The sequence below is a fragment of the Cygnus olor genome, chromosome 3 (assembly GCF_009769625.2).
Source record: "Cygnus olor isolate bCygOlo1 chromosome 3, bCygOlo1.pri.v2, whole genome shotgun sequence".
Classification (NCBI taxonomy): domain Eukaryota; kingdom Metazoa; phylum Chordata; class Aves; order Anseriformes; family Anatidae; genus Cygnus; species Cygnus olor.
Genome location: NC_049171.1, coordinates 56,944,684 through 57,086,256, shown reverse-complemented (window position 1 = coordinate 57,086,256; position 141,573 = coordinate 56,944,684). Strand labels below are relative to the sequence as shown.

At 42.0% G+C, this 141,573-nt stretch overlaps 1 protein-coding gene and 2 long non-coding RNA genes across 3 annotated transcripts; 1 reads left to right on the top strand and 2 right to left on the bottom strand.

Annotated features, from left to right (window-relative positions):
- Window positions 1-19,939: 19,939 nt before the first annotated feature.
- On the bottom strand, window positions 19,940-80,539 carry RSPO3 (R-spondin 3). Its single transcript, XM_040552373.1, is given in 7 exon segments — window positions 19,940-20,454; window positions 40,966-41,163; window positions 43,508-43,654; window positions 45,138-45,243; window positions 45,245-45,330; window positions 79,921-80,072; window positions 80,330-80,539. Coding segments are annotated over 7 exon segments (960 nt in total). The 5' UTR covers window positions 80,407-80,539; the 3' UTR covers window positions 19,940-20,260.
- On the bottom strand, window positions 36,829-39,152 carry LOC121067620. The gene is made up of 2 exons (XR_005818353.1): window positions 37,443-39,152; window positions 36,829-37,150 (listed from the first exon to the last, which is right to left on the bottom strand). It is a non-coding gene; the product is annotated as an uncharacterized LOC121067620 (long non-coding RNA).
- Window positions 49,719-76,862, top strand: LOC121067619. Its single transcript, XR_005818352.1, has 5 exons — window positions 49,719-49,729; window positions 52,184-52,193; window positions 72,120-72,224; window positions 72,886-72,951; window positions 76,058-76,862. It is a non-coding gene; the product is annotated as an uncharacterized LOC121067619 (long non-coding RNA).
- Window positions 80,540-141,573: the final 61,034 nt, after the last annotated feature.

Here is a 141,573-nt window from a genome sequence, read left to right as displayed (position 1 = left end):
CAAAGGCCTGAACTGGTGTCTGAAAATCCAACTACTGTACCTTGTATAATTTCTGTGTTTTGCTTACGTAATGTAGATATGTAGCAATGCCTGGCAAATACACTGCTATTTCGCACGTTTGGAAGGATTGCGCTGTTTAGTGATGGGATCATTCCCATTTTGCTTCAAAAAAGAAAGTTGCATGATGCTGAGGGGGAGAAATGGGAGAAGAGAAGCTGAGCGTGAGTTTCATTTCTCAGTTCTCCTGACTTGTGACTCTCGGTGGATCTGTACCCTTTCTGTCTGCAGACTCCCAGGGAGAGATCCGGAATGTTTTGCTTTCATGTAATAGCAATAACAAATTCTACACAGCATACAAAACAAATTTATTTTATTGTCCCATTTGGCAGGCAAGGTAAAATTTTCTTCCACCAATAAGTAAACGTTGACTTTTTCCATTACCCTGTCTGTCAGAATCCAATCACAGTGTATGTTGCTGTTGAATTGAAATCGTCCATATGGTGTTGCGGACAAGCAGAAAAAACAAACAAAAAACACAGCAAAACAGCTACTGCCGTATAATACAGTGTATTTAAATCCTTTAGTTTTCCATGCAGAGAGTTGCCAGGATTAAAATGCGCTTTTCCCAGTAGTGAATCTTGTGTACTAGTCTCAAGACCACTAAAATCTCTTTCTCTTTGACTTCCTTCCCATCAACAGAGAATATTCATCTAGTATTTAAAAAACATGATCTTCAAAATCATGAAATTTAAAAAAATAGCAATGTTAGACTTTGGGTTTCTTTTAAATTTGGCCTCTGAGTTTTACACCTGTTTTACGTGTATTTCTGTAGCTATAAAAGACTGTGTTTTTACTTTAGTTGAAGCTGAGATTCTCATATAGTCAGACATCTTCAGAAGTTACATCTTCTTGAAAACTAGCTGGCGTCACAAGAGTCTTGATAGAAAAAAACTATTAGAGATAACACTATCATGACTACATTTTATTTTAATGGAAGGAAAGGCAAATATCAAAAAATATGTTGTTGTCATCTTTCATTCAAAGAATAATGAATTAGAAATTGCAGTTTCCTTTTGTATCACTAGATGGTACATGGTAACTGTAGGGAAGCTGAGCTCTTCAAAACAATGTTGATTGAATATAGGTACTGCTGCTTTCTCTCCTGATCCAGCTAATGCACTGAGCAGACTCCTGGCTTGCAGAAAAAATACGTGCAAAACTATTCCTGACAAATAAAACTAGTAGTTACACTGAAACTCTGGTCCTAGTGCAGTCAGTGGCAAAAAGTCTCTGAGTGGTTCTGTGCAGATGTTTTCTGGGAAACTGCGTGGTACATAGGTCTTTATCTTAGGGTTATATTTGAAAAGAGGAACTCTGTATTGAAATGCTTGAAAACATCCATGCTTTCTTGGAAAGTTAGCAAAGTCTTCAAACTGCATGTATCGGCCCCTCTGAGCTACCTGCTGGTGAGCTCTCAATAGCTGTTGAATTCCTTGAAAAGACAGAATAAATGGAAATATAGGCTTGTAATTTTAGTTATGCCTGTATGAATTATCATATGATTGCTACGCAAACATATAGTTTCACACTAAACAGCTAGTTTCACACTAAAAGATACATTATTCTTTTTACAGGCAATATTTTTGAATGCTACAATAACGCAATCAAAACAGCATCTCCTATAAAAGTTTTAAAATAAAAAATAAAAATAATAAAATAGGTAGAATGTGAAAATAGATGAAGTAAGAAAATAATAGAACAAACAAACAAAGAACAGCCAAAGCAAACTCCACAATTTTTTTCCAGAAGAGGTTGAATGCGAATTTTAGCATCTTGAGAAAAATTCAGCTTCTGAACCCTTTGAAAGGCTGACATGATTCAAGAAAGCTTCCCTGCCTGAGCTCATGTTAGGAGCTGATAACACTGCAACCTTAAGATATAAAAGTGCTCCAGCAAATAAAATGGCAGCTAACAAACACCCCAGCACTTTGATTTATTTGTAATATAGATTTCCTATTATTTTATAAAAGAGCCAAGAGCATTTTATGCTGTTCTGTTTTGGAGAACAGTTCAATAGCTTAAATGGAACCATTTCTTATTGCAATAATGATATTTCAGCCTGAAAGGTTTTGATTAAAAATTAAAATGTCTCTGGATGAATCTGTCCTCTAGGCTTTGCATGTGTGAAAAGGGCCCCATGGGCAAGATCTATGGACACTATACTGCAGTTAAATCTTGCTTCTCTTGTTCCACATAGGAGTTAACATTTTCTTAGAGCTTTTTAGGAAAAAAAAGATAGAAAAGCCTAGTTTTCAGAGGCTACTTTGTTGTGTGGTCATTTTTTGTTTTGTTTTGCTTTTATTTTTGTTCTTGTCGCTGTTTGTTTGTTTTTCTGTGTATGTGTGCGGTTTTTTGTTTGTTTGTTTTGTTGTTTTGTTTTGTTTTGTTTGCATTCTCTTCCTTTCTCCCATGCTTAGGCTCTGTGACTTATTGGGTGAGACCCTTTCATTATGAAGGGCAGTATCATCTGAACCTCTCATATCAGTTTCTCACAATGTCACCAGTTTCCACAGCAGCATTAAGCATTTTGGGGAAGGACTCTCTGTGCCGAGGCTAAAAACACTCAGCTGTGGGAGGAAAGAGAAGCAGAAAACAGGTCTGGGGAGGAGAGGGAGTGCAGAGTGGGGCCATGCTGTGTTGTGGTTAATCCCCCAGCACTGTACCAAGAAGGTAAAAAAGGAGAGTCCCCAGACACTCAGCGTCATCTTCCATTACAAACTGCAGTGGAGCAGGCGTCCCCTAAAAGCAGTTTTCAGTTTCCAGCCTCAGGGAACAGAACAATTTTTAACTTAAAGCCAGCAACAAAATATGTGTTCTAAAGACAAACATAGAGCTACGGTACAGAAAAGTGAGAGAAAGAAGTTATGCCATACAAAAGAAGTGTTCTTCTTGGCTACAACAGCTAGCTATGTAGTGTGACAGCATCTCTTTTTTTCTTGAGGAAAGAATAACAACACAGTGCAAAGAATATAACTGGGGTAAATGTTCTTCTTTGAAGTCTAGTCTCTCTTTGTACACTCAGATCTCAGTGAGATGGATACGATGGCCGATATTACAGAAAATGCTGGATTAGGTCAGACTTGTAATGCATTTCAGATATGCAACTGATATAGTACTGCTATGCAGAAATGCTTCTTAATGCTATTTGAATCTTTAAATGTCAATAATGTAGACTAAATAAATGTCTGTAAGAAGGAGTGTCTTCTTCTGTGGCTTCACCAGTCTTTTCTCCATAAAGAAGGGAAAGAAGACAGAGTAGTTATGACAAAATCTGGGTAGGAAATGAATCTCAATTAGTAGTATAACTGCTACAAGTAGTAGTTATAATTGCAATTTTAGTGACTATCACCTCTGTGAGCTACACAAGGTGGGACTGTTAACACAAGGATGATGTTGAAGACAGAAGCTATGCAGTATCACCTGCTTTCACATTTATTTTATAAAGTGTTCTCAGAAAGTAGGATAGCACAGAAAAGTGCATTTCTTGGTGGTGTGAACTCTGAACTGAGAGGAATTCATCGAGGACTTGAGGCATGCATTGATCAACAGTGATGCACTGCCTATTATAATTTAGTATTTAATTAACAAATCAGTGAAGGGAAATAGCATCCATAAGCACTGATAATGGGATGTTCAGGATAGCTTGCACAATAACCATTTGAATATTAAGAAAGAATAAAGTTAAAGGCTCATCACACAGCTCCAACCCAGTACTTCCACACAACCTTATATTTATGTTTGCAAATAGATCCAGCAGGATAGACTGCCCAAGAGAACAGCCACGTGTTTCGCTGCCTGCTGCCGTGCAATCTCCTTACCCTGTTCCGAGCCACATGTGAAAGTTTTGTGCCTTCCCCTTCCTATAGGAGGGAACAAGAAAGGGTTTGAAAACAAGAGAGTGCTTTAAACCCTGCGTAGATCTTCCCTATGGGGAGGAGAAGGACAAGTCTACATCCTGGCTGAATTCTCCAACAAACTGGTTTTAAACCAGCATGAGCAGGCTCCCCTGCTAGCACTGTTTATCAGGAAGGGGTACTCCAGTAGAAGATAAATGACTTGCAATCTCAAGTGAAGGGAGGCATTTTCTGCAGCCCAGAGTGCAATACCCTTTCATGCTTTATGCTCAGTGCCTTAAAGTCAGCCACTTCCAGCTCATCACGTTAGTTCTTGTAGTGCTAACTGTTCTGGTGGAGTATGAGTCAGCTCTGTGGATTTCATAGGGTGACAAAAATCAGCTGCAGCATCACCACGTTCCCTCGCTGAACCCAAAGGAGGAGGGTAGAAAGAAGAAAGTACAATGCAGGGAAGACAAGTTCTCAGAAGTATTACAGTGCCTTTGGGACTATAGCTTTCCAATATCTGCTCTGGCATCAGCTTTACCAAATCAGTAGCCAATTTAACTTTCTGTGAGGTGGCTTAAAATACCTACCTGTCTCACAGGGGCCTTGTGAAGGTTTATTAGTTAAAAACCTTTGCAGATGGAAAGTGCAAAATGGGTGCATTCTGCTGATGCCATAGTCCTCTCCAGGCTTCGAAGCATCATCGGGAGACCCTCTGAGGAAAGCAGTTGTTTCTCAACCATGGATACTTGCCATTTATAGTTCACTGTGTTTGCTTGAGTTTGTAACTGCTTGGATTTTGTTTGCTGCATTTTTTCAGTTCAGTTTGGTTGCTAGAATCTCAAGATGAAATACATTTGTTCAGTTTGTGGTGATGCTCCTCTGGGGATTGCTACACCTGAGACTTAGCCTTTGTGTACATCAGTTCATAATTATTGGTCTCATGAGAAGTAAAGTGAGATAAAGTGTTCTGTGGCAGGACTTCTTGAATTAGATCTCTTGGTGCATCTGGAATATTAGCTTGGAAATTGTTTGTGGTTTTAGGTCCGTTTTAATAATTCTGAAAAGCTTCTGATGTATTAATGCATCATTAATATGCAAGAATGTGTATTCTTTCAGATGGCTCAGGTAAACAGAGTAGGCATTTTGTTATTACATTCAAAGTTCTCACATGAGCCGCATGTCAAAAAGCCCTAATTACGTGGAGTATTGAAAGATGGGGGGAAGAGCAATGACATAAGGTGTTCTTGTTTCTTGACTTACAGCAGTGCTGTGAGGGGGTCGCATCACAAACAGATGAGGAGCCTCAGTTCACCACTCCTCCTGATTTTGAATAGGATGTTACTCCGGGCTCAGTTCTGGCCCTTGCTCTTCTGCATAACACTTTCCCCCCAGAATTAGTTTCACCGATTTCAACTAATTCGTTCGGATGTGGGATAATCACTTCTGCCGCTGCTGTCATCCCTCTCCAAGGAAGTTGTGATAGAGTTCTTCAAATTTGGGTACAGGCTTCAGATTTTCCATTATCTTTGAAACAAGCTCTGAAAAATCTCATTCTGCGTGTCTCGGTTTTGTGTCACCATTTGGCACTGCTGACTTAGCTGTGTATTGGATAATGCCACAGGGACACATTCACGCCTAGCATAGCTGAGTGCAATTCCGGGGAGTTTAGCAGACTTTCAGCTGCTTACATCAGCAATGAATAATGTGTAGCCTTTAAACCACAGAGCACGTGAACAGCAAGACAACTCAGTTGCATCCATTCCCAGTATGAATTCCTAGATTTATACCAGGGCTAAATTTATGATATCTATTTACCTGAGTGCTCAACGCTGTCCTCATAATTCATGTTGAGCAGCGTGCTGCAACTATGTTGTTCCTCTGAGTGTGAATTAAATTCATTGCTGTTATAAGAACACATAACTCCCTGAGCTCCAGTGAAGCGACATTGGGTTACACAAACTGAGTCCTATGATTTCATCCAAGGCTTAGTTAGAGGTAAAACAATTGGATACTGAAACAAAGTTGAATATGTCTGTAATGTCATAAAGAGTGAGCAGTAAGGCTAGAAGAGGTGATCGGATATGGATGAGTGAGTTAATTTACTTCTGATTTATAGTACAGACTCTGAAATTCTAGAGATTTCAAAGATTAAGTAGTACATTTTTAAGGAGGCATAGTGCTTTGGTTTGATAAAATACGATTTTCACTTTTACATGCATTTCCAAAGCATGAAAACTATCCGTATGAGTTTAAGAAATGTATGCAGTTGTATACATCCTCATGTATAGAGCCATGGATGCTTCATGGTCTGTGGTTTGTGCAAAAATTTCTGAGATGCTCTGGCCCAGCAAAGGAGACATTCTGTGAAGGTTCAGATAAATTAGCACTGGTGGGTTTGGTTCAGCTTGACTTGATGTTCAGTAATTGCATTGACAGGGCAATTCTTTGCATTGTCAAGCTTATTATCGCTCATTACTCCCATATCAGTTGCTAGCTTGCTGTAAAATGACAGCAGGAGGTACAAATGGCAAAGCTCTGCAGAGGAATACTTTGGACACAGGGTATCTGTACTGATGTGGTAGACAAGCTGGGATTACTGAGTGAGCGTGGAAGCTGGATATTTCTGCTGAAAAGTTTGGCAGAGGTTTGGTTACTTATTTTATAGTTTTACCTGATATCATCAGGCTTCATCCTTCAGCACAGTGTCAAAGGTCTTCAGGGCAGCTGTGAGCAAAAGAGAGGCTGTTGCTACCAGAGCCGATAGCTGCCGTGCTCTTCAAGGCTGCAAAGGTGTTTTTGCCTTGATGGCAGATGCTGAAGAATCGCATCACAGGAAATTACCCTTGTGATCTCTTTGGTGTGTAATGAGATACACATAGAAATTCCCGCAGTGTGATAGCAGCAGGGGACTGTACAACATATACAAGGAGCACCAAAGTTGTCATCTTTCCACTGTCCGTCTGTGGGTAGAGTGGTGGAATAACACCATAATAGAATAATTGCCGTAATATTATTTGACACTGTCAGTCTTGCTGATAATTGAATGTGTTTAAATTAGGAAATGCCATTTCTTGAGATGCAATGAAAGACAGCATTGTTAACTGCCAGTAGCCATAGCTTAACAGGTAATTGCAGCTATGTATGAGCCATGCTTGTTTGATTAAATTGGTTTACCCAATAATTGAAGGCTTATTGTGATATAATTGTAATTGTAATATACTGTGTTATTTCTGAACAATAGAAGAATAAAGGCTAAAGGGTATCCAGTGGAACAAACCATCTCCTGCATGCAAATAAATTATCCCGTCACTGTTATAAACAAGAAGCATTGTGTTCTGCCAGACTCGCAACAAAGAAATCATTATCTGTCTGGCCTTTGCATTGAAGAACAATAATCTGTATTTCCAAAATTAAAACCATAATTAAGCTATTATTATGAGTCCACGAAACAAGAATGAGGAAAATGATAGAGTTAGTCCCCTCTGAGTCTCACATCCCCAATTAGCAACCCCTGAATCTGTGGTTCACATTTTTCCCACATAAGGATAGCTTTGCCTGGCTCTCTGTTGGTTATGGAGACATCACACCGTGGGGCAGCCAAATCACGGCAATGCTTCTCTCATTACCCACCTGCCAATGAGACAAGAGTCTCATGGGGATGTCCTTCAGATACTTTGGGACGGACATAGGCCCTGTTTGGCGCTGGAACCCAGAAAACTGCACAGCAGCTCTCTGACTGACAACTGTTCACAGATTTTTTGAGCCAGTGGAAATCGGTTGAAATCACTCCTAATGCCCTTCTTCAGGGTTGCATTTGACTCTCCGTTGGGTACGGCTGGAAGTCCTAGTCCTAGTCAATGTGTCCATATAGAATCATGGCAAATAAGAGTGAAAAAAGACAAAGGTGATCTTTCAAAGTTTCTACCGTGAAGCAGGCCGTCTGAATTACAATTGAGAATATATAGATGTGTATATATGTGTTTGTCCATAGTATTATTATTGTCAGAACAGGCCAAGATCTTCACAGGTCTTATGTTTCATATGCCATTAATTTGTCATTGGATTTAGAAAGAAGACATCGTTCAGCTCATCTGGACACAGTGGCGAATAGTGAAAGTGAGAAAGAAGTCCCCCATTCGGTCTTTGGTATCTCCTAAGCTTCCGCAGAAAATGAGCAAGTTACAATGCTGTAGCTAAGGAATTTGCTACATTGCCTAAGATGGCTGACGGTGCAAAAAGAACTTCAGATTTGGAAAGTCGAGTCTGCAGTGAGTCAGAAAATATAGAGAACAGTCTTCATTTAACATGACTCACTCACATCCTGTCTCCAGATTTAAGGCTGAAACTGACTGAGCAAAGAGTGCAGAATACAGTGGAAGAGTAAGGTCATGACAAAAAGCAAGAGGTCTATTTTTTTTCCTTCCTGTAATAGAAACTCCCAGGGAAAAACATGATCCAGGGCAAGTAGTAATGAAGTTGCAGGTAAACTGTGTTTTTTAGGCTCTGTTTTTGCCTCCTGTGCCTGCCCGCTGACTTCCTCAGCACTGCTACCTTGTTTGTGCCTGGATGTCAGCAGCTCTGCAGCTCCATCAGCTCCTGCCCTGCACCCACCGTGTTTTGCTGCTGAGCACTCATGGCACTGCTCCAGTGCTGAGGCCACCTGTGTGTCCAAGGGATCTCAAAATAGATCTTTCTAAAGTAGATCTTCCTTTGCTTCCTGGCCATGTGATGCTAAGTGCGTCAGTGTGCGTGGTCCAAATGGGGACAGCTGCAGGGCAGGAGCGCTGCTGTGCTCACATCTCGGCTCTGAACCAGGCCACTCAGCCGTGACCCCAGCTGGCCTGCCAGCCCAGCGAAATGTCACCTCCGAGGGTTGTGCTGTTTGGAGTAGAGGTCTCTCTCTGTCCCTTGTAATGCGTTTCTTTAACCTCCCGACCACAACACATCCATGAAATGACACCTGCTGGGGTGGACGTAGGCATTGATGCACCCAGCTTGGCATTTAGTCCCAGGTTTTGCCTTTTAATTCTGACTACATTAGGCAGTTCTTTGCTCTGCTTTCTGAGGATCCCTATAGGGACCAGGAGACACGGGTCGGGGGAAGCTTATCTCGGTATTGACAAGTGCCATTTGTGACAGGGGAGGAAAGGGTTGGGTTTACAACCTAACCCCAAGGCTTCTGAGAAATACAAGGCACTCATTCATTTTTATTATTTTTAGGTATTATGTATACGTATACCTTAAGATGTTAGCATCATTAAAATGATTCATTAAAATCTCATCTCACTACCCAGAGGGGGACTGTTGGTGTTGCTCTGCATTGCCATACCCCATACGTCCCTCTCCTGAGCGATACCAAAGGGCTGGACTCAGGAGTGGGTTTCCACATGAGTCAGTGGGGTGGCAGAGATGTGTGCGTGCTCCCTCTGCTGTCTCTTCGTGCTTGCTGGAGCAAGCTGCAGCACTCATCCTCCTCTGCAGAAATCTACTCTGGAAAAGCTTTGCCAGAGCTGGACAGGGCTGCCGTGTGTTCATGGCACGAGCTGGGCACAGTTCGGCTGATGTGGTCATTAAAAGGGTCCTACAAAGCCCACGGTCCTGTCGCTGGCTGTGGGGGTGAGCATCCGGGTAACCTTAGAGAAGGCTCTGCTCCTCCAGGCAGTGTCTTTCAGGTGCAATGTAAAGCAGTAGTCTTGGCTGCTAACACATATCACTGGTCCTCTAGGGTTATTTATATATATATATATTTGTGTTAAAATAGTACTATCCTACTGAGGATTTAAGAAACTGCAATTTGGTTGTCTGCACCCTTCCTCTTCTCCTCCAAAATCATGAAGACAAATCACAAATTTTAAGTTCAGAAAGCAAAATAAGTCACTGCATGAGCAACCAAAATAAGGAAGCCTATTTGCCTGTGAATTCACATCTTCTGACCGCAGTCCTTCCCTTTTTCCCCAGTAGCCCTACTTTTGCCACTGCTCAAGAGCTCTGTACGTGCCGACTGGCAGGCCAGGATCTGTCTGTCAAATGCATACCTTGTACAGAACATATATATATATTATTTATTTTTTTTTTCAGATCTGGATGAAACTGTCCAGTAAGCTGACAAGTTGCTGGGACCGCTAGCTGACAGGTGCCTAGCATGACAGCATAAGTTTTGTTCCTGTAAGAAAGGAGATTATAGAGTTTATGTTTTGTATTTGTCTTCTGAATTTGGAGGTTTCAGTGTTCATTTGAGTCACTGAGAAACGTGGAGAGTAAATTTTGTTTGGAAAGCAATAGGAAAAGCTGTGTGGCTTTATTTTCCTCAGTATATGGATGTGGAAACTGGGAGTACAGGCACTGCATATCCTGATAAAAGGTAAAATTATAAACTGGCCACAGATGGGATGGAAGCGGTATTTTAGTTTTACCTAGCTAGCTTTCTCAAAGTGTTTGGCATGTGTTGCATTTTCCTTTGCTCCCTGCCCTCAGTGGGTGTTATTGTTTATTATATCCAGAAAAGAGAGAAATGAGATTTAGACTTTTAAAGAACTCCTTTAGTTCAGTTTCCTGCAGCTGTCCTCTGAATGATTCCCATTCATGGCCATACCCATTTCATCCTTGGCAGTGTTGATATATATATTTTATCTGCTTCATAAATAGATTTAGATTAGAGAGACTCATAGCAAAAGATGGGAAAAGGAGACATTAAGAGATAGTATAGTCCATCCCTCCGTTCTAATGCAGCACCACCATACACCTCTGTTGTTTAATAGCTATTTTTCTAACTTGTGTTTGCTGAGGTTTATTGACAGAGGCTCCACAGTTTCCTTATAGCATTATTTCCACTGGCTTGCCCCTTTTGCCATTCAATACTGTTTTTAATGCCTCATCCTGATATCCCTTTCTGTAGTTCAAAAGCATAACATCTCTTTAGCTTGTGCGTGCTGAATGAACAATGGTACATACCTGAAGTATGTCCATGTGTCCCCTCCATCTTCTCTTCTCTTGCCTAGCAGTCCAGACCCCCGAGTCTCTCTCCTCACAGAACATTTTGCTGGAGCTCTGACCATTCTCAGTGCTCTTGCCTGAACTATTTCCAGTTAAACCATCTCTTTCTTGAACTGTGATACCTTAAGAGGACACTGTACTTCAGCTGGGACATTTAACAGTTCTGAGAACAGAAGAATTGCTTTGTTTGTGTGTTACGGGCTACATCCTTGCTTGTGTGTGCCAGTATGATGTTGCTTGCTTTCTGATAGCATGACACTGTTTCTTCCATTCAGCTGAGAGTTACCACTGCTGCCTAAATGGCCTTTCCTCATTCCTCTGTGTATTTGTATATTCCTGCCTATATGTGGTGCTCTGTATTTTCCTTCTTGAATTTCATCTTGCTGCTTCACAAATACCCATGGGTACATTCAGCTGTTGGCTGAGGACTTCCCAGAGACTCGTTCTGGTACTTAACTGAGCAGAGACACTGCCTGTGTTTCAGACCAGCCAGACACCAAGGAAGTGGTAAAGCAGCCCAGGCACGTCTCATAGCCTGGCAGCAGAGCTCATGCAAGGCTGACAGCTTTATATGGAATTGTGCTGACAGCTTTATATGGAATTATTACTCATTATTGCTTACATAAAGTGGCATGCAAAGAAACCTTAACTGCAGATCTGTGTCTCTATATTTAAAAAAAAAAAAAAAAAAAGAAAGTAAAAAGTTGTTTAAGAAAGTATGCAATGGTGTCAATGTATCCTCTAAATAAGCCTCTGTCTAGGTGCTTTGTGTTGCTCATTGCCTTATAGCTTGCAAAGAACATCCACTTTTCAAACTGATATTGAAATTCCTCGTGGTACTATCAGCCATTTTTCAAGCCATGGCAGTTACTGCTTTCCCACAAGGGAAGATAGCTGAAGGATGATGAGGATGCTTCTGCAGCTCTAACTCTTAGTAATAAATAATACAGTGCTATTAGTGCGATTTTTATGAAGTAACGTTTCAGTAAAAGCTGGTTACAATACACACTAAGTAGGATTTATAGGCCTGAAATTATAAGTATCCAGCATTCCTGACCAATGACTTGTTTATTCTTGTAGTCAGAAGACAAAGCTTTCTATATTGAAAAATAGTTGATACCTATTTAATTCCAGCTTAGGTACAATGTGGACATTGTGCTTTTTAACCACCCACTGACAGTAACTAAAGTGCAGTGGACCTGCATTTTGTAATGTATGAAACTGCTCCTAGGATTCTGCAGGACCCATGAGAAAATTGCAAGGAATTCTTACTTATCCCTGGGCGAGTGTTCCTCGCCTGAATAAAATAAGTCTTTCTAAGAGCTTCATTCTTAAGATCTTATATTAAGGTGGCCCCCTAATGGTGTACCAGAATCTCATCTTAAGGTGCCCAGCTGACTTTCAAATACCTACTTTTAATTACCATCTTTTCTTTTCCCAGGGATTATTTTTGAAAATGTAGGTCTCAGGGTGCATGTGCTTAAGAAATTATCTTATGTTGACATTGCTCCCTTGTACAACAAAGCAAAATGAACCAAAACAAGAAAATGACCTGTCAGGCAAAATTTCCACTAACTTGAGAAGTCTTGCTTCTCTTTTCTCCTTCCCTTGTGCAGCGAGCACAATATGTCTAGACTTCACTAATGCATTAGGCACAGCAAATGTAAGGGTGTAGGAAACAGGATGTGAAAAGAAACCACAGATTGGAGATGCTAATTACATCATTTGATGCACTACTGGAGTGCCAGCTAATAATGCCAGCTAATAAAAGAACTCTTGTAGAGCAGGGTACGTGCTTGTTCTTATCATCTGGAGAGCTATCACCAAAAGATACTGCTATAAGATTTGTCCAGATAGAGAATAATAGACAGAGACAGACAATAATGCAAACCACTTTATTAACATGCAAATGCTCCCTTTCAGGATTTCAAGGTGTTTAAAACTGGTGGCTCATGTAATGTGTTCCTGTTTTTAGATAAGTGTGATCCAAAACCCCGTCTTCGCCCAGTCCTTCCACCCCTGACCCCAGTGCACAACACACACACCTGGGGCTTCCAAGTCATGCTGTCAGCAGAGTGGAGTTAGCGATCCTGCATACGGCCCATCTGCTGAACAGAAGGTGTCTGGGGCAGGGGCTGGTGGGTAGGAATGGGTTTTAGAAAAAGCTAACTTGAATCTGGAAAAACTAGGTGCTCATCACACTCCGGGAAAGTCAAAGTTGCTCTTCAACAGAAGGGAGAGACGGGAAGAGCAGTAATATCTCAGGTACTGTTAATGAACAGCATAGTAATAAAACATAAACATCTGACAGAGGCATCATCACCAAAAGTGACAGAACTGTGCCCTTATGCCACTGTACAAGAGATCTCTTGGTTTAGTAACAGTGACAGCTCCTTCCCAGCTATTGAGTCTCTTGCTTGCAAAAGCAAATACTGTCCTACTAGCTAGCAGAGAATTAACAGTAGGGAGAAAAGGCGGTGAAAGGGTGAGCTTTTTTTTTTTATTATTATTAATATTTTGGGCATTGCTTTTCCAATAACTAGCAGTGGTACACTGACATCTGCAAGTGTTATGTAATTTACCCATTGTTAGTCCCCTCCTGCTGTATGAGACTATCAGTTTTGTTTCAAAGAGCAGAATTATTAGAGTAGCTGTATGACAGATTTGCTGTCATTTACGCATAGGAGGTTATTTTTATGAGCAAAGTCTCACAGTGGGAAAAAAGAAAAAAAGAAAAAAAAAAGACTATAATTTTGAATTACACTTTTTCTGTAAGACGTTTTTCAAAGTTTGTACCTTTGACAGCAGAATAAGACAATGTGTCAGTTCTGATAAGAAAAGAACATACCCTTGCACTGGTTGTGTTGACTTGCGTATGAAATTTTATCCATCTTTTCCTTGTACATGGACTGAGATATACAGTGCGTTGATAACACAGTAAGGATCAAACCATCAGTGAAACCAGCTATTTTGTGCTCTAGCATAAGATAGAAAGAGGAGCTACCTTCCTGTTTTTCAGTCACACATGCACACAAAGAAACAAACACAAAAAAGCAGTTCCTTCATCTCATTCTCTGGGAGAAAACCTGTTTCACACATTGGTTGCTCTACTGGTTCCTCCTGGGAAATGACTGTACAAACATTGGTAGAACTTCATTAACCTGCTCGGCCCTGGGTATGCTGGAGTAGGCTATGAATCAGTAGAGATCGTTTCATGCACAGATTAAATAATCATGAGAGTATGTTTTACAGTCTCTTCCTTTAGCCAGTCAACCCTCTGTTCCTGTATCTGCCTTAACTTGCCTTTTCTCCATTTTCCTTCTATAGGCACATCAAGAATAAAATAAACAGAAACCTGTTTCATTCTGGGATCATTTATCCTCGTGCCTTATTCCCATTATACAAGAAAAAAAAATGGTTGCTGTTAGTTTAATTTTGTTCACATCACCCTTTTAAAGGTGCCAGACCATCTCACAGCTTTTCTCCCTCTTGCTCCTGTTATACTGCATCCTGTTTTTTTGGTGCTTGCATTTTCTTCTTCCTCCACAGTATTTATTACTGAAAAAAGTGTGTGGAAATTTAATCCAAGAGAGCTCCTTTCCCCAGGCTGGGACTCCTTGATTACAAGGAAGCCTCGTGTTGGAACAGTTTGGTTTTGCTTTACTTCCTAGCCTTCATAAGATGAAACAACTGAATTAAGATAAGCACGGGAGAGATGCAAACAGAAGGAAAAAGAAAGAGGAGTCTCAGAAGTCAAATGCAAGGAGAGTTTTGTCATTCGGGTGGCAGATGTGCCTGTAAGAATACCCAAGAAAGAAGACGGATTAGAAGGAGGGGATCAGCGTTAGTGCAGAAGAAAGGGAATAAGAAAAGGACACTTAGAATTGAATTGGAGAGGACAGAAGGAAGAAACAAGAATAGAGGTGAATGTGAGACCAATCTGTGTGACCGCAATGACCACAGCTCCAAAAATTTCAGACAGAGGCAGGGAATCCAGAAGGTATTGCAGCTGAAGAAAAGCTAGTCAGAAAGGAAAATGGTTAAAGACCCACAAACGAATCCACTCACTGGAGTGGCCTTGAGCTAAGAGTAATGTAGATGCGCACACAGAGTAACTGCAGACTTGCGTGTGTATCGAGAAAGCAAGGTGGAAATATCCTACCTCCTATTAACCTTCCCATGAACAGCCCAGATTGGACAAGGTAAGGGTGAGATGGAAACGGAGCCACAAGGCACTGAAGTACATTTCAGATGACTGGTAGGAAATACTTAGTGCATTCTAAAGAGGAGCACCAGATGGCCAGTTTCAAAGTTCCTTAAAGGTCTGTTTTCTTGCTGACATGTGCATGATCATTCTCAGACAGCTTTATATCTAAAAAGATGGTTAACAAATGTTACCCAGGCAAGATGATCTTCCAACCAGCCTTCTGCAGGAGTGCAGAGAGTTTATTTTTAAGAAATTGAATGACCGTCTTTGAGTGTGAGGGATTGATGTGGACATTATTAGTATATTAAAATACTTTAGAGAATATTATCAACAAAAGTTTCATCCAACCATGAAAAAAGATAAATTTCAGTGCCAAACAAATCAATGCATGCACTAGTTTCTCAAAGGCAGATACAATTAGCATTCTGGAGGTGAAAGAGCAGACCTAAATCCACTAGAAATATCACAGCTAAGTTAGGAGAGAAAGATGTAAGACACAGACGTGCTATCATAATGGTGAACAAACATGCTGACTTATCATCTGTTGAAATGATATCAGTTTATCACAAAATGCTAGGAAAGGGCTAATCCCCCTTTAACAAGAGGCCGTATGGAAGAATTATTTGAGGGTGTATAACTGCAGAGCACTCTTGCTGCCTAAGAGTGCAAGATCCTTAATGTGTAAACTTTGTGCTAAGTAACGGCAGTGAGATAGCAGATGTGAGCCTGGAAATGTGATGGTACCACCCAAGCCCTCCCTGTTGGATTTAAGCTACCCTGAAACTGCAGCTCTAACTGCTGCTTGCAGAACGTCACTGCAAGTAAGGAGTGACTCCCGTAATCATCTCTTATGTCATGCTATGCAGATTTATTGTTTGAATTATTGTAACTTCATGTGAACCGTACAGATGAAACCCAGTGCTGTCTCTGAAAATAACAATGCATAGCAATTAAGTACAAGACTCATTGTACATTCATGCTGCATCATAAAGTCAAGCCTTCAATAAGCTGCAGAGCCTAAAACCACAGAAACAAAAAAGAGATGAGGGCTAGTGACTCATGAGGGCTATAGAGGAATACTTCTGAATTAATAACAATATTCATGTGCTGCTTTCCCATCAGCATAACTACCACAAATATCCAGAGGCAGTTGGTAGAGAGCATGACACAAGACCTTCATTGTGAGGGCTGGCTGGTGATGGTCCCACTCCGCTGGTGGGTCCTTCTGCTGCCGCTGCTACCACACGCAGCAAAGCCCGGCTGAGGGGAGAGTCATTTATTCAGTGCGTTGATCAGCCCGGCAATTCTCCTGTGGTGCTGGTGGTGGCTCAGAATAAAGCTGCTGGCACAATTTCAGTGAAGGGTTCAACAGTTCACAGCTTTAACTGTTTATGATGCCTTACCACTGGATTCCCCTATTCAAGTGTTCACTAACATGGAGCCAGGTGAGGGAACCAGGTACTGCTTGGTTAGACAGGTCTGGAACCTGGGCCATAACTGTGGCTTTTTTGAAATTTTCTCCCATTTTGTTAATTATAATTCTCTGAATGGTTTTACTGTCAGAAACAGCACATCATTTGTGTTGTCCTACTGATCATAACTGATACTTAATATTTTATTCCAGAACTGTTCTTTAATAATTAGCACACTGTGAATTTGGCCAACAGTTAACACCTGTTCAACTAGTCCCCGTTTTGAGAAAATCATTCATAATCCTACTCTGTTCGTAACGTGACTCTGGGAATTACTTAAAATTGACTATTAAGGTTTTGAAGTATTTTTGTGACCGGGAAACAATTGTCAGGAAAGAAATTTCACACAAATTTAGTCACAGCTATGTGCAGCACTTAATTAGCATTTCTGCAGTAAGGTCATGTGACTCCCCATTAGCTCTTAATGACTTTGTATGTAAGATCATCGACCCCTGATTTCACATAGTTATTGCTTGGTGGGCTGAGTGCCATTGCAATATATTTGACCTACAAAGACCCGTATTCTTCAGTTTCTTGGTAGTCCCAATGGAGCAGTTCACCTGCAGTCAGTGTAGTTTCCATTCAGTGCCAGGGCTGAAGAAACTTGTAGTTGCCCAGATGAGTTGGATGTACTTTTTAGTGCTTCACCATGGCTACAAGAAATATTATCAAACACTGTTCCTTGTGGGAGTGAACAACATGACGGCAGCTTCCTTGATCATTTCCAGGAAAAGTTGTATCATGGTTTTTCAGGTACTCTTGCTATAAATTATTACTGCCACAAGCCAGATTCCTTTTACATTTGTATCCCTTGCTGAAAGGTTGCAGTATTCCAAGTCCTGCTCTTGGTAAGACAAGCCATCTCACTTGTCACTGCCACTTGCGTAAGAAGGGAGAGGCACACTGGAGTTTCTAATAAAGGTTTATATGGCAGTGCACAACAAAGCTCACATTTGTATCCTCAGTTCTCTTCCTTTGGCCCTCTTTTTTCCTTCAACCTGTTGCTCTTGATACTGCTTTTCCAGTCTTCTGTCTATCTTTGCTAGATACATAGCACTCCTTTGTCTCCTCCAAATGATGCAGCAAAAACAACTGAGATCAAGGACATTCTTGGTTTAGCTCCCTTATTTTGCTTTTTCCTCTTTTTAATTCCCCTCTGAACACTCTTGTTTGTTTTTATAGGTTTTGCTTGTAATTCTATCAAAAGACATTCTTCCATTTGAAAGCCCCTTGGCATTTAACTACTATGTTAATTAAGGCAGGGAGAAGACACCATCCTACTGGTCGTTTTTAAGAGCTGCAGACAAAGCGCCCTTGGGTTCAGTTATTCATGTGGTCAAACTGGTGGTCTAGTTTGAATTATCCATAGGGATGGCTCATTTGGCCCTCAGCCTGTCCCTGGAGGAAGTAAATTGAGCAGTATACTTCTCCTGAGCAGCTGAATATCCCTGTCTGCCCACAGCACCCCAGACAGATGGGTTGCTACAGCTCAAAGCACCGAATGCTGCTTTCTGTTGCGATGCCAGTCCCTCTCCGCACAGAACTGCAGCTGGCACCTCATCTTTTGGTAGCAACACCTGAGCCTGGCAGTGGCAGGATTTCCCCTTCCCTCTCTCTGCCACCCTTCAGCATCACCTGGAGCCTCAGTGTGGAGCACAGGTCGTGCACCCTCCACTTCTCTGACACCAGCTTCTCCTCGGCTGGTGCTGCCAAGGCTGTGAGAAGATGCTGGTGGAGGAAAACTGCTGCTGTCAGGGTCAGTGGTGGGAGGCAGAGGCCAGCACACTGGGAAGAAGAGTGTAGATAATTTACTTGGCAGAGCTGGGAACCTGCAGAGAGGCACCTCCCTTCAAGTTTCCACCACTGGGTACCACGCACAGGCATTCAGCACACCCCACTTTTCCCTCATCCGTTCAGACGTTGCTGTACATGAGGAGTGTTACACACGTATGACACTCATCTCTGTAAGACTCAGCCTTTAGTGTTTAGTTCTTCTCACCAGCAAAAATACGACATATGCACACAATCTGGGACCAGTTACACAAAGTTTTGACTAGTTCTCATGAAAGATGAAGCCAAGCTGTGGGAGCCTTAAACACCCGTGTTATTAGAGTACTACATCTATACACATATCATTAAGAGACAAAGTTCTTACGAAGCAAAATGTAAGAAACTATCTTGCGTTGCTGGTTGGATGATTAGTATCTTCCTCCAGAAGTCACTGAAAAGTCAGTGTTGGGTAGGGTCTTTTTCAATGTCCAAGACAGACTGTCTAGGCAAAATCGTTGTGAGAAAGAGCTAATGAGTAGGGACAGGAACTGGCTAGGAAGGCTTGCCTGCCGCGTTTTCTAGACCACACACCACACGAGGCAGGCTGCTACCCCTACGGAATCTACCCTTGGGAGAAGTGTGGCAACAAAGCAAATGTGATGAGTTGGCTCCTCAGTGTTTTTCTGCAAAAAGTAAATCCATTTCTGAGCAGAGAGGCAGCATATAGTATAGCTTGTGCTTCTCTTGAGGGCCACTCTAGCCACTGAAATAGCTAGAATGATATCCAGAGGTTTTGCTTGTCCTCTGAGCAATGGAAATTTTCACTTCTACTTTGTCAGAGAGAAGAACTAGGACAAGAATTTAAGTAAAATTGGACAGAAGTTTATAAATTCTTTTCATCAATAGACTTATGATTGTGGGTACTCTTTCACTAGATGAACATCGTGGCTGAAGTTGTGACCTTTTCTCTCTATGAAGCTACTAAATTCTCCCCCCCAGTCCCTCCAGCAGAAAAGCAGACAGCATCACTGTGAAAAACAAAGAGGGTTACGTGGTCTATTTCTCTGTTTTTTTTTTTTTTTTATTAACTCAACATTGTCTCCTACAAATACGATTTGTCATTCACCAGATTTGAAATGTAGACTTAAGTTACACATAGGTATAAAAAGCATAAAACAGCACACACTGTACCACTGTTTAGACCAGAAAACATTGTGTTGTCCCATAGATAAGAGCACTATTCAAGCTCAGCACCGTCACTTTCTACCTCAGGGATTCAGTCTTCAAAGCTGCAGATGTTTCTGCTTTTTTTCCCTCAGCTTTTGAAGCCCTGCAGGCTTTCCCCTGGTGTTTCTCACCCATGTCTGGAGTGCGGACCAGGGAACCACAGGCAAATCCACTCTGCTCCACCAGAGGTTATAAAACCTTGGGTTCCTACTGGCTCTTCAGAAATGTTTTCCTCCTTCTCGTAATATTTATGTACAATATATGAAGGGATACGATTGTGTCTTTGATTTAGACATATCTGTTGCCTCATACTTAAACAATAACTTGAAAAATATTTTACAAAGAAAAAGAACATTGTTCATCTGAATGTCATTCATTATTATATTGCTATATTTTATACCCTATTATTAATATATACAAAAATTCTTATTTGCCTTTTACAGATGCATGGAAGCATATAATATAACAGTTTTAAAGTATCCCATTTTTAGATTTTATTTCTTGGCTCATCTCAATCTCTTTAATAAACTATGGTTGCTTGGAGAATATAGGAAGTATTTGGAATGTTGTTTAGAGTTTAATAATAACTGGTAGCATTGTCCATTTGCGGCCTGAATGGTTGGAGCACCTGTCAGGGCGGTCTGGTAGAGATAGCAGCATCATAAGACTTAAACAATCATGGAAGGCTGTTAATGTGCAGTGTCGACGGGTGCCAGGGTCTGTTCTTTATTGGGGGCTTTTCGTTTCTTCGGCTGCGTTTTGTTGTTGTTTTCCCTCTGTTCTTGGTTCTGTCTTCGGGCTACTCGCCCTTTGCTTTCCTGTCTTGTCTCTTTACTTTCGTCTTTGTTGGACTTTTTTCTTTTCTCCTCCCTATTTTTTTTTCCTGAAATAAAAATGATGACATGTTAGAAGATTTGCTCAGGCTGCTGCAATTTCTGACTCCCTTGCCCGTAAAGCCGAGGATTAGCACCTCCCGTTGGAAGCTGGACACCAGTACCAGTGCCTGGAAGTGTCCAACTCTTCACCAAACCATTAAATTCAGCAGCTGGCCTCACACCTCCCATCTGACTCTAACCAAAGAGGTGGAAGTTCCCTGGAGAGTCACAGTGTTTTAGAGCTGGTGTAAATATATTCCCGTCTCCCACAGCCAAGGGCACAGCTCCAGGTACTCCACCAAAACACAGCAGGTTTGAGGACTTCTGTGGCCTAAGCCAGGCTGCACTAACTGACTGGTCTAACTTTATAAACTGTATAAAATGCAATACTACTGTAAATAATCTATCCCTCTGAACTGCAGCACAAATACTTTTTGCTTTGAAATATCAGCAGAGATAACCCAGGCTTTCCTACACCAATGCTGGGGTAGTTACACAAACTTGACAGTAGCTCTTGTGGCTGAGGATGCTGAATACCTGGAACTATTCCCATTCCAAAAACCAAAACTGGGATTTTTTGACACCTCAATGAGCTCTGTGGGAGTAGGTCATAGTAGGGGAGTAGGCTCAGGGCAGTGGCTTGCTCTGAGAACAGATGAGCATCCAAGGTCAGATAGAGTAGGGGTACTCTACCATCCAAGGTCGAGGAGGTCAGATAAAGGGAGAGAGATTCAGAGGAGGAGAGGAAAAGGCAGATGGCAAGGAGTAAGACTGAGATGTGAGGATACACTGTACCCTCTTCTTATTATGTAGCATAGAATGGGATATTTTATAGGTTCTTCATTCCTGACCAACTCTGAGATCGGAGAGCAAGGGAAAGTTTAGATGCAGCTGTTGAGTCAAGCAGGGACAAACATCTGATTTTTTCATCTGTCGCTGTTGAAACACGCAGTAAAGCTTTAAATGTAAAATGGCTCCTCAAACTTTCAGTAACTAGTCAGATATGACCCCGATACACACACACACGCCTGCAGAATCCCTCTCTGGATTTGGCAGTGCCACCTACGATACCCAGGGGTGAGCGGGGCAGACCTGAAGGATGGGCATGCGAGGCTTGGCGAAAGCTAACCACTGCTGGGAGAGCTCCACCCAGCAGTGAGCGCACGTCTTACCCTGCCGTAATGCTGTCTCTGACTAATGGATAAATGACAGTATGGAATTTCATTCCAGTGGTTTGTAAATACAGTTGGTCCAAGATGAAATGTTACTTGAATGGAAACTGTCCAGGCATTCAGTGTTTGACATTGTTCACTTGGTGATTGGCCAAAATCCTTCAGCTGTGACTTCCTAGCCACAATTCCTTAAGCACGTTGGAAAGATGCTTAATGGTTTCGCTTTCTGTCATGGATCAAGATGTATGTATTTTTATATCTGTGTGTGAATATATAAAGAATGCACACGACTATACGTCTGCAAGTGTTGAGGGAGACCTGACATCCAGCTAGAGACCCACCCAGGCATGCTTTTTTCTTTTGCTCAACCTACATAGGATGAGTAAAACTGATTTCTGGTAAGTACTTAGAACTCAGTCCTACTTCTCTTCTGCTCTGAGGATGACTAATGTGGAGTCCTCTGTGCAGTTTTATGTGTGGTTTAATGCCAATATGTCCATATTGATGAAGTTTGTGAAAGGTCTGTCTTCTAGTTCTGTGCTGTTCGGGTAACGTGGTAGAGCGCTGAAGGGCCATCTTTGTCTGGGCTGGTTTTTTTATGTTTTTCCAGCACAATTTCAAAAATTGGAGGTTTTATGTCGGAGTGATGTTACTCCATTTTATGCTGTTCAGCGTGTACCCAAGGGAAGAGTCTCCCAGCAATGCCATCTTTCCGTGATATCTGCTATCATTGGGGTGCAATCAGAGGTAGATTCCTGCATGTACCCCCCTCCCTGCTCATACCTATGCTCTCCTCTTCCCAGAGATTTGTTCCCAAATATTTTTTCTGTGGCACAGAAGCGGTGAAAACTCTTCCTAAACGCGGGCGTTCGGCCGGGTGAGAAGCGCAGGAACAGCACGGGCCGTTCCAGCCGCACACCTGCCCCCGAGCTCCTCTACATTGAGGACGCCAAGGCGAGGATGGCAGGGGCAGAACCGGAGCCCCCCGTCCCTGGAAGGGGCGGTCGGGGGGCGCGGGGAACCGAGCTGCGGCCGCGCGGGGGCGCCCCGGTGCCGCGCCGCGATCGCTCCCGGTCGGTGCGGGGACATAGCCGCGTCCCGGGTGCAGCGGGGTCCCAGGAGAGGTGAGCTGCCTCTCCTGGCGGGTCAACGAGCCCTTCTGAAATAGCAAAATAAAATAAAAAATAAAAGAAAAAAATAGAGGGATAAATCTTTCTAAATAGGAGATTGCCAAATGTTTCCGAGCGAATGTTTTGCTCGTGGGTTCGTGAGATTCACATAGTTGTGTGAAGCAGTTAATTCGTCATTAAACAGCTTTTATTCCAAAACCAAAACTTTGTACGGCCAGCTGTGCTGGAGGAATTAGTCTACAGGCACTGTGCAGTCTTTTCTTGTAGATAGGAGATGCTTTGCTACTTCTAATGCTACAGCTTTGTATATTGAAGTAAATCTACAGACATGCCGTAATGCTGAGAAGTGCAGTAGTTCAAATTAAATGCAGATGGTGAAATTAATTCAGAGAACAATATAATTACATGTCAAAGCAGCTTAAAGGTGCTGAGTTCTTGTTAATCTAATTTATAGCCCACGGTCTCAGAAATCCCCACATCTGCATTTATGTAATCCGTGCTGGAATATATCTTTAAATATGCAAACCAGACCATTTCAGAGATGTGTTTGCATTATTGCATCAGATGTGAGGTTTCCACTAAATCTATAACACATCTTGTGGACTAAAGGGCGCAAAGGTCGGTCACAGTTTGGGAGAACTTGGGACTTCCGTACATCCTAAAGAAAATCATGGCTGAAGTGGAATAACCACTGCAGGTTCCAGATTTTGTCGTCTTTAGGCATTGTCCCTTAGTCTCACCCTGTTATATTTGGCTACAGTTATGACATACATTTGTTCATATATATTATATTTATATCGTATATATCATATTTGTTCACTTCTCCCTTCCGTGGGCACTGAAACCCCAAACCATTGTAAGAAGGCATCAGATCTGATGGTGCAAGCTGCTTTGCTTCGGTGGGGGGATGTCACAGGGTAGGTTTCATGGGGTTAGAGAGGGGTGAGAGTCTGGCATCAGGCATTGGGGATAATTGTATTTCTTTTGGAGAGATCGCTCCCATGAATAAATTTACCCTGGGAGAGCAGAAGGGGCAAGAGGAGTCCCAGAGCTGCATCTGGAGGGATTGCAGGCACCTACGTAATAGGCCCCTATCTGGAAGGGTCCTGGCACTTCCACTGTGCATGTCACCACGGACCACAAAATCCTCCCCACTACACTGCAGTCAGCTGAAGGGCTATAATAAGAGACCACAAGCCACAGCTGTAACGTGCCACAGTGTTCTTTCACACTCCTCACAGCCTCAGCTGACCCCTCAGCGCTTTCCCTGCTGCTGGAGCACAGTCAGCACCCGTGCTGCTGCCCCTCAGTACCCCACAGAGCAAGGGGATAAACTCTGGGGGCCAAGTGCCACCATTTCATGTCCCTGCTCCTTCCCACCTATCTGCACCTTTTTCAGAGACATTTTTCAGTCCAGTTAGGGATGTCACCCCTTCCTCACCGCACTGCATGGACGACAGCGTGATAACCTGGAAGAAGCTATGCCAAGTGAAGATACCAGTAAGAGGAGCATGCCCCAGGCTTTAAAATCACTTACTAAGCTCTGTCTTTAATCCAGTCATGTTGTGTTATGCAAATGGACAGCTCACTCTCATTTCCATGAAAAGTGACACTTTTTTTTTTTTTTTTTCTGGAACACAAGCTGTAGCATGTACTCACACTACTTGCCAAGATAACAAGCCTCCAAAGCTGCAGCTGCCCAGTGGTGCAGAGGACATTGTCCTTTCATTCACAAGCCATTAGTGGCTGATTCATCTGGTAAAGCTTCTGAAGTTTAAACAGCATAGCTTTCTTATCAGAGATCATTTATTTCCTAGTATGGTGGCCCTGTTTCATAATCACTACGTCTACAGGTGACCAAAATGGCAAGGGTTACCGATTTCAGAATCACCTAGGTGCTACATGGCTCAGTGCATTTCCTCTCCTTGCTTTTATTCCTCTTGAAGATGCACCAACTGTTGAAGCAAGGGGTAAAAAATTTAAAGGAGCTAAGGTCCAAAGGCATTTAAGGAGCAATTACTTTACCCAGACATACGTTCTCCTGCTGTTGGGATGCATGAAGACAGCCTACCAAGCCTCCACATACCAGTCTAGATGGGCACAGATCTTAAGGTATGTTTGTATCCACTGTCCTTGGATACCCCAAGATACCTCAAATGATGCAGACATACGGTTGAGCAGCTGCATTAGTGGACTTGGTGACTAATGTACTTGCCTGTCTCCTCTAGAAAATGGAAATAATTTTCTAGATGCAGACTGGAGGGGATGTTAGAGCCTGAGACCCACAGTAGTGTTTCCATGAGATTTAGGGTCCTTGAACTTCATTTGCCTCTGAAAATTTCATTTGCCTCTGGACTATTAAATTGCATTCATTTGAAAAATATTCTTACTAATGTTATGTGCGCTAACCTGTCCTTGCAAGGAAAGGACAATGCCGAGGCAAGCACATGATGGGGAATGAGAACACTGTGTCTAAATACAGGAATAGATCAGGCCTGCATAGCATCCATTTGCATAAAGCAGGCAGAGGGGAAAGGAAGGAGGCCGAGCATGATGGCCGATAATGATGCTGAGGCAGGAGATGTCAGAAGTTGCTGCTGTAACAGATAAAGAGCAAGAGCAAGCTGTATCCCATTTAGGCATATGGGAAGTAGGAAGGGATCATTTCTTCTGTGGGCTGCTTGAGAAATGGCACTGCTACACTCATGAGGTCATAAGCAATGCTTATGGAAAGTCCCTGGTCTGAACTGAACTCTGGAGTAGGAATGGGTTGGAGCTGTCTTTCTTGTGCCACAGAAAAGACATTGCCAGCGCCTGAAAATACAAGAATATCCTCCAGGCAAAGAGAGACAGAGGAGGAGGATTTCTGTGATGAGTTCTGTTTGCTGTTTGTGGAGGCATTTATTGCTGTCTGTTCAGAACAGAGCCTGTGGGCATCCATTTCCTTTGCACTTGCCTGGTGGGACTGAGGAAATTTCTTAGCAGCCTTGTTTTAATCAGCACTAATGTGCTAACAACAGCAATTTTATAATTACATAACAGTTTGCATCTTATAAGATCCCACAGCTTATAAAATCTCAACTGTGTTTCCAAAGACAGGAAACTCATGGCTATTTAGTAGAGCAGAAAACCACTCCGCATTGTTTAGGATGGGAAGTGACATACACCATGCTGGTATTTAGGAAAGTGGTGTTCTCCCTCCAACCTTTATGCTGAGCTTGCACTGAGATTTTTAACAGTGACTTCTGGATGGGATTTGATTTTTACAACTCTTATAAATTCTGCAAAAAGGTAGATGACTGTCCAAAATCACCATATAATTCTCATTTACCACTAATGCAATCAGATGACAACAGAAAGATTGGAAATAGTAGTGATTGGTACCAAAAAATCTTACCCTGTTAAAGTTTCAGGATATTGGCAGAAATCTGTAATAGCTGATTTTCCTTTTAGGCACCAATAATCCAAGTCCTCCCACTAGCCCAGATTGGGGTGATAAATATAGCCCGTTTTAGAGACTTAGTTCAGCTGGTGCAGGCTTTTGAGCAAACCAGAAATAAAAATGTGATGCTGCATTATGTCAGAGACGCATGTTTAGTCTGCCTCTCTAGAAATAATCAAGAAAAGTTATACATGATAAGAGACAGATGCTTGTGCCTCAGCAGACATTTGAACTCTTTCTAGTACAATAGTAAAAAAGAGAGAGAAAACACCCAAAGAAACTTGTTTCTTTAGTACTCAAATTTCTGCTCGGAGTTTTTTGAAGAGAGGGATAAACAAGAGAAGCCTTTTTCCTTGGCTTTACTTATGATGATATTTGCATTAATGTAACCTGACAATTCGTAAGATATTCATACAATCCAAATGTTTGGATGCATCTCTGCGCAGGCAATGCAGAATGGCTTTTTCCCTAAATGAACATGACTTCGTACTGGGCTATGTTGACGATCCCAAAGTGGATTTGCTGATGCTGACTATAACACTGATCAGGTCATCAGTTTCTGCCTCAGTACAGGACCTTCATTTGTGGCTAGCATTGTGTGTGTGCATGCAAACAGAAATGTGTGCGTGCAATATACATATCTGTACAGACATACAGATATAACCCCGCCGCTCTGAAGCTCACGTAAAGTACAAGAATGCAAGGTGGGAAGCCCCAAAAGCAGTGGGTTGGGCCAGAAGACCTCCAGAGGTCCTGTCCAGTCTCGACCACTCTGTGATTCTGTGGCTCTGCTCCCAGTGGGTGACGCTCACCGCCTGGAGCACTGCTGAGATGTCGGAGGGGAAGCCAGGAAGGGGAAAATCCCACCTTGATGGATCACTGGGAGCTCAGAAGTATTTCTAGTCTAGCTACACTCTTAACCATGTCCACTGGCACTTAAACACAGCCATCTGGAGGGCTGCTCCTGCCATCTGTACTGTAGAGTGGTTAGAGAGGTCCCTGGCATGGGCCAGCCTCCAACATCTCCCCGGCACACTTGAGAGCCAGCCCAGGCCAGGGACTGTTCCCATGTGGCACTCTGAATTGAGCCACTCAGTTCTGGAAGCAGAGAAAAAGCTTTCTTCGGCATGCCAAATGGCTCTGAGTGCTGAGTAGCCCACAGCATGGATGTGGCCTGGCAATGCCATCCAGCACCAGCGCCAGGGAAGCTGGGGATCTGGCACTGTTTCCTTTGCCAGGATAGGCACAGCCATGTGTTCCACCTGGAGCCTTACATCTCTTTAAGTTTCCCGATACCCCAGGAAGGTGAAGGAAGACGGGGAGTCAACAGGATGCCACACTGGCCTTACTCTGCACGGTTCACTTGTCCTGTCTCCTCTGCGCTCCGTTTGTTTGCTTTCCCACCTGGGGTGATGCCTGTGCTGACAGGTGGATGGGCGCCCCGGTGCATTTCGCAGGTAATCCTGGCCAGCCTGGCTGATTGATCAGCCAGTCGGCAGAGGCTGATATATACGCGGGAGGCAGCCCCTGATGGATCCACTCAGCAAAATCATCAGCCCAGAGCCAGGGTGTTATTATTTCAATTTGCCAGAGGCCTGATTCTGCCCTCTGTTCTACCTGCTCAAACATGCCGAGGTCACCAAGGTTGTTTTCTGGTGTACATGAAGGGAGAATTTGCTTTCAAGGATATTTTTCACAAGCAAGGTGTTGAAAAATGACTGTTTCTTTCTGTTAAGTGCCTCCAATATCTGTGTACTATTTCAGTTGGCTGAAGCGTTGATCTTCCCCTCTCAAGGAAATGCCAATATTTCCAAATACATTTTCATCCTTAAAATGACAGGTCAGGTTTCTAAATTTCACACAGATCAGTGACAGCAAAGGTCCCCTTTCATCAACAGTCATGAAACATTTCACTTTGGCCACTCTACATTTTCTCACCTACCGAGAAGATACCTGGCAGATCAGCAGGTAGAAAGAGAAGGGGATTGGGAACACCAAGAGTCCTGGGCTGCCTCTGAAAAAGGCTCAGGAAATTTTTTGTGCCAAAGGGATTCAGAGTTTAGCCCTATGAAGCTCGAGGAGCTCAGGTGACCAAGATGTTCTCACAGGGATCTCAGCTTTTCAGGCTCTTGAGTCCTTGTCAGCCTGCCAGGTGGGCTGCCAAGGGCCCTCCCAACAGACAAACTGGCAGAACGCTAGACAGAAACCTAACACAAAGGCAAAGTTGTTTCAAAACCTGCCTGCTTTCCACTGGGACTTCCTTGAAATCAGCATATTTCTGGGAAATGTGATGACTTTGACAATTTGGTATTTTCCATTCCTTTGGAAAATTCAAACCTATAAAATACTAAAAACAAAGATTTCTAAGAAGGGGTCATGGAGGACATGCATAAAAAAATGAATACAAATATTTTAACATTGCCCGTAAGTCTTCAATTTGAAATGAATCACAGATAGAAATTGTCCATGTAAATTTTATCTAGACCTTTTTTTTTTTTTTTTTTTTTTCCCCAAGAATGTGATAAGTTTATTCTTTTTTAATCCCTCTGGGAATGAACTGTGAGTCTAGAGCTGTTTGTAGTGACACAGGCTTTGCACACTGAAGTTAGCAGCCGGCTTTATGAGTAGCTTGAAGTGGAATGTGAAGAATGAGTATTGCATGTGGTGATGCATCACTGGAGTCCACTTTATTTGGTATACTTTATAAACTGACCACCACACCATTTAGATCCGGTATGAATGAGGTTAGATGGCCCACAGGCTAGATGAGATGCAGCTCCCACTGGGATGAGAAAGCAGCCTCTCATGACACGGGGCACCAGGCAGCACTAAAGAAAGCCTGTAACCGCCTAGCCACCCCACCAGGAGATCTGTGCTGTGTCCTCTCTGGCACCGTTCCTACCAGCAGTCTATAATGGCAGCCCAGCAGAACTTGCTGCAGGCATGTGTTTTTCTGCTTGGTGCTCAGGGGGTGCCTGAAGAGAGCTACAGCAGTGCTGGTAAAATGGTAATAAGCCTGGGCGTTACACCCGTAAGCATGCCCGTGGGGTGTGTGCTGCCTATACTATGGGGCCGGTTACAGGAGCCAAACTGTAGGGCTGCAGAAAAGTTCTAGGGAACCAGAAGCAAAAGCAGAGTGAGTGACATTTCCTCTAGTAGGACGCACGGCAAGAAGTCAGGACCTTTTCTAGACTCTGAAAACTGGGACTGTGGGGACCAGCAGTCTCTTTCCAGCCACCTCCTTCCTCCATCTGAAGAAGAACCTGTACACCAATCAACTATATTAAAGAGAATCCCATGCCTCTCTTTAAAATCAACTAACTAATCACTTTCCCGCCTGCTCCAAGAATATTCAAATTAGTCACAAACAAAACTACCCACTGTTTCTACAAACCTGACTGCTGCCAGCTTTTGATAGAAACTCCTTAAGCACTCTTCTATAACACCTGAGACCAACCCCCACTAAAACCAATAATATTTTTCAAGGTTCTGGTATGACATAGTCTGAAACACTTCATAGGCTGTTATACAGAAGTGTAGAAATCTCAGGGACAAAAAAAAAAAATGTAAACACCTGGAGCATACGTACATAGTAAGATGTATCCCTGTAAGATATATGTGTAAGGATACATTACAGTATCCATGTAAGATACTAAAACAAGTATGATGCATTGTGCAATGAATAGACCCCCATCCCAATGTCAACCATAAACTCTAAGAAGTTACTTTAAATTTTTCATGTACTTTTGCAAATGTTACCCAAGATTCTTGTATGTCTCCACTTAGAGGCAGTTAATTTCTGTACTCTGAAAGAGTGAGTTGCTTTCACTTAGGAAACAGAAGTTCCATCAGTCTTAAACCTGAAAATGCCCTATAGAATTCAGAGGGATTCACAGAGACTCTTCCATCTCCATATTGCATCTTCCACCATGTCAGATTTAAACTTAAGAGATTCACTTTCATAGCTTTAGTTTGCTTTAAGAACACTGGGGAAAGAAAAAAAAATCCAACACCTTAAAATAGACTGTAGATGGGAATGTGATCCTTCGTCTTGGTAGTGGACTCTTTTTTTCTTAGTACAGTCTTTATATGAGGGAATCCCCTCATGTTCCACAACTGTAAAATGCAGATAACACTTCCTTGATTTTGGTTAGTGCTTTGGAAGCTACAGATGAAAACCACTACCGGTACAAATCAAAGCCGTTGAAATGGATGGAAAGGCTCCTCCTTACTTCAGTTAATGTTTTAAAGGACTGAACATCATGCTTCAATCACACAGAGAGCTCAGGATCCTCCTTTAGAGTATCATTTCCTTGCTCATGCTTAAAGGTAGCACGGGCTAGAGCTCCTACTGGCATTCTCTCCCACCACCCACATCTTTACAAGAAATAAAGTCAGTTCCTCTGGATTTAAACTGAATCCTTCTGGTTTAGCAATGCACATTTCTACTTAAGCAATAAACATCTGTCGTCTGCCATTCATTAATATTAATTATAAATGGTGACTAGCTCATGGGATCCAAGTCCACCAGCTGAGATTTTTCCAACTGTGACCTTGTTAGGGTTTGTATAAAAAGTGTTCAGAAGGGTCCTTCCAAGCCCGAAGCCAACAATAAGTGCAATTTGCAGAGTACAGAGTTTAGATTATGCACTTAGAACAAGGGAAGTTGGAAAGGGTGATGGGGAGTGGGGGAGGGAGGAAAGGAGAGAGTATAGGGCCTGAAACGGGGCTTCTTTAAATGCTTAAGTGTTTTAGACCTTTCTGTAGGCTAATGACAGGGAGAGGCATTGTCCATAATGAGACTGGGCCATCCATTAAACATTACTGTAAATGAAAGGTTGCATGAATTAAAGGTTGTTCATCTCATGTTTCAGGAATGTAGCTGTGTTTCATGTCTGAAGCCTGTTTTCCTTTTAAACGGAGTTCTTCAGATGACAAATGAGAGAGAGAATTTCAGAAAGCAAATGGGCAGAAGTAAATACATGCTTAAGAACAAAGTAGAGACATAACCGTAGCTGTAAATCTTTATGCGGGGGCTACTGTTTGCCATAGATATTGGGGAGGATTAGGTTAAAATCAAGAAATTTCATTACTAGGTCATTTTGCTTATAAGCCAAAAAACGGTAGAAAAATCCCCACAGTTAATCATTAAATTCTTGCCTGTATATGATTCATTTGTGGACCACTGGTCAATCCTTTTACTATCATTTCTTGTTTCAAGGAACTAAAAATAGAAAATTTTGGAAATGCTTTTTCTGAATTTTGCATTAAAGACATGGCCACAGAACTGTTATGACAAATGATCTTCTTTCTTCTCTTATTTTCTTGCCACTGCAAAATTACTTCAACAAAAATTAGCAAAAAATATTGTTTGCATCAGTTCTTAACATTACCTCTTTCTTTCTTTCTTTCTTTTTCTTTCTTTCTTTCTTTCTTTCTTTCTTTCTTTCTTTCTTTCTTTCTTTCTTTCTTTCTTTCTTTTTCTCTCTCTTTCTTTCTTTCTTTTCTCTCTTTCTCTCTCTCTCTCTCTCTTTCTTTCTTTCTTTCTTTCTCTCTTCCTTTCTCTCTTTCTCTTTCTTTCTTTCTTCTCTTTCTGTCTTTTTCTCAACCCTAAACATGCAACAATATTCTCCTCATGGGCCATATCCTCACCTGCTTTTAAAATATACATAGCTTCATTGACAGAGTGGAGCTAGCTTACATTTCTGGTGAATTAATGTGACATGCCCACTGAAATTTTCTCCAAGAAAATCCAGCCCTATACTCTCTATAACAATGATTCAAAGCAGGTAAATGCAAAGAGGAACATGGCAGATATACCAGCAATGCAGGATGCATACACTGAACAAAATGGAAGGAAAGTTGGTTTCAATTCCCTGCTTCAGGCCCAAAAGAAAATCTGAACTTGGTAAAGGCAGCAGGAGGCTTCATTTTGATGTCAATGAACAGAGGTACTTGAACTTTTGCTCTGTAAATGTGCAATGTGCTGTCTCTCTGTGGAAGCCTTACAGAAGGCAATAGGCGTGAAGAAATTTCATGGACATTTTGTGGTAATTTCAGAAATGTAGGGAAGCCTATCAAAGCATTATCTAGTCCCTTACTGGACTCTGTGGCTGGACTACTATACTCAGACTGTCTCTGATGGATGTTTGTCTAACCTCCTTGAAAATCTTCTATGATGGAGATTCCCACAACCGCTTGCCTGATCTTTATGGTCTCTGATAATAATGCTGGATGTTATCTCATTGGGAACAACCTGAAGCTCCTTTGGAACTTTATAATGAAAAGTTATGGCAGCGAGTGTTTTCTTTTTCAGAGCTATGAGGCTGGCAGAGAGCTGGGAGGTGGCAGCTTAAGCAGACCAAAGGCTACAACAGGTGTCAGAGCTGGCAGGGGGAGTGTGCTGAGAGAGACAAGGAGACTGGAGATGCAGAAACCTGGCTGGGGAAAAGCAAACAGAGCTGCCTGGGTGGGGAAGAACAGACAAATATCCAGAAAGATGAGGAGAAACTGCAGCCAAAAATTGCTTGTTTTCACTTTGTTACAAAGGAATGTTGAAAATCTCTTCTTTACAGCTAGGTCCAAAGTATTCTGAAGTCAATGGGATTTCAGTGGGTCTTGGATCAGGCCCTTTAAAAGAATTAGGCAGCTAATACAATAGTGAATGAGTGCCATTGCTTTCCACAATTTGCAGTGTTATAACAGCATTGCTATACATGGAAGTGTTCCACAGCCCAGGATTTAGCTGATTAAACAGTACTGTGAGTGTCACCATCAGGCTTGAAACACCCACTGCCTGATTTACTCTGTAGCTCGCATACCCCAAATGTTTTGCATTCTTGGACTAAATTTGATAGATGTACTACCAAACTGCTTTATTGCATATGTTCTTCTTTCCAGGTCATACAAGCCAAAATGGTGAGGGGTTTAGACCTCCAGATGGCAAGGGCTGGGTGAGCCTTGCTGTCAGTAGCCGATTCCCTACATCTTTACTTTGTGGTAATATTGCCGTAAGACAAGTAAAAAGCTTGCTGTGGTCTTCTGTGGAGTCAAGAGAAAGAAGTTGTCCAGGTATTTTGCCATGGCACACAGCCTTGAAGAGGACGATTTCCTATTCCAGCTGTGACAAATATGTCCCTCAGGAAGAGCTCCTTAAATTGCTAGAAGTTAGGGCGAGGACTTTGGAAGTATCAGCCTTGAGAAGTGGAGGGAAAGATGGATAAATGAGGATATGCAGGCAGACCAAGGAAGTGATGTGGGGTTAGAGAGAATGGTACTCTGCTCTTTCACAAGTGATCTCTCCCCTGCACCTGAGTGGAGATGGTAGCCAAAGTTTCCTATTTTTGTCTCCCTGAAACACAGTGATATGATGCCACCAAAGGTGAAGGTGCCATGGATTAGCAAAGTATGATAAGCAAGGAAAGAAGGGCAGAGAGCAGGCAGGCCCCTTTGTGTCTGCACTGGTGTGGGACTCTGGCCTGCAGCAGCTCTCTCTCTTCCCCCAGCCAAATCAGCAGAATAGCCTTAACTAGTCTGGATGCAGACCAAAAGATGCTTCTTTACCTTGTGGTCAGGGAATGCACCTGTGCCTGCTTTTTTTTAGCAGCGTAGACATAGCTGCAGATTTCACCTTCTAAAACTGTAGCTACTCTTCTTGATTCCAAACATTTCTATTCAGGACAGAAAGGTGGGGGAAGTTTGGTGCTGAATGGATACCTGATAGGCACTTTCGAAGGGTGGAGGGAGAGGACTTGGTGACCTCCTGTTTTCGCTACAGAGCTCAGACATCTAAAAGATAGCCTGCCAACCACTTCTGGAGCACAAGAGGTCTCCAGAAGGGAAGATCAGAAAGAGAAAAAGAGCTGACTTCTATCCCTTATTTGGTTTGGTGATCTGAGGAGGGAAGCTCTCGTGTCATCCACACTTTAATAGAAGAATGCAGCCAGCTTTTTTTTTTTTTTTTTTTTTTTTTTTTTTCTGATTCACTTTCCTTACAGGAACAGTTGACCACCCACTTCTTTCTCAGATTTGACAGGACTGCCACAGTGCATAGTAATGTATGTGCAGAGGCACACGGCGTGTTTGTATTACCTGCTTGCACAGTGTATATGTGTCTGTCAGAACTGGGAGGTACGATGAGAATTTAATGTTCACACTAACACAAAGTAAATGTACCTGTAGCAAAATGCAGTATTTCTATTGATTAGCTCAGATTTTAAGGTCCCAGTTTGCAGTTAGTTACCTAACATGACTTTCAGAAGTGCTTAACCATGATTAAATTTGGAAAGTGCTATGATTAAAGTTTAGAAATAGCTTTTTCCTATCTTTTCAGCCCTTGAATTCTAGTGCCAGTACATCCTTGATTATTAGCTATTTTGGATTCACAAATCTCTCTGACTCATACCGATCCTCTTTTGCCCTTCTTAACCCTTCTCACCCTGGTCTCTTTTCTAGATGGCACCTATTTGTGCTGGCCAGTGGTGGCAGGCAGCCTTGTGCTGTCCACATCCTGCCTTGCTCTCAACAGCCCTACTCTTGGAGGCTGGAAATGTGTTAAAGTTAAAGAGTCAAAACCCCTACGAGGAAAGGAAATGAGAGGTCCTCTTGGCAGGAATAAACAGAAAATAAACAACCAAACTCTTTGCAAGACAGATTCCTCAATTATAGTAACTCAGGCCTGCAAAGGCCAGAGTTATGACCCATTGGCGTATGCAGAATGTAAACACGAGGATGCAGTAATTAGCTTTGTGTTCATCTTGAAGCTTCAGAAGTCCTGTGACCTGCCATGGAGTAAGGTCATTAACCATAACCACACGAGTGACCTTCACACAGGACACCCCATCTCTCACAGTTAGACTAGAGAACTGTGCACTGCAATGTCTCTGTGGCTCACATGCTCCAGTCCTTTTGCTTCAAATGTCACCGAGCTCTACATAAGGGAGAGGATGTGACTTTCAGGATGAGCTGTGATTGGAATATCTTACTTTACCCATGTAGCTATGCTTAAGACTTAAATATAGTTAAATAAAAATTCCAAGTATCAAAAATGTCCAGAATTGCCTTTTTCTTTTCTTTTTTTGTTTGTTTGTTTTTAATGAGAAAAAAATGATTAAAAATAGTACACTGGGGAACTGTTGGCCTGCCTTGGGCTTCCCTTGCCCTGGGAACAGACTTTCTCTTTACTGTGTGGAATGGTTAGGACCAGACTACTTATAGCTTGCTCTGTAAAAGAGAATTCACCTTTGAATAAGCAGGTGTCCAGCCATTAATAGATGTTTATCAACAAACACAACAAAACACTGCTCTAACCCTGATTTTGCCAGCACTTAATGAAATGAGTATTACAAACAAATATTTTTCAGGTCTACTTTTTGTTTTACTTTGGCTGACCCATGGATCCCCTGACACACGCTTGCCTTGCTTACTGAGTCAGTCTGGGTGAACCCTGGGTTAGATTTTGCAGTGTTACAAAGTCATTACACTGCAAATGGGGAAAATGTGTCATTTAATTCAAAATATGTAGAAGTTAGCAAGTAAAAGGCCACATCACTCACCCTAGACTGTACTTAGCAGTAACTGAGGGGAAAAAAGGGCACTTTCAGGGAGTAAATCATTTTGCCCTTCTCAGAATCCATCTAATGGGACCATGAATCCTCCTCCCCGGGTGCAGTATCACACCTTTAACATGACCCATCAATAACTTGCTTAGACAGAAACATCTAATTTTTAGCATTTTTGTTCCTTTTTCCTTTTTCCCTTTTCCTTTTTCCCTTTTCCTTTTTCCTTTTCCCTTTTTCCTTTCCTTTCCATACTAAAGGGCCAACTTTGTTAGAGCCTTCCGTGCTTCCTTTTTACCTGTATCCATATGGCATCAGAGTGTATACATTAGGGTGGGTAACTCAATGAGTTTAAGTCAAGTGAATGCAATTAGTTTATGGCCTAATATTTTAGGCTTGTTAGTATTAAGTTACACTGTTTTCAACTAAAGTAAAATCTTGATAAATGGCTTGGAATTTTTAGCTGAGTGGTGGTTTTGGAAGCCTAATGGACACCTGATAGGACTCCTTCCTCACACCATAGCCAACTGAAGACATTTTCAGACATAATCTGATTAATATGTTTGAAGCATTATGTGGACACATACCAACAAAGGCTAGAGGAGCTAGTTCAAAGAAACAACAGAGATGACCTGAGTATCAGCCTTCTTAGCTATTAAAATCAAAACTGTATTTTTATATTCACATGTACACAATACATTATAGAAACATTTTTTTTTACACATAGCTTTAATAGTTCCCCCAAACATATATGCTTCCTTCATTAAAACTGCTCAACACAAAATCCTGTTCCATTAGTTCCCTTCTTTCAGCCGGTGTGCATCTAGAAATCAGCTCCTCAACTCAAAGGCTCTGCTTTCTGTCTTATTCTTGCTGCATACCAAAAAAGAAACCACACTGTAACATCTATATTCTCCTTAGAGCACAAACCACTTCTTTTATAACAGCATCCTTCTTTCAGACTGTATGGGTTGACAATTACTATACTCTACAGTGAAAAAGAAATGTACGTTTCTACATTCATCTCAACTTTTTTTTTCTTTTTCCACATCTAATGCTTAATTTTTTTTGCCTTTTCGGAACAGAACCTTTCATTGGTTTGTGTTTGCACAGAATGGAAACAGTTAGCATTCGTTCTCTCCTTTGAACATTTGAATGCCACCAACATACAAATGAGTGAATATATGAACAGGAAACAATTGAAATATATTATTTATTTGTTTACAACAATACAATTGTGTAACCAATGTAGCCTATTAACCTGAATAATACTCAGCTTTCTAAGATACTTTCCCCTTTTGTAACTACCCACTTAGTCTTTTGGTGAGTGTTTTCAGTCTTCCAACTGATCAGAAAATGTTATCTCAAAGCACTTAAAAGTGACTACTCTGTGGGGGGGTTAGCTGGGACTGATATTTGTGGTGAATATTCTCTTCCTTTTGGATGTGGGGTCTTGGCAGAGTTACTTGTGCATGAAAACATGCAATTCCTTCCCCACATACTTCTGGATGCAGTTCTGGCATTTGTCTTTTGACCAGTAACAGTTAATCTCATAGCCATTTGCAGACCAAAAGGGCTGCAAATTGCTTGTGTTTGGCCAAGCACAAGTAATTCAGCCAAGACCCCACATCCAAATGGAAGAGAACATTCTCCACATAACTTTCTGTTCAGTCCCAGCTAACCTCCCATTTTTACCTGACATTTATTAAAGCAAACAAATAATATTGATGGATAATTTGCAACATTTCCCGTGCTCTGCAAACTATGCTTTTCCAATATATCTGAAAATACATTCACCATTTATGGACATGGATACTAGAAAGAGTTGACTATCAAAGTATGTATTCTGCCAGTGCAGAAGTCAAGAAGATGTTAAGTGTAGAAAGGTAAAAGCAGCAGTGCATTGTGCTGAGGGCACAGAAGTATGGAAGTATGCTGGAGAGGAAGGAAGAAGAAACTGGAAATTGAAATCATATACTCTTGTGGACTAAAAAGAACTGTCAATTGTGAGTTTAAACGAGGACAATTATGAAATAAATTGCAGTGAGGTTTCAATTGGACTGAATTATAAAAGGAGCCTATATGTGAAACACATGCAAATTGCTATGTCCAAACACATTGAAACCAACTAATTTAGTGCTAAAATGAAGAACCTTTTAGTCTAGTAAGGCTATTGGTAATCTAATTATTCCCTTTTGTTTGCATTCATTCTGGAAAAAAACCCTAGCATCTTCTCCCAGTAAAACTTAATTTAATAGCCAGTGAGGGGAAAAAACGAGTTGTAACAGATCGCACCAGCTTTAAGGACACACTAGCAGATGGAAACAAAAAAAGTTGTCTTCATTTGTTTTATCTTGCTTTGCATAGTTGTTCCAGAGACATGTTCTTTCTTCTGTGAGATAGCAGCAACTGAACTGACTAACATCCTGTCTCTGATCTCAACTTCTTGAGCAAAGTCATTGAGGCATCTGTGACGGACATACCCCGTCATCATGTGGTCTTTGCCCTTACTCCCTCGGCCACAGACATGTATTCAACGTGGAAACGGCAGAGGCTGACCAAGCTAACTCTGTCTTTGCTGCTGCGGAGGGAAGATCATTAGCAGCACTGTCGGTAATAGCCAGCTCTGCCACCAGACTTCAAGCCAGAGCTGTGGAAGCTAGGCTCCAAAGCAACTCCCAGGCAGCAACGTAGAGTTGTACAAGGCCAAACAGTATTTTCAAAATTGATTAACAGTAAGTATTTACTTTCCCTTCTCTGTCCAAAAGAGTTTTTGTTGTTAACTTGTCCTCCCTTCATTCACTGGACCAGCTAGCCATAAGAACAGAGCCTGGCTTGGCTTCTTGTGCCAGCCAGCACTCTCATGTTCAAAGGGGAACAGAGGTTTCTCTTGGAGTAATATGGGACAGTGACAGTAAGTAAGATAAGTTGCCTGGAGATTAAGTTGGAAAGCTTCATTTCCCTACTCCAGTAGGAACATAAGGAAAACCTTTAGCTTAATTCTCAGTTTCCTGGCTTGTGTCACCATAATCCATCCCTTCAAGCTGTTTTAACCTAATGTTTTAGGTGTGAATTTCCTTGGTTTTATTAAGGATTATCTTTTTTTTTTTTTTTTTTTTTTTTTTAAATAAATTCATCTCCCTCTGAAGGTGTACAAAAGTGAGTAAGACATTTGTGGTTAATGTTACGAAGGATTGTACAGTGGTGGATTTCAGAACACTAAAAAAAAAGACTCTCAGCCATAGACATGCAAATCCTAAGGGCACAGGTAGTGTTGGAATATAGGTTACTACATCTGGCTGCATTTGTTTCTTAGGAATTGTCTACCAAGAGTAGAACAGGCTAGGATGTAGTCTGAGACTTGTTCAAGAGGAAGAAAAACAAAACAGTTTTATGCATATTGCAGGAAAAAAGACAATTCACAATTTTAAAGGAATTCTTGTGGTATGCAGTATTTTTCAAATATGGCTTGGCTAAGGTCCCATAAAACAAGAATTGACAGTAAAATACATGAGGAGTTTCTTTTAAAGTACTTACTACACAAGAACAGCAAATATTTCTCAAAAAGAAATATTTTCTCCAAGCTGAAGATGTTGCCAAATTGCCATGACAAATACATGACATCATTATCACCTCAAAGAAAACCAACAGTTTTCAATTTCAAAATTAAAGTATGGAATTATATTTTCAGCTCTAGCAAAAGTAACCGGTATTAAAAAAATTACACTTTTTGTCCAGTTACAGTGGGCTAACAGGGCTGTGTTTTTCAAGCTGTGCTGCTGTGCAGGAGCAGAAGTGTTAATCTTCATGGACATTTTGAAGATAGAGTCTTAAGAATGAGGGAATCTGTAAATAGTTTGCCTTGGCTGCTCCCTTGAGGCAGCCACACTGCTCTACCTCTCTCCAAGGCACTGCTAGACACAGGGAGGCTGAATCAACCTCAGGAAGGTGAAATCTGCCCCATAGGTTCCCATAATCGGTCAATCTATTCCCATAAATCGGTCAATCTAGACAGTTCTTCAGTGAGGGAGAGGTACCTGAAGTTCTCTGCTTCATAACATCCTCCTTCTAACATTTCTCTCCTCATGAGGTATATCCTGAGGGAACAAGCGAACCTTCAAAAGGATTACCAGCTCCCAAACCCTTTTATATTTCTACAAGTAATCTGCAGCAATCCTAGTGATAATTTAACAATAAACACTAAGTTACTTCTTGGTACCAGCAGCTCATGCTGGCTCACACACATTCAGCTTCTGCACCCCTTCCACTCATCCTCAAAATAGAAGAAAACCTGCTTTTGAGTTTGAAAGGTTTAGGGGAAATAGAAGGGATGGAGAAACGGGAAGGGTGGGGAAAATTGGAGAGACAGTGAAAAGGACATGTTCCCGTGGCAATCCTGTGTCAACCACAGTAACTGCACGGGGGACAGAGCAAGTAACTTCCCTGCTACATTAAGGGGAGAATATCGAATAACAATCTCTATTGGGTAGAATTTGTATAAATTATTGTTTCATACACTTCTTAACCATGTTGGATGGCATCCACAAGGTCCTGTGATGGGGAATAAGGCTGACACGCTGGCTCATGTGGAGGGGCAGTTCTGCTGGCATTCTTGATAACTGGGCAAAACCAAGTGGAGTGTCCCTTGGCTGCCAAGCAATGTTGTGGTCTTTCCCCTACACTGGGACTCTGCAAGCCAGATGTAGATGGCAGGATCAGGCCACGTTGTTCAGCCAAAGCTATTACAAAGAGATCAGGGTGGGAGAGAGGCCACAGCACTGTAATTGCAAGAATTATGGGCATACCTGTAGGGGAGCATGAAATAGGAACCAGTTTAGAGGAATCCTGTGGTTGAAGCATAAAATTTGACTGCCTCATACCCAACAAACAACTCCCACCATGACATGTTTTATGACAGACCTTTTTGCTCTGAGCTCCACATGCAACCCCTCATCTTGGCAGTTCTTTCAGCAGAACTTAGAGAGAATGCGCCTTCCCATCCAGCCCACCCTGTCCTCTCTAGATCACACAAAGCGCATTTTCTCAGCAGCATTAGGACTTTATTTACTGCAGGCAAGGGCACAGCTCTCTCCAGCCCGAAGAACACCACATCAATGGGAGCTTTGGTGAAACCAGCAGTCAAGGCCTGGGAATTCAGATGTGAATTATTAAACAAGCACAATACCAATCTCAAATTATGATGATGATAATGTGGTACCTTTTCCTTCCTTCTGACATCTCTTTCTTTGTACAATACATTTTCTGCTCTCGCTTGTAGCTGGGCAAGGATTGCCCCTTGCTGATGGATGTTGTACGATCTCTCTGACCCTTATTTCATTTCCTCTTTTGAAACCACATGTTTTTCCTTTCTTTGTGCAAGGGCTCCATGGACTCCACTCACTAGCTTCACAGTGCACTGCAACAAACATAGGACAAGCTGAGCCTGGCCAATACCTTTTTGTATACGTAATGCATATGGTACATTCATTTTATTCTGCATCAGCCAAAAGGTAGCACAAATTAATGGAATTAATCAGGATTTGCAGCAGTGAATTGGGTAAATTTGGGCTGCTGAAGGTATATTACATAAAATGTCAAACAATTATGTCAGATGCTCTTTTGTACCCACTGTTTTGTAATTCTGTTCCTGAAATAGGGCAACAACCTAAGAATTCATTTCAGTGAAATCAGCTACTAGGGCCTGTTCCGAGCTTGCTTTGGTTTTGTGGAGATATAGATCCTTATAACCTCAGCAGAATTAAACTTTGGTGTGACAGAAGACTGAAATCATTGTGTCAAACTGCTGCGGTTGTTCTCAGAGGTATTGCATTTGGAAATAAATAGAGTTATAATGAAACAACTGATATCAAAAGGCATTACATTAAGAATCAAGCATCTTTGGTTATCTCCTGCTTGGCATTCAACTTAAATAATGAAAGAGCCAACATCTGTAACAAATACAATGTTTAAGTACGCAAAGCAGAGGGATGTAATCTTTTAAGAAAAGTACAGGTTGCAGTTTCTAAACTACAGTGATCTGAATGTACATCCTCTACTATTGGGAACTCAAAGGTGTGCAGATGGACACTTGCCCTAAAAATATAGACAAAAATGGGAGCAACCCTTGGAGCTTCAAAACGTGCTCTTAATAGCTATGCTACTCTTGTGCCATCTCCTCAGTATCCTTCTCTTAACAAAAAGTAGTAAGCACTTATATTTATATTCCCATGTGTGCTTAAGACTATAAACATCCTCTAAAGAAGGAAGGGATTCTTGCCCTTCTATCAGGAGGATTTTGTAAGTCAACATTTTTCCAGCTCCAGAATTTACTTTCAAATTTTTCAAAACCCAAAACTATAACCGACGTCAGGCAATCTCTGAGCCTTCCTCCAGTGAATCGTTATGTGGGTCATTTTGTTTTTAATATTACACTGGAGCTCTCCTGTTAAAATAATTGGCCTTCACGTGCACAAAAAGGTTCTGTTTTTCCTCTGTAGCTTTAAATGGCTTTTCCGAGTTGAGACTGAGTCATTGTTAAAGCAGCTAAGTCTACAGCACTTGGAAACAGCCACCAAGGAACAAAAATGATTTTCTGAATTGCTTTCAAAGATGAAAGTCTTTGGTAGAAAATAAAACCATAAAAACCATCACTACCACCTGAACTAATAAGCGAAAAACTACTGCACATTATTTTTACTCCTGCATCGCTTGCCCTGCAAAACAGGCCATGCCAGGGAGAGTTATGTGCACGACGCCGTGGGGGAGGAGATTTCCACCACCGCCAGGCTGCGCCTAAGTGCTCCCTGGTTGCTGGTGGCTGAAGAGGTTACCGCTCCCGCCGCAGCTCACAGCCCGCAGCCACCACAATTCACAGCCCGTGCACTAAAATAAGCTGAGCCCTGCCGCAGCCTCAGCGTGCCCGTGGCAGGGGATGTGAACTGCAGCAGCCCACAGGCAAACACATCACTCTTTCTGCTTTCAGCTGCAGGGGTGGCGGAGGGATGGAGCAGACAGCTAGGTGTGGTGACCTCCAAACTCACCCTGGCTGTGAATAATTGGAGCTTGTGAGTCAGAGGCTGAAAAGATACAAAAGCGGTTCTCGTCTCTGCAGCCGTGAGTCACCGCAGCAGTGCCGCCAGCCTCATTCCTTCGCTGACAGTGCCGTGCTATTCGGCATTTTGTTTTAATCCTCGCTGTCCGCAGTCAGGTGATTATACAAAAATACCATTTGGAATTTCATCTTTATGTTAATTTTTTAGCTTCTAGCCTTTGCCTCTGGGAAGGTAAGCTTCAAAATGCTGTTGTACACATGCTTTGAAGGGTCAGGTAGCATAAGGGACCGAAAGCAAAGCAGTTAGTATTTTAATCTTTAAACTAGGTGTGGGGCCTGGCTCGGGATTTTTGAACCTTTGATGTTAGCAATGCTGCATAACGCAGTAACAGCTCATGCCAGGGATCGATGTCCTTCTACCTCAGGGTAGGCCAAGCAGGCGGGATGACATGGGCCATATGTCCTGAGGCAGAACTGCTCTTAGCTTCAGGGCTGTGTCTTAGGGCACAGCCAAGCTTGCCTTTTGTGAAATGTCATGAGTTGGCTGTGCGGGGGAATACACCTTGTGATGCAGAACAAGTCCAGGGCAGATTTAAGTTACCCTTCCCTGGTGCTGTGACTGATCTTGCAGGTCGTGCCCTCCACAGATTCCCTACCCCCCTGAGGAAACCAGAGAGGATCAGGCCGTTACACGACAGGCCGGACTTACCGATACTAGCGCACTCCATCGTGTGGTTGTTGGCTTCCAGCCCATCAGGGCACTTTTCAAGGCACTTTCCACTGTACAAGTAAAACCCACTTTTACACTTCGTGCAGAAGTTTCTGGTGAAGCAGGTTTCACAGTCAGCTTTACATTCTGAAATGCAAACAGGCACAACAACGTTGATGATCTTTGCCATGAAAAACCATGGGCTCTCTCACACACACTAGAATTCAAGGCAAAACCACTTCACATGACTCTAGCATTGCAAAACAGTCTTCAAAGGTAGCAAATTATTTTTAGATCTTCCCTATGCCCTGTACATGCATTGAGGGGAGCAACAAGTGGTCTTAGTATGAGTCGGAGTTTAATAAGGATGGCCTGATGATGAGTGGTCACACACTTCTTGTATTCTTGCAGACCTGTGCAAACTGAAAACAGAGCACTGCTCATCAGAATAACAATAGAGTACTTATGATCTACCTTGACATAGCATAGGTAATAACTAACTCCACCAGCTACATGTACTGGACCCAGTTCCACACTATTTATCTCCATCTATCCAGAAGAAATAAAACATGTTTCATGTCAATGTAATTTTCATATTTTAAGTGATTTTCTCATGTTTGATCAGCAATCCTGTAGTATTTCATGCATCCTCTATATGATTACCCAAAATGGCATTAACAATATATTTTCCATTTCTCAAGTATTTTTAAAAGACATAAGCAAAAACGTGTATGACACAGCTCATGTCTGATATGTAAGGCCACACACTGCTAAAAAGTGAGCAAGTACTTTACAGTGTCAAGTTACTCTGTAAGATTTTACTCTGGGGTCTGTTCATTAAATAACTTTTATTACCAGGTAAAATCTGGGAGAGTGACTTGGCTGTCGCATGTATGTTTTTATATTACCTGTGAGGATAAAAACTGAACTCAACAACAAAAATCACAGGAGGGAGGGAAAGGAGGGGAATGAGAATGCTATTACAATCTTTTCCAGTTCATTTATGGTTCAAAATACACAGTAGGGTCAAAATGTTGTCCAAATGGTAAAGAATACAACTGAGTTCTCTGTCTCCCAGCCCACAGGCAACATGGATTGTTAACCTCCCCCAAATCAGGTTGAGACCTTGCCAGCTGGTACAGACATTTACACTGCTTGTGAGGGAAGCTATAAAGAGACCAGGGCAAAGCGCATCTCCACAGAGTGCCACCTTCTCTCCACGTCTCGGGGGAAGGCCAGTGAGTTAAGCTGCCCCAGCCCCTGAGGCTCAGTGGCCCTCAGCCTCTGCTCGTCAGAGCTACAGCTGCTCAGCCTTGCTGCCCCTGGCTTTGGAGGGCAGTGCCTATCGCCTGCTGGTGCTCCACTTCTGTATCAGGGTGTAGAGAAGGAGGCCACCTCCCATCTCCTAGGCAAGTCACTCAGGCAGAGCTGGAACCCGCGTGCTTTAAGCACATTTGTGATATTTTTCAACCTAACTCCTTGCTCAGGTTAATATTTATTGCACTACTATAACGGAACTGAACAAATAAAGACTCGGCCTGTCCTCCTGCTTCTCTGTTGGCTTGATTCCTAAGGAGCATTCAAAAGAGAACAAACAAATCAATGTGCTTCCCCTTTCCCCAGCACTTACTTGCACACTTATTAATATCAGGATACCGTGTCCCATAGTATCCGCTTGGACACGAGGAAAGACATACTCCAATCTGTTTCATGCCGATCCTCTCCAGAACAAAAAAAGAGTCTGGGCTTACATGACAGGCATCCGTTGTAGTCCGAACATGTAGCACACCCTCCTTGGCAACCCTGGCTCACGTTAGGATGCACTGCAAAGACAAGCATTAAAAAACAGGGTGGGGAGGGAAGAGAGTAAGAAATTAGACAATTTCTTTCCAAAGAACCAGAGCATAATGGTTCCTCTGTACTTGGAAGGGTGGACCATCCTCCTCTCCTCTGACAGCTCTTAAAGATTGCTTCATTTTTTTTCTTGCATCTTTTATGACCCAACATTTTATTTCAGTGATTACTTCACCTGCATAAAAATGAGAAGCTCAGCTGATGTGCTCACATCTTGCAGAAATAATAAAGTGCAAATTAAATTTGAAATAGATTTTGTAGAACAGCAGCATCCTAGAGAACATTTATTTTTCTTATAGTTATTTCCAGTGGCTTTCCTGCTGCTTCTTCAGTTAACCTTGTATACACTTAGATCAGCAGATAAATACACGTTCATATATATTTGCTTTTCAAATCTGGATGATTAAAAAACAACCCAGTATATCATTTCCTTCATTGACTAAATGTCTTTTGATTGAGTTCTGCTGTGCAGAATATGCCCCTGTTAGATCTAATGCTAATTTGCTCTAATAAAAAGACACAGGAGAGCCATCATTCTCACCCTCCTTCTTCCCCTGGAATGTTCTCTCTGGCATGTTTTTAATCTCTAACAATTACAACCTGATGTTCAGACTTAACTGTGGCATTTACCCCACTCCAATCCCAGCATGGAGCATAGGTAGGATTATATTTTCTTTTCAATTGGATTGTTCTAATTCTTCAGACATCGAAAGGAAAACTTAGTACACTGACTGCTTAAGACTATCCAGTTCTTATTTGGAAGTAGCAGAAAAAAGGGAGATATTGCAGGCTGTATTTTCAGTAGCAGACATTAATCAGTGAATTACTTCTCAGTGGTAACAAATAATGTTTTGTATCTCTCAGTACTGTAGAAGTTCTTACCTCCTTATAATTCATTCTTGGCTGCATTCTTAAATAGGAGTTTGATAATTAAGCGTCAAGTAGCTCTAGGCCTGTGTCACCTCTTTTTTGGTCTCTTCTTGTATGAAAAACCCAGACATTTTTCTAAGTGTAAACTAATCTCTTCAGACATCTGATTATATTTTATATGTAAGATAAATCCAGTCCTCATTTATATTTGTAAATCCTATTTGTAAATACTGTCATCTTCCTGTTCTGCCTTGCCCTCAGGCCTGTGAAATTATTATAAATATGCATGTGCCATACTTTTATCACCTGTTTTAGTGTTCTGAACTTATTTTTATCTGCAGACACTGATAAATAGTTCGCATATACAATGAACTTGCTTTTGTCACCTCCCTTCTGTGGATCCCTTGGAAGTGGACCAGAAGCCCATATGAATCCATGGCTTACAGGTTGAAAACTACCACTCTTGCTCCTGGGGAGTTTGCCTAGTGGCAGGGAAGTTAGGGAATACCTCTGTACTTTGTTCATTTACAGTTTTGGCAAAAATACTTGGCCCAGAAATGGGAAAGACACTCCTCTATACTCTGAGATTTCAATGACCCGTATCACAATCTGAGAAATCTCAAAAGGAGTTCAAATTCACTTTTCCTCTTTGATTAACAGAATACAGAATGAAGTTTATTTCTCTCAGTAGGACTGAATAGGTAGGAAAAAAGAAATACTTGGCCCTGCTTAGGACAAACAGTTTCAATGAGAACATAAGAACCTAATTCTCTGTGCCCCTGAGGCTCTCACTTCGTGGAACAACCTCAAGGGAAGTGTATTTACCACCAGGACACAGCACTCCTATGAGAATAAACAGTATTCTGCATAGTGAGAAGCTGCAAGCCCAAATCAGTTATCAGATTTATTTTCACCAAAGTAGTGAATTCACCTCAAAGTACCAAAGTAGTACCACTAAAGTAGTTTTTCACCTCAAAGTAGTGAATGCTTACTAAACACAGAGCAATTTTTTTTTTTTTTCTGAGAAGATTCCAAAAATACAGAGTGTATTGATTCTGAAATTAAGAGCCTGAAAAAATTGCTTTTAAGAGTTAACCATATGAAAATGTCCTTGTTTCTCTCAACCCTGTGTTTTGGTTCTTGCATGAGGCTACTTTCAAAGGCACACATCGTAATGTGATCTAAGAAGCTGACATTATTTAAAAACTATCCATGATTTTCCTTCATTAAGTCTGACAGAGAGAAGAAAAAGCAGCTGAAGTACAAAATATTTGTCATCAAAGCTGCTATATAAAATATGGATGATCACTTTTGACAGGAAACATATGACGTGTGAGCACCTGTGACAGATCATTATGAATAGATTCTCTTGACAGAGAAAACATTACGTGCAACTGCTCAGAGGTCAAGCTTTGTGTGTGAGCCCTTGAGACAGGTAGTGCTTTATTACCAAGAGAAGATAATTCTCTACAGCTAAGATCCATCACATGGCCAATTTCCATCTCCACTTTAACTTCAGCAATATCAAATATAAAATAACATGTTCAGATACCCATTTTCACACTTTCTCCCGCCTTTCATTCATCCCAAATACATCTCAAATAGTGCAGCAAAAAAAAAAAAGAAAGCACGTGGTTCCAAATGGAGAATCATGTTGTTAGCGTTACGGAGGAAGGAACAAGTTAACATACGTAAGTCAAGCTCCATTTAAAGGTTGATTTCATGCCATGTTATAACACAATGTGTGAAATAAAACAAGCTTCTGGTCTTGGAAATGCAGAGCAAAAGTCTCATTGAAAAGTCAGAACTGATATTTTAAATCAAGAAGAGTGTTTTTTTCTTTTTTTTTTATTTATTTTTTAATCTTAAAAGCTATTAAAGGGATTCTTTTCTGATTGTCTGTTGTGCTCAGCATTTCTTTGAGCCTGAAAATCTGTGTAATAAACCTGTGTCTCATTAAGCTTGCTTCGAATGCAAGGTAGGCCCCTATACTGGCTCAGGCAAGGAGCAAAGCAGGGACAGACAAGTGCCCCAGAAATTGGTACTGTCTGAAAGCCCAGCACTGGGCTTTGTCATTGAACCTGGGAAAAAATTATGGGTGGAGGGAAAATATTTGTGTCTAGAAAATGAGGGAGCATGCTGGAAAAGGGGCATCTCCAAGCTCTAGCTGACAACCTTGTACTCCTTACCTCCCAGCCTCCTGCCTCTCCAGTTCAGGGCCAGGCACTTGCCCGAGCCCCACAGCACAGTGAGCAGTGGCTGCCAGGGCCGGTCCCTCCCCTCCTACAGAGGCCAAGTCAGATGGATTCGAGAAGGAAATGGGGCAAACTCAGGCTCCAATACAACTTTCTGCCAGGGGAGGGAACTTACTGCTGCAGGGCAGAGAACTGGCCTTTACTATTTCTCTCTTGGTGCAGCAAGCTGCTGGTGGCTGCAGATCTCAAGCACTTCAGCAGTTGCACACCGTAACCACGAGGAAGTAACCAGAAGTGGTGAAATTTGTCCGTGTTACACCTGGCGCAGGCATTGCTTCAAATTTCTATACTTACTATACAGTAAGTAAATACTATACAGTATTACTATACAGTAGCAACAGGTAAGTAATGTATGTCTGCCTGAAGAAGTGCTTTGAGGTCTACAGGTGTAAAAGTGCAAGGAGAGCACAGACCGCTCCTGTTAGTCACAAATTTTAGATGTGGTAGCCAGGCAGAGAGAGGGACGGTGCCTTGGCAGGGGGACAGCGCTGTGGCCGCATGGGCTAGGCCCTGGCGGTACAACCAAGAGGTCAGGGTTTTAGCACTGCAAAGAGTCCAAAAAATAATCTCACTTGTAACCACTTGGCCTTTGGTGCAATCTATTTCATTATGAAGACACAATAAAATAAAATGTGCTATAAAAATTCCTCCATAACCCTCAGAACTGTTTTTTTGTGAGCTAAAATGGAGGTATGCTGTGAGCGGCCTGCTAGGAGCAGTGCCGGCAGTCAGAGGTGGCCCTACCAGCAATTGAGCAAGCTCTCCTCTTGTTTCCCAAAACTCTTTGAACACAGTGAAATCCTACACTCTCCGGGATGGAAAATACAGCACAGCAGTGGGCAAAGCAAATGGTGGAAGCACAGAGACTCATGGAGATGTCCTTACCCACCTCTTACACAAGCATCAGCCAGGACTGCTTACTTGCATCAGATACAAAAGTATGTGTGTGCAGGCTCGTGACTGGTTTTAGGTCCAGAATCCATCCATCATGTTTTTCTCTTTAGAAAGCCTAACTACTAGAGATCAGAGAAGACACTAAGCTAATCTTGAACTATTTCCATCCCCTGTCTGTCTTTAAGCTCTTTTTGGCTTGAAGGTTGTTTTCTGTTTTTGTTTTTGTTGTTGTTGTCTTTTTGTGTGTGGGTGTGTGTATGTGTGTACACTGTTTGTCCAAATATTAGTTTTCAGCCTCATTAGTGAATGAAATCACTGGGGATTTTCCTTTCTCAGAATATTTTCCAAAGTCCTACTCTGAAAATAATGAGTTGTGATCTCCCTGTTAAAAATAGAAAGTTACGGACAAGGAGCTGAATTTGAGTCTGAACTTTAAATGATGGGATGATAGGTGATTTTGATGGCACACAGCAAACAAATTCAAAAACCTTTGGCAATGAAATTTTGCGCTCAGTTTTACTTCATATATATATTGAAAGTGATGGTAAAAAAAAAAAAAAAAAAGAAAAGAAAAAGGAAAAAAGAAAATACATGAGAAATCCAGGCAGGAGTATATTTTCACAGCCAGGGAAAAAGCTTGGGGTAAAAGAATATTCTTTTCCCATTTGCTGCAGCTGAGGTGCACTGTTTTACCATTAATCTTCAACTAGAAGAAGTTCATTTAGAGGGTCATTCTTGAAATGGATGTGCTAGACAAATGAAATCCATCCGTGCTAGAAAGCCGTTGTTACTCCTGGTTTCTCAGGCTTGTGAGTGCTCACAGGAAATATTTTCACAGCAGAGTTACTCTGGAATTCAGCCTCTCCTGGGTGGACCTCGCTGCAAGACCTGAGCCCTGCTTCAGCTTCACCTACCAAATCACACCGCATGGGTACCAGCCCTGGTGATGGGGGATTTGTGACGGGATATCCCTTGAGTTCTTGTAACACTTTATCACTCCGCAAGTTCTTTGGCATTTGTTTTTCTCTCTCTTGCTTAGTGTGAAGCAGCTGTCTGTGGCAGTGGCCTGAAAACAATACTTTGTGTGAAGCAGAGTTACTCTTAATCATGCGGACTGTCCTTTAGGCAAAAGCAAACAGCATTTGGCAGTGAGCTCTTCTAATGAGAAAGTCATTAAAGAATTCAGTTTGCAAACCACAGCGTATTTCCTCATACTCTTTCTTGGACAGCATTTCTCTGTGTGCAAAATGCATTAGAAATGGAACAGACAATTGTGGGGCAAAACCATTGAACCAATGTGTAGGTAACATACAGTGCAGAGCATGGGAAAAGCCCAGGGGTGGTGGAACAGCACTGGGAGAATAAGTACACATGGGTTTGATTAGCTTGTATTATCACTGCTAAAGAGATTGCCAGCCTGGGCTGAAATGAAACCTGAGCTCAATCTTACAGGCTAAGCTCTGCTTGATAGCTTGGCCTTAAATCACCCACAGGGAGGCGAGGGACTTGATATGTTATGATGGGGCAGCAGCTGGGCTCTGTAGGGGAGGTAGACCCATTGCACAGTAATTGCTACATTTGATTGGCCATAAGTTTTCTGGGATGCAACAGAACCAGTGGTGATGCCTGAGGAATGTGGGGTCTCCATCCAGCTTCCCTGGATTTAGAGTAGTCTGAGGAAACCTTGAAAGGAGAGGCAGCCACAAAAAGAGCGAACAGGAAAACCAGCATAAAAGTCAAGTGTTAAAGTCTTAACATCTTCTCTTCCTCTTTGTGATATGTGCTTCACAAACACTTTAAGATTTCTTTGTAAGAGGATGGCATCTCTTCCAGATATTTGTCTGACTTCAATTTTACTTCAGAGTATTGCTGCCTTCTGTAGTACACAACATGTAAAAAAGACGATCGTCAAGTGTTTTGAAATAAAAAGATCCCATAAGGACTGAAACATCTGCCTGGCCTGACAGACCATTTTCCTCCTCCCTCAGTTCCATCCGAGGAAAAAGAAACCAACCTCTTTTGTTCACCAAGTGTCAACAGTTCTAAAGAGCAACAGAAAGATGAGTACGGGACTGTCCCACAGTCTGAGGGAGTATCTGTGACCGTTTCGTAGTGGTGTCTACCAGCAAGGAGGCCCTCATCACAAATGGCCAAGATCTCACTAGGGGATGCCTCATCCTTATTAAATACATGTCTGGCAAAGTGATCCTGAAAATTAAGTACACTGGCTGCCAGAACACATTTCCCTGGAATTTAGTTAGAAAGAGCATCACCAGGCTGAAAAATCTCACCAGGGGTACAGAGTTTTGTGCAGTCTCCTAGCATCTTCAGTGCAACAGAAATGAGCCACAGCAACCACAAATGGCTCCTTCTCATTCCAGAGAGTTTTGTAAATAAACTGAAAAATTCTTTTCATGGAGAGAGAAGGGAAATTGACTTTTTTTTTTTCCCACGTACTATGGAGCACCACTAAATTCAGGGATACAGGAAGATTAACCACTACAGGGAGCAAAGAGAATTCCTAAGGCAAGTTGCCTTAAGCACCCTTGTGATAATGGAAATGGTTGGATCAGGTCATGCAATACCTTTTCACATCAAGTTCTGAATCCTATAAGCAACTACATATTTTACTGGTAGAGCTAGCTGTAGTTATTTCCAATAGCCAACCTTCAAGATTACGAGTCTTCTATAAGGATAGGAAACTGAATGACATTAGCACATCCTTACTGTCTAGATAAGATTACATGTTACAGAAGGAAATGTATAGGATCTATAAAGAGTAGCAGTAAGAAACAACTAGTAGTTGTTTAACCGTTGTGTCATGACACATGCTAGACTCGGCTATATGCAAAGCAAGCATCTGTGCTGAGGTGAAAGAAAGAGACATGAGTTTTGGGAAGAGATTATACTTTCTGTATGTATATTTGGACAGTATTTTAATAGTCTAAACCTGCAAGATGACATCATGAAGATCTCCAGTTGATTTTACACTGTTTGTATGGGCACAGAACTCCAAAACCAGTGGTTTAAAAATTGTCAAACGTCACCATGACCCCCATGACTCCCAAATTTCTTCGTTACAAGAGGTGCAGACTTTTTTCAGGTAAGAAAATTGTGCCCTTACATTGTACATGCTCACTCTCTCAAATATGCAGGCACATTTTCTGCCTTGTGCTAGCCTTCCATTTATCATTCATATGTTTCTAACAAAGCTGATAAGGTTTCCACCTGATATCACCTAAATTATAAGGTTTCACCTAAGTATCACCTAACAAAGGTGATAAGGTTGTCATGCTGGCAGCAGAGCCTGTCCTCCCAGTTTACCTCTTTTTTTTGCTGCTCCAGCATACTGGAGACTTTTATTGTTGTGTATTACACAGAAGTGCTCATGCACTTCCAAGCTGTATAAGGATCACTCAGCTCATACTGTCAACATTACACAACTACAGTAGCATTTGCAAGTTTCCCATTTCCCACAGGGTCTTTTGAGACCAGAATTTTTCTCTCAAAGTTTTGTTTCAGAAACCACAGAAAGAACAGCAGGATGTAACAGATTTTACTTTCCGTGCTGGGGACTAGGGAGAAGGGTTTAGACAGCAAATGCCTGTAATCCCATGTCAAAGTTATGATTTTTCTACTACCATGTTTACAGCATTAAAAAATTAATAAGCCAGACAGCAAGCCAGCCCACTGCCTTGGCGTTGCTCAGATGTGCCTTTGGTCAATTACTTAATATCCTCTCAATTTTGTATATTTTCCTAAGTGGCATTGATCAGAAGTTTCAGAAGTACTGAATGAACTAATTTTTTCTGTGTGATGATTAAATTCATACCATGCTGAAACTAACTGGAAGCCCCAAATTATGTTGTTTGCAGTGGAACTATTCTGGATCGATGCCCGCAACCATTGAATCAGAACCTGTCTCTTTAAATTCAAGTCTCACATCAAGATTTGGACCCAGAGTATAGATACTAAGAAATATTGCAGTGTTGGAAGGTCTCTAAAAATTGGTTTCTACAATTTGTAACAGTGATAAACACTGATCTCAAATTTTCCTAGGGGAAAAAGGGTAAATTCTCCAGGCCGACCGGCCTATCAGTGACACAAGATACTGTCCAAAATTCAAGTTTAAGTTAAAGGCAAAAATACTAGAAGCAGTATAGTGACTGCTTCTCTGCTGCAGCACTGGGTAATGATGCATATGCTATCAACACCTAGCAAATGAAGACACAACTATTTTCATCTCTCTCGTGCCACTGGGACCTCTGCCAGTTTAAAAAAAAAAGTGCCAAAGGTTTCTGAATGCAAAGCGTGAACGGTAATGATATGAAATCAAATTCAGCTCTGATAGAAAACAGACAAGAGACTTCACCACCAGCCGGCTCAGACTCTCTGGCTGCCATCCTGGCCCACCGAAGTCAACAGCAAAACTCCTCTTAAGAAAGGGGGACGAGGATCTCACTCATTTGTTAATCAACAGCTTTTGGGTAGCCCAGGGTTCGGAGCACCCTTATATGATTTATGTAGGTCAATGTGATTAGATGGCCTGTTTTGAGTGGGATTAAGCTTTAGGTTGGGTGTGATTTAAGTAAGCGTCTGATTCCTGACAAACTGACTCAGTTCAACAGCTCCATGCGTCTGGCCCTCCTTGTGAAGTAAATATGAATGGCACGTAGTTAGGGCTTGTTTCATCACCTTTTGTGCCTTCTGCCCTCCCTTTGAAGTCTGAGCCTCCCCCTCCCAACCGTCTTCGCTGCCTCACACGCTGGCCCACATGAAAGACATTTTGCACTCACACCAAGCATCCTTCACTTCCCTAAGACCGTAATAGATCCAGCGCCGCTGCTCTGATATGCAGCAGGCAGCTTACAGCCAAGCCAGAGCCATGCTGGGCAGTATTTGAGCTGAATTATTGGGACGCGGGTGATGAAATCAAGGCTAACATCCATTCTGGGCACAAGCAGGGACACAACTCATTTGTCACGTGGTGGTGGTGCACCACCACTGCCTGAGGATTTGCACACCCATCTCCTCAGCTGAGTACAAGAGAAAACAAAGCTGCTTTTTTATTATTGCTACTTAAATGTGGCCTCTGTAAATGTACATCCTTCATCCCCAAACCAATTAATGGCGTAACGCTGACACACCAAGCTCCGCAGACAGTTAAATCAATCAAAAGCTACTTGAATGCAGCGATCCCATTGGGTGCTGTGGTGGCAGGAAGAGGCCCAGGTGGAGGCCAAGGTAACGGGAGGCCAAGGTGCCCGGGGGGAGGCCAAGGTGCCCGGCTGCCTCCTTGCTGGCAGGGTGGAGGAGCCGGAAGCTGCCCGGGGTGAGGATGGCCTGGAGGGGAGACCGAGCACTGGGAGTTCGGTTCTGGTGGACAAAGGACACCCATCGTTTGATGGGAACATCGTCTGATGTCTGCCCCTACAGATCAACCGTGGAGCAGAGGATGGGAAGACTGTTTCACAAGGATTTTCAAATGTGGGATTCATGGGAAATTGACATAAGAACCAAAAATTACAAAATATTCCATTTAAAAAAAATCTGTTTCACTTTGTTGGAAATATTTGGTTTCAGTTTAACTTTTTAGAACATTCATATTACATACAATAAATCCAAATGAAGCAGCTGATATGAAAAAACAGTTCAGAATGAAATTTCAAAAAACAGTTCCAGAAGATGTTTTTTTTTTTTTTTTATTATTATACAAAACACTTCTTTTTCATTCTCAGATGGAATTTTGTCAAAGTTGTTTTATGAAATATTTCTATTTTTAGAAAGTGGCATGTTCAGTTGGAATGTTTTTCTGTAAATTATTCTCCAAGTGGATTTAATTTGTAATAATAAAAGTGGTATGGAATGGTAAGATATAACATTTTAATTTGCAAGAAAAAGGAAATCCTAAAGAAAAAAAAATGAGGCCACCTATTGACAAGACTAGGTAAAGAAAAAAATAACCAGAAAGGTATACAATTGTATATAAAACTGACAATTAAATATCTAGAAAATTTTAGGTTAGCGTTACGAGTCTGATTAAATATTTTCAAGTAAGAGGTATAAAATCAAAGTTTTTGAAACTACTTTAATGTTCTTTCTTCAATAGGAACAAATTACCCCAAAACCAACAAAAACCAAACAACAACAAAGCAAAAACAAAATAAAACAAAACACAAAAACCTCGTGTCTTTAAAATCAATTTAACCTAAATTAGAAATAAAATAAATAAATAAATAAATAAATAACTATTTGAAAAGATTAATGGTTAGTCTATGAATTATAGCTTCTAATGGTGGCTGGTTTTTATTTGTCTGATATATTATTTAATATTGTTGTTGGACAGCAAATGTGATGTCCAATGCTTTTGATTGCACAAATGGTCTTAAAAATACACTTTTGCTAGAGTATTTCACCTACAACAATAGTATGTGTCACATAATTGAGACTGAATCACAGCAGCATCCTGAGGGCATGTCACCCTACACTGCACAAGTACAAATTTGTGAAACACCTCTTCCTACCCAACTTGTTTCACAATGAAGTGACCCATTTGCTGAGGTGGCTGCTTTTTCAGGTGTCAGATGCCTTAGCCAGCTTGAAAAATATTCTTGGCACTTTGCAACAGTGCTCTGTTGAAGAACATTTTTCTAATAACTATAGTAATGAGGAAGAGAGGACTGTTCTGTTCTGTTCTGTTTTGTTATTCTGTAAAATAATTAACAGGATGCAGAATAAATTATAGAAATAGAAACCATTGCTGCAAACAGAACTGTCTAATATAAGTTATACCAACAATTAGTTAGGCTTCAGTGAAAACCAAATATCCCCCAGATATTAGAAAAACATGAAATCACAGCAGTTATTTTTAAAGCATCCAATACGATGAATATTTGGCAGCTCAACTGGTGGCTAGTGGCTTGCGGCACCACGTTGGGCTGCCATGAGACAGGCGTCGGATATGAAATGACCGCAACAACACCACTCCAAATGCTGGGCTGCTGCAGCGAAATTGTGATAAAAAATGACACATGCGGATGCCAAAAAGGACAAAGTGAAAGGAAAGGTTGAACTGTGCCCTAGTACGAAAACATCTGCCTTAACATACTCCTTGGCTTCATGGAGTTGCATGAAGCAAGTCAAGCGACTCTGTCTTACAAAGAGGTATCAGCTCCCCACCAGTACACTCCCTTGGGGACAAGAATTTACAACAAGCCAAGCTGCACATTTAGGGGATGCTGTCCTGGTGCAGCGTGATGGAGCAAGTCATCAACCTGTAATCTGTAGAGCACCGGAGGTCTGCATCATTTTAGGTACTGAAAAAAATGAGTGAGATGGTTTTGGTTCCCAATGCTAAAACAAGCGTCCATACATTCCAGTACAGAAAGAAATGAAACAAACATTGTGGAAGAAAATAAAAGGAATGGGTAAACTTTCAACATCTAGCTTTATATTTCCATATATCTGAAGATCCTCTAGCAGCACCACAGATTTTTGTAGTTTTTGGAGAAAGCTAGGGATTCTTGTATTTGAAGGCTGATGAAGTTACCTGCATATTGGCTGTTTCAGAAATATTTTCTGTCTTCTATCATTGTAAAGCTGAAAGTATTAGCATCAACATTTTCAAATCCAGGGCCTTCAGTGAGACAACTAATGCCCCCACTTCATTCCTAAACACATAACCTGATTTTCATCATGCCTGTGGAAGATGCAAATGGTCATTGGTCTGAAAATGCAGCTGTTTATTTAGGATGTTAATCAAAGGATTGTTGCTTCACTTGTAGAGCCAAACTTAAAAGTTTTGGCCTTGTCATATTTGGGCTTCAATTTCTTCAGCTGCAAAGAAGAAATGATACCTATCTCTTAGGAGTGTCGAGGTGTTTAATTCATAGATGTTTACAATATGTTCTCAGCTTTGGCTGAAATTTCTGGCTTCTTACTTTGCACACGCAAGCCTTCATGTGTAACTCTGTTCTTGGCATTACATTCAGCCTTGCTTTATATGGGATTCTCTTATATACATCAGATTGTTACGAAAACATCTACTGAGTCATGGGTGCAAGTGTGGTAACAATTTATTCTAGTCACTTGTATGACGTTTCCAAGCACAGATTTCAAAGGCAGATTGGGACAAGTTGGGAAGTCATTTCTTTTAACTTTCTGATTTCTGCTCTCCGACTGAGGAGATTAGATTATTGGAAAACATGCTATTAGCGCTGGCTTGTGACCAAAGGATCTGCTTTGCATTCTGCAAGGGGTGCTGTACTTGCTGTAAATGAAGGAAAAGAGTTGGTTAAGTTACTCCAGCAAGGAATGTTCCCTTTGGGAATTGTCCACAGCAAACTAGAACTGTGGTTGGTGAGCAAAGAGCAACAAGGAGAAGAAAAATAACAAAAAAGGTCAGAAATTTCAGGGAAATAAAAGGCCCTTTTTCTTCTCTATACCAAGCACCAAGTTAACAAGATTTAATGTTTGTTGATCTGTTTTATGCTGCTTTCTGCGTACCCAGACCCAACTGAATAAAAACCTAAACGATTACCATGTCAGCCCATGCTTAAATTCCTCCCCATTCAAAAACTCACATCAGCATATGGTTACCTTCACACATGTGTTACAGACCCCTTGACTTCAATTAGACCTAAATACCTGATTAAAATTAAGGACACATTCTTGAATAGAGGCTCTTGTGCTTGGAGCAGACACATATCTTCCTGAAGCAGGCAAAAGCCTGACTGTTAACACACTAACCCAAACTTTGAAAAGAATGCATAGCACTTATTATCCTTTAACTAATTCAAAGATTTAACTTTTTTTTTTTAATTTAACTTTTCAATATTTTAGATAATTTCATAATAAAGAACAAAAAGCTTCAAATATTTGCAACATGACTGTTTTCATTTTTCTTCAGAGGAGCAAGAACATTATTCTTTTTTCTCTAACAGACAAAAAATAAAAATAAAAATAAAAATAAAAATAAAAATAAATCTCTTTCCTTATTCTACAGAGAAAAGCATGGCTATGGGAATACAAAATGCTTAATGAAAGGGTTTGGTACTATTTAGTACTACTTGGCTCTTTAAAATTAATGTTCATGCTTTTTAAGTCACATTCATAATATCTGGGAGTAAGATTCCTCTGGTGCTTACAATTAGCAGCCCAGTTTCTTTGTGACTGTGCAGGAGACAAAGCATAGATGATAGTTTTGGTGCTTTTTAACATAAAGATTTTCAACTTTGAGATTATCATTTAATTTTATCAAGTAACTCCTAAACTGTATTCTGGTAGGAAGGAAATCATATTGCTTTGATTTCAGTAAGAATCAAGCTGGTGTCCTGGAGAGTCTCTCTTTGTTAATCTTTAAAGTATCTTCTTCAGCTTGAATCTGTTGTTTACTGTGTAATACTTTCCATACCAGCATCATATGTAACACTTCACATGGGAAAAAAGCCAGTACAACAAAGGTGTTCTCACAGAAAATTAGAAAGAGGTGTTCAAAGGGAAACCAAGTGAAAAGGAGGTCAAATGATTGGGGAAAATGATTACAATGTTTTTCACTGATGTGAAAATGAGAAAAAGTATAATTATCACAAACCATATTGTGATTTCGACCATCCTTAAAAAACCCTGAGAACATGATATGATCAAATCACAGCAGCAGCAGTAACAATAACATTCCAGATATATATGCAATTCTATAGGACCTGTTATCCTGAGGTCCTGAAGGCAATCAGGTAAGATCCAACTCTGTGATGTAAGAGCTTTTACACTTTATTCTTTTAAGGGGTCATATTACTTTTTAGATCACTGAAGTAGCTCTTTAGCAGCAGATGTTTGAAAAAGAAAGGGAATGCATTGCCTGTCTGATAACCACCATAGCCAGTCTGAACTTATAAATTTGGGGACCCTCTAGAGCAGTTGGGCTCTTACCAGAAAACCCAACAAGGTTGCTGTTGGCCTCATTATGCTTTATGTTACAGTGAAGAGATGTGGCTGTCCCAATGCCCATGATGAAGCAATAGTTCAGTACTAGGAATTCAGAAGGGCCAGTGAATCACCCCGCTGCTGTTTTCTTCCTCTGAAGATCTTTAAGCTTTGAAGTATCTTGATGGTACATAATGCCTGAGAGCTGCTGAGGCAGGGCACAGCATTAGGCAAGCTGCACAGGGACATCTGCTTTCAGGCCACATCTTCGTGGTCTTCACTTACATCAGGAACACAATTGCTTGGTCTCTACACAGGAAAAATTCTGTGGTAGACCTAATTCTTTCTTCTGCTATGACATAAGCAAGGAACAGCTCCATGAAAGTTTAACACCAAAAAAACTATACTGGCACAAAACAGGTGTGAGAACATTAAAGCCTCAGTCACGCTTGCATTAGAGATAAAAAGCACAGTAAATTCTGTATCTAGGTCAGAGGAGTGTTTTCTTCAAAACTAGCCTCACCTGAGACTCCAGAACAGCACCTCTTTCTCTAGGTGGAAAAAAACAATCAGTGTGTAATTAGGAGTTCCCCCTAAAATATCTGATGCTAAAAATCTACTTGTTATTGTTAGTAAGATACAGCAGATCAGTGGTTGGAAATGGGAATCAGTGAGTCTCAACCACATTATCCAAAGCCAATTCAGAAAACCTTGCAAATTAATCACTGCAGTAGTCTCAGGGGAGGCAGTATAATCTCAGTCATATGTGTGCTTCAAATAAGAGGTCAGACATCTTTGTAAAAGTATGCTGTACCTCAACCATAAATTATTGTGCCTGAGAAAGGAACCATTGAGTGGGTCCTAGACTTTTGCTAAGCAGGCGGTCATGTTACCCTCTCCCAGCAGGCCCTCTGGCCTTAAAACCCACAAGATCTCTCAGGTAACACAGTCCGCAACGCACTGCAGATGCTGCAAGTGCCAGCATTGCTGCTGTGCTCTCATGTGTGCAGTTCTATCTGCCTGAGGAGCACCTTCAGGCATCCATCCCTCTCTGCTGCGTCCCTGGCTGGGGGGTGCATGCTCTGACAACTCAGCAGTGTGTTAACATTTTTTCTTTAGATAGCACAGATTCAGCAGTGTGTTAACATTTTTTCTTTAGATAGCATCAGCAATATCATCGTTTTCTTACTCACAGTGAGTTGTATAATGCTCATCAATCTGATTTTGATGACATAGAAAAAGAGAATGAAATAATTGTGGATAAAAGCAAATAAAAATGCCATATTTTTAATATGGGGTGATGATCCAATATTTTCTTTGTGATTTGAGAACTACTTGCTTCACAGGAGTTTTCAGAAATAAAATAAACTTCAGTTTCCTTAAAACAAACTCCACATTGTTGCCTTATGAACAAAATTGGATTTTTATGTCTCATAAGGTTTCAATGTAGCATATCTGCTGGATGAGGCATCAGTGTAAGCAAACAGATGGTAGAAGACTTGTTGATTTTACCACAATATATTTGTGCAGGATAGAGAAGCAGAGAATCTCAATAAAGTATCCTTTTGATTTCAATTAATTTTCTCTTACTGGGTCTTAGCCACTTGTCTAATGCAGTTTAACATTCATATGAAATTACTGACAAAACAAAAGAAAATGGACAGTACCTTTTCATTTTTTAAAACCTAAACATTTATCTAAAATTCTTCAACAGTATGGTCTCTTCCTCAGTTTGTTTATTCTTTATATCTGAGAAATTTAAGAAAGCACTGATAAATTAGTATTTTAAAGAGGATGTGAAAACGGAATGTTGTTTCATGTGTAAATGGAATGAAATGATGAAATACTCCCCCTCTTTCAAAAAGCAGAAGGGATAACAAGCCAAGTTATTCACTGCTCCTGTCTTGTCTGAACTACGCCATGCATTCCACTTGGTTTCTTCAAACCAGCATCTCTGAGGCATGTTTAAGGTGCTGTCTTATATAGAACATGTAGACACTGTGACCTTAAACAGTATAGCCCCTCAGCCAGCATGGCTATGAGCAAAAGAAGAAAAATGAACTTCATTATTATAAACTCTCTTTTTACACTTTTCTTTCATCCCCAGCAAGCTGGGGCTCCTGCTCTGGAAGTGTAAGGCTGGACGCCCACCTCTTGCTGACGCTGGAGTGGTCATTCACATCTGGGCTAAGTGTCTGTAAAGTGCTTCTATTCTCAGTCACTGGTTTCACACTGAAATTGCACATGCTTATGCTGTGACCAACCATATTGTAATGGAATAGCAAATTTTGAGAAACTGCTTTCATTGTGATCACAACATCAAAAGATAAGCGAGAACGGCCCACAGCATCACAAACTAAAAGGAGATGATATCCCAACAATTCTGCTGAAATGATGTATAATTAAAAAGTCTGCTGCCCTTGAACATTCAAGCATGGCTCTAAAGTAGAAATTAGGATTTCTGGAGGTTCATTTCCCTGTCAACTGCATTGTAGTAGTTGACTACTGCCTCTGCAAGATTTTTGTCTAATTTTAAAAATCAAAGTGCCTGCACTTACGGACCCATGCTGGGTATCACCTTCCCTTTTTGTAGGCTCTGAAGATTCAGATATCCATGACTAATCCAGCAGTCCAGTATCCTCAAGAATCAAATGGGTCTTGTTGGGTTTAACTCTTCTACAGATGGAGAGAGGAGATCCTCTGGGCTTGGGGACAGCAGGCTTTGTAGTCACTGGAGGCAATAGACATTTCTAGAGCTCAGTTTATCTGAACTACCTTAAACCTCTAGCTAGAGATGAGATTGTCCAGTAACTTCTATTTTATGTCCAATTACTAGCTTGGTTGTTAGTGTTTATGCTTTCAGTTCCTATGGTCAAGGAAGATGATCAATTAGTTATTTATTTGGGTCAAATTTTCACAGTCCTAGCAACATCAACAAAGCCCTACCAAATTATCCAGTGGAAGATTTGTTCCTTGGCTACTGAAGAGGTATGACCACCTGGGCTTCAGCAAGATTTGTAAGTGATCTGTGTGTCTTTAAATGCAATCACTACCATTGTCTAGTGTTAGAAAAGAATTTCTCTACCTCCTTTTTGCTTTTTATATAATCATTACAATGGCTTATTGAAAACCTGTCAAGAGGATAAATAAGAAAAATGGACTGATATTTGTATGGGTTTTGAAAGGTGCACTCTTACTGCTGCTTCTTATTGATATTATTATAAGGAGAATGTTTACAGAACTGCTGGTGCTAGTGGAGATATCTGTGTAACTAAGCTCAACCCCTAAATTAAATTGACTATGCTATTAAAAATTTTGCTGTCTGTAATTGTAAGAAAGATTCTGGTTCATCTTGATTCAACAATATCAGCATTTATCAGAAAAGAAACTATTTCTCCAGACAGAAACTCAAAAATTGCCCTCAATTTCATATCAACAGTTCCTTAGGGGAATTTTCTGCAGAGCAACTCCATTTGCTTTCAGCTATCCAAGCCCACTAGCTTAGAAACATTCCTTACTAATGTTCCTCTTCCTTGAAGACACTATCTAGTCTGCCCTTCTGTAGCTTTTCCAGGGAATGAGCATTGATTCTGTCTGACTTCCCAAAGCTCCCACATATGCACACATGGAGGTACAGAAGAAGATAATTCCCCTTATCTCCTACCTGGCATTCATCATCCTTGCCACTGTCAAGAAACTCATCTCTCTCTCCTCCTGCTGCCTACTGTCTCTAGAGGTGGAAGAGTGTTGGCACCGGGAAGCCTATGAACAAGTTCAGAAAGAGCACAGCCCAGACAAGACTTCATGGCTATCTGTCTCCTGCTTTTGGATGTGAATGATGGCCAATGATGGTGAAAAGCCAGAGCTCCCACCAAGACCCAGTCTGTAGCAGTCATTCTCTGACAGATGGCTACTGACTTCAACCAAATGTCAGAGATGGCCCAGCCTCAGCAGCACCTTGAAAAATGCACTGCACCCACTGGAGTCAGGCACTTCACCACCTATGCTTCAAGTCTACCTCATGCTTGGGAACCAGTTCTAACAACACGTTGCTTCTTTTGTGCTGCATACGAGTTGACTACACAGAGAGGGAGCTGGAGCAGACATCACCCTCCTCCTCCGTCTATACACCAACCCAGCATCTGAACTAGTGAGGAGGGTGTTAATTACTTCTTTTGCTACCTCTCTTTCTATTTAACTTGGTAAGGCTTGCTTCAGGTCATCACAAACATTATTTCTTCTCCTCTCCTTTCTCTGGGAAACATGCACTATCAGTCTTTACCTTAACAAGTTTCATCCTTCTTCCCTGCTGCGACACTGAAGCCTGTGGCTCCGTAAGCCACAGCAAGAAGTGATGAGAAAATCCAATGAACCAGCATGTTTCTGCCCAGCAGCTCTCACCCAGCTCTATATACGATGAATATTTGGCAGCTCAACTGGTGGCTAGTGTCTTGTGGCACCACGTTGGGCTGCCACGAGACAGGCGTCAGATATGAAATGACTGCAACAACACCACTCCAAATGCTGGGCTGCTGCAGCGAAATTGTGATAACTAATGACACATGCAGATGCCACAGAGGACAAAGTGAAAGGAAAGGTTGAACTGTGCCCCATTATGAAAACATTCATCTTAACTGACTCCTTGGCTTTGTGGAGTTGCATGAAGCAAGTCAAGCGACTTGCTTCTACGAAGAGGTATTAGCTCCCCACCAATACACTGCCCTGGGGACAGAATTCATGACAAGCCGAACTGTGTGTTTAGGGGATGCTGTCCTGGGGTAGAGTGATGGACCAAGTCATCAACCTGCAATTTGTAGAACAGCAGAGGTCTGCATCGTTTTAGATACTGGAATATGTATATATATACCTGCTATTCACTGAGTCTACTGGAAAGTAACTTCTGTCAGTGTTACTTCTTAAGTATCTTACTCTCAGGCCAGGAACACCGGAAGTGTTCATTCTTTCCCTGCTATCAGTACCACCCTCCACAGTGAATGCTTCAGATACTGTACAGTCAGGAGAATTTTACAATATGGAAAAAGTTAAAAATTCCACCAGAGCAGTGCTCGTTTTTTCCCCTTTAACATATGACAATACTGCAAAGCCTGTTCTTGATGCACTATGATTGGGGGAGGGCTTGGAGTTTTGCTTTTTCATTGGCTATGGTGTTTTGTTTTGTTCTGTTTTGTTTTGTTTTTAATGTATTTTTCAGGGGCAGGCCACGGAAAGGCAAAAAAGTCCCAACTAGAGCTTTGAGTACTTTTGCAGCCTGATACAGATCAGTTAAAATACATTGGTTAGGATACTTTCTTAGCATACCCTACCCGTTGCTGTCTAGAAGATTTGCAAGCAGAGTGCACACATTACAGAATGCTGTCTCTGTGCTGATTATTTATAATGATAACACACTGACGCTCAAATTACACTGTGTTCTGCCTGCTGCCTTCTATCTTGTCCTTCCCTACAAGCAGCCCAGAGGTAGGACGTTCATATGTGCTTGTAAAGTGCCTATTGCTGCAAACATTAATAAGAGCTATCACTTAGGAGCAGTTACTTACACTTTGTTTAATCTCTAATGGATTCTTCTAAATATTTACAGTAGAACAGTTGTCAGACCAAATGCTGGAAATCACTGGCATCTTCCCAGAAGCCAAAAGGAAGGAGAAAAGAAAAGAAACCCACTCATTGCATTCTTCTGTGGGGTTTTAGCAAGTCAGGGTCTGCATTCTGTAATGTGGTGGCGCTGAGCACAGGTACCTCCAGACATTTGTGCACACACCAGCCTCGAGCACCACAACTGTGCTTCAGCCACATAAATTTGCCTTTACTCTTTCTAATTCTGAGGGAAGTGGCTGTTTGCTCTGCAGACCCTGAAGTAAATAAACTATCTGAAAGGACAGCGTCTGCTACAAGAGATGGAGGATCTCCAAGCTGTTCGGGCTGTTGGGATAGGGCAAGATGCTGTTTGCTCCTGGTTGTGCTGCACACCACAGGTGGGGAGTATCTTGGCTGTTAGATCTGGAGCCTGCATTGCTGTGAGGGAGATGTGCAGAAGGGACACAGGACGGGGCAGCAGAGAAAGCATGTGGCTCCTGGGAGGGACCTCTGTGCCAGGCAAGTGACCGACACATGGGGCCCTGGGCAGGCAGTGAGGAAGGGAGGCAGGAGCAGAGGAAGGATGGCAGCTGCACCACTGCCATAAAGATTGCAGAAGTGCCAGCACGTTGGAGGGAGACCTGAGACAGAAGGTATTTGTGCAGCTCTTCAGCTCCCACTGTGGCACAGCGCGTCACAAAAAGGCTCTAAGGGTTGTTGTCTTGCTTTGGAAAAAAATCCACTGATTTTAAAATGAGAGCTTTGCCTGAGTAAAGCTCAGTATCTGTGATACTTGCCCAGTTATAGAAGTTTTCTGTAGTATTTGCTATTGTAAGGGCATGCCCTAATTTTGAGATTTGTATGTGTGTGTGAATGTGTGTGTGTGAACGCATGTGCGAGAGAGAGAGAAATCTCACTGCCTAAAACGGTTCTGCCAAGATAAACTTTGGAGCATTTTATAAATTAACTCTGCTCTATGTGTTTATTTTTCTTTTGGAGATTCTAAAAGGAGACTGTTCAACTCATCTTATTAGGGGCAGCATACTTTTTTAAAGAGAAAAATAAGTTCCTGCTCTGCACTGGAAAGTATTTGCTATTTTCAGCTAAAAGTATTCTTTCCTTCTGACCTGGCATATTAGATAAGATTTATATTTCTGACCTGACATTAGGTAGTTAAGATTTATTCTTTTATATTAACTTTACTGAGCTTGCAAGCTATTCATTTACAGCACAGGGAATATATTTATGGCAGAAGCAAAGAAAGTTCACTACAAAGTAGTAAAATATGTTATTAGGAGTGTCCTGTAGACTGATGAAAATTGTGAGTACCCTTGCAGCTGGCTCCCTTCTGGCTCTTTTTTCCTTCTTTGTTATTTCAACTTTAAAATTTGAATTTGAAGTCAGTTTCAACAGTGAATAACTTAAAAGAGTCCAGATGATTCTAATATATCCACGTATATGTATATGTGTGTGTGTATGTGTTGTGATTGAGAGGTGCAGGGAAGGGGATAACAAGTGACTTGAATTCTCTCTGTGTTCTGCTGGCAATGACCCAGGCATAAGTAACATTGGACCTTGCTCTCCTGCCAGTATAAATCAGGAGTAACTCCACTGAGGTATGAAGCTGGTGTGTGAGTGAGAGCTGAATCAGATCTATAGCTTTCCTATGTCCAAAGGTGTGGGCCCAGGCAATCTGTTAATGTCCAATTTACTTAAAGAGGAGAACCGCAGACTATGATGGAAACCTGGAAGCACTTCAAGCCTCTATAGACAGAGGCCTCCTATTGAAATCAGTGACAAAACCTCCCATTAACTTCAATAAGAGCAGAATTAGGCCCTAAAAATGGCTGGAAGCCAAAGGACTGGATGGCTCATGAAATAGGTAATAAGAGCTGATGACTTTCACCGATAAATCACCAACGCAAACCTGGCTGTGCTCGGTTTATACTCAAAATTGCTTTCATCTGATGTTTGTTTGAAACTGTCCACATTGTAAAACCTTCAGGAAGAACTGGCAGTCGTGATAGCTGTCTCAGCAAGAGGCCGACGGCTGGACCGGGTGTGGTATCTCTTCCATCCCCACGTCATCAGAGGGAGTCCATCTTATAGAGAAGCGAGAAGCACTGGCCCGCCCATAGAGAGAGCCGTGCTTGGGTTCTGTCATTAACCAGAGGTTTTCGATTTCAGAAACTGTCAGGCTAGCTCTGTAAATCCACTTAGGCTGAAAATATTGGGGGAGGGGGTTACTGTAGCAAGCCAAGAGGAGGAGGAGATGTTTCCATTTGTAGACATTATTCAACTGCTGTCACAAGAGAGAAAGAATAGAGATGTGCAGAGCTTTGAGGAATTCAATGTGTTGAAGAAAGGGCTTGGCATACGGAAAGCTAGGACGATCAGACATTACGAAAGCTAGGAATTGCTTATAGAGTGCAATGTGTTGCAGTTCAGCTGAAGAACTGCACTGCTGATCCCTTCCGTGACACCGCACCACTCTGCAGCTGAGAAGGAGGGTTTTGTAAGAGCCCTACTAAACTGAGACCCGTTGTTCTGCTATCTGAGCATCTAGCAGCACTCCCTGACAAACTTTTGGGGAAATGCAAAACATTATGGGGAGGACTTTTGACTTTCCTCCCCCCTTCCGCCAAATATTTTTGCAATCAGTAAACTTTTTCTGCTGGTCCCTGAAGGATCCTGTCCTACTTCTTGGAGAGCAGTAGACAAACTGGGTGAATATTTTGGTACCTGTGCTTGGCCTAACAGCCCTAGACGTGTTTGATGCCAACTAGCAAATTCATAATAGTTCAAGACTTTCCAAATGGCACCCTTTATGCCCTTGCATTTGATAGCCCTCAGGGCTATGTACTTTATTAGAGCATGCAAGTTTTTCCAGCTCCCTCCTTACTTCTACCAGGCCATGTCAGACAACTGCTCCAAGGATTCATATTTTCTTTCTGTATACACAAAGATTCATAGCTTATTTTTACAATGTGGCTTTGTAAATCAAAGAAGCCATTCACTGCTTATTTCTTCTCACCCAGAAACCCACTGCTATCATCAAGTCATCACACCATGGCTCAAGGGCATCTGCTCTCTTTCCACCACTTCTGATCAAAACGCTGAGCTCAGAACCACAAGTTGCAATAACTTGTGGCTTGGCATCAAAATGGAAAAGTATGCCAAGGGGACAATCTGCTTATAGGTACTAAGTGGGAGGGAGGGTAAGGGAATACTAAGGGAGAATTCCTTTTGGGTGACACTAAGGAAGAACAGGAATTGGTAGTGATGGGAATATTTCAGAAAGTTGTTTTAAAAAATCATGAGAAGGTGCACAATATTTATATCCTGCATAACGTTGTTGCATATTAATTCTGTCTGGTGTGTCTACTTTGGTTCACTGCATTCACCTGCTAGTTCTTGTTTCCAGTAAGCTTGAGTTGGATCCAGGCATATTATGGATAGTGCGGAGGACATGGAGCATGTCTGTATTATATCAGGCAGGCTAACGGAGCTGATCTAGAGTTCCTCTACCCCTTGCCACTTCTGAAAATGCAGCACTTTGGGTCTATCCCTGTGCTTACTCTTTTTAGCTGGCCACTATCCATGCTAGTATGGCTTGGTGTATGTTCTCATTCTGTAAATCCCTTCAGTCACTACATTGAAAAGTAGTGCCAAAGTTCATAGATATAGAAAAAGAGGGAAACGGAAGCTTGGTAACTATAACTGAGGAGATAATACAGTAGGAGAAAGCTCATGAGTGCTGGATGGGGTGAAAAAGCATGGGGAACACAGTGAAAGTATCCCTCCCACACTTTTAAATGGCAAATTACATCTGTTCTTTAACAAAAGAGGGTGAAATAGCCTCACTACCCTTACCAGCACCTCGTGAAGAGAAGTGCAGACCGCATGGCTCTCTTTTGCTTGGTGAGTGAGGACAAAAATCCCCCACCAAGTATCATGGTCTTTTTTAATAGCCTATATAAACATTTAGGCTGTATTCTGAGGATATGCAAATTTCATGTTGGCAGAGATCTGCGAGTTATTTGCTTCCCGACACAAGCTTTAACTAGAAGCAGAATCAATCCGTTAACCTTTGGGAGATGTTTATTCTGCATAAACCAACTCCCAGTAAAAACAATGCTGAGACTCTAATTGAAAACCTTGTGTTAACCTGGCATATGTCTTATGATCATGGTATTTTTGTCATCTAATAAATGATATGAAAATCAATATTCCCTGATGTTTCCTCAGCACATACAGATACAGATACACATGGACACATGGACATACGCTGCAATAATGTTACCAGTAGTGCTGCTGAGTTATCACAGGGGAACATGAAGATCCTTCTCCACCACCACTGAATTGCCCTGCCCAGAATCCATCCAAACAATTGTTTTCTTTCTCCTCGTTGACTCAGATGTCCAACCTGGTGATACATGCCTCATGAAAAGCCAGAAAGTTTTACCTGTCCACGACCAAAAAAGTTTTAAGCATATCAGGCTACACAGAAAGAGAAGGGGATCCCCTACCAAGCTTCCCATCCAATTTTTGTTTTAATTTAGTGTTTGATTTAAACTATGCAGCTAATGATTTTGTTTACTGTGACCAAACAGACCATAAAAACAGTGGGAGAAAAGGTGGAGTTTTCAGACAAACCAAAGTTTTGAAACAAAATTTCTTGTATCTAGGGTTATCTGTCCTTTATGTCTTAAGATGATTTCAAGTGAGAACACTTAAAGAACATGTCAATACCTTTAATTCTTGCTTGAGTCTATGTGAATTTGTATGCACATATATTATGTAAACTGTATATAGATGAAGATATGAAGGGCAGGGAGAAAGGGAGAAAGACACAGTTGACTAAATATATGGGCATGCATAAACATATTTTCAAACAAAATTGTGTATTTGGGTAATATTTTGTGAATGGCTTTAAACACTATCCTGCATTTTTGGTAGGTCTGTGGTTTTCTGACACTTCTGTCAAGTGTTATAAATGTTGGTCAAAAGGATCTTTTTAGGAGATCGTAGGCAAATATTGCATAAAGTGTATTTTTTCCATCTCAAGGATGACAGCTCTAGGCTTGTGTCTTGTGTGATTCTAGGGAATGAAATATGTAAAAGAGAGAACTGGGAGACAGTGAGCACGAGATGGAAGACTTCTGAATAAGCTGTCTAATTTGCAATACTGCAATTTCTGTGGCTGATCTGATCTCTTTTGGACAAGATGTGCCCAAGGTCTCTGCATATCCCAGATGAAAAACACAGGCCCTTTTCAGTGCACACAACAGTAACCACAGACAGTCAGGAAACCAGGATGGAAGACTCAACCAAGAAATTCCATAGACAACTAACTTATTCTTCAAGACAACAAATTTTACAAGGCTTCAGAAAGGATCATGGCCTTACTTTTGTAATGTTCAGTGGTCTTTTAGTGGTAACTGTATTTGAAATCCTTTTTTACTTAATCAGTAAATCTGGGAAATGCAAGAGAAGACAACTCTTTTGATTAATCTATTTTATCTGGACTCAGATGTGATTTACACAGAGGAAAAAATGAACTTCTCCTAGCACTGGTTAGGTGGGAAATTATATGATTTCAGGAAGAGGTGAATGGCAGCTTGTTTTCATCTTGGAAGTGTACAGTCTACAGTTTCCTTTGTGGCAAGCCAGATCTTGGCAAACCCCCCATTCACATTGTTCCACACCTCCATAAAGCTGGGGAAGACCTGTGTTCATCAGAGTATCCAGCCACAGCACACAAACAAATTGCAAAAGAAAGCTTATGTGAAATCTTCTCCATAATTTTCATGTTGATGGAGCCCACTTTGGCCCTTAAGACATCACATAATCATAAAACATGTCACCATTTGTTACATTATTTCCTTAAATATACTTAATTCAGAGTTAGTAATGTAACAGCTTCTTCTTTCTGAGAATTACTCAGATGAAAGGACATGGTGCCCATTTATGGAAGAGAAACAGCTTTCGCAAATCACATAAATTTTGTAGGTTGTTACCAGAAATAGATGATACCAACAGAGAAAGGAAAATATTTTTGTCCACAATATATACAGGGGAATTCCTTTTTACATTTACCTCTTACTTAACATAACTTTAGTCTTTTCTTAGAAAATAGTACATGACCTAAGCAGCCATAAGGATGTCCTCTTGCTGATATTCACTCGTACCTGAAGCCTACCAACAACTTCTTACATGACTGAAGCTGCTCCTCAGTGGATAATTTAAATAGCACATTTAAAATATTTTATCTGTAAAACCAGGATCTTGGACTTAAAAATACTTATCCAGGATGTAGCACCAGTTATATATTCTATGCTCTCATACAGAATTGCACGTTCAGTTTTAATACATCCTCAACTCTGAAACTCATTAAATGCTCAACTCTTCATAAAACAGAAACCTAAAAGACAAATGTGTGACTTCATTTTGGACTGCAAAACATAACCTATTTCTTTGCAAAATAACAAACTATGTAATTTATTTACCTTTCCAGCCAGTAAGATCTTGTCTATTAGATTTTATGACATCTGTGGACACTATGCCCAGTGCCTCATCTTAGCTGATTATTTTCAATGCTGTGTTATATTAAAACTTTCTGGAATCTTCATCCATCTCCATGTGTTTGCTAAATTCATGCACTTAACATCTTCTGACTCTGACTACATGTTAAATAAATATCCTTTGGTCCCACTCAGTTCTATTTTGCAGGGGTAATTCTTCATTCAGCAGTGTAGCATAAAGTAAAATAAAACCAGCAACCCCTTATTCAGTGGCATAGAAAAAACGTAGTGAAATTAATTATGAACATTCTAGGAAAAGGAAACAAGGTTATGAAACACTTGCCGACACTGGTATTTGTAATCATCATGAATAAGCAATCCAATAATGCAGGGCAAGTGTGCGTGGGAGGCATGCTCTGAAGAAACTGGCTGTTTTCCTCTCTCTGACCAGTGGAGCTGTTATGAATAAAAAATGTTGTTGCTAAAGGAACCTGTAATAAATCCTGTTGGGAGTATTACATGTGCTGATAACATATATAAACTTTGTAAACATATTAAAGTGTCAGGTTTTAGTAGCTCTGGTTCATGTGGATGTTTGTAAATGTTAGTCAAGAAATGCAATGGAAACCATGTTGCACCAGCTGTTTGCTCCTATGTTTCTGGCTCACATGAGCGCTTTCTCCTTCTCCTTCCTCCAAGGAATGCTATTCCTCAGTTCATAGGGGAGATGAGGAAAAAATGCTCAAATCCTACATCTGCTGTAACTTCCCACCAGAATGCTATCACCAGGAAAACTGCTCCCTGGTGAGTTATTTTGAGAGAAGTGGGGTGGATGAGCTAGTGACTGATGAAGGATTAATGCTATTCTGAACATCACTGCTTTGTGTAGTGATGCCCTCAGTCGATGCTTTGGTGAAAGTACTGTTAGCAGCCCTGAGAGCGGCATCCAAGTTGCTTTTTAACACATGGAAAGCGTTGGGCGCCTCCAAAATGCACTGACAAAAAAAAAAAAAAAAAAAAAAAAGAGCACACTGAGCAAGGAATTCTCAGCTGGGGTCAGAAACTGATTCAAATCCTAGCTATCCGTGAGGTTTGGTGCCCTGGCCCAGCCCTGCAAGCTACTGTGTTCTTTAACAAAGCAAAGGAGGCCTCAGTCATGTCTTTTGGAACACACTGTGAAGGACCAGCAGCCTTGTTACCCTTAATGTATCCAAAAGCTTAGCAGCAAAAATATTCAGCTAGGAGTTGGAAAACTAGGGTAAAGTAACCCTTCTGTCTCACCTGACTCTAGCCCATGTCATCTAAGGTGCTTTGGTTGTACCCATTAGCACAGGAGAGGAGAGGGCTGGTGAGCCCACTGTCAATAAGCAATCGCCTGCCTGGGGAAACCTGAGCTACCTTTGGAAGAAATTTGGTTTGTTATTTTTGTTAATCGTTATTCTCTGTTTGCTGCCTTTTTACCCAGGGTTTCTGTAAGAGAAAATGTCGGTCACTGCAGAAGAGACCTGAGCTCAGAAGTCTCCTGTGCCAGGTGAGGGCTCAGAGTTGGCAAGCTGACATCTCATGGTAGAAACAACAAAACATCTGAGAAATGCCCATGCTTCAGGGATGAGCTGGCAGTTAAGCAGGGCTTTGAAAGTAAGGGACTCAAGTGTTTAAATCCTGCCCCAGACACACCTTAGGCACCTAAGTCCCGTTCTTGGATCTGAGCCTTGCTGTTTCTCCCCTAGCACTTTACAGGAAGCCGCAGAAATCACACATCATTGCTATTCCAACACGCATCAATGAGCTCTTGTTTTATTTTACAGTGCCCCAAAATCTGCTTTACCCTGCAGGAAACATCAAACATCTGAAATCCCATCTCGAACCTTTTAAGTTTAAACACGAAACATGTCAGGACGTAAAGCTGACACACTATAAGGAGCTTGAAAGGATAATGTTTATAGCAGCACACTACCATAGCTCTGTATAGACCTGCAGTTCAAGGTTTTGCTTTCATTTAAAAGTATCACTATAAGCATCCCTTTATGTTCTTCCTGAAATTACTCTGCTGTGTGGAGCAGAAGCATCGGCACAGTGCAGGGACCTCGGTGCCACCCCAGTGAGAGGCGAGGTTCCCTTCCCGTCTCTCACCCTTCAGCTCCGATCCCCAGATCAACAGCACTGGAGCTGTGTAAGTTTTGCGCCTCTTTTCCTTGAGCGGGTGCTATTTTTAATCACACAAGTACATAATAACATTTTAAAATGTGTGATCTATAGCTTACAAGCGAGAAATCGAAACACACAAAGATGTTTGTTAGTCAGCTATCCTATAAGCAGTGTTGCTCATTGCACTGTTCATGACTAACAAAAAAAATATAAACTGTTAATAAATCCCATTGGATTTTATTATGACAGTGTCCAATAAGTAATTATTATGTCACTACCAGTAATTCAATTATTTATGAGAACGTTGTAGATCTTTTTTTTTATTATTATTATTATTTTATTTATTTATTTATTTATTTTGAAAGAGACAGAACATGTTTTGCATGAACAAATATTCTCTGAATATTTTTATCTGCTGCATTGTTTGTGGTAATAGCAGACAGACAGAATTTTGTATAAAAAAGTATATGGTTTCAGCTGCCTTTTGTCATCTGATAAGATTGTTTTGTTCTGACTTATTTTGGTGAAAAATTGGCAAAGTGATTTTGAGTTGTTCAGAATCCAAAATTAAAAATTAGACAAAAATATTATTATTTTTTTAGACTTTATACCTCTTTCACCAGGCTTTCACAACTTTTAAATTTATTTTAAGAGCAAAAGAGACAACTTTATTGTAGGGGGGGAAGTTCTTAAGAACCCCTATGAATTTACTGGATTAGTTTTCCGAGTAGTCACTGTCTATAAATGATTGAATATGAAATGATAGACAGCTTATTAACGTTAGTGGATAACAGCAAGAGTCAAGTCAACATTTGCTTTATTAACTAGAAGGGAAAGTGATCAGGCTAAACAACAGATATTGAGTACATCTGATTTTTAAGTTTTCACTCAATTTTTGTTGATTAGATATTAGGACTTAACTTGTCTTCAGGAAAAACAAAAACAAAAACTTTACAGCAAGAAGGAACAGACCAGGGATTTGCAAAGGCTTGGTACACTAATTACAAGCTTAAAAGAATAAAATAATCTCAGCGTTAACTGTATTGACTTCAGTTGGGTCAGTAGGTGAAAGTAGTAAAATAGCTGTTCTTTTCGTACACTTGAGAAGGGGATTGCCTCCCAATGAGATGATATATCAGAGTTTTGAAAGGTACAGGGCATTGTTTTTTCTTATATAGGTGTCATATATATTTGGATCGTAAAATTTTGCAAGTACTCTAGCACAAGACTTCTTCCAAACTCAAAATCTTTCCTGAGATCCTGCAGAAAAAGAGCCCTCTCCAGCTCCAGGAAACTCCGTGGGATCTTCTCCACTGAAAACTATGGGGGCAGGTTCAAGCTCTAAAATCATCACATTAATTCTATTTTGTTCTTTCTGCAAAGAAAAACAGGGCTTTTTATATATCTGCTGATATACATCCTATATCAATGGTTTTGAGAAGTGGTGGTGATATATGCATTTACAGTTTAACAGAAATTTTAAATAGTCTAAGAAATGCCTTCAGCAGCTGAAAGGAAAAAAAAAAAAAAAGAAATTATCACCATTTCAGATGTCAGATATGAAATGGGAACTGGTCTGTAATGTTCTTTACTCTCACATGCTAAGGCTCTTGGGATAATAATACACATTGTTCCACAAGCAGATGGTATACTTCAAGCACGGATCTACGTGCACATATAGTTTAAAAACAAAACAAGACAAAACAAAAATTAAGCTAACTACCTCGTAAATCTTCTAATGCTTTCAGCAACGGGTAGTGTTTTTCTAATATTTAATTATTTAAGATATCACTACTACAAAATATGTTCACAGTTTATGAAAATACAATGAAACAGTCCTACGGCTGCTTTTGTTTCTAATGACTGTAATAGGAAATTTACAGTCTATTTCGAAACAAACAGGATCTCATCCAAAAATGAGAAATACAGTTTCATTGCAAAAAAAAAAAAAAAAGATGCACTTGTCACCAGCAAAGTATTTACTCTGACAATACAAATATGCAATCATCACAGAAAAAAAAAATGTATCAGCGACATACAAATACTTTGAAAGAGAAAACTAACAGTGAAAATAATTTAATCTTGCCCAAGGACAGAATCAGCTTACTTGATGGCTGCTTACTTGGCTAACTTCTGCCCTAAATTATTGCACTATGATACTAAATTATTTCCTTCAAAAACAAAAAAAAATGTTAACAACACCTATTTTATGTTTAGACTATGTTATATTACTATCTGTGCCATGCCAGCCCTAAACATACATACAGGTACTAGAAATATACATATCGATGGTGAACTATTAATAATTTTAAAAGTCTCCAAAATGTAGCGTTGTTTTAATTAATAATGTAATTCCTCTTTTCCTGTTGCAAAAGAAGTAAATTTTAACTCTGTGTGGATGACACCCTTCCAGAGGGTGTAAAAAAAAATGAGGGCATAATTTTGCCAGTTTGCATTCTGTCATTTCTCTTCTGTTTTATTTCATACAGCCATGTTTTCAGTCATGCAGTCACACACTGACTTAATTTTGGACTTGTACACGGCTGTGTGTGAGGAAGACAGCGAGGCAGAGAGTTGGCCAGGTGGATCCCTCCACTTGTGACCGTGACCAGGAGCGGACGCTGTAAGACCCGCTGTCCTGCGGCAGCGGAGGAGCCCGGAGGAGCCCATGGAGGGGTGGCTGAAGGAGCAAATGCCTTTATGGTGACGGCGCTGCTGCTTCGGGAGCCCCGGGACAAAGGGACAAAGGCAGGACGCAATTGCCAGCATCAGGCCCCGATGGGCTACCAGTATCAGGCACCGTGGCACGTTGCAACTCCACTACGTCGTGCTGACAGTTTTACATCCTGGTGTAGGAGCTGCGATACAAACGCAGAACTTTCTATCTATTTTCTGTCACTGTGTTTATTCTGGTGATTCCCAAATTTAGCCCCCGGCTCGCTCACAGCCCACAGGGTCAAGGCAAATGCTCCGGAGGTCATTCACAGAGCCGTATTAAATAATGCTTCATTTCCAGCAGTTAAAAGGTCAATGAGAAAGGTGTACAACTGTCGGTACTGAGTTTTGAGGGTTGCTGGTGATCTGCAGAGCCAAAATATTTTGGAGCTATTGACTTAATCCTACTTCTTTTCTAAGAAAACTGTACACACTGGCAGGTATGTAGAACTTCTCAATTATTGGTATGCTACTCTATACTTGCTGCATATTAATCTCTCTTGTAGGACCCAAATGAGCAACTCAATTTGTTAATCTTAAGTGCTCTTATCAGAATAAAAACACAAATCTCTTTGCTAATGGCATGTTTGCTTTGAACTTTTATTGATCGTGTCTGCTGTGTCTAATTATGGACACAATCCCTTGTCCACACTCCGCTGTTGACTTCGGACGAGTTTCACCTCTCTACAGCCAACTATGTGTTTACCATATGAGACAGAAATTTAGGATGCTCAAGCTGGTAAATGTAGTAGGAGTTTGGGGAGTGAAAGACCAGACTTTTCTCCTAGTAAAGGTTACTTTGACAATACAAAATAAGTAATACTTCAGGTCCAGGTCCTTCTGCTGGGGTAAATTAAGAAAAAAAATTCAATTTATATGAGCTGAGAGTTTGGCCCAGCATATTCTGAATTAGTCAGTTCAGGCTTTGTTATTCTTTTCTCCTAAAATACGGCCGCATACAACATGATAGATTCTACACAACATAGAATAGGCCCTTGGATATTTAACAAAATGAAGTAACATGGGCTCACTGATTCATTGCTTGACAGCGAGTAGTTTGGGCTGCATTTAAAAGTGGACAGGTAGAATGGAACTTCGAAAGCACGTCCCCAGCAATGGGACTAGGATGAACGCTTAAAGGAAGCTGATGAGGAAAAAAAGAAACGGAAATCCAGAGAGAACCTTCCATGTAGCAGACAGAGGGCTTTGACAGGTGTCTTCTTTATCTGCACACTGACACTTTTTCAAGTTGCAGTCTTCATGAATAACTATTTATAGATTTTAAAAGCTAAAATACTAAGTGCAAATGGTGACCCTAACCTCTGCTATAATAACTTCCATAAACACTCACACTAATTTTTGCTTTGCACCCAATACCCAGTGGTTACACCAGAGTATGGCTTACAGCCAGCCTGATCCGAAGACCTCAACCAGCAGACAAGGTGCACCATGCCTAGGTGAGATGCTCTGGTGGTTATTTACCTTCCCTTACAAAACAAGGAGCCAGCTTTCCAATAGCCATCCCGCCTATTTCTAGCTGTGATTTTTTTTCAGCCACTTATTCCACTCTGAATTTAGCTCATCTCTCATCTTTTAAACATAAAACTGTGAGCAGCTTCTTGGTACCTTCCTTATGCACCAAACCAGCTAATTTTTGCAGCCAGCAATTCCAGCTGTCGTTCCCGAAAGTTACGCAGCTAAAGGAGGGGAGCTAAGAAAGACCCGGGCAGGACCGGGCGAGGAGCACACGCACGCACAAGCACTCTCACACACGCACACTCACACCCGACAGCCCCGATGCTGTTAGACAGCGGCTGCCCTGCGCCCAGCAACCCGGGGCAGCACGGCGGCGGCCTTTCCCCCCATAGGGGTGGCCTGGCGACCTCCGCGGGTCAGCGGCCGGGCCGAGCCGAGCCAGGCCATGCCGAGCCGAGCCGAGCCGAGCCGAGCCGAGCCGAGCCGAGCCGAGCCGAGCCGAGCCGAGCCGAGCCGAGCCGCGCCGCACCTGCCGCCGGCTGCCCGCCGCGGCACAGGACAGCAGAGGTCGCCGCTGGCCCGGCTCTGGGCCCGGCTCGGCACGGCACGGCGCGCACAAGGTGCTCCGGGGCTGCCCCCGCTGCGAGTCCCCGCCGCCGGGACCCCGCGGTGCCCCCTTTTGCCCCCCAGGGGGGTCCCGTCCCCCCTCTCCCCCCGGCCGAAGCCCTGCACCGCGCCCGTCGGGGGCCGTCGGGGGCCCCCCGCGAGTTGTGGGGCGCGGGGCAGCCGCAGCTTGCGGGACGGCGGCTGCCAGGGTTAAAGGAGAGGGTGGGAAGGGATGGAGGCTGCGGGGCGCTCCATTGCCAAGGACAATAAATCGGCTGCCCTGACGTGTTTTGCTTAGCCCCGGGTGCTCCCTTCGCCGTGGGGAGCGCAGGGCCGTGCTGCGCCCCGCTGCAGGGCTCCGTGGGTGAATCGGAGCTTGTGCGGGGAGGCGAAGAGCACAAAGGAGGCTTTCAGGTGCTGGCAGCGGCGCTCGGGGGAAGGGAGCGAAGGTAGAACGAAAAAAAAATAATACTAACAGCACCCCCCGCCCCCTCCCCGCGGAGGTAGCTCGGCGTACCCCTCGCTGATTAAATGCAGGCTGCCGTGCTTTCTGACACTGCCCCGGCATCTGTCGCCGGCAGGCGCAAGCAAAGCGGCCCCGCCGCCGTCGGTGCGCGGAAAGTGCCTGCCCCGGGCTGCCGGGGGCGGCCGGGCCCGGGGCACGTCCCCACGGCGGAGCCCCCCCGGTGCCCCAGGCGGGACCAGCGCCGTCCTGCAGGCGCCGTTCCCAGGGACCCTCCTCGCCTCGGGCCAGAGCGGCGTCCCAGCACGGCACCCCCGGGTGCTGCCCCGGGACCCCCGGCTATGCCCCCGCGACCCCCGGGTGCTGCCCCGGGACCCCCGGGTGCTGCCCCGGGATCCCCGGTCCCCGCCCGCCGCCACCCCGGCCCCGGGCGGATGCCTGCTGCGGTGGGCATCGGGGCTGCCTGGGTCAGACGGGGCGGGCTCCCTCCGTCCCAGGGGCACTAAAACCGTCCGAAATCTCGGGCCGCAGTCCCTGGGCAGAGCCGGCGAGCCGGGACGGTGCCACCGCGGTGAGCGGAGGCTGGAGGACCCCCCAGACCCCCCCTCGCCGTCGCTGGGCTTGCTCTGCGGTGTTGGTCCGTCCCGGCGGTTCTTGGGGAGGGGGCTGCCCTCTCCGTCCTCCCCCGGATCGCTAAGCGGTGTCCGAGGGTGGAGAAAGGCGCTCGGGGCATCGCGGCCAAAACCAAAGTTACCTGTCGCGTCATCCTGCTTTCCCTTTGGGAAGTGCTAAGAAAGGCAGAGCTCCCCTTTACCGCACATTAAAATAAAAAGGAGCACACGCAGGTCTTCCCGGAGCCGGCGCTGCTCATCCCGGCGAGGTGAGAGAGCCCAGAAGGGGCTGGGAGCTCGCCTCCATCACCCCTCCAACTCAACCAAACTCCCGCAGCAAATCCGCTCGGGCGCGCCGCGGGCGCGGGACTCGCTTCCTAGCGCTAGCAAAGGCGCCGGGGGCACACGGAGCTCCCGAGCAGGTGAACGGCACAACGAGAGGAAGCAGAAGTTATCAAAGTATAAATCTCTTCGCACTTACTTCTTCCCTGTCGCCGTACCCTGGAGGCGTGCTGGCTGCCAATGTATTCCATAAAGTTCAAAGTGATAAAAAACCAAGAAAGCAGTCGCAATTGCATAGTAACCCTTTGAGAGTTCGACTTCTCCTTTTCGTTGGTTTTGTTTTTTCCTTTCCTTTAAAAATAAAAATAAAAAAATCGGGGTGCTAGGCGGCAAGGGATGAACACAGCAGCAGAAATACCTGCACTGAGATCCAAAGCTGGGCTTGGCTGGGCTGGTGGCCTTTGCCTTTTTTTTTTTCCTTTTTTTTTTTTTTTCCTTTTTTTTCCCTTTTTTTTTTTTTTTTTTTTTTTTTTTTTTATCCTTTTCCTCGCCCCTCCGCTTTTCCCTATTGCACTTGGAAGCCGTCCGGCCCGCTACCTGCCGCAAACCTCAGGGGGGTCTCAGCAGCGGAGAGGAGCCGTGCAGCCGCCGCCGGGGTCCATGCCGTGCCGGCGGCCGGCAGCATGATGTGGGGGCGCCGGGGGGTTGCGTGTGTGCGCCGGGCGGGCGAGGTGCCGACAGGACGGACGGACGGACGGACGGCCGTGAGAGAGAGAGGAGTGTGCGAGGGCGGGAGCGCCGGGGGGGGGCAGGAGGAGGACCCAGCCGCGCCGCCGCCGCCGCCGCCGCTCCGGAGCAGCCTCGCTCTGCGCCGCGGGCACCGCCAGCCGCCGGGCGGGCGCAGGTGGGCCCGGCCCCCCCCCGGCGCTCCCGCCCGCCGCCGAGCAGCCCCCGGGCCGCCCGCGGGAGCCGCTCCGCTGCGGGGCCCCGGGGGAGAGGCCCCGGGGCGGGGCGGGGCGGGAGGGGGCGAGCCCGAGGCGCCCCGCACGGCGGGGGGAGGCTCCCCGAGCCCGGCCGGGCCCCCGCGGGGCGGCTGCGCCCGAGCATCCTCCGGCGGCGGCGGGGGCGGGCGGGGGGCGGCACTTTGTCCGCGGGGGGGACCCGCACCGTGCGGCGCCCCGACGTCCCCACAGCTCGAAATGGGGATGGGGAGGCGGGTCGGGGTCTCCCGTCCCGTCCCGAGCCGTGCCGAGCCGAGCCGTGCCCCGGGGGTGCCCTCCCCGCCGCCGCCGGGACCCCCAGCGCAGCCCCGGCAGCAGGGGCACGGCTCAGCCGCACCTAGGCGAGGCACGGCCGGCTGTCTGGCAGAAGGGTATCGCGTTTCCTTTCTGCGGCAAGGGTTTCTTTTTTGGGGGAAGGGGGACTTTGGGAAGGGGGAAACTGGCCGCTTGGCTGGACCCAAGCTCGCTTTGCCGCTTGTCTCAGCGGCTATCGGGGGAAGAGAGGGGGGAAAGCCGGATAAAACGGCGCTGATGGCATCAGGAGCCTGGGCGGTGTGAGGAGCAGCCGCTCGATTTGTAACTGTTCTCGTCGGCCTCTCCCCCCCCTGCCCCTCTCGGAGCTGTTAAATATCTGCACCATAAAATGTGGGGGATTTAAAGGTCTGTGGGAGGCTCCCTTTGAAAAGGACTCTGGGGAAAGTCTTTCTAATCCAGGATACTTGAGCCGGATGGGGTGGGATTGCCAGAGAGGCATAAAATAAAAGTAATTCGGCAGACAAGCTGAGGGGCTACGCTGACACGAAGAAAGCCCGTTCGCCTCGCTGTCGGGTTTTGTTTTGCTGGAGACTGAGACTTCTCATGTGCTGGTGCGTGTGTGGAAATGTCGGAGCGAGCCAGGCGAGTGGCATAAATAAACAGGGCTGCGGGGAAAGGACGGGACACGCGTGTGAGCCAACCTGCAGCCAGCCAGCCAGCTCGCTCGAGCAGCGTTAGCACCAGCGGGCAGAGAAAGCATGTCAAAAAATAAACGCTCGGCGAGAAACATAAGGAAAACATTAAACAAGCAGGGAGTGCAGTCCCTCCCCTCGCCCTGACAAAGCGCGGCTGAGAAACTCCGCTTGCTGCGCCCCCGGCCCTGCCTGCCCGCGTGTCCCCGCCACGCGTGGGGTGCAGGAAGGGGAGAGGGCAGGGGGGACAAAAATCCCTGCCTTGACCCGAGCTGGGGTCTCCGACGAGGCAGAGCGAGAGGATGCCAGAGGGCCGGGCTGCCTCCCGCGAAGCTCTCCATTAGGGGAAGGAAAGCAAAAAGCAAAAATAAGAAAAAAAAGCCAGCGGCAATAACAAACCAAACCCATAAACAGTTACTGCAGCCCTGTGATAAAAGGCGAAGATTTATATTGCTGAAATGTGTGGAAGGAGCTCGTTCCAGAGCGGAGCTGTGCCTTGGTGTCGTGCTGCCCATGCCGGCGGTGAGCGATGTTGGCCAAGTCAAGGCCACCAGCAGCACAGCCCACAGGGGCCTTGAGGTTCCTGAGGTCAGAGCTGGCTAATGGGGTGTTTCCGTGCCCATCTCGGGGCTTTGGGCTGGATGGCAGAGGTGGGGAGCTGGGGGAGCAGCTGGTGGCCCAGGGCGGCTCCGGGAAGCCAAGGGTTTTGGAGCCCTCTGTTTTACTGAACTGCACGCAACCGGAGACCCTAACATCAGCTAGGAGAAGTTTCTGAAATACTTTTTTTAAAAATAAGTATCTGTTAATCAAAGTGCGTGGTTCTTTCACTATTGCAGTAACTACCCAGTGGTTTCTCTGTGCAACTCTCTGTAGCTGGAAAATGGTATATTTAGTTTTTAGAAGAGCTAATAACTTGGGGGAAAAAAGAGGTGAGCTCAAGATGCTCGATTATGTCCCAAAATAAGACTTTAAGATAATAATATTCAATTAATAGCTGTTATAGTGCTTGCTTAAAATGGCACTCTGGTCATAAAAACTAGCCATGTGAACAGGACAGCTGAATGCTAACCCTTTGTCATTCTTCTCCAGACTGGAAATAGTTTGTGTAAGTGAACAAAAGGGTTGTTAATTTGCCTTTTCAACTCGGGAAGCATGGTAAAGAAGTAAAGGCCTTGGATTAGTTCTGATACATAATTTGGAAATGGAACAGTGTCATACATAAGATCCTTATTTTTCGGTTGCTGCTCCTGGTGCAGATCGCACAGATAAGACTTCCAGCACTGAGCATCGCCACAGATGCGGGTCAGTAATGCCTGCCCAAGTGAGAAGGGCTGGAGGACTGGAGCCCTCATCCTGCGTGAAGGTTGCACAATCCAACACATTCACTATTTGTTAATTACTAACAATATTCTTGGCACTACCCAGGACCCCAAATCATTACAGCCTTTGCCCCAGTTTTTTTTTATTTTTTTTTTATTTTCCCATACAAACTAAGAGGCAGGCATGGAGTGGGGAAGACATGCAGGGAGGCACACATACAGAAGAAATAACCCAAATCACATATACACGTATGTGTATGTGTGTGTGTGTGTGTGTGTGTGTGTTTGTATTACTACTCTTTTCCACATTTCCAGATCTGACAGTTGTTACATTTCTCTGTTATGTTTCCTAACATAACCCATTTGTTCTTTAGTCAAATTCAATTTAGGAGGTTAATCTTCTGCAACATCATGAGTGTTCTCAAAAGCTGTTAATATCACAAACAGAGGATTATAATTGTGTAGTCTAAATAAACCAAAAGAAAGGAACGATGTGAAATTACTCACAGTAGGTTAAAACTATGAGAATGTGTTGGGGTTTTTGTTTTATTGTTTTGTGTTTGTTTTCCAAATAAAGTTGTTCCTAAGGATCCAGTCCCAATATTTTTAATAACACCTTTATGCTTTAAATATTTAAAAGACATAATGGCAGAACGTTAATAAAATGTGCAATAGGGAACAATCCTACATTGGCAAAGAATAGACTAGATGACCTAATTGACTTTTCCCATCTCCGACTTGTGCAATTCTGTAATTGTAATGAAATCTCAGCGTAATCAAAGCCTGCAGGATTGGGCCCTAAATTAGCATGTCAGTCTGGGCCAAGTCCAAAGCTTGTTGCTGTCAGCTTGACCCTTCATCAGTCCAAGAGAGGTTTGGATCTGGTCCTCTGGATGACACTGAAAGGGAGCTGAAATGTTGTTTTATTGTACAAAAGGAAAAAAAAAAAAAAAAAAAGAGTATTTTTGGGAAAAACACATGGGCAAATTCTGCAGTACAAATCTTCCAGATGCAATTCAGTTAGGAAAGTCCAACAGGAAGGCCTCAAAATGAAACTGAGAACTTTTTTTTGGCACAGAGAAAGCTTTAGCAGTTAACATGAGGATGATCAAAACCATGCTAAGTCATTGTTTCCCTCTATTCATCTATCAGTTTGTCATCTCTTGGTCTTGCAATCAGATTGTAAAGCCTTTGGGATGGAGACCAACCTCTTGTTCTGTCTTTGCAGAAGCTATGCCTACAGCAGCTCTGACCTGCCAGTAAAAATTTCAGCATTGCCATGGGATTCTCCACGTAGTTCAGGTGTAAATACTCAGCCTAGAACAGAGGTGATTAACATAAACACTTTCACGATATATGATACATTAAAAAAAAAAATGCTTTTGGACTAGAATAACTAACCACTCAGAAGGCAACACCAGAATAACTGCACAGGTCTAAATTCATGCATCAATTTACACAAGTGTACTTTTCCTGTGGTGACAGCCCATGAGGTGAAGTAAAGCTGTGACTGGGTAAAACTGGAGGATATGAGTAACGAGCAACAAAGGTTTCACAGGACTCTGACACATTCTTTTGTTCAGGCATTGGGTTCTCTGTGACTCCAGTAGTTGGGAGGACGACTCACAGCACCTTAGAAGCCTAGTTGCTTTCTCACTTTGGCTGTGGTTCCAGTGAGTTTCTTTGGTAGGAATGTCCCCCTAAGTAGATCCCACACTTGCCCAAGTGACTCGCTCATTCCCACTTCCTGGGCTGTGCTGGCCCAAGCATTAGCAGTAGCACACTGGATTAAGGAAATATCTGGCTGAAAAAAAGTGAAATCCCACAAAAATAAATAAATAAATAAAAATAGAAACGGTTTTGTTCCAGCACATTTGGTTCCCTGATCTAGTTCAGCATGACAAGCCAGGAATAAAAAGCCTGATGTGTAAAACAGACAGTAAGGGCAGGAAGTGTCTCAAAGGGGTCCATGAAGCAATCACACTACCAAAGATGAATTCATAGTTGCAGTGTCCTTCAGAAAGGCAGGGAGTAGAAAAGAAGCCTGTCTTCTCATGTGTGTGCTCACCCCCTAGCAGGAGTGATATGCATATAGTCCTGTGTGCATGCAGACGAACAGACAGGCCTGAAGAAGGACGATGGTGCTCGGTGTGGAGCTCCTGTGCTCCAATTTCAGCTGTTCTCAGCCACCACATCCACTCGCCAGGAAGTCCTGAGGCAGTTTAGCTCAAGCTGATCTGAAGGCTCCTCTTCTGAGCTTCTGAGGTTGCTCATGCCCCGGCCCAGCACCTTTCCACCTCCCTCAGTCCCAGGCATGGACAATTCCTCTGCCGAGTTCCCTCACAAGGAACAAGCTTAGAAACACAGCAATAATTAATAAAATAAAATTACTCTGCCTACAAAACACCATCTCATTTTCTTTTAAAACACAGGGTATTCCCCTGGGAGGAAGGGCATATAGGCTCTATGGCTGCGGGGTTTTCAAATCCAAGATTTATAAGACCAGAGAGAGAATACATGAACAACTGCAACCCCATCCTTGTACTTCAAACAGGATGAGCAGATCCCAAACTCTTTTCATTGCCTGCTATCATGCTATTGACAGGTCCTGACTCATTATCCTGGGCTGTTCTGTGTGCCATTAATGGTACATATGACCTGGAATCAATTGCATTAGATGAGAAGGTGGGACTATTTTAATTTCAGACTATATTTTACACCATGGTGTCACTGGATCAAGTACAGTCAGGTACTGCATCTACAGGATGTCTGTATGGAAAGGCAGCAGTGTTACAATCCTTGCCTTCTGTGAGCAGCCACTGTCATGACATGAGACACGGAGTGTGCAAACATGGGGTGCCCTGCCCTGGGGTAGCCCATCTGTATGGTACCAGGAGGGGCAGCAGGTCTGGCTGGGGTACTGGGTCTCTTATTAATAAATATAGGGAAACAGCAGCAGAGTCCCTCTTAAACAAGCATGTCAGGGTTGGCAGGTCTGACAGCTGTCATCACAGCTTCCCTACACCCTCTACCTCTTCAGCAGCACCACCACCCAAGCCTACCTCTGGCCTCTTTCCACAGTCACAGAGACAACACTCTCAAATGTTGTGCATGAAACATGACCTTTATGCACCTGATGCTTCCTCAGTTTCCTCATCATACTTTACAAGGAACTCTTTATCTCACTGACTTCATATGCCAGGCACCACTGGTGGATGTGCTGCCTGCTGTGTTGCAGAGCACTGTGTTGCAGTCAGGTTGTCCTTCACTAAATGTTGGTAAATGTGTCACTGATAGTTATTCTGCATGATATTTCAGTAACATATGACTGTATTGGGCCGATAACGCTGAACAATCAAGAACTTCTGTACTCAAATGCTCTTGTTGTATATTTCAAGGCGTAATCTGAAGGTCCAGAAAGACTGCAGAATGGTAGTCTTGAAGAAGGATGTTCTCTGCTAACCTCTGATGTGCCAGACACATGGTCCTCTGTTGAGGAAAATTTCTCAGCATGGACTGATGTCTGTGCCTGTGCCTGGAGAGCAAGAAGCAGATGTTTATGTTGCAGTGGCATCATCTGAACTGAAATAAACACTTGTACCTGTCATGAAGAGACCTGCATTCCTCAGTCAGAGCCTCACCACTTTGCATACCTTCAAGCATATTTCCGACTGCTGTTCATGACTGGAAAGAACTTCTCTGTATTTCAGTTCAGGACTTTATTCTTTTTCATATGGTGCTGATGGCTGCCAGTGGAACAGCAATGATTTAGCGATGTGAAGCTTCTGCTGAACTATCAACATTTACTGCATTGAACAAGCTACAAACAGACATCAGACAGTTACAGCTTGAAAGCCAAGATTTAATGAAACATACAGGCACCGGCAACCTAGGAGTAACAATTTTAATCTTTTAGGTGTATGAATTTGCAAGTGACATTAAAAACTCAACAGTTAGATGTTTAACGCCCTGAAAAAAAGAGCAGGAATAGGCACACCCCTCCAAATTGCAATGAAAACCAACATTTACCATGAACTGAGAGAGCCAGCAGAAGCTGGCTATATGGAAAAATTTAGCCCAACTGGGGTTTTCTGCTTTGTTGGATATCCATCCATGCCTGATCCAGCCAGCCTCCCCATCAGGGCAGAAAGCCATATCCTTTCTTTCAACAAATTGAGTCTGCTTTCTCCTTCCTGAGTCCACTGACAGGAGATTGTCCCTGGTGTCCCTGACCCTTGGCCAGAGGGTGGAAGCATGCTCCACGTACACCTTCAGAACGAGTGGGACTGGGGTGAAGCCACAGCCCGCACCCCCAGCTCCTGGTTATGGGACTTCAGCTGGGGTCACTCCGCCTGCTGCAGCCGCGCCACTGCATGGCAAAGGAAACCAGATTCACGGTGTCAGACCATTAGAAGGAGACAGTTTTAAGGCACATGAAGGGAAGTCTTAATTCGTCTCTCTCTCTAAGATTGCTTGCACATTTCACATTAAATGGAAACAGTCCTTATGAGCAGAAAACTGGTATCTCCTGGCTGCATGTCCTAACCACTAAGCAAAGGCATGCTCACTACCATTTCTTTTTTTTCTGTTCCTGTTTTATGAAGAAGTTATTGCACACAGCTTGTTGAGAGGGGTCCAACCGGTGGCTGGGTCTAGCTCTGCAGAGCATTTATGCTCTGCCCTGCTTGGCCTTGGCCCTCAAGCTGCTCGCCCAGGAGTCCTGCCTGGGTCAGCTCTGGGTCTCCGCAGGGCTGAACACCGAGGAGCATTCACCCCAAATGAGGAAGGATGTTGTGGATTTAATTGGGTGCTTCTAGGCTAAGCTGCTGCTGAGGATGATTCTTAGATCACAGCTTTCCACAGCCTTCAAAGTCCCTGTTTGGATTCAGCTTCTTGTACCAACCCGCTTTATGTCCTTGCAGAGTGGCACACAGTAATAGTGTTCAGGACATAGCAGAGAAGAGTTTCACTGCTCCTTACATGGTAATACCCCACCGACCTGCCTTCTAAAAGTGAAATAAAATCTCCAAATGCTTAGACTGCACGTTACTTATCTATGATAATTAACTATTTGAGAGTGTTATAGTACCCACAGATTCATAACAAGGCATCTGGAGCTGAGTTTTATACCAGGACTTAAAAAATCTTTGTTAAGAAGTTGTGTCTTCCTGGACAAATATTTATTACATCGTATGGAGCTCAGAGTGTTTTTTATCTACAACAGTAGCTTCTACAAGCATTACTGCCAGGCTATTTAACGAAAGCCAGGCTGTTTAACCATGGGGTACGGATACAAAGAGCACATGTATATGTATTTCAGGAACTCGAAAGCTAATTTTGTAATATGGAGTCAAGCAGGGCATATGGTAGATAACAGTCCCCTTTCACATTCTAACACAGGATTGAGATTTCTTAACAAAGGCAATAGAGTTGCAAAACAGCATGACTTTGTTGCAGTTAGTAATTAATGAGGTGCTAAAAGTGCCTAAACAGAGGATCCCAGACAGAGAATGCATGACTCAAGAGGATAAGAAGCCCCCCTCCTTTCAAACAACAGTGTCATTTAAATAAACAAGCAGCAACTCTCTGGGTTTGGTGGGGTGGGAAGGGTGCATTAGCAGCCATCACAGAGCCCTTCGCTGCAGCAGCATACAGAGGGGCCAGCGCTCTCCTGCCCTGGGAACCCAGTTGTGCTTTCCTTTTCCGGGTGGAGGCAGAGAGCCCTAAGGTGTGAAACATTTGTTTAATCCATTACTGGGGAGAGGGCAGATCACACTTTCATCGCTGCTGCTGTTTTTCCAGCGGGATGTTAGTCAATTCGATCCATAATCAAGCAACGGTGGTTGCCCTGAAGGCTGTTACCAGCTACATACTATGCAGGATGCAGTCTACCTGGCAGGCCCTCTTTTTTCCCTCGTAAAATACATCATTTCTGTGTTCTCAGATGAGGTATAAACCCTTGGTTTATGCTTTTTGATTTTTTTCCTTTTTGTATTTTAACAAGCGTGGGAGATTTTGTGCCATTCTGCACAGCAGTTCAGGATTATTATTTTTTTAAACAAAATCAATTCCAGTTCGAGTACTATATGAAAATAACTAAGGTTTATAAAGTGTTTGTCTCATAATGTTTACTTTCTTTCCAACCAAACATTTATAAATAGATTGAGAGAAATGTGGCAAAGCACCAAAGCCATCCACTAAAATATTTCATAAGAAACTATAATGTGAAAGGGGAATAAAGGAGCACTTTTGGAAGTGATGTTTGTTAGTGAATTCTTTTTCGTGTAGGGGGATATGATGCAATATGTCATGTTGACCCTTTGGAGTCTATGGCATACTGATCCAAATTTATTCCTGGAGGGACTGCAGTGCAGTACAAGAGTTGTATTCAGATTGAATTTATCTACACATTTCTACAGCTAATTTTTTTTTTCTTTTGATATAAGAAAACTAGTAACTGAGAGTTCATCACATGCTGAGAAGTGATGGAGTTAGTTAGTGAGAAATCCAGTTTCTGTATTTTCAAATCCAGGCATCTACAGCACACTTAAGTTTACTTTTTTTTTTTTTTTTTTTCCTCCAGGTAGGTGTCTTTCCATATTTTTCCATCCTAGTGCCTGGCAAAGAGAGAAGAACGATCATGCATGTCATGCATGTCCTTCATTCTCTCTTCCTTGTTACATATGAAACTTATGGAACATATTTGATGTCCTGTTGTTTTTCATTAGGCACATAGATATAAACCCTGTGGAAGTGTGGATGTTGTTTCCAGTGTGCTCTTTCTTGAAAACTGAGCGGCTTTTTTTCTGCGCTACCTTTTCTTCTGTTAATTATCTGACTACTACTTAATCCTTTGCGGTTCCCCCAGAGTGAGCAGTAGTGGGATCAGTAGTGGGTGCAGACCGTGGCCGAACTCTGGTGGTTCTTGTGTTGTGCCCAAGAGGACCGAGGGAGTTCAACTGAAACAGTTGTGAAGACCTCAGTAGCTGCAATGATAACGTTATTTTTGAGCTAGATGACTGATCTTCCTTTTAGAAAAGTACACACGTGGGATCTGCAGATGTTGCAGTACTGTATTGAGCTTGTTTGAATTTCCAATGCAGGAGATTTTTGACCCCAAGGGTCAAAGTGAACGATAGCTTTGTCCCACACCAGGTCCCCTATAGACATGGGTCCACTGTGGTCTGACTCATCAGGACAGACCAAAGGAAAGCAATCCTACTGCTGTTAGTTGATAAAGACAGGAGAGATTTGATTCTCTTTCCTGAAAATGTAGACATGAGCTACTATGGCTACTTCAACTTTTATTAAAAATGAAGATCTTCCTTTGTTTTCCGGTCTCAGTGACATACTCTGGTCTGAGCCCTGCAGGGCCTGGCCTTGGCTGGCACAAGGAGAGGACTACATCCCTACAGGACTGCCATGGGGGAGTTTCTGCAACAAAAAAAGAAATCTCCTGTATCAAGCTTTTCCTTAGAAATACTCTAGAGGGAGTCAAATCTAAAAGTTTATTTATCTTTAAAGTATTTCAACTGCAGTTCCCCCTTTTAAAACATTCTGTTTGCTTCCTGTTTATTTATTTTAGGCCTGTCTATTAATGCTGCATTTTTGTTTGAATGTGTTTGTACATTTTCAGATCAGATACGTGCTAATAGTACTTAAGAGGCATTACTTGGAGTGATGTGTCACTGTCACAGCAATAAATAGCCTTTGAAACCAGCAAATACCAGTTTTAGCTTTGAAGCAAACAGTCCTAGGAAACAAAAGCAAAAGAGAAAGTAAAAGAGTTTCACATACCAAAGAAATGGAGGTATGGCTTGTATTTAAGATCGTTTTCTACAGTGTTTTGTTGGCTTCAGTATCTGGTGACACACTAAGTCTCTTACATGAATAACTTGCATTAGAAATGTAACTTTGAATTGGATGTGACATCCCATCAGCTGTATGCTACTATCCTGGATGAAGGCTGTGGATGTACCCTACTTTTAAAAAGTGAGTTCACTTTTAACATTGATTTATTATTTGAATATCCTATCTACTATCCTTGCTCTGCAGTGGTCATTGGACTATTTTTAAGAATTAAACATATACAGAGATGGAGGAGAGGGAGGACTGTGCTACTTCAAAAATTATTCGGAGGGACAGTCTCTCCCGGGGCAGAGCTACCTCTCTTTAACCTCACTTTGCATACGTATCCAGCATAGCAGCAGCCTGGAAACTTTTCTGCTTTTATTTAGCTTCCACTGGTTACAGCTGCTAAATGTCTCCTGGCTTTCTGACAACAGCAGAAAACAAGCATTTGTCAGACAACCTATGAATTCAATTTTTTTTTTCCTCAAAAGAGAGAGAGAGCAATGCTCATGAGGTTCCTTTCTAGAGATTCTTCCCCAATCATTGAAGGAATTACACCCACTGCCTCGCAGAAAAGACTATCTGGTATCTGGCAGCCCAGAAACTCCACAAATTCCCTGAGATCTAAACACCAAGCAGAGATAATGAGTGGGAGGCCAGAGCTAGCAGTTGAATTTCAACCTGGTTTCACTCATCAATGAACACATCCTGGTGCAACTCTGCAAGCGGAGCCCTGTTTGTGCTGAGCCTTGTGCTTTGAGGGGATCTGTTTTTTTTTTGATGGGGGAAATGGGAAGGATGTAGGAGGAGTAGTCACCTGTGGGTGGAATTGATCTGACCACATATCTGCATATGAACTTGTCACCTGGGCAGCTTTCATAGTAAGAGAAAATACAGGGGATTTCTACAAGTGATTTGTTTGTCTAAAGAGCTAGACATCTAAAAGAGCTGAGTTGAATTGTGCCCTAAAATATGTAGGTGTCTGAAGTTAGTTGAAATAATTTCCCTTCTGCACAGCTGTGTACAAAAGAAAGTGCAGAGGGGAGTTCAGGCAACTGGTAGAGCATGGGAAATTACATTTTAGCTCACTGATATTTCTCATTTCCCAAATTATCCTTATTGCCTTTGTTTCACACAGGCCTGAGGCAATTTGAAGAAGCCCCTAGAAAGCACTGCTCACCTTCCTTCCTATGCCTGTGCCTCTGGGGGTGATGAGGGTGCATGTCTGTAGTATGGGAAGACCGTGCTCATGTTTCTCTTTGTCATTACATTTGCTGTTGAGCCTGTAGTGAGAAACTGAATGGGACATCTCTGACCTAGCAGTGTTCATCCATGTTGATGCAGGCTTTTGCAGCCCATCCTTTGCGTCTTGCCATCATTGTTCTTACCAGGCTTTGAGCTCCATAGAAGCTCTGTGGCTCCCAGCCAGCTCAGGCAGCTCTGGCTGTCCCTCTGACTGGCCCCAGGGATGGGTAGCCAGGTCTCCACACAACATCTGAACATCTCTGTCACTGAAGGCTGGAAGATCTCTCTTCCTCTGTGACAGTCTCCTTGTCTCCAGGTGGTTTGGGAAAGGGCAAGTCATTGATCAGAAATCACTGACTATGGCAGGGGTGAGCCACATCGGTATTCTCGTTTCAAGCCAGGTGGGACAGGGGTTTGATTTCTAGATCTCCCTACCCTCAGAAGGTGCCCTGGTCTAACCTAACCTAACCCATCCCAAGGCAATCCAGTGGTTTCTGTTTGGGCCTTGCTGGAAATTCTCCAATATTTCCTGAGAGCATCAATAAAAAAAAAAAAAGTTATTTCCATGAGAAACTTCAACTTCAATGCATCCCCTTTTCTTACAAAGCTGCCAGGTTGAAAAAAAAATCTGTTTAAATTCCTCAGCAATATTTTCCCTTTAGCTCTTTCTAACCATAACAATGAGCTTCCCTGAGGAACACCATGGGCCGTAGGACTAGGTATAGCTGTGTTTTTCAAAGAAGTCAGCTGGATGAAGAGGAAGCTGGGGTTAATATGAAACATTGCACTACATCTTACATTGGCTCAAAGAACATATTTTCTTTCTTTTTCTTTCTTTCTTTCTTTCTTTCTTTCTTTCTTTCTTTCTTTCTTTCTTTCTTTCTTCCTCTCTCTCTTCCTCTTTCTCTCTTTCTCTCTTTCTCTCTTTCTCTCTTTCTCTCTTTCTCTCTTTCTCTCTTCCCTCCTTATTTTTTCTTTTTGTTATTACAAGATGGATCAGTTTTTCCAAAGTTCATGAAGAGGAAGTGCGTCTCTTGGTGTCATTGTTTTTGTACACTGATTGACTGCCCTCTCTCACAGTCAAAACCCAGCATCAGTAAAACATTATAAAAGTATGTTTTACTTAAGTTAAAGAAAAGGCAGCATAGCTGCTGTCTTTGCTGCATCTACCCCTTTATAATGAAATAGAACATTTCGCATTCTTTTGTTTCAAAACACTTTATAAGCGTTTGTTCATTTGTCTCTACAGTAACTTTGAGAAATACCATTATTGTTATCATCAAGTCCATGAAGAAAGCTGAAACAGAGAGGACTTGTCCACAGTTATCCTTACAAGCTGCCCACCAGCAAAACTTGCATTGTGGTACTGATGCTGGGAGATTTGGTGTGGACAAGTCGGCAGCAGCCACAGTCTCTCCTGGGCCACAATTAGACAATATTACTGTTCAATTAGCAGGGGTCATTCACAGCACTGCTGCAGTTGTTCCTACCTACTGGTGGAACTGCAGCAGTGGGAATGTTCTTTGGATCAAAATCAGTACAGACACAGCAAAACAGACTTGTCCACAAGCAGGCCTATTAGCTATTGCAACATAATTCTTGTGTAAATAATCCCATTAAGTTCAGCTGGAATTATAAACTCTTAACTCAGGATGCTCTGCAAGTCATAGCTAGGTTGTGGAGAGGTGAAAACAGTAGTGCCAGTAATTCAGCTCAAACCGCCTTTTTTTTTTTTTCCTTTCCTTCTTCTTCTTTCCCAAGCCAATTGTTGATCTTGAAAGCAGATGCCTCCAACTTGTTTCCTCCTGGAGGAGTGTGTGGCAAACATTTTTACATGGCAGTGGAGCCTGCCTCCCACAGTACCTCAGAGGGAGAAAAAGGCAGAAGATGTGACAAAAATTGAGGATGGCTCTTGAAGGACACTGAATAGCACTAACACCACAAGGTGCTGGCTAACCATAGAAATGCATTGCTGTCATCAGAAGCACTGTGGCCCAGATTTGTACTCTTGGGTGATCCAGCCTGCAAAATCTTTCCAGTTGTCTGCCTCAGGACAAAAATGTCCACTTATATGTAAAACCATTTAGGGATAGCTAATTAACTTTAAATTTATAACCAGTCTTCATACAGATTATTTTGCAATAATCATCAGTCCCCAGCATTTTGGCTTCACCTAATTTAGCTAAATAGGTGAAGACAAACCTATCCAATTCCCTATATAAATATTTTTATTTCATTTCTTTAAACTAGCTCATTTTAATTCACTTAACAGCTCTTCCTGACAAGTAAAAAGGCATTTGAAAAGAGACACGACTACCTCATCATTCAGGATTTATGCTACCTATTAAACCCATGGAGAATACTGCACTGAGGGAGATTATGTTGCATCTGTCCTGCTGGGGTTTCTTGTTCCTGTCTCTGCAGTGCCTCTTGTACATTATTGCCAAAGACAGACACTGAAATATTTGCACATTCAGGGTGGTTATGCCTCTGCTGCATCAGGAGTCCTGGCTCAGCTAAACCACTTACATTCAGCATCCTAAGAAGAGTCTGCTTCATGCCCAAGCTTAAAGAGAAAAGTTCTCATTTTTTGTCCTCACTTTTCTGACTAATCACTGAAAACACTGAAGAGCTCTGCTTCTGTCCTTTGCAAAACCTTACTTAAGCACCATGAACTGTAGCAACCAGTGCCTGTGTCAAAGGGAGAAACACATGGGCAGAGAACTAAACAGCTCAATTTTTAAGAAGAGGACTTGGGGGGTAGGAAGTAGGGGGTGGGGAGAAGGAAAGCATATGCAAACTGAGCTCTTAAGCAAACTCTGTTCTTACTTGCCTTATGGACTTTTCACAGTGTACGTTGTTGGAACTGGGTCTTGAATGAATAGAAGACGGGCAATAGATGTGACTCTGCAATCTCACATGCAGTTAGTCAGCGTTAACATCTCCGCAGTTATTTGTCACTGGTGTGCAGCTCATGTGGGCAGCAGGATAAACACACCATATATAAATAGGCACACAAGCAAACAGCACACTAAAGATTTATAGCTCAGGGGTGATTTCAAGAGAATAGAGCTTTACTGCCTCCAGTGCCTGCTGGGATCCAGAAGTGAAGAAACTGGTTTATTGAGTGTGAGTCCCAAGGTAGGAGGCCTGCTGGGCCTGGGCTGGTGCCGTGAGAACCAGCCTGGAAAGCCTCATGCTGTCCCAAACTGCAAGAGGATGTGGTACCACATGGACGTGGTCACTCAAATGCAGATGCTCAGCTGAGGTGTAATGGCCCTTGTCTACTCTTGTCACCCACGTACCCTGTGGCTCATTTCAGGATGGTTGGTATGGCCCTGCAGGATCTGGGCTGGCTCTGCATCCCATGGGTGTGCACGTCCTCACCAACCCCACTTTCCTCTGCTGCCTGAGCATCACCCGGGGCCTGGTGTTGCTGCCCTCCACGGCCCTGCCTCCCTGCTCCCGACCACATGGGGTTACCCAGGTCTGTTGGAAAGATGGAACCTCTGTCTGGGTTTTCTTGTGCCAAAAAGAGGCTGCAGAAAGGCTTCGGTAGAGGTCAGCCCTACTATGAAAAGAGGTATCCGCCCGGAAATGAAAAGTGCCACCCTAAAATGAAAATCGCAGAAAAGATGAGAAAACAAGAGGAACACGGCTGCTTCGCTGTGCTCAGGACTGTCTAGGTGGAAGCGAGTGCTGCGGGTTAATGGAGTCACCTCTCACCCCTGGAAACTAGTTTAAATCTTGCCTTAGGGTAATAAAGGGAAATTGCATCTGATGGTGTCAAATTAGTCCCTAGTGGACTTTTCTCCACATCACAAATTCACCACAAATTTCACACAATTTGTCATGATTGGCAGGATCTGCTCATAGAAGCTGAGGATGGAATAGCTGGGGTTTTGTAGGCCAGAAGTCAGGGGCTGTTTGCAGATGGCTTCAGCACTATCAGGCCGCCACTGTCAGAACAAAGCCCCAGGTTCATCCCTGCTCATCAAAGCAGGGGAAACAAACAGAGAAGCCATCATCTCATGACAGGGCTAAACTATTATTCACCTCTACAGCCAAGGAGGTTTGGCAGAGCAAGCTCTGACCTATTGATTTACATCAATGTCTCACTGAGTGGAGCTATTTAGGGTTTATAATAGTCTAAATGAGATCAAAAAATATAGCCACATACTTACTGGAGTTTAAAATATTCAGGTATTTTAAAATATAGTGGTCTTGGCATAAATAAACATGCAGATTCTGATGAAATTGGGCCATTTCATGTGGATCACAATGTGTGAAATACTAATTTGAGTGAGTACCCCTGCCTGAGGTGCCAGGTGTGTCTCTGCTTCATGCATTCATGCACAGCACACATCTATGTCTCACGTTTGCTCTGTAGATGCAGTATTTGAGGATAAATAAGAGCATTTTCTGTGTATTAAAGGCAATGTGAAGTCAGGTCCTATCTCCTCTTGGCTCTGGTACCTGTGCAAAAGCACAGCAGACAGATCCAGGCCTGCTAAGAAAAAAGATGGAGAATTAACCCAAAGTCACTTTGCTCAGTGGTGTCATTTGATAAATAATGGATGTCATGAGAACAAGGCAGCATACAGTCATTCTGACACTGACCCACTTGGGTCTTGGACTAATAACCCAGTTGAATTGTGCAGGCTGGTGTTACCACACACTGCCCTTGAAGCATCACAGCCCCTTTCCATGTCATTCCTGGACGTCCTTACTTCAGCTCAGAGGACTTGTCAGGTGGCTGCTTTCCAGATTCATTGACTTTGCTCATATCCTGTTGAAAATTCTTCATAACAGTGCTGAATAGTATATAAACATGTGCTTAATGCTTTTGAAAATGAAACCTGAGTACTTTGCAAAGATTAGCTGAAATAGGTGGCAAGAACACGCATTTTCTTTCAAACAACAGGCAGCAGCGCTGCGCCTATTTTTGATGAATAGTCTCTCTTGATGAAATACCCTTTAGAAACCTCGAGCTGCCTCATCCTGCTGGTCATTTTGGATGGTCCCCACCAATCTTTCTCCATGCTGATCAAGCATGGGAGTGGTGACACATCCAGCCCTTGACCCATTCCATGTCCCAGATGAGGTACTGTTTTGGGACCAGCTCGGGGAGCCCTTTCTTGCTGCCTTTTCTGCCTGTCCTTCCCAGCCTGGCACCTCCAGATAGAGTTTAGAAGTTCGGTCTGAAAAGTAAAATTCTTACATCCATTCCCACATGTTAGCACACTTAGCAGCTCCCTTTGAATGACTAATAGCAAAACCTTGCATGTATTTAGCAGAGTCTGTTGTAATGCAGATACCTGTCTAGCTCTTTAATATGAGTAAGTGCTAACATTTAAACAAAATCTATGTTCTGGTGGAAGTAAGCAATGACAATAAAGAGCAATTAGGTGGGCCAAACTTTAAAGGAAGTGAGCTTTTGTAGGTCTAAAGACCAACTACAAAGCTGAGTTAAGTGCACTAAGGTGAATAATAGGTGCTCAAATCCCCCCTCAGCTCTGGGAAGGTGAGGAAGGGAGAGAGAACACTTGGAACTTAAAAAATATTCAAGTTGTTTATAAGTTGTTTTTTTTTTTTTTTAACTTTTTCTAACGTACTCTCTCATTTCCTGTTATTCTAAAAAAAATCCCCAGTGTGCATTGGTTCACATTAAGTCCACCATTTGTCCCTGGTTAAGAGTAAAGATGACTTGAAATTTGACTTCAGCTCACTTTCATGTTCCATATAAGTGAAAGAGTAATCTCTCTTAATTCTCAGTGCATGAATAGAGACACATAGATGAATACATACATATCCACCCTTCCCACATATAGCCTCTCCTCCATCCCAATCCATTCAAATAATACTTTCATCAAAAATAATGATAGAAAAAAAAAAAAGGCTATGGGATATGATGTGCAAAGGGTTGCTGAGGACAAACAGAGACCATGTCATAGGCAAGATCTGACAGCAGAGGAAGGATACAGATCTATACTTACATTAGTCATGGTTTCTGTACAAATCTGTGTAGATTTTTTTTCCTTCAAGAAAATACATCCCTTAACTATTTTAATCTAAAACAGCACTCTGTTAGCTAGTAAAAACAGTGAGGTCTCATCTTTTTGCTGGCTACTCACTAACAGCATAAATTAGACTTAGAAACTTCCTTCTGCTGTGGACATCTGATGCATAAATAACACCATATGTTCAGCAGCAGTTTAAATAAAATATCATTCTTACCTTGACAATGACAGTCTAATTTAGGAGCTATGTCTGTAATCAAAATGCAAACACTGAAGTGTTCTGCTTAATCTTTGTAAAAAAATGTATTACTTCTGTGCTGCCCTGAAACCATAGAAAGTATTGCATTATATGCAAAGGGAAACCCCCATCATCTTCTAGCTCTGTGCTGCCAATATATACCAATCAGAAAATCTAAATGTCATCAGGAATGACCAACAGGGTAAAAAACTTGTTCCTAAGAGCATATGGACCCCCCTGGCCTCAGGAAATATTTGAAGAGTGCATACACATTTCGTCAAGATTTTTGAAATCCCAGGGGGAGAGGAAGGAATAAAAACACAACGGAGTAATTTAAAATGGCAGGTATTGCACTTTTCTTGTTCAGCACTGGAAATCAGACACCTAATATTAATAGAAGCCATTATTTTTATTACTCCTATTAAAGAGGCTAACACCTGCCATCTCCCAGATTTCTGAGAGTGATTTAATTCTTCCTTCCCCTCTGCAGTGGTGATTATATTACACAGGATGGGGGGCAAATGCCATCAGTTTAAACACTGACTTTACCTTTCTAGGGAGGCTGTACCTGAAGCACATTCTGAGCACAGGGAAAAGAAAACCCTCACAGCTGGAGCAAAAGTGGCCAGCAGCAGCCCATGGACCCAGGAGGGCCAGAAGGCCTGCAGATATGTCCTTTGGGGAGGAGGCTGCCCTGCTGCTCCCTGTCCTGAGGACAAGACGCCCTGCTGCTGCCTGGCTGCTGGAGGTGGCAGAGACACATCCCAGTGCTGCACCATGGGGATCTGCTTCCCCTTTGCTCTCCCGCTACCCCGCAGCTTCACTGGGGGCAAAGCACTTTTTGTGGGGTTATTTGGATGGCAAAGGATGAGTTCCTTTTCTTATTCAGGGTTGAGCAGAGTATTTTAATTGTTTTTGTTGTTGTTGTTAATTCATTTCCATAAATAAAAATGGAAAACAACTTGCAATTGATGACAGCTAGTTGAATTCCTCCTCTTCCTGAGTACATTTCACTGTCTGCTCCAGTCAGTTTGCCTGCCCGTCCGTCCCACATTCTCAGGGCCCAGATGCAGAATAATTCATTTTACTAATGCTTGTTTCATATTAGTCTTTTACCAGCCTCAGAGGTTGTTTACTCTCCTCTTAGTAATCTGAACTGGACTTCTCCAAATTCCTGCAATAACATTTTTAAACACTTCAGCCAGAAAATTACAGCATCCTTCTTTTCAAGGCTAGATATCATCATCATCTCTCTCTCTCTCTCTCTCTCTCTCTCTCTCTCTCTCTCAATTTATATAGACAGACTTAATATACATAGATAACCTTCCGACTGTATGCAAAGGTGATTTGGGAAGTCCAATATAAGGCCTGATACCAGGCAGGTTTTGCAGTTGCTGCTGTTGCTGTAGTCTCTTAGCACAGGCAGGTAGCCACATAGGATGTTGGTGAGAAATATTCTACCAAACCTCAACCGCAGGATTTTCAAAGGCATTGCACATATTTTTCAGGCTACTGCATGGAGCATTCCCTTGAGAGCACAGCGGGCTTGGATTTACTGCTGCTGGCTCAGGGTGTGTTGCGCTCATGTAGTTGGAGTTTTCCCTATAAATCACATGCAAGTTACCTACTTTTGCTTTTGTAGCAAAGGAATGAGAAGCCTGCCCATGGTGATGGATGGCTTAGTATTAGATGCTTTCTAGTAGTGTGTAGCTGAAACATTGTGAAATTGGAACATTTTACAGAGGTGAGTTTACTATGCTGGTATTCAATGCCACAACACACTGCCACTGCTTCCAAATTTCTCAGAGGTTTTCACAGCTCATTTGCTCTCAGGTTCAAGCACAGGTGAGTCATGCTGATGGTGATAGGGTCCACTTGAAGACTGCTTCTTCACCTGGGCTTGTTGTGTGACCAAACAGTCACTGTTGCAAACACTGTGAATAAATGACATTGGTGCCTCTTGTAGGTGGCTGTGTGCCTATTTGAGAAGGTCTGCCCAGCACATGCTGGAGCAAGGAAGAAAGGGTGAAGAAGAAATACAAGAGAGATATTAACAGGCACAAATCTTCGCTGTGTGCATCAGACTACAGGTTCAGAGACAGAAGTCTAACTTCAGCCCTTCCGTGGAGGCGTAAGCTTAACCCTCCCTAGTATTTTGCGGATTCATAAGTAGTAAAAGGAATTAGAAATGTGGACTGGTAATTACTGTTCATAAATTTCACAGTTAACACAAGTCTGTGTGAGGAGATATGGTGCCAGATGTCTGGGCTGGCAACAGATGAGGTTGCTGCAGGAACAGAAGCGGCGTCACCACATCGGTATGGCACAGGACCCAGGCAAATGAGCTGCGCTGGGAGAGGCTGATCAGTGCTGTACTGCGCTGCCATGGTTGTCTTCTTTCTGACACCATCGCTCATCTCTTTGGATGGTGCCATGTAGGAATGCGAGTGTGTTCTCAGACAATGTAGGGGCATAAGGTCTTGCTAGAAGTGGCCATTCTCAGTGCAGAACTGTAGAGGAAGCAGCCCTCATTTCTGCTAGTGCAAAATCGGGGTGACTTCAAACAACTGCTCTAGGGTGCAGAAGGATTTGTTTCCTTTCTCTTCTTATATTCCCTTTCATTTTGCAAACCCCAAATCTCTACTTAGTAAGCTTTTGCTTTTCAGCACTGCTTCACCACGTAGAGCAGGGATGCCCAGCAAGAGGCTTGTAGGCAGAATCAGGCCTGTATGTTTGATCCCATCTCCTAGAAAAGCGAAGACTAGGCCAACAAAGCATGTACCAAAGCAGTCCCTTTCTTTTCCTCAGGGAAGATATGTGCCTAGAGAGGAAGCATATGCTGCCCGGCTGTCTTTTTTCTCTCAACCTCTTTCTCTCATATGCTAAAGGAATTGCACTGCATGCTGCACATCCCTGTACTAGTACTGAAGGAGACTGAGGAGGGGGGATGAAATATCAGGAAACTGCTGAATAGGAAGGTGGATATAGCAGATATTTGAACCATGTACTTCTGACCTCAGCAGCCTTTATCTATGGATGGTTTACATAGACTATTAATTAGCTATGCCATAGGTATAGAAAGACTAGAGCAGACCTAATGCATCACTAATTTCACTCTAGCAGGATTTATTAAAACAGTCTCACTCAGTCAGGGTTTTTACATTAGCTAGGGAAATCCCAGCTTCATGGTCATCCTGTGACACCCCTTGTGAAAAAACAAACAAACAAACAAAAAACAACCAACCAACCAAAAAACAAACAAACAAACAAACAAACAGACACCAATTAGTTATATAAATAGTTTCTTGTATATTGGTAGTTTTCCCATAGTTAAAACCCACTGCCCGGATGTTGGATTCTCAACAGAACAGTAACAATCCTCAAGAGCAGAGAAGTGATTTTAAAGGTAGGAAGGAGACTCCAGAGATACAGAGCTATTTGTACCAAAGAAGGCTTCTTCCTTGCTCAGAAGTCTGGTCCTAAATCTTCCAAGGCTTTAGATTGTTTCTTTTGCACATTCCCTGAAAGCACTTTGGATGAGGATGGTTTGCACTCTTTGCACAGTTGTAGCTTGCATAAATTATTGTGCTTTATGAGAGTGCAATAGGACTGGTCCATATGCACATGATTTTAGGAACTGGGTGGCAAGAACATCTCGTGCACGTGCACTGTTCTGTACAGGTGATAGAGTACTCTGGTGATGACAGCACTAGATTTTCTTTCTGTTGGCTTAAAATTTATTTCACATATGTTTTGCTTTCTTTTATAACCAGATGATGATTTCATTGATTTGATTGCTATCTTATGACCTCATATATCATCTTATATCACCAGGACTGCCTACACTGAAACAGCTCTCCCACATGATGAAGAGAGTACCATGTCAACTTGTATGCATACTGGTGATGGTGATATGTGCAGAAAAGAATAAAACAGCAAAAGCAGGATAGCAAGTTTTCAAGTGACAAGAAGAGTTTCCAAAGGTCAGGCAACCATGTTTTGAAAGTGCCGTAGCTTATCCTGCTCAGTAGACTTTACTAGCATGACTCAAAGTACAATTTTTGTTGAAGTTTCACGGTGGCAGATCCCTGGTCTAGATGTTATGCCTAAGAAAAACTAAAATCAGTTGAGATCAGACCTTTGCATTATAGTTCTGCAAAGCAAATTGACAACACTCTTTTCTGTATCTGAGAATTTTGAATTCAATTCATTGTGCAGTTTTCTGCAACTTCTGATTTTTGTGTGATTTTAAGCCAGATCTTTTTAGGCTCCATAAAAGCAAGTGTATGAATTCCACTTGAGCCTTCACAACAGAGCTCTCCGTCTAGTAAAATACCACTGACAATGATACTGTTACATCTGTTCACCCAAAAGGTGAGATTTACTTTTGTTTTTCAGGGACAGAGACATCAGTCTATAGATCTGGAACACTGGGTTTGAAGCACTCCATGGTGATTTGCTCATCTCGCTAAGCTACACACCAGGAGAGCAGGTATGTCTTTTGCCTTCATGGCCAATTAGCATTAGTGTCTGCAGGAAAACTCGGATGACTGGAGCTAGCCCCCAGGGCATGATATCACCCTTTCAGGTGGCTAAGGTAATGCAGAGGGTTCTTTCCTTATTAACCTACTCCTGCTGAAACAGGCACACACCAGGAAGCGATCATAAGGCAAAAGGAATTGATATTTTGGCAGGTTCCACACTTCATAATAGCTCTGGAAATAGAACCTGCCCAAATAAGCATATGTAGGACTAAATTCTGCCTCTTATTTAGCACAGACATTGGTATCGAAGCTGATGAGAGCTGAGTGTGCTCCCAGAAGAAGAGATCTTTGGAGAAGCTCCAGTGTCTCTTTTGTCTGGATGAAGCAAGCAAGGCTGACACAAGGAAGGGGTTTCACAGGATATGCTTTTTGCTAGAAAAGCCCAATTCAGCCCAATTCAGTGGAGTACCCAACTGGCTTTCAGATAACTGCAGCCAGGCCATTGCCACGGGATAGGTGTGTGCCATGAGGCAGTGCTGAAGCCCTTTGCCCACCCACCGCCCTGGCTGGAGCAGGGTGGGAGGCTTCCACCAGCCGCCTGCAGCATGGGAGGTATTGCACAGAGCAGTGGATCCAGAGAACCTGCCACTGGGAGGAATGAGCAGGTGGGACAGACAAGAGAGAAGCCTGCTGCCAAGGAGAAGTCCTGGCCAGCACTCGTCCATCAGCAAAGTGGCTGTGCCCCCATCAGCCTCGATATCCTGCCTCCTCTTCCCATTGGGCGGCAGTCAGTGCTGCTCAGGGAACGGCAGAGAGCTTTGGTTTCTTCATCCTCGCTCTGGCTTCAGATCCATGTTTTGCACTTTCCTATGGCTGGCAAGCAGCACAGCTTTGCATTTCTGAAGCCATGAGAAAGCAGTTGATTCAGCAATGAGCACAGCCTGTGCTGATTGGGTTTTTCAGTGGCTGTGAGAAAAGGGGACTACTCATGCTATACCTCTAGGATAATTTGAATCTGGTATAAATCTGATCTGCTGCTGAAAGCAGTGGTCTCATCCTGTCCTGTGGGGTCACTCTTTCATTCCCACAGTCCTCCCTAGTGCTGTCACTAGCATTTATGTGGCTCTGTGGCGAGCTGGATCAAAGAGGGCATCCCACCGCACACCCAGCTCTCACCCACTCCTTTGACCATGAAAGGCTCCATACTGACATGAGCAAGTGCTACCTCTGAAGGGCTCTGCCTGCCTCTGCTAGTAGTTTGCTTCCCAAAAAATGGCTCAGGAAAGTGAAGGAGGAAATTAAAGTAGCGGGAAGCAACTTGTTGCTTCTTTCCAGCAGTCATGGCACTTGTGTTAGACTTGTTTCTAGACTTTCCCCAAATGCCAAAATGGGATAGACAGATCAAACCAAACTTAGAATAACTCAAAACACTTGTGAATTCACAACACCTCTGAGCGCAGGCCATGAAAGTTGCACCTGCTTAGTCCACGCTGTATTATTTTGTTTCATCCTGTACTTCAATGTTCCCTGCTATTTGAGGAAACTATACTTAAAGTGCCAGGAAACCTGATTGAAAATATGTTCAATAAACTCCCCAGGGCAGTTTGTGAAAAAGACAGTGTAGTTCAAGTAGCATCACACATGTTTAAAATTGCAACAGACACTTTGAAACCATGTGTTGTGTAATGATCAGGGTGCTAAATCATGTGTCAGAGCTGAGGGATCTGGTTTCTCTGAAAAGTGCTAATGTTTTTTGATGCTGAGTAGAAGCTGTGTTTAAAAGAAATGATCAGAAAGCACAAGTCATTTTATGAGAGCATTAGTGCTTCAGATGTGGTTTATCTACTTAGCAGCAAACACTGCCTGCAGCAAACATATTTTGGACATACGAAACGCATCATCCTATCTGCACACAAACCTCACATAAAGATTTGCCTTGGTAGTAAAAGTAACCAGTGATTAAATTGCTGTAACAGTAAAGTTGGTAAAAACTGATGTGTCAGAGACAGCACATTATTTAATTGTAGGTACCTTTCTGTTGAAAATGAGGGCTCAATGCCGCCTCTTGGCCAAATCTGAAACACATTAGTCATTTCAGTGATTTGAACCTCATCCAAGACTTTCTCAGAACTGTTCCTAATAATGTCTGCACTGTCTTGTACTTGGAGTTGCCCCAGTATGTCCCTACAAATCTGTTGCACCTGACATTCTTGGTGTCTGTAAGCCAGATCAGTGTTTTTGTCTGCTGACTCACTAAGAACCTGTCCATACTATTATGGGCTACCAATTGCTTAACATTTCTCCAAGAAGAAAGCTACTAAAACTCATCTAGGAGAAGAAAGACAAGAAGAGCTGAAGCAGCCAAAAGCAGTTTGAGAGCAGAGGGAAGCAAGAAGCTTTCAGTCAAGGTAACCCCATACTGTTATTCTTTGACCTCTATATGGGTAAGAAAGAAGATCAGACCAGCAGGCACATCAGAGAAGAGCCAGGCACACAGCAACCCAGAAACCATTGTCTTTACCCTTACTGTGGCACCATTAAGTGGTCTGGCTTTTGCCTACTACTGACAAATCACTTATTCAAGTGTAAAATATTCTCCAGATTAAAGTCATATTTTTCACTTAAAATATTAGTTAAGGGTAGAACCTCCGTTTTCTTCATTTCACTTTTGGTCCGTAGCGGATGTGATTCCAGAGGGACTCTAAGTAGGGGAACCACATTTTCAGATATGTAAAGAGTGGTTCACAGTGTCAAATGGAGCACAGGCTGGCCTTAGTGATAGAAATCCAGCAGTTCTTGTGGGTGAAAGTGCAGGGTGCAAAAATATAGGTATATTGATTTTTTTTTATTATTATTATTATTTAATTTTAATTTTACTTTTTTTTGACTTGCCTGAATTTTCTGAGGAAATTTTGTTTGGAAGCTCAGTGTGTAACTTCAGTCTTCTGGCTGACCTGAAATCATTTAAGCCGCAAGCACCTGCAAAGTGCACAGATCCCGCAGCAGCTTGCAGTAATCAGGGCTCTTGTAACCTCACTTAGCATCCTGTTGCTGTTAGTCCAATTTCAATCCCTACCTGCATGGTGGTGCAGGGCAATTTCCTTTGAAGCAGAAATGTCATAACAGACTTTTGGATAATTAACTTCTAGCATTTTCTTGTAATTTGTGTTTCCTCAGTCTTCTCTGCCACCAAAGCTCAGAGGAGGTCCACAAACAAGGCAGTATGTTCCTGCCAGGGTCCTACTCCTTAGCTAAATTCAGCTCTTCCAGAGCCCTCTTAGCCTCAAAATATGTTAGCACTGTAGGCTAGTAAGAGATTCCTTTTCTCTTGCGTCACAAAGTCCAGCTCAATGAACTAAATGGAACCCCTCATGTTTGATTCGTTTGAGGATTTCAGGAGTTTTACAACAGTACCACAATTTATAATTTCAGGAGTCTTCAACAGTACCTCTACCACAGCAGTAGCTCACCTGAAAAATATCTTTCATTACAATCCCTGCAATTGTCAACATTATATTTTTTGTGAAAAACAAACATTTATCCATTAAAAGGGCAGTTTATAAAGAAATGTTTAATAGCAGCCCATTTCTAGCTTGATATATTTTTTTCTGATTTGTGTGTCCTTATCTGGGTTGGAGAATGTCCCTCAAGCAGTTTCTCAAATGTTGTGCCAGAAAGCATGGCTATATAGTCCTGGTACTCTATTCCACTCTATTCCAATATTGCCCATCAGCACAAGGAAATGCTGTAGTTATTAAAGCCTGCTGTATCCACTTGTAATCTGTGTGATCTTCTTAACAAGGCCGAGCTGCCTTCTTCAGATGCCAGGTTTCTCTACTGCATGCCTTGCCTTATGAAATCTGCTCAGGGGCTACAGAATGAAAGCTGGGTTCATGTCAGCAGCTAGAACAGGTCTGCACCCTCTGTAGAGTCTGCATCTTGCCATCCGTTAGAGAAAAATCCTAGACAGAAACACAGAGCATAACAAATAGGAAGGAAATGTTGCCAAGCTGGTGGGCTGTGAGCACTTCAGTGTATACATCTGGAAAGGAACAGGATCTCTCCTAACACGTAATGAAAACTGTTCAGGGTAGTGCCACTTCATACAGTACTGTGAGTCACAGGATATGTCCTTACAAGTCCTAGCACCTCATATGAGAGGTGTGCACATCTGGATGCAGTAATTAGAGGATGGCTTTCTGCTGTAGCTGTTCACATCCAGATGCAGCTAACGCAGATGCCAGGGAGCATCTGAATAAAATTCAACAGGGGTGGCGTACTCTGAAGAACTCCTTGAAGACCTGAGACTCTTGAAGATTTACTCCTCACACTTGAAAAACCTATCACATGCCCTTTGTTTCAGCTATAGGACACACATGGTGCGAGTCAGTGTTCAGGACGAAGATCCAGACTGAGGGATCCAAACAAAGCCAGCAGCTAAAAGACAATCTGAAGGTCAGGGGAAGGACTAGCAACAACATGCTTCAGTTGTCAGCCAGCCCAGGAGCAACTGCAAGTTCTGGCTGCTCTCACCAGTCAGTCGTACGGGGTTACTTTAGCATGACCCAAAGTGGTTGCTTATTCAGTCATTCCTGCCAGGCCTCACTGGCAGGGACGTCTGGTCCAAACCTAGGACCCAGAAACAAGCACTTGGTTTTTATTTGAGAAAATAAACAGAGCTAGAGTTTCAAACTGTGGGTGTTAAACGCCCATGAAGAACTTGCACGGTACAGGTCATTCTCCCTCCTCAGCTTGAAATATTCCACATGAAAATCTGGCAGACCATATCTAAGAAACAAACACATTTGTCCCACTGTGGGATCTATTTTGAGACAATTCTTAACCAAAGAAAGGCTCAGCCTGAAGAAAACATTTTTCCCAGTCACTGGTAAATTGCAGAAACAATTTTCAAATATGCCTAATGTTGAACAAACTCTGCTATTAAAGTAAAAGCCTAAATTCAGGGACTTCAACAGAAGCCAGTTAGTGCCAGACAGAAAACGCTTTTGACAGTTTCCCCCACATAATACCCAGTTTTGGAAAAACTAGGAAGATTAGTGTCCAATGAAGCTAATATGAGAAAAAAATAAAGACAGTGTTCACCCTTTCAGCTTCTTACATTTGTGTAATTCTCCTCTTGCAAATGATAATCCTGTCAAATGTCATGACTATTTTGTAATTTTCTTTTTTAACTGACGGGATTGAATGACCATTGCTAATATCTCTTGGTATGAAAAGCATGGCCATCATACAATGCAGCAAAACTTTATAATTCAGAGAGCAAAATGGTTAAATGTAAACTTCAGACATTTTTCTTCTCATATATAGATTTGTAAGAAGAGATTTTTAGAAGAGAGTGATAGATTTTCACCAATATTCTTACGTTCTACAAGAGTGAAGATTGTGTGATGATTTAACTGCATCACAGTGTAACTTCTTTGGGAAGCTAAACTCATTTTAACTGGAATAATTCCAGCTTTGCATTAATATCTCTCAGAGCAGAATTCAGTATTTATCTTTCCTTTAATCAGTAAAGTGTCTTTCATTCTTATAGGAAATCTTACTGAACCTGATGTAGTAGCTATGTATCGTGTGGGACAACTGATTTACAAGGGTCATACAAATTACAGCTGCCACTGAGATTTGTCATGCATTGCCTAAACCCAAGTTTTAGTAAATATTGAAGAATTGCAAGATTCTTGAACTTTTGATGACATTTTGCCATGCTGACAAAATAAGCACCATGACATTTTATAAAAGTTACATTTCACAGGAAATTAAAAAAAAAATGTATTTGTTGCAATTTAATTAAAGCGAATAACAGAAGTTCTACATTTCTTACAAAGCAGAAATTCCAAACTTATTTTGGATTTATTTATTAGAGGAAGAATGTGAGTAATTTAGAATAGGAGATTCCAAGTTTTCAGAAATGTGTGGATTTTCTTGCAGCTCTGGAAATCCCCAAGAAAATGGAATTACAGAACACAACACTATCAAGAGTCTCTTCAGAAAATTTATAGGGATCTCTAATGAATAGTTAAAATACCATATTTCTTCAGGATAGTTACATGAACAACAATTTTGATGGCAAAGCCATTGTACCTATGCTGACAGAACCATATAGTGAGAGCAGAGTTTTTATCCATTTTGACTCCTGGCTCCTTTGCTGCAGAATATGACACTTCTGTAGTGAAGAAGGTGGGAGATTGCAGGGAAAGGACAATCTCACAGCAAACGAAGTTAAGTGCTCTCCCAGACAACCTTGATCCCATCATAGCCCGATTTCTTGCACAGGGAATTGCAAAACTTATTCAGAACATAATTAATTGCATATGAAGAGGGTATATTAGCTTGTAAGATATACATTCTTTGGGACTTCTTATGGATATGGAGTCCAAACAATAATTTGCAGAAAAGGGAAATCTAAGCCTTTCATAAATATATTTCTATATTTTATTTTTTTTAATTTAATTTTATGCATTTTTTTTTTTTTTTTGCGGGTTGAAGTATAGTGAGATCTTATTTCCTGGAAGTTTTTTTCTGCGCCTGTACTTTGGAAGTGATCAGAATGCCACAGTATTACTGACAAATACACTGTATATCCAAAGTATTGGCTGCTGTTTGGCTTGTTTGGCTACTAAAACTACCACAGTAGCTTTAATTCTGTTTAATAGTGTAAGCCTTATTCTATCCAGAAAATATGATTCCAGTAAGCACAGACAGGCATTGCTGTCATTCTGATGATTTCCTATGCAATCTACAAAGATATTGTTATAATGGCTATAATGGAAAAAACACTTATTTATTAAGCACCAGAACTTTTTTCAACACACAAATATAAACATGGGATTTACTTATACTCTGTGTTGATGCAACGCAATTTATTAGTCTCCATTTTCTTGATTTATTTCTATATACTATCATTCTTCAGTTATTTCTTTTTGCTAGAAACCAGTTTGTTACATGCAGAAACTTCCCTGGCACTTCTGCTTTCTGTTACATGTAAAGATCATTTTGTTTGTTTTCTTAATGATTTTTCTGGTTAAAAATATTTCTTCTTTCTCATGCTATTTTACTGTCAGGCATCTCAAAGTTTCACTCTTAGAATACTCAATCTGTAAGTATTTGTGGGGTATAGCTATTTGTTTCCATAATTTTTTTCATTGCTGTTTTAAACATAAGCAGTTAATTGTTTGTTCTTAGAATATGGATAGAGCTGATGCCAAGGAATTTCCCCAGAGCAAGGAGTTTTTTTTTTTTTTTTTTTCCAAATGTGCAGCACATCTAAATTGATATAAATTCATTGAAAAAAAAAAAGAAAAAAAAAGAAACAAAAAAAGACACATTCCTAATTTATATTGTAATAATCTAAACCAGTTTTGTTGAATTCACAATGTGTGGAAGGTTGGTGTGTATGTATCATTTTGATCAATTCATACATATCACATTAAAGAGATCCAGGAATAAATTTAGATGTCAAGAACTGTAGTCTTATATTTATATCCTTGCCTCTAAATGGGAGAGACATGTATATGATGGATGGACCACTCAGTGGGTAAGGAATTTGCTGGATGGTCACACTTGAAGAGTTGCAGTCAATGGCTCAATGTACAGGTGGAGATTGGTAATGGGTGGTGTTCCTCAAAGGTCAGTATTTGGACTGATGCTCTTTAACATCTTTGTCAGTGACATGGACTGTGAGAATGAGTGCACCCACAGCAAGTCTGCCAATGACACCAAGATCTGTGGTGCAGTAGACATGCTGGAAGGAAGGGATGCCATCCAGAAGGACCTGGACAGGCTTGAGAGGTGGGCCTGTGGGACCCTCATGAGGTTCAACAAAGCCAAGTGCAAGGTCTTGCATCTGGGTCAGGGCAATCCCAAGGACAAATACAGGCTGGGTGCAGAATGGATTGAGAGCAGCCCTGAGGAGAAGGACATGGGGGTGTTGGTTGATGAGAAGAAAAATGAGCCAGCAATGAACAACTGCAGCCCAGAAAGCCAACAGTATCCTGGGCTGCAACAAAAGCAGTGTGGCCAGCAGGCTGAGGGAGGTGATTCCCCACTTCTGCTCTACTCTTGTGAGATCCCACTTGGAGCACTGCGTTCAGCTCTGGCGCCTCCAGGAGGACATGGACGTGTTAGAGCAATTCCAGAGCAGGGCCATGAGAATGATCATGGGGCTGGAGCACCTCTCCTATGAGGACAGGCTGAGGGAGTTGGGGTTGTTTAGCCTAGAGAGGAGAAGGCTCCAGGGAGGCCTTGTAGAGGCCTTCCAGTGCCTAAAGGGGGCCTACAGGAAAGCTGGGGAGGGACTCTTTGTCAGGGAGTGTAGTGGCAGGACAAGGGGTAATGGCTTTAAACTAAAAGAGGGGAGATTTAGAATAGATGTTGGAAGGAAATTCTTTACCTTTAGGGTGGTGAGGCCCTGGCACAGGTTGCCCAGAGAAGCTGTGGATGCCCCATCCCTGGAAGTGTTGAAGGCTGGGTTGGATGGGGCTTTGGGCAACCTGGTCTGGTGGGAGGTGTCCCTGCCCATGGCAGGGGGGTTGGAAATGGACGGTCTTTAAGGTCCCTTCCAGTCCAAACCATTCTGTGATTCTATTATTTATTTATCATGGGAACAGAAGATGTAAGACTGGTTGCCACACAAGATTCTTTTCAGCACGGAGGTGTTTCTCCTACTTCAACAGGTATCTGCTTTGCTTTATGGTTGCTAACTTTAATCCTTATCTTTTTCTTTCTTTCTTTTTTCTTTTTTCTTTTTTTTTTTTTTCCTCCTTTAAGGAGGCCTTAATGTCTTAAAAAAAAAAAAAAAACAACAGGCAATAATTGTAATTTATATAAAAATGGAAAACTGAGGAAAAAAGCTCCCAACCTCTTGATAGAAAGATTATTAATGTCATTCATATAATCTGTTATTCATATTGCTGTGCACATGGTTCTGATCAAATTCATTTTTTTCTCACCATTTTACACATCATACGAACAAAATGTCATATTAAATTGGCATTTGCAGGACAAAACAATTGCCACCAGGATGTTTTGAAGACAGCTTTGTTCTTTTCATACATCCTTTTCCAGTTTTCTTGGTAAAGAAAAAAACCTCAAGAAATTTGAACATAACTTTGCAGTCTGTCTGCTGTGTGCCTAGCCAGCATGCAGACTTGTATGCTTCTTTTACGGAGCATGGATTTGCTAAAAGCAATTATAACCACATGGCAAAACTCAAGGCAGTCAAGGAAGAGAAGGCATTAAAAATGAAAGAACCTGGAGAAATGTCTTGCAAAGACGAGATGTCAAGAGCCACTAGTATTTTGTATGAATGAAACTATGCAGATATTGCCCAAACCGCCACAGTGAGAAAATGTGGTAAGGAACATTGACTCTGTCATACAGATGATGTGCAAAGGAGCCCAGCCAAATTATGGCTCCTGGATAAAGCCAACAGGAAGCATAATCATGCGGGGCTGGGATGTGGCATGTGTCACCTTTGTTATGCCCATATTTTTGGTTCTCTTCAACTACAAACTAGGATGACTCAAAACACCTAAACTTTGGATTCTCTTTAGGCTCTTGGTGTTTCCTGGGGGCTGAGATCCACCGTTGTCTTAGGCTGCCTGGTTTCCTGGGAGAAAGTGGAAGCCTGGGTGTAGACAAGGGAAAACAGGCCTTTTGTGACTGATACTGGTCCACCTGAGAGTCAGGCCCTCCCATAATTTCAAGCTGGGGCATTTCTAGTGTTGGAGGGTGGGCTGGAAGTACCGCAGAGCCTTTTGCTGTCATGGAAAAGGAAACACTGTGAGAAGGACATTCTCCTTCCCATCGTCCCAGGACTGGCATTAAACCACAGAGGTGTCTTCACACTACTTCCTTCATATTGTGTTCACAAATATTTAATTCCTAGAATGAAAAGTTAAACAGCCGCAGCTAAAGCTAAAGGATTTGTTTCATTCCACTCGCTACATCCACTACTCAAAAATGAAACAACTGCAGGAACATGGGAGATGTGGTGTGACCCCACCTCAAGTGGACAAAGAGACCAAACCCAAAAGGACACTTGTGTCATGGTGGTGCTGAGGAGACAGTCTAGAATGGAGATAGAAAAAGTATTTGAAGTGGAAGCACTCTGCTTCCACATTTCATATTAGCTGCAATGGCCAGGTCTGTGTGAAAAAGCTGGCTTCTCCAAATCTCTTCAGATCTTCCTTATTCTCTTTCTATCTGCAGACCTGTGAAACCTGGGAACTTCACTTCAGGCTGTGACTAGTAGGAAGTGTCCACATAAAAAAATGCTGATAGGCAGCATATAGGCCATAGTGAGCTGGAAGACCAAGCTTTGATCTTACTAAGGTTTAATTCTTCATGTGTGTGATAACATCTTTAACTCTGAGACTGAGCTGTGGAAATGTTTCTTATTAAAGACAATGAGAAACAGGAATGGATCCTTACACTTACAAAAATACTTATATTTGTACAAATCACTTTTCAAAAGGAATTGCTCTTGCAGTATTACAAAGACAACAATGGCTTTTATGGCAGCGGGGAAATTCCTCAAATAATGCTCAAGACTTTTAGAATTAGCAAAGATCCTCCTTAGCCACTATAGATAAAAACCTGGCTCCTGGAATTCAGTGGGAGCTTCATCATCAATTTCAGTGGAGTCTGGATTTCAACACGTAAGTATGAAGTCATAGAAATTAGAGACAGAAAAAGCTTCTTAATCATTCAGACTAGAGGCTCTCAAAATCTTTTTAATTTTGCATTTTTCCCCAAGGACTTTTCCAGCATCCAAGAACATTTCATAGTCTCTTTTAATCTGAGATACTCTTTTCCTGCCTTCCTTCCTAAGCATCAGACTCCTTATTTAGCTGAGGAGCTGAGGAGCAGAGGCAGCAGCCTGGAGCTCGTGGTGGTCCATGGACCCATGGGTCCATGTCATTTCTCCCTCCTATTCCTCACCAGCAACAACACCCTCTTGTGCTTCCAAAAGGATGAGGAGGAGCTTCCGTTCCCCCATTTCACTCACAGGATTCTTTCTGCTGTAATGAACACATGAAGATCTTTACCACTTGAATAACCCCCAGGAGCCCCCATGATCCCAGCTTTGGCCACTATAGCTTTAATGTATCCTGCACCACTTCAGCATCATACTCTAGAGTGAAGCTTCTCCATCCTTTATAGGATTTACACATCTCATTTGTTTAATGGTCTAAAAATCTCCATTAAGTTATAGACTAACCTTAATAGTGAGGGTGCAATATCACAGGATGATCAAGGTGGTGTTCTCCAGGCATGAGGAAGGCAGCACCTACTCATACTATTTGAAAGCCATAGCAGATTTTGTCTACATGATTTAAACTGATAGATTCAGGCAGTCTTCCTAAAAAAAAGGAGGATGAGTCAGAGAGGGAGCAAGCATCAGTGCCAGGACATCATTATTCATATCTTTTTTGTGGAAAGAAATAATCTAATGGAACTTCACATAAGATCCTGCGAAGAGAGTTGAGCAGGTGCATTAGTACAGTTTCAAAAGAGACCCAGATATCTGGAGTTATTAAAGCTGCTAAAGCAGCAGATTACCTGCAGGGATATTTTCAGAAGTGTCAAGGGACCTTTTGATTGCAGCTAGGTCTGGGAATCTCTGAGTGCTCTGTGTGTCTGTCTCCTGCACAACGCTTTTGATGGTCAGGTTTGAAGACACTGAAGAAAACGTCTGTAAGTAACGAGCTGCTTCCCTTTTGCGCCTGTTGAGAGTTCACTGTTAAGAAGCTTTTATATCCCTTCCACTTATTCTATGTGTTCTTATTTCTACTTCATTATTTCTAGCTATGTCAGACAACTTGACCCCTGGTAATGTATCACATAATCATCAGGTGCTGAAACACAAGACAGGTGCAAGAGGGATGCTGAGAAGGGGGCTTCCTGGAGTGGATGCAAGCACAGGAGGTGGCAGGGGTTCCTACAGGGCCCTGTGGCTGCACTACAGTGCAGGTGGGATGCTGGTACCCTCTGGTCTGCTTCCACCCACATTCAGAGATTGGGTTATCCCAGCAGTCCATAGGCAAACTCACTCTTATTGCCAGTCGGCTGATGTAGATAAGGCTGGGCAAACCCAGCACGTGATGCTGAAGAACCTGAAAGAGGGCTTGTGTCTCAGCTTACCCAAGCTGCATTCATGTGTTAACATTTCCAGACTTTCCTCACAGGTAGTTCTTCTGGCTTCCAGGTTTTAAATGTGGTTATGTTTGATTAGCCCTGTGGGTTAGTACCCAAGAGGGGCATGATGTTTACAATGCAGATGTCTTACATGGGAGCTGGTTCCCAGCTTCTCCTTATTGTCAATGTCAAAAAAAAGACATTTTTAGGATTTGGCTAACAGATTTACTGTAGAAGTCTTTCTCACAAAGAGACAAGCAGTGCCTTACAGGTGCCTCTTCCCATAACTGTCTAAAAGAACTTAGATGAGCAGCTCAGATGTAGACATTTACATCGCTGACACACACATGAAGTAAGATGAAACCCAGATAGATACCTATTAAAACACCTATATATATATGTATGACATTTTCATTTGGAGGTACTGAAATCAGTTCTTACAAATCTAAATTAAGCTCAAAATTAGAAATGTATTTATGGTTTCTAGACATTCAAACGTGGAAATTGGTCCCTTCAGGTTTGTAGTGAAGAAATGTATTCATCTTTTCATCATCTTTTAGTTCCTCTGTGATAGAATCCTATAGTTTTATTGCTGCAGGACTACAACCCATATCTACAGAGCAAGGCCTATGTATCTGGTGACCTAGACAGCTGTGAATTCTCAGACGGGGTCTAGAGTATGCGAACCATATGTTAGCCATGCCCATAAAATGCTGGAACTGGGCTCATCTGTAGTTAACCACTGCTGTGTGGGGTGGGTGTATTGTACAGACTATAGATGAATATAAAGGTCTAGGTAGAGATACCTAGGAAGAGTTCCTAGTAAGATCACTTTGTATTGGAGAAGGAACATGTTAGTGAACATACTGCTTGCTCTTTATAGCAGACTTGTACATTACATTTTACATGAACTTATCTAGGGGCCCAAGATGCAGTTCTCAGTTTTTCTATCTTCTTATCAACATCTGAGTTCTGCAGAGCATTATAGTTTAACATGTGATTGTTGGGGAAGCAGAAGGTCACATTCTCTGAAGTTTCATGCATGTGAAAAAATATGATAGCATTTGATTTTAAAAAACTACTCATGAACTGCATAGCAAATCACACATGAACTCTCCGTTTTCCAATTAAAAAGCCTACCTTTAAGAAATGTGGCAATAAGCAGAGGCACATGGGCTGTTTGGCAGCCTGCCTGAAAATCCCTGTGCCCTACAAATAATGACTATACTACAGAGCATCTGCCATCCAGAAATAGACTGTACTGTCTTGAACCTGTGATTGTGTCTTTCTACACAACATGGTGGAGGAGTAAGCATTTTTTTTATCTTCTAGATGCAGTATTTAATTTATTATTATTTTTAATTTATTTAAATTAGAAGTGTAGTTAAACAACACTCAATAATGCATAATGTTAGTAAAATATTAAAATATATCATACATTCTGCTTCAGATTTCTTCATATGAATGTTAAACATTTAGTTTCTTGTTATTTAAAGGCAGATCAGTTCTACCAGAAAGTTGTTTTCCAGTTGTCTGCTATTAAAAATTTCAACTGATTGAGATAAATGGCTGACATCTCCAAATAAATGTTTCAGACAACATACTAAATATAGAGAGCTGTCAGGGCAGGTCAAGCCATTGAAACCATTCCTTCTCCACCCACAATAGGGGAAGTATTTTCATTCTTGTCAGGGACTCAGCTAATTAATCAAAAGTCAATCCTACCTCTTTCTTTACAAGCAGAGGCATCCAGGGAAAGCGCGGGGAGGTCATGAAGAATGAAAATGTCTCCAAAAGGCTGGGTAGAAAGAACAAGCTGTAAATAGCTGGAATGGTTATGAACTGGAGAGAATGAAGATATTTGCTTTCCTGCTTTTTTTTTTTTTTTTTTTTTTTAAGTCACAGTGCATCTCTGTTAGAAATTAATGGGCACTCAGCACCTTGATAATTGTACCACTCTTACATCAAAACAGATGTACTTATATCTCCTAATATTAAGGGTGCGTGAATATTGGATAATGGTACTGCTTTTTCTCCTCTGTGTTTCAGTGACTTGAGTAGAATTCAGAGGGATTTCCTTTGACTGCTGAGCAAGGAAAATGGTAATTATTCTCAACTCTCAGGACTTCCAAAAGAATATGATGTTAACAACTGAATGGCAATTTAGGAAGATTAGGACAGGCTCTTCCAACCTATGGTTTGGCAACCAAGAAGAATTTAAAAAGCAAAAGATTACATGTCAGACACTTGTCAGTACTAGAGCAGCATTAACAGGAATGCCAACTCAACTCTCCCATATATTCCTAAGGGGGTCAATTTAAAAACTTGCAGGTTTAGGATGTAAAACTTTACTTAATGCATACAAAAATAAGTATTTATACTAGGAAAAGGTTTCAGATTTTTGGGAATCAGTCTGTTCAGCTTTTCACCAGAATTTTTGAAGACATCAAATAATTATATATTCTAAGCAAGACTACATTTTTGTTTGCTTTCTGGTGGTTTAGAAATTTAGTTAATTTTAGCCAAATTATCCCAACTTGAAGAGCTGTATGAAGGCAGAAAGAATTATCATCATCAGCATGTTCTCCAATGACACCAAGCTGTGTGGTGCGGTCGACATGCTGGAGGGATGGGATGCCATCCAGAAGAACCTGGACAAGCTTGAGAAGTGGGCCTGTGAGACCCTCATGCAGGTCCTTGACAAGGCTAAATGCAAGGTCCTGCACCTGGGTTGGGGCAATCCCAAGCACAAATAGAGGCTGGGTGGAGAGTGGATTGAGAGCAGCCCTGAGGAGAAGGACTTGGGGGTGTTGGCTGATGAGAAGAAAAACAAGAAGAAAAGGAAGGAAGGGAGGAAGGGAGGAAGGAAGGAAGGAAAGAAGGAAGGAAGGAAGGAAGGGAGGAAGGGAGGAAGGAAGGAAGGAAAGAAGGAAGGAAGGAAGGAAGGAGGGAGGGAGGGAGGGAGGGAGAGAGAGAAAGAGAGAAGGAGAGAAAGAGAGAAAGAGAGAAAAGAAAGAGAGAAAGAAGGAAGGAAGGAAGGAAGGAAGGAAGGAAGGAAGGAAGGAAGGAAGGAAGGAAAGAGAAAGAGAGAGAGAGAGAGAGAAAGAAAGAAAAAAGAAAGAAAGAAAGAAAGAAAGAAAGAAAGAAAGAAAGAAAGAAAGAAAGAAAGAAAGAAAAAGAGAAAGAAAGGGAGGGAGAGAGAGAGAGAAAGAGAGAGAGAAAGAGAGAGAGAGAAAAAGAAAGAGAGAAAGAGAGAAAGAGAGAAAAAGAAAGAGAGAAAAAGAGAAAGAAAGAGAGAAAAAGGAAGGAAGGAAGGAATGAATGAAGGAAGGAAGGAAGGAAGGAAGGAAGGAAGGAAAGGAATGGAGGGAGGGAGGGAGGAAAGAGAAAGAAAAAAGAAGGAAAGAAAGAAAAAGAAAGCAGAATAAAGAAAGGAAGAAAGAAAGAAAAGAAAGAAAGAAAGAAAAAGAAGAAAGAAAGAGAAAAAGAAAAAGAAAAAGAAGAAGAAAGAAGAAAAGAAAAAATAAAAAGAAAAGAAAAAGAAAAAGAAACAGAAAACGAAAAAGAAAAAAAGAAAGAAAAAGAAAAAGAAACAGAAAAAGAAAAAAAAAAAAAGAAAGAAAAAGCAAAAAGAAAAAAAAGAAAGAAAAAAAGAAAAAGAAAAAGAAAAAAGAAAAAAAGAAAGAAAGAAAGAAAGGAAGGAAGGAAGAGTCTTGACCTTTTAAGGGCTGGAGATCTAGACATCTACCCTTCAATAAATTATTGGTTTTTGTAAGTCTGTAAAGAAAGCTATATGTTTCTTTATATGACATAAATATCAAATAAAGTAAAATGATAGCTGTGATTATGACAAACTAAGTGCAATTTATCTCTAATACAGAAACTATGCTAAAGTGATAGAGCATTTCAAATGTACTGTGTACAGTTTCCTGATTCTTTTCCTTATAAGGGAAGTTACTTATTGCAATTGTTTTCTCTCAACATCATTCTCTTATTATATATCAACCTTGGTTCAGGCATCTTGATACCATTGTCACACGTCAAACCAAACATTACTTGGCAACAGGCAAGGACAAACAGATAGGCTTACAGTTTGCTCTTATAATTAGCTACTGTGTCAGTGTGAAAACTAGGAAAGAGTCTTAGGATACATAGCCAAGATACATGATCATGAAATGCTGTGCAAGTCTACCTGCTAGGCTTATTTGCAGCATTGACTGTCATGAACAAATAAGTATGTAACAGTGCGTAATCTTGGGCAGAGCAAGGACAATTTGAATGATTTAAGTGATTTATTAAAGATGCATTTAGAAATTGAAGTGGAGACAGACCATTACATGTTATCATGGAGACCTGGAATCATCCCACCTAATTTCAGGTCCTTGATAGTGGTACTTAAGTTATGGACAGAGTCTTGCTAAATTTCTTTTCCTGTCATTGGAGATAGAGAACACTGCCAGAGGCAGACTTCTAAAGTTAGGTTGGGATAAATAAAAGTGCAACTATTTCCAGATGAAGGGAAGGTGACATGGATTGCCTTCACATCTTTCCATATATGTTCCCATGGAAGGGTAGCTTCCATCAAGTGTAATTGAGCTGTGGCTGCTGCAATACAGACTCACCCCCACCCACAATGAGTAGATACCAACTGTGACATGAAAACTTCAGAGTTTATGGGTTATTAGAGGTACTTCTCCCTAAAGTCCTTGCCTTTGGAGACTGAAAATCATACTAGGGTGTTCCTCGTACACTATAAATGGTAGCAGGATGTGTCTGGACATAGAAAGAAGATGTGTAGACATAATAGTGTTCAGTGCCACGATGATGAGAGCAAGTAAGCTCATCAATGGCATGGATGCTACCCTGGGGAAGACCACTCAGGGTGCTGGTGTAAGATCGACGTTAGGACCTCCTTATGTCCTCACCAGTCCTCCCCTCCCCACTAAATAATGCATTTTCTTACACTGTGTGAAGCTACCTTGCAATTTTTAATTATGTCACGTTCTGTTTGAGAGGGGGAGGTGCTACGGTGGGCTATTTGTGTTGTCTTTTGCCTTGCAACAGCTTAGGAAGCAATGAGAACACAGGTTGTGTATTTGTAGACGAGCTTGTACATATACATACGCATAAAGTCTGTTTTCTGAGCTTGATATATTTCTGTGTGTGGAAACTATATGTTAAATGCAACTGCTCTCAGCTGAAAGGGACTTTGTACTCTCTTGGGCTATGTGGTTGATACAACAGGACATATAAGAAAACCAGGACCACATTGTCCAACTTCATTTCTAGAAGAACAAGTACATTAATTTTTGTATTTTGGATACACTTCAACAAAGCGATTTCAGAGATGCTTGACTCTGAACACATAGTTCAATATGTTTAAATACTTTTCTTTGTCAGGGACTTGTTTATCTTTATGCCTTTGTTCTTTACTGTGAATACATCCAGCCAACATTTTCCTGATGGCAGAATGCTCTCTGTGTGATGTGTGTATTTGTTTTCCTGAAAATATAATGAATTTGGGAAACTTTCAGCAAAACAAAGGCATGTTCTGCAAATTCTCTTCATTTTTGACAGCTCTGCTCCAAGGACAGGATCACTGGGTCCCCAGCCTTGGGCAATTGGTCTTGTCTGAGAACAGTGAACCATCAGAAGCTCCTGTTACTGCTCAGGAAAAGTGTTGATTTCTCTAAATAGTTGCAGGATAGAGGAAGAAATGATTTAGGTTTAACAATTAATTTTGATCCAGTATGGGCCAAACACTAAAGGAAATCTTGTCCCCATCCCCCCATCCCATGCAGTAAATGTTTCCTTATTGGCTCTGTCTGCAAACATATTCTGGAATAACTTCAGACTAATGGCTTAAAGGTTCAGAAGATTCAGTCATTTTGATCCACAGCTTCATGGAGATAAAGGGTTAGGTGCTTAAATACCTTATTGATAACAGAAGGGATGCACAATATCCAGATCTATTTCACTGAGGGCAACAGAAAACAGAACATTTCCCTGCAGCAAAAAAGATCTATAAATATTGTGCTAGTATGTGTCAAAATGGACACCTCTGTGTTGCCATTTGATTCAGGTTACTCAGCTGTTTCTCCGACCAGATGTTTACTGCTACATAACTTTTCTTTCTCTGATCCCAAGCAGACATAACTTGCAAGCATGGATGTGCTACAGAGGCGAGAGAAGAGAGCCTTAGTTCCCTGAGCCATTAGCCAGATTTGCTCCTGTAGTACGTGACGTGGTTGTGGCCACCTAGTTTTATTTAATTTAAGATTTGTTTAATTAAATAAAGACAACTGCCAGCTAGTTTTTGTATACTCTCTTATCCCTCCTTGCTGAAGGTATATGGCCAATTTAAAAATGTCTCATTAAAAAAAGAAACAAAACAAAACCAAACCTCCACTCTAAATATATATATATATATATATATTCTCCCAAGTGCCTATAAGGGGAAGTAAGGACTGACAGTTCATGGTTTGATATCTACTCTGTAAATATCTACAGTCAAATGACTTTGGAGTTTCATGACCCTAAAAACTTCTAATATTTATGGCAGCATCAAATGGCCTGAAAATGAGGGTTCTAATAATGTGATGTGATTAAGTTGAATATAGAAGATCAAAAATTTGGCCTCAGAAATGTGGGGGCCAGTTGCTGTGAAGAAATGAATGTCTTCAGAAGTCAATATTGTCTCTCTTCCTACAGTATAGAAGCACCACCACAGGTATCAATGGTTCTATCCTTAACATGTATTAGAGGGGAAAATGACATAATTCGTAATTAAGTGTTTAAAGAACCAAAGATACGGACAGATAAATTTTTACTTAACTAGCCAGACTGTCTTATCCATTCTCTGTTCTGTCAATTTGTTATGACAAACCCACCAGAGATTGCCACATGCCTTGCTGAGATGACATGACCACCCATATGAGATCTCTTGATTTGTCTCAGAGCCTTCTCTGTGCTGTTATCTTAGACCTCTGCAATGTACGAACAACTGTATGCATCTTTACAACAGAGAGGCCAGAAGGGCTCAACTCACATAATGCCAGGAGGACCTTGTGGTGGAAGAGGAAGGGCACCGTTGTCTCTGCCCATGTCCGTAAAGAAGGAGGTATTCTCCCCAGACTATGCAACTGGGCTATTTAAGAGCATGGGAGTTAGTCCAGGTTTCTCAATCTTTAGTTTGGCAGCTTAAAACCTGGATCCTTCAAGCAAAAATAAACAAAAAGAAACAGATTTTTTGGAGAAATTCATCAGTAAAAGATGCTTTACTGGATATTAAAAAAGATAACATTCCCTATTAAAATCTCAGCAAGGAAAGAGTATTAAAGGTATTGACTAGAAAAAGATTTAGTCCAGAATATAGGTTGAATATAATCTCTGCAATGTCTGCGATAAATTTATCCTCTAGTGTTCATTTTCATCTAATTAATTTCATCATTTTCATGGCATATGTTATAAAACAACAGAAACATGGCAAAATAGATGGGGATTTTACAAGGTAAGATTCTGACTTTTATGTTTATGTGAACAGGACTGGTCCACAAGGCCTCTTTCCGTGTATGATAGTCACGAGCATTTCTAAATAGACCAGATTTATTTATGATATTTAATTTCTTAGCTTTTGCCAAGATTAATAGAAACATTGAAACTCAGTGTTGCATAAAATGACAAATAGATGCACTGGAAAAGGATTTTTTTTTTTTTTAAAAAAGATGTCAATACTGAGCAAAGTAATTGAAATTCTTAAGAACAGATGTTACTTAAAATTCACAAGCACAAATCAACATTTCAGAGAGTAAGGAAGTTTATCATTTAAAGATTGTGTTGGAATTCAGGAGCCAAGCAATAGCAAGCAGAAGAGATGCTATATTAGGATATGGAGAGGCTATATGCCTGGATTCATAGATAGCATTTCCAATATATTCATTAAATGTTCATTAGAAAGTTACAGACTGTATAGGACATCCAAAGTCATTTTCTGTGGTCATGGGCAAACAGCACAACTAGTTTGCTGGCATTTCAGATTTTCTGCATCTTGTTTTAAATTCTTTAGATTCACTGTGCTATATAAAAATGTGATAGTTTGCATATAGGGAGTTGTGGTTTTGTTCAGATCTGTGGTTTTTGCATCCTGGAAGTCTTGTTTTGAGAGCAAATGTGGTCATTCCAAATTGATTACACAAAAGCTATACAGTAGGTTATAATTTCCATGGTGTGTGTAATATGTGGTGTAGCTGATTGGGCCCTCAGAAATTGTGGTAGACCCTCCAGCTTGCTAACTTCCTAACTCAGCAGATCACAAGCTTTTAGATATATGTATGTCTCATAACAAGGATGGTGATGTTATTACTGTAGGTCTAATTAGATATCCTTTAATGTTGCTTTCACTCAGAAATCCTGGAGATGCATTTCATCTGGATTTGGTTCTTTTCCAGATTTGCTGGGGAAAAAAAAAAAGAGAGAGAGAGAAGAAAAAAAATTATTTATTTTGTAGCTCTGCCATAATTTAAAAAATATCACTAAATACTGTAGGAGATTGCAGACTGAAGGGAATTAAAATAAAACCTCCCCAGGAAAAGGAAACTTACACCAAGTTACAAAAAAGAAAACCCTCTGCATTAGTAATTGGATCCCAAAATGTAATGAAATGTTGGCAAACGTTGTGCTGCATACCGAATACTCCCTTTAACAAGCTGAAATCTGAAAACAGTGGAAACATAGGTCAGAGTTTCTGCTCAGAAACGATAGCACAAGAACAAGGAGCCGCGTTAGAAATGGGTTTCCCATTCATAAATATCTTTATGATAAGCATTGTTTGTAAGAGACTTTTTTATGAACAGCTAGAGTCAAAAGGGAACAAAAGCATCAAATAAAAACCTATCAGGGCTTAAGGGGATTGACACATCCCATTAGGAGAATGACATTTTTCTTCCTGAAACAGGACTGTCACTTGGCAGAAATTAAGAGGAGAGGAAACAGAAAGTGTACTTTATACTCTGGCAATAAATTTGCATTGGAGAATTTTTAATGGAAATATTGTCTCTCACAAAAATAAAATAATGTGTGAGTTTATTTGCAGTCACTAGAGCTATTAACACAGACTCAGGTTGTCACCACTCTGGAAAAAATGTAGTCCAAGATGGGATACTGCATGAATGCATTTGCAAGAGCTCTCTCTCCTCGTCCCTTCTCTCCAGCTCTGGAGTTTCCTGTGCAGCATGGGACCTGGCAGAAAGTGAAGCTGGATAAGTTTTCTGTGACACAGATCTTGCAAAGTATAAGCAGAAATGCCACAGGAAGCCTAGCACAGTGTGATTGTTACTTGACAAGACAGTGGGATGCTGAAAAAGGAGCAGAGATCTTAAGTCTTGATTCTGGAAGGGAGGAGTGAAAGCACAAAAAGTTCCAGGAGTGAAGGAGAAGGAAGGTTGTCCTAGTACGTTCTGCTTTGTTATCCTTTCACACCAATAACCCAGCTTCCAAATGACCACACCAATTTTATGGGATTTGGCTATCCTGTGTACAGGGGGAATCTCAGTATCTTCTGCTGATGCCTGGAGATGGGAGCAGATACAAATATAGGGAGAAAACACGGAGACACTGATACTTCAATGCCAAGTGTGCTGCATTAGTTCCTAAGCTTCTTTTAGGCCTTTTAAGGTCTTAAACTTCATTGTATTAATAAGATGTTTTTTAAAACTTGAACAGTATTTTCAGAAGTGATGCAAACACCAAATCAAAGGAGGATTTTCCTTATTGTCTATCCCTGTGAAAGGTCGAATGACAAAGTTGCAAAAACCCCAGGCAGAGGAAAATTGCCAGGCTATTTCCTTAAGAACTGCATATTAACATCCCTCCACTGAAGGGAGCAGATCTCTTCCAAAATGACTACGTGGCTTACTACATGGCATCCAGGCTTCTTTTCCATGAGGGAGGAGAAAGTGATTCCCTCCCCAGTTTTATTATTTCAGTAATGTTAGCAGACCTCTTTCTTCACAATGAAAGCATCAGTGTTGTATCAGGAATTGTCTTTCATTTAATAGTTTCAGATTCAAACTTGCCATGAGCAGGAGAGGTCAGATCTATGGTTATTGTCTGATACCCAGGGCTAAGTTCTCCTAACCATAGGAGAATATCCATCCACTTTTACCCCCCACCCTTATCATAAAGATATTCAAGTTGTTTGTCCAGAAATGTATGAAGCTCTGGGAGGTCCTATTGATATCTGCCAGTTCTACATAACAGATAAACTCTCTTAGAGGTCTAAGGTCTCTGGAGTGACACTGTGTATGAGCAAACCCATTAAGATGTTTGTCATAGGATTTTCAAAAACTTTTTGTCACTGTTCTCCCACTGAAAGTCACTGGCAGTGCATTTGAATCATTAGCAGCCTCAATAACTGGCCTGAAACACTCTAACCCGTCACCTTGTGTCTACTGAATATCTCGCGTAATAGCTCGTGCATATCTACCAGATAATTTGCAAGGCACCAGGGAAGATGTGGGAGTGTATCTATGGACAGGATAAGCCACAGACCTTTAATGTCAGCACACAGACAACTATTTAGAAGATTTTTTATTGCTATATAAAAGCATTTTAAATATTTATTAGTTATAGCAATCTGTAATCACAGAATTATGGAATTGTATATAAACATGCCTATATTTCAAGTAAAAAAAATATTATGTACCTAAAAGTTTCAACACATTTTCAACAATCTATTTGAACCAAAAGCCAAAAATTTTCTGTTTTTCATCTGTCTGCATTGGGATTTACCATCTTTTTCACATAACTGGTACACAATTATCCTACTTTTCTCCAGTTCTAGAACCCAGCAATCTGGGTTTATAGTCCAAATTCTACTCTAATGTCATGTATCTTCCATTACAGTCTCAGTTCATAATCTTGTTTTTTAAAGGTGGTAGTGACACGGGGAAGAAATAAAGCTCCTGTTTTGATCATTTGCAGTCCTGTAAGTGGTCTGCTGAAGGACAGAACCAAGCAGCAGATCTAGTGACACAGGAATTTTTCCCCTCCCAGTCTCCCCTCCCAAGCTAACTGTGGGTTGTAACCTTGTTCCTTGAGTGAGAAACTCATAATCTCTGCAGTCCCTTCCCTGTGCCTTTTCTCCTTGAACTTCCCTCCATTCAGTAGCAGGAATGGATCTGTTGATCCTCTGTTGATGTAGTAGGAAACCCTCCAGCAGGAACAAAACAATGACCTGTTCAAGCTTCTTAAGGAGCCATGGCACACAGGATGGAGAGCCAAAGGTCCCTCCAGCTGCCACATCTTCTCCGTTCACACATGCTCCACAGATCTGTGAGCTTTCCTGGTATCATGCACTGCCTCTGTGCCTCATGTAGGAGCTCAGCCTTTCTCACTGGGTACTGAAGCTATGTCTCTGCAAAGCTTTTCCCCTACCATTTCTTATTGAAAGTTTCCCTTGCACAGGATGGGATGATGCTTTGTAGGTATAGGTCTTTTGAACAGGAGGTCTTTTGAACTAGAGGCTCGTTAAGACAGTGCACAAGAACAATTGCAGATACAGGGGAACAAATCGTCCTTCACCAAAACGAGAACAATTAGTACTGCACCAAAACACAGTAGCATCCCTTTGCTTTTGTCCTAGCAAGATATTTTTCCCCTGTAATAACTGTGCCATTTACACTACAGAGGTGAAGTGAAATGGACAAAGTCTGACACTACAACAGATCCCTGTGTGAATACACCACATTGCTTCATCTTGGTCCTTTAGCTACATTTTCACTTGTGGCTGGCAGGTAGTGCAGCATGTTAGAAAGCAAGGGCCAACTTATGTAACAATATCTCCGACTGTCAGTAGCTGTTAAATCAGTTTCCCTCAGATGAAGGTGCCTGGACAGAAGAGAGAAAATCTGAATGTTTTCTCCCATGTACAGGGCAGAGCACTTTCCTCACTCCAGTAAGAACAGACTTCTGGCTTGCCTGAAGTCACTGACTTCTCTGGGAGTCCACCTATTTAACACAGCTGAAGAGCTGGGCCAAATAGAGTCATACATCCAGATGGAAAAACACTGAAAAATGTTTGTACATGGGGGAAAAACTGAGGGGAGAGAGGACAAGCAGTGCTCCAAGCCTTGAACATTTGGTTAAGTGACAGTCACTATTATTCATCCATACCTTTGGGGCTGCGAACAAGGTCTCCCTCACCTCTGGATTTTCTTCTCCTCTCTCTTCTCCTCTCTCCCACCCAAACATGCTTGGCATTTGGAAGTTTTGAAGTAATTTCCTCCCTTGGCCTCACCTGGGATCTCTGCTGTCCCAGAACCTCCTCCTGACCTCAGTGTTGTGTTTTCATTTAAAGTAGGGGATGTCTATAAATGTCAGCAGTACAGGGCAATTAGAAGTTTGAAAAGGGCTGTAACATAAACCAGCATTATAGTGAAATGGATACCGCCTTAAGCTGCCTGAAATTCACTTGCTGTTGGAAAGACAATATCCTGCCATTCTCCCATGGTGGCCTTCAATTGAACACATTTGGCTGAGGGTTGACCAATTATTAGGATAAGTCCCTGCATGGCTTGAAACAATGAAGAAACACAGGGAGAGAGAAGCCAGCAAATTGGACTGGTCGTTAGCCAGCACTGGGCAGAAATGTGACACTGGATTAGGCCTTAATAGCTGTCTGTGGTGCTATCTGTGAAATTCAATGCTCTCCTTGTTTCCCTGCATTGCAGGGCAGAAACATGTGATTAGATGTTGAACGAAAACCTCTTTCCCACCCCCTGCTTTTTTCTTTTTTTTTTCCTTTTTTTCTTTTTGGTACTCAGAGCCTCTGAAATATACCTCCTGTAACTCTAAAAATAAACATTCATTACGATAACAATTTGGTTTGTTAACAAGGCCCCTTTTTTTCATATGTCATCACAATATGTTAATTTACGATGTTTCTGAGTAGCTCTGTCCTTGTCCCTCCAGTGCACACATGCTGCTTTTCCTCCCTGTTCTAAGTTGCTATATATAAACTACTTCTGCCTTCAGACCAGCTCCATTAGAGACATTCAAATGCACACAAAATCCAACAAGTTCCCTCACTGTGAAGGGGAAGAAGAGGAGTTTTTGGCTCTGGGTTCTGGGCTCGTCAATACTACCTTCCCTTTGTCTACAAAGTAACCTAGTGCAAAAGTGGTACAGTAACACACACTGAGCACCCGGGAGTAGGTGCTAAAGCCAAGCATGACAAAAAGAGAAAGAAAAAAGCTACAGTGATCTATTTCATGTTTTTCTGAGCAAATACATATATTTCTGCAGAGAGATTCCAAGGAACCAGTCTCTCTGTTCCTATGACATCTTAGTATACTTTGCTATATACAAACATCCATACAGGCAGAATTTGCCAATTTTGTGACAGGGAATTTTTAAAAGATATGCCTCTGATTTATAAGTACTTGGATTTATAATTGCTGATTTATAAGTGCTTGGACTCATATATGATTTTTTATTCCTATGAACCTGTTATGGAAACACAGAGTTTCTTACCTTGAAAGATGCATGTCAACATAATCATGCTTTATTGTGGCTCCTTAAAGTCCAGTTAATTCACTGATCCTGTCTACTGCCAGATAGACAGGTGTTTTTTTTTTTTTTGTGTGATATCTCGGCTTTTCTCAAAGGTCACTCCCGTACCGCACATTCACCTAAACACATTTAATTCACCAAGATGCCCTGATGCAAAACCCTTCAAGACTCTTGTTGCCTAGAGCAGACTGCAGGTCAGGCCGTGAGGGTTTTTTGAAAGGGTGCTTTAGCAAAGGGGCAGGATTTCAGCAGAGCCCCAGCACTCCAGCAGGGATAGTGTTGTGGCCAGTTTCAGCATACAGTGCTGTGCTGTCCCATGAGTGTCCCTGGTATGTTCGGCTCTATGCTGCTGCCATGTGCTTGCTGAAAGAGAGAAGGCATGAAGATATGTTACAAAGGCTGATTTCAGAGCACGTGTCAAAACTTCCTAGTCAGTATGATGCCATTTTAACATCTATAATAAAACTAGTCCTCTACACGAGATACACAAACAGGTCACGGCCTGTCAAAATATCAGATGTGTCAAGGGAAAACCAAAGTGTCAGGCTGACACTGGAAGAAATGTGTAATTTACTGCACAATGGCCAGTGCAAGAACTTGTTCTGAGCAGGACTCACTTCCTAGAAGCAAAATGTTGTGGCTCCATGGGGTATAATATGGTTGTTCCAGCACATTTGTAGTCACTCGGAGATGTTTTGCAAACAGCATGGTGCGCAAGCTTTATCTCTGACCTTAGCAGTCCTGTTATGAAACAAAAAGCATACATGGTCTCAAGACAATGTGCTGCTTGCATAGCAAACACGTCTGCACAGCAGTATGGTGCTGTGGTCCTCATCTACACAAGGGTCAAGTCCACCTTTTTGAAGGAGGCAGGGATGCAAGAAGAATACTAAATTTGTCTAAAAATTTCTATATATCACCAGTTGAAGACAGAAAGGTACATGAGACATGGAACAGGACAATCATAAAGCAGAGAAAAAAGACCTTTATTATTTTTCATTTTTCGACTATAAGATATAGGTAAGCCCTTTATTTTTTTTTATGAACGCTTGGAAGTTGTATAACCCACCCACTCCAATCTCTGGCCTCCATAGTACCTGAGCTACATCTTCCACTATGTCACTACCAGATTTTAGTGGAGGGGAAGACAAGAACCATGTTATTATTGGCTCAAAAGTATTTTCCTTCTGTTGATATATAGCTGTACAAGAGTTCAGTCTACGACTCTATAAAGACCCACATCTCCCCAAACTATAGACAACCATGGTTGCCCTTTCTTGGAAAAGGATCATATGGAAACTTTCTAGGAGGGCAAAGCAATGTCATGCTGCACGTAACATGAGCCCACCAATATCACCCCCAGTTACAGATGTGAGGCAGAACTGGTCCATGCCATTGCCTGACCACAGCCTCCAATGTCCCCCCTGACACTACCATACTGTCAGACTTGGCTGGCTCCCACCAGCTTACACTCCCTTTGGCCCCTGAGGTTGCTTTGCAGGAGTGGATGGCAGGCAGTGAACCAGCACATCCGCCTAATTCCCATTGCTCTGCAGCATGGCTAGAAGCTCATCAGAAGTCTGCACCACCAGCACTATCATCTCAGGAGCATCAGTGTGAAATTCAGCATGTGTTAAACTGCTTTGCTGCCTTCAGCTGTTGTAAGATAAGTGCACATCCAAATGCTGTCCAGAATCACAGCCTATGAAGGACAATTTTAGCTGATATATATTAGTGTGCCTCTAATTAATCAGCTCATTGGTTGCTTTTTTTTGACTATGTTTAGTCTCTTCATTGGTACAAAGACATTCAACCATTGGGGTAAATTCTGCCCTCAGTTATGGTGGTGTAAAACTGAATGAATCCTTCAGCAACAAGTAGTCATTTCAGCCTTACATGGGCATCTCAGAATAGGGTTCAGCCACAACTTTCAGCATTTCTCACCATACCAGCTGTGCATTAGCCACAAAAACATCTTGGAGATGCTTGGGTTTGTTTCAGTGGTAAATGAAAACAGGTAATCCCTTCTTTAGAGATGATTGTGTGGGAGTTTTTTTTTTTTTTTTTTTTTTTTCCCCTTCCACAAGAAAACCTCCACTGGGCTCTAAACCATCTTCTTGCTTGAGACTCCGTTTCTAATCCTTCGTACATGACTTTATACCACAGTGAGCACAAGCCAAGCCCAAATCCGTATTTAGCAAGCCACAAGATTGTGCGGCAGAACACCACCAGCTTACAGGCCAAACAGAACAAAATGTGGCATGCCTGAAGACCACCTGATTATCTCCTGTGATGACCAATGTGACAGGCAACAGAAGGGCTTTAGCATATGGGACTGCCTGTTACAGGAAAATGGTGGGGCTATTTTTACCTTTTCAGGGGAATACATACAAAAATTGCAAATGAAAGTGGACTGAATTTCTTGGGAGTTCAAATTAATCTGAGCTCTGCTGAAGTCAGTGAGAAGCTGCCAGGATATATCAGCATAAAATATGGGTCATTGTACCCAGAAATGCCTATGAGTCTATTGCTGTTGGTTAAAAATGGTAGTAGGAAATTGTATGGGTGAAAAAGGAAAGAAAAAAAAAAAGAATGAGGAGGGAGGCAAAAGAAAAGAAGTTTGTAAAGTCTGTTGGCTTGTGTTTTTAGGGCATGTTTATCTTGCAAGCAGGATGCAAATTTGATTGAAGGCAGACACACCTGACTGACTTTTTTAACAGTGCGAGTGTTAGACAAGCCTGGGCCATAAGATTTCTTTGCATCACATAAAAGCGACTGGGAAATGTCATGCTTTTTGGCCAGAAAGCACTTTAGCACAGGTACACCATCATGTGAGCAATTAAGATTTCTGTTATATTTGCAAGGGTTGAGTTGTAATTGATGCTTATGCACCTTCTCCACAAGCCAACTTGATTAAATCTAGCTCCTGCATATCTCATATGGTGCAATCAGACTTCTGAGTTGCAAGGCAGATATCCTTATCTCTATATCAAAAAAAAAAATCACATCAGTTTCAGTTATGATCTTGTTTCCATAAATGCTCTGTGGTCATTCCCCAAGCTCTCTATTTGTAGCAGCTGATTGTGAATATACAAGAAACAGAAACATTATCACTGGGTTTACAGTCATATTTGTCATGCAGATAAAGTACATCTATATTACTGAACCAGAATGCCCAAGACGTGGCAATGTATTCGTTGGAAAGTGCTTAAACAGTGGCATAATCACTGATACTTTTATTTAAAGAAACCAAGGTGTTATATTTGAACATGTTATGTGGAAACCAAATAAATAAATAATTACTTTTACCTGATTCAGTTCTACATTTTTATTGGCTGCTGCATTCTTAAACTTCATAAACCAAATTGTACTTGTTGTCTCTGATACACTTTAAAAAGACAACTAGTAAGAGGAAGTGATATACATGCTTTTTAATCTATTCTCACAGAACTCTGACTGCTTGTGCTCAAGAATGCAAGATAAAATGAATGAAAGTCTTCCCTGAGAACCTTAAGCAAATTCCTTGCACACCATATTGGCACTTCATTGCATAATTAAATTTATTGCAAAGATACTTTATCTTCATTACACATGACAACCTTACTTGTTTGCCCTGCAGTCCTGTCTTTAAATCTTTAAATTCAGAAATTCTTGCTTCTCCAGACCCACGTACACATGCAGTTTAATGAATTACACAAATCATTTATCTGGGAAGAGTCAGAGTATGTTTCTGAGTTATGCTTCAATCAGAGTTGTCAAACAAGTACAGCTATTGCAATGTATTGCAGCCTGGCCCATTACTTACCTGCATGAAAGTTAAATTCAGTGTGCACCATACTGCTTCTCTCTGTGTGGTTACTTGACTACACTGATTACATCATTATGAAACAAAAATCAGTTGTAATAGACTAGTATCAAATAGTCTTTAGCTAGCACATACCAAAAAAATGACAGTTTTAGATCTGAACAGTGATTTCTCTACGAAATCCTCAGAGTAGCATTTGGAGCATTTATCAGAAGCGCTGATCACCCAAACTTGTGCCCAGATCGATAAGACTTCAGAGAATTCGTAGGGCAGCTACTCCAGGGAATTTGTAGGGCAGCTACTCGTAGTGAATGATGAACTTAAACCAGGGCCAGAGGACTATGGACAAATAGATAAGGAAATGACCCTCTATGATCCTGTTTGGATCTTTAGTTTAGTAGGAGGAAGAGGAGAGGAGAGGAGAGGAGAGGAGAGGAGAGGAGAGGAGAGGAGAGGAGAGGAGAGGAGAGGAGAGGAGAGGAGAGGAGAGGAGAGGAGAGGAGAGGAGAGGAGAGGAGAGGAGAGGAGAGGAGAGGAGAGGAGAGGAGAGGATGGGACGGGACGGGACAGAAGAGTGATGAGCCACAAGGAAGGGTGATAGCAGGAACAAGCTGAGAGGGTGAGGTTCTTACATTGCTGGTGGTCAATGTGGGACAAGCAGTAAATGGGTACAGATTACGGAAAAAGATGAATGTGAAAACAAGATGATTTTTTACAGAAGGACTTCATCTTGCTGTTCCACACTGTGAGGAAGGGGAGGGAAGTTTCCTTAGGTCTGGCATGTGAAAAACATGGAAGAACAGTCTCTTTCCTGTTTCTTGTGACAGCTGTCCCTTGCTGAGCCACTAAGGCATCCTCATTTCACTGTTTTTCAGCATGTATAATGTTACACACTAGCCTGGCTTTCTCTGATGAAGGTTCTAATTTCAGATTTCAATAAATAGGTATGGCAGAGCCCACTGCTGGTGATTTTTATTTATTTATTTTTTTCTAGGCTTTTTAATAATTTTGGCCTGGGGTCTTGCAATCAAATGAAAGACATGTTCTTTGGTTTGGAGACCTTATCATCTAGGCGGGATTTGAGTGGGATTTGCAGTTTAGGAAAGTCCTTGCAGAGGTCGCACAGGCATTCCTCCCAACCATCACACCACATTTTTCACAGTCTGCAGTTACGTACCAGGCTTGAAGTTTGGTCCTTGGTTATGAATTTCTGGGTTTGGACCTGACACAGGACATTTTTGGATCTGCTTGACCATCTTGTTCTATCCTTCTCTTTTGCCAAAACAAGCAGGGGGGACCATAGTGATCAAACTTCCTACTTGTGCACTGAAACACAGCCCTGTGACTGCATACTTCCCACCCTGCTGAAATGCTAATGGCAGTCACAGAGGCCTCAAGGTCTCAACTTTTTGTGCTCTGCTTCATGATTCTATTACCATCAACAGACTGTGAAAACAAAACCCCCAAAAGAGTGCATGCTGCTTAGACTACATTCTTCTGCCCCCAGTTGCATCCCTTTCTGCCACATGGTGTTCATGGGGGTCGTGACAGTGATGAGGATGGTGGCAGAGAGGTGGGGTTTCCAATTCCTTCTTCCACTGCTTCCAAAATAGTAAAAAGCATTAATGATTTATGCAATGAACTCTGGTGTAAAGATGATAAATTAAAGTATATTTAGAGTTACTATACGTGAGATGTTGATGGCTTCTATTTCAAAGCACATTAAAACCTATAGCAGGGATGTGGTGGCCTGGACCCGAGTAAGCTCATATAACATTTATAACTACAGCCTTCTTTTGTTTCCTTTTTTGTACGGCATATGTTTGACATTTTATTTTTGTTCAGGGAGTCTTTTAGCGAAGCCTCATGGCTAATTCTGGGGGACTGAAGACATCCAAATGTTACGTACCCAATTGCGCCAGCCACCTGCTACATCTACATGACAGAAGCAGGGAGGTGGTATCAGACTGCGTTTGCCACTTTCCTTTTGTGACTTGTGTGTGACAATTAGAAGAAACACCCATATGCTTCATTTGTGCATGACATATCAGCAACCTGTCCTGGGAATAAATGTCAGCTCTGTTTATGAACGTAGGTTCAGACGTTGATTATAATAGCATGGTTGGTATTGCTACCTCGTGGATGAACTCTGATCAAACCTTTTGTGGTTTCCAGTTGCAGCTGGTTCGTGTTCCCTTTGCTTTTCAAAGTCTTGGGAAAGGGCAGGTGTGAGACTTTCAAAAATGCTCAGCAGTTACAATAACATTTATATGAGAATGGAGACATTTATTGACAAGCTCCCATTGCAGCAGCACCTATGTAAACAACCAACCCAGCGTGCCCAGCGCTGCGCATTTAGGTGTCTGGCAACAGTGCTTGTCTCACAGAGCTCCCAGACCAGCCAGGCAGGCAGAAAATGGAGGAGGGAGGCAAGAACAAAAAGTCCCTGAAGACTCCTGGTGACAGAGCAGGTCACCAGGACAGACAGGCTCTGGGGAAGGCAATTCCAGTTCCCCAGACCTCGATCCACATCATGCATGCGGGATGCAGAAGAAGGGTTATGGTCATTGGCTAAAACCAGCCAACCCCCAGATAAGTCAAAGAAATGATTTTGTCTGAACTCAAAATAAAGCACCTATCTTTCAAGCAATTGAACTCTTATCTTTTACTTAAAAGTGTAGCCCAACACCAAAATAAAACTGCTATTCCGAAATGACAAATTAAAATCCTCTGTCTTTAGGCCACTAAAATAAAACATTTGGATTTTAGAAATGCCTACATTTTCCCATTGTCCTTTTGACTGAAGCAAATCGTTCAATTCACAGTTACATTTTAATAAAGATATTTCTTATATTTGAATTTTATATTTGCCAAAAATGCTTTCACACAGATCTACCCAAAACCCTCCAGATTTCATAAATGAAGTGAATATTTATTAACTGTTACAGAGACCTCTCTATATATGAATTTATTGAGCAATGGCTATGCAGTATACATAGCTAAAATATCCAGTGCAACTCAGTTGCTATGCAGACACCCCAGAGAAACCTCCCTAATAACCTTATAGCCCATCTCCTTTGCTCTGGTCAGCAAGGACCCAAGGTGACAAGTTTTGTTCTGGCAGTCCTGGAGCTATAAATCTGAGCATGAACAAGCAACATCTGTAAGTAAAGTAAATGGAGGCAAGGTGAGAAGGGTCTCTCTGTCCAGCCAAAGGCACTGCTGTGAGTAGCTCTTACACAGGGCTTTCATCTGCTTGGGCCGCCTGTCCCCTGCTCTGTGGACATGGCTGTGTGGTGGGCAAGTCATTGATAGAATACCAGAGGAAAGCAGAGCCCTCTGCAGAGCCTGACCCCATGTACTTTCATCAATTCATATTGATTCATATCAATTTCACATGGGAAGGAAACTGAACATGAGTTCAGATGTAGCTTTCTGAAGAGTCCCTTTGCAAACTGAACTGCAGCAAGATGTGACTCCTTTTTACATTGATGACTAAAGATGAGAGAAGGCACCCCTACTCAGCAAAAGTGAAATATGACTAGAAGAGAAGGGCTGCAGCTCCTGTGGAGCAGCGCATCCTCAGCCTCTCTGTACTGCTGAGTAGTGTCTGGTGTTCTCCACATGACTGGGCCCCTTGGGGCATAAAGCAGGCTCCCCAGCATCCAGGAGAGAGCCTGACCTCTGCCAGGTTGCTCTTGGTGGATACAGAAGTTCCCGGTGTGGTTTTGTCTCCATGACAGGTCAAAAAATAACAAAGCCTTTAGTCAAAACTCCAGGTTTGTGGCAGGGAGCAAATGAGACTAATTGGGGAAAAAGAAAGAGTCCAGTGGAAAATGACTGCAGAAACAGCCTCATATTGATAGTGTTTAATGAGGGCATCTTTACAAATGCTGGTAGTTTCTTTAGGTGTGAAATAATCCACATTAAATTACTGGAAATAAGTAGCAACAAGGATGTCAAAGCCCAGGAGAAGCAGAGTGAGTTAAGTCAATTTTGTGAGAAAGTTTTTGGATGGACAGTGACTTTGTTTCCATAAGAGTAGAACAATGCAATAGGTAGCATTCTCCTTGGGGCGAGGAACATAGCTCTCTTCTATGACTGTAAGGAACTGAGAACAGGGCTTCCCTGCTGCTAGGAGGGGTTTGGAGAAGCTACAGCGAGGCAGACAAACAGCCCTTCCATTTGGACATACTGAGGGCACCATCTTCCTTCATACCAGATGCTCTTGGCTGGCAAGTACAGATCCATACACATCTCCACTCTGCCCCTCTGATGGCAGTCCCCTCATCATGTTGGTAATTCGGTTGGACCCTTCCAGAAAGGAGTGTTTTATCAGCGAGATGGAGCTTACATCCAAGCCGCCTGACGGAGCTACAGCACGTGTCAGTAGCAGAGCAGCTCCTCTGGCGCACAGGCTTGGGGCTCCTCCACGGGAGCGGGAGGAGCTGGATCCTGTTCATCTCCTCTGCAAATAAGGGAATCTGAGGAGTTTGTCTCTGATCCCTCCAGTGACACCAAGTTATGTAAACATGCTCGCTGCCCTTAACAGCTCGCCATTTTTACTGTTTGAAACATAATCAGTTTGTATAAGGATATGGACCGATTTGGGTCTCCAGCCCAGCACACCCTGCCTGCTGGCTAAACATTTTATTGTTGCTAATTTATGGGGACTGCGCTGGCCCCTTCGAAAGACCTTTCAGAATTCCAGCTGTTTATAATGATACCACAGTGCAATTCAGCATTTCCAAGAATTACTTTTGCTTTCTTTAGAACAGAAAGTTTTTTGTTGTTGTTGCTTCTGACCAAATAAAAATATTTCTATTTATGTATTAAAAAAAAAAAACACAACAAAAACATTTCTAGCTTCTTTCTTTCTTTCCTTCTTTCCTTCCTTCTTTCTTTCTTTCTCTTTCTTTCTTTCTTTCCTTCCTTCCTTCCTTCTTTTTTTTTCTTTCTCTCTTTCTCTTTCTCTTTCTCTCTTTCTCTCTTTCTTTCTCTCTTTCTCTCTCTCTTTCTCTTTCTCTCTTTCTCTCTCTTTCTTTCTCTCTCTCTCTTTCTCTCTTTCTCTCTCTTTCTTTCTCTCTCTCTCTTTCTCTCTCTCTCTTTCTCTCTCTTTCTTTCTCTCTCTCTCTTTCTCTCTTTCTCTCTGTCTCTCTCTCTTTCTCTCTCTCTCTTTCTCTCTTTGTCTCTTTCTCTCTGTCTCTCTCTCTCTTTCTCTCTTTCTCTCTCTCTCTTTTCTTTCTTTCTTTCTTTCTTTCTTTTTCTTTCTTTTTTCTTTTTCTTTTTCTTCCTTTCTTCCTTTCTTCCTTTCTTTCTCTCTCTCTCTCTTTCTGTCGCTCTCTCTTTCTCTCTTTTTCTTTTTCTCATTCTTTCTCTCATTCTCTCTTTCTCTCTTTTTCTTTCTTTCTCTCTTTCTTTCTCTCTTCTTTTTTTTCCCCAACATTTGGCCTGACCCTCTGAGTTCAGCGGGAGCTGGAGAGGTGTGCACTTGTACCTTGTTGAAGAGATTGTCCCCAGCCTGGCCAGAGCAGCAAGGCTCCCCAGGCGGGTCCTGCCACTGGTCCCTGTGCACACTTCGGAGGTCAGCCACAGACGCTCGGGAGTGTGTGACTTGGCAAACACGAGTGCAGAGGAAATGATCAAACATCCAGAGCAATTGTTGACAATTTCCAGTCACCGCTAATTGCTCAGGGCCTTCTTGGACCTCAGCCACATCTATACCTTTGTGTCCTTAATCACTAGGCACCCTTTGGATAATATGTCACACCTGGCACAGAAGATAATTTATCGCTTGCAGATGGATTAGCATCGCAGCTCACTTAGATAAATTTTACTTTAGCCTCAGTCCCAGAGGCCCTTCTTTTATAGCACAGTTTTATCCATTAAAATTATGACTTCCAAAATTCTGTTGTATTTTATGGCTTCCATGAGATATTTATGACCCTTGCTGCTTAAGTGGACATTTCTAGAGATTTACTGCAGAAATAATTCAGGCAAATAGCTCAGAAGAGGTACTGCCAATAGCTTACAGTTTAGTTTTGTTGTTGTTAAAAGACAGAGAAAATAGTGTGTCTATTTAAGTATGGTTTCTTAACGCGTAATACTGAAATGTCACTGAATCTGTATTCAAAAAACTTATCCTTATGGACTAGGTCTACACAAAATCCAAACACTAAGTCCTAATCTTCCAAGCACCCTCTTTCCCCAGAGCTGCGCGTATTCTTTGCTTTTCTGCAAAGTGTGAGAGGTGAAAGCAAAGGCCAGCTAAAAAGTATTCATAGTTAGATAAATTAGAGACAGAAGAGCCAGAATAGCTTGTGCAGACCATCCCCTTACTAATGCAACATTACTCCATAGCATTTTTTAAGTGTTTTCATTGCTCTTGTTCTATGATGTCCCATGAAATTAAACACGTCTTTTACCTTGGGAAGCCCTCACACAGTCGATTAGAAAATCCCTTTTCTCTCTTCCTTTACGCTTCTTGTACCACAATTTCCCTCAGATATTTTGAAAAGCTAAGCATACTACTTGTAGTGGCTACACAGACAAATTATATCCCTAAGATTTATTTTTTTCCCAGAAATTCTGAATGTTGTATATATAGCCCTAGATGTAAAGTAAGAGCCATTTTCAGCTGCAAATGATTACAATTCCCAGCCATTGATTACCAGAAAAACTGAGAGGAAAGATTTTTCTACAAGCTCTTGTTTCTTATAAATTGTCTCTCATCAGTAAGCTTTGATGTCTGTCGGAGACACAACATGCAGCTGGATGATGCTAGAAGTGTTGCTGTTGTTAATGCAGTAATTAAATCAGTGGTACATTGGTGGGTTTAGGCATCACAGAATAAAGTCAAAGAGAGGATTTGGAGAGAAAGTGGCTTGACATGTGACAGAATAGCTCTTAGCTCAAATATAAAATTCAGTTTATATGATTCAGAACAGCATACCAGGTAAAATCCTAACTACACTGAAGTCGAGTCCTGATGAGCACATTTCGGGTTATTGTGCATTAATCTCAGCTGGCTCTTGAGATCCCAGCAGGACCCACAGGTTGTCTGGAAGAAATGCACTTCCCCATGCCCTGTGTGGGGGGCAGAGATGAGAGGTGTTTCTGTTTTTCTATCTGCTAAGTTTTGGCTTAATTGGGATAATGTTACGGGTGGCCGGGGCCCCAGAAAGCAGAGCTCAGGTTGCAGTTCAGCAGAGCCACTGGAGGCTTAACCTGCTGCAGAGGAAAGTTGAGCTCTGCCTGTTTGGTCCTTTTAGGACTAGAACTGGTAATCTGTTTTATACTATAGGGAGTCTGAGGATTAGTCAAGTAGCCTCCATGGCTTATGGTGTGTCTCTGTGAGAAGTGGCTAGTGCTGATGGGCAATTCCATAATATATCTCTGAGCTTTTTTCTCTTTGGGGTAAATGTGAAACATTTCGCAGCACTGCCACACAGAATCAGAAAGCACCCTTGTTAGCTTGTCAGATTCCACTCTGTCAGAGTCCACCTATTTTACGGCCTTCAACATCCTGATCCCATACTGAAGGTTGGCTGCTCCTTTTAGCAGATGAGGGGAACCCCTTGGAAAGTCTCCAGGTGCCTCTGGGGATGGCACCAGGCTCTAAGGGTGCTGGAGCTCAAAGGGTCAGGGAGTAGCAAGTATTTCACAAAGTGCCTCACTCCCATGGATTTTAAGTGAAAAAAAGAAGGCAAACATCCAGATATTTTGGCAATATATATTTTGTGTTAGGAATCAGATTCCTAAATTCTTCTAAAGAAGACACAGATTACTGTTCAAAACATGGAAGTAACTGTAGCATCAAAAGCTTTTACTCTTTAAGTTAATGTAATTCAAGACTAAAGACCACATCTCACCTCCAGCTTTTTCTTCAGTAGATTTTCTAACATGACAGAATTCCTTCATTAAATCAACTTGTACTTGTAAATGTTATGGAGATGGCCTTCACAAATGCCTTAAGGACTGATTCCAATGAGGGTTTAACTGTTTGTAGGAGCAAATTTGTAAGAGGTGACAGGAGGAAGACAGCCAAGCTTAGCTGCTGGTTAAAGGCAGCCTGTCCTCATCTGTCTGGGAGAGAGATAAATGTACCTGTGGGAAGATATCCTGACTGCATGTTGTATCAGCTCCAGCTACTGGAGAAAATATCTCACTTTGGTCCCAACATCTCTGGCTCCGTCAAGGAACCATAGTCAATAGCAGAGCTTCTGCAGAAAGAGAAAGGGTTTAAATTAAATGAGGTGATTTAAGACTAATGTGGGTCTTGGACTGACCTTTACACATGGCAAATTGTATCCTTCAAGTTTCTTTCCTCCTGCCCCCCAAATGTGCTCCTTTTCCCTTCATGACTCTCCGCTGCTGAACTTAGTCTATAGAGTTTTGTAACAGAACTGAAAAAACAAGAAACAGACACACTATTGTACCTTCAAGCTCATACAAGACTCTAAAACTAATCTTTGTTCTGGCAAATCTCATGCAGCATTGACTGCTTTGCTGGCTACTTCATTCATCATGTGGAAAATGCATTTTAGTGACTACCAATTACAAGAGCCGAACAGTGGCTTTGTCAGTATTACATGGTAACCATTACCTTTGTAATTGCATAGTGACTGATGTACAGTATGATGTAATGACAGGTTAAATAAATGCATACTAATTTCTTCTGTGAAAAAAAAATGAATGCCAGCACGTTAACACAATTGCAAGTTATTTTATTTGATTACACATGAAGCAAAGTTATACATTTATCATAAAGCTCATGAGTAGCTGTTATGTTTCAACTTCCAAAAATTTTTTTCCACCTTCAAAATGTTTAGAGATTGATAATCACTCTGCAACCTTCTTAACAGTCTAAGCAGAAGAAATATTTCAGACCATGATAGAAATGCTGGAGTTCCCTTGTTATATGACCTGCAATGAGATCATTTAAAAATTTTTCATGAAATGTTCCATTCTATTAGAAATTTTCATTCACTTGCTGAAACCTCAGCAGCAAAATGTATTTTCGTAACTACTTAAAATAATGCAGACCTCAATTTTGGGTGGAATATGTTGTTATTTGTTAAAGAAAAAAATGAATGGAAAATTACCATGAGATCAGCTATTTACAAAAAAAAAGTAGCTCTTGTAGTTAAAAAAAATCTGACAGGAGATGCTGATATGAAAAATGTCAGTGAAGCATAATTGGAAGGTGGGGAAT